This window comes from Cynocephalus volans, chromosome 2 (assembly GCF_027409185.1).
Source record: "Cynocephalus volans isolate mCynVol1 chromosome 2, mCynVol1.pri, whole genome shotgun sequence".
NCBI lineage: Eukaryota > Metazoa > Chordata > Mammalia > Dermoptera > Cynocephalidae > Cynocephalus > Cynocephalus volans.
The window spans coordinates 128,682,923-128,827,101 of NC_084461.1; the positions used below are offsets into that span (position 1 = coordinate 128,682,923).

General features: G+C 39.0%; 2 protein-coding genes and 1 pseudogene across 5 annotated transcripts; 1 reads left to right on the forward strand and 2 right to left on the reverse strand.

Annotated features, from left to right (window-relative positions):
• Positions 1-6,317: 6,317 nt before the first annotated feature.
• On the reverse strand, positions 6,318-107,702 carry PRELID2 (PRELI domain containing 2). 4 transcript variants are annotated; one of them, XM_063086316.1, is made up of 7 exons: positions 107,602-107,702; positions 97,459-97,516; positions 95,263-95,336; positions 93,540-93,700; positions 74,229-74,334; positions 13,863-13,932; positions 6,318-9,841 (listed from the first exon to the last, which is right to left on the reverse strand). In XM_063086316.1, exons 1-6 carry the CDS (start codon positions 107,674-107,676, stop codon positions 13,873-13,875), a joined length of 534 nt encoding a protein of 177 aa, XP_062942386.1. In that variant the 5' UTR covers positions 107,677-107,702; the 3' UTR covers positions 6,318-9,841; positions 13,863-13,872. The 4 variants fall into 4 exon arrangements, with proteins under 4 accessions (XP_062942386.1, XP_062942389.1, XP_062942388.1 ...); XM_063086319.1 differs by lacking the exon at positions 74,229-74,334 and adding an exon at positions 91,315-91,366; XM_063086318.1 differs by lacking the exons at positions 6,318-9,841; positions 13,863-13,932 and adding an exon at positions 39,563-39,613.
• On the forward strand, positions 40,761-43,381 carry LOC134369481 (17S U2 SnRNP complex component HTATSF1-like; annotated as a pseudogene).
• A 23,802-nt stretch (positions 107,703-131,504) lies between the features above and the next one.
• On the reverse strand, positions 131,505-143,400 carry GRXCR2 (glutaredoxin and cysteine rich domain containing 2). The gene is made up of 3 exons (XM_063084865.1): positions 143,065-143,400; positions 137,457-137,681; positions 131,505-131,687 (listed from the first exon to the last, which is right to left on the reverse strand). Exons 1-3 carry the CDS (start codon positions 143,398-143,400, stop codon positions 131,505-131,507), a joined length of 744 nt encoding a protein of 247 aa, XP_062940935.1.
• Positions 143,401-144,179: the final 779 nt, after the last annotated feature.

Consider the following 144,179-nt stretch of genomic DNA (forward strand, 5'->3'; position numbering starts at 1 on the left):
TGATAGGATATCATTTTTTAATAGCTGAGTAATAATTGTGTATGCCTTTGATTGAATGTCGCCCCAAAACTTAGTCCCCATTGTGACAGTGTAAAGAGGGTGGGAAGTCCTATTATAGTAATTGAAAGGCGGGGCCTTCAAGAGGTGATTAGATTGTAGGACCATGACCTAGTGAATGAATTAATAACGGTGGTCAGGGTCATGGTTGTGAGGGCTTTGAAAGAAAAGCACATGAGAAGTTCTCTCTCTACTACACCATTTTCTGCCATGTCAGACCCCTGGGTCACTGTTGCCACCATCAAGATCCTCATCAGATGAGTTCTCTATTTCTGGACTTTAGCCCCTTGTGTGATGTGCAGTTAGCAAACACTTTCTCCCATTCTGTAGGTTGTCTCGTCACTTTGTTCAGAGTGTCTCCTGCTGTGCAGAAGCTTTTTAGTTTGATGTAGTCCCATTTGTGTATTTTTGTGTTAGTTGTCCATGGCTTTGTATTCTCCCTCAAAAAAGTGCCTCCCACTCCCATTTCGAGTAGCATTTTCCCTATGTTTTCTTGTAGTAGTTTCATGGTTTCGGGTCTTAAATTTAGGCCTTTGGTCCATTTTGAGTTGATTTTTGTGTATAGTGACAGATAGGGGTCCAGTTTCAATCTTCTGCATGTGGAGATCCAGTTTTTCTATCACCATTTGTTGAAGAAGCTGTCCTTTATTGTATATTTTTGGCACCTTTGTCGAAAATTGGTTGGCTGAAAGTGTGGAGGTTTATTTCTGGGCTCTGTATTCTATTCCACTGGTCAGGTTGTTTTTTATGCCAGTACTTTGGTTACTATAGCTTTATAGTATATTTTGACATAATCATATACATAGAAAACACTAAAGACTCCACCAAATAATTACTACAACTAATAAATGAATTTAGTAAAGTGGCAGGATACAAAATCAACACACAAAAATCAATAGCCTTTCTATATACCAACAACGAAATAGCCAAAGAAGAAATCAAGAAATAATCCCAATAATCTCAATAGCTATGAAAAAAAAAAGAAATATCTAGGAGTAAACTTAACAAAGGAGGTAGAAGACCTCTACAAAGAAAACTAAAACACTGACCAAAAAAAAATTGAAGAGAACACAAATAAATGGAAAAATATCCTACGTTTATGGGTTGAAAGCATTAACATCATCAAAATGTCCATATTACCCAAAGCAAGCTGCACATTCAATGCAATCTCTATCAAAATACCAATGACATTCTTCACAGAAATCGAAAAAATGATCTTAAAATTTGTATGAAACCAAAAGACCCCGTAGAGCTGAAGCAATCTTGAACAAAAAGAACAAAGTTGGAGGCATCACACTTCCTAATTTCTAATTTCAAAATATACCCATTGATTTTTAAAAAGCACCCCAGATTAAACATTGTAGACCGGTTAGAGACAGCTGTAGTACATAGGTATGTCTGAATTGCCTTCATTTTTGAAAAAACAGTATGTTACAAGCATTGTATTGACAAATAATATTCTCCTGACTAGGAAAACAAAGAGACATCATTGCCAAAATACACACATCAGCACATACTCATACACACACGGGGAAAAAAAATTTTTTTTTTTTTTTTGTGACCGGTAATGGGATCGCAACCCTTGGCGTGGTTCCTCCCGCACCACGCTCAGCCAGTGAGCACACCAGCCATCTCTATATAGGATCCGAACCCGCGGCGGGAGCGCCGCTGCACTCCCAAGCGCTGCACTCTCCCGAGTGCGCCACGGGGCCAGCCCCAGGGAAAAATAATTTACAATTTAATATCCAATAAATGATTTTTTTACCTGTATAATTCCTCCTAAACTAAAAGCCTTAACAACTAAGAGCTCTGCGTTAACTCAGTATTCAAATAATCTCTGATGCAGCTTATAGCAAGGCTTACCCAACTTTAGTAGATATTTGCTCCATTTTGTATTACAAGACATTGTCAGGCAAAGTTCGTGCTGCCGGGATGTAAGGCTAACTCTGAGGGGCGTGGGAATTCTAGGAGTTCCAGTAATTAGGGGTGGCCTCAGTCAGGGATTCTCCAATGTTTCCACAGACAGACACCAGGCCCCCGGCAGAAGAACGTGGCCCTGGAGCATTTGGGGATATACTAACCGCAAGTGCTTATATTAGGCTGAACCACATGTAAGTACCACTCTTTGCGATGTCCATTCAGTGCAGCCTATAACAGTTGCTATGTTCTAGGCTGCATTCCAAGTATTTTCAGTGCCCCAAACAAAATTTCTTTAAAGTCTCATTTTTTAAATCAAAAATTCATTCCAATATTACATTCTACAAAGTTATTTTTTTAAATATAAAAATATTTTCCCCACAAAACTTTGAGAAAAATCTATGCACCGTGAGGCTTCACACACCCCTCACAGAGATGACCTCAGATCCCCAAGGGAACAAGTACCCTGTTTTGAGAATTGCAGGTGATACCCCACAGGAAGAGGTTTCAGAGGCAAATCAGAGTAAAAATAAATGTCTGGCTGACTCTGCTGTTTCCCAATTGACTCTGCAAAACCCCACAAACATTGTTAGCATTTATTTTTCCCTAGGAAGACATGGTTCTCATAGCACTTGACAGAAGGATTAACACCTAAGGAAACAAGTTGCTATGCTAGCTTCTGACTTCACACATACAAAAAGACTACTTTCTACTGGAATAGCTCCAGTTGTAATCTGATGCATACTGTTTAATCCAACTTAAAACTGTAATTAAGAATTGTAGCCATCCAGGGCCTCAGGTGTGACTCTCAAGTTTTCCAAGGCATCCAATCACCAAGAAACCAGCAGAAAAGCTGCATTAAATTTCTTCTGCTATATCTAAGAATATGTTGGGAGGGTGGGGAGAAGAAGTGAGTTGAACACTCTAAACATCCATGTTACATCTTCCAATTCTCCGAAATGTCATTTGTGAAAGAAAATGTCAGACAATAAAGGTTTCCTCACAGTCACCCTCATCTAATCAGTGACAGGTATAACCTTGGCAGCGTTCTCCCCTTTCTTTCTCTCTTTGCCCCATATCCTGTCTCTATTTTCAATAACTATACTCTAGGGTAATTCATTCATTAAATTCTTTCTGGCTGCTTTATGTAAATCTCCTGTCCTGTAGACAGTGGGTGCTTGGGGTTTTTGTTTTGGGCAGATTGACAAGAACAACTTTGGTTTCAAGAAGACTAATGACTACATCCTTAAACACAAATGGCAAGGGGATGTCTGTCCAAAAAATAATTTCCCCCACAACTCTAAAGAAACTGGCAAGGCAGTAATTGCAAAGTTGGAACAACTGATGGACTTTTGAACTTAGGGAGACACCTAGCCTCAACATGGGAAACAAAAAACAAAAACATACAATTGAACAAGTTAGCATTTTCTTCTTTGTCATGAGAGCTAAAAGTTCATCCTGGCACCGGCACAAAGAAGTAATGATTCCATCAGCAGCCTAACAGATGGCAGGCATGAAATGGCTCTAACCTTCTCCAAGGAAGCTGGAGAATAGCTCCGTGGAGTTTAATTTAACAGGATAGAGGCTGCTATTTTCTCTCTGTTGCCTCTTTCTCAGCATGGCTGTCCATAGTTACATCTCAAGGTCCAGCCATGCACTAACTCAGGTTAACCCTTCAAGGTAGACAAGGATCTGGAGCTATTATAGGATCCTTTTTCTGCATGGGATTCTGTTCCAACAAGTGCAGCTCAAATTTTTGATCATAATAAAACAGGCTGCACATAGTGGAATATTTTTTAGCAAGACTTTTCTTCTATTAGTATTTAAGAGACACTGGAGAACTTTTTTCTTGAACAGTGACTTATACTTTTCTGAAGAACTAGAGGTAAAATAATAAAAAGGAGAGGTCTTGTATCTCAAACTTCCTCCTCCAGCTAGGCTCTTAAGGGTTACCACTGGTGGGAGAACAAACATGACTTCTGAAGTTAGTAGGAATTACTGCCTGTGGCTTTGGGGTCATTTGGGAGCTTTATGCAATCTTGATGGCAGGGCCACAACCCATACTGACAAACCAGAAAGAATCTCTGGAGGTGGAACTCAGACATAAGTATTTTTCAATTAGCTGCCCAGGTGGTTCCAATGGGCAGCTAAGGTATGCAAGAAATACTGCATTTTAAATATTAAATATTGCATTTTAAATTTCTATAAGCTGTTTCTCTAATTTAACTTAATTTCTACTCTGAGTCCCCATCACACTGGGTTTGTTATTCTTAGGACTCTCCTGTTCCACCTGTCTCAGTCTCTCCAAGGCTTGTGTCAAGTTTCTGGGGTTGCAGGGTTAGCTGCACAAGTCAACATACCATCCCCTCACCCCCAGAGACATCAGGGAAACATTGTGCTAATACTGCAGCCCTCAATTCAGGAATGTCCTCAAATGAGGCTGTAATAGTCAGAACAATCTGATGGTAAAAAATGTTTATGCCTGAGTGTCCTGTACCCTGCAATCACTGTGCACTATGAAGCTCCTACCTGGCTCAGATGAGGTGGTCTCATGCTGGCCAGATCCACCCTTCTGTATAAGGCTGGGCCTAGAGAGAAGCTTTTATCTTCCAAAAGGAAAGACATGTCCCTTAACAACTCAAACATGATCATGTGTAACCATGCATCTGCTGGTGAGCCTTGGGGCCACCGACCTACACATTTTTGTGATCTCTCTAATGCACATCTTATGCTTTTTTCTGCATCCTCTAAATAAGTGATTTTCATTTGATTTACCCAAGAAGTAACTGTTGGGTCTTACCATCAATCAGTGCCCTTTACTGCCATCTGTCATTATAATGATGCACAAGCCTTCTAGTGACCCACTAGATCAAGTCAAAAGAGAAGACAAATCCTGCCTTTCTCTTGCACCCAGCAGGTGCTCAGTAAATGCTGGTTGCACTAAGGACTCTACCCCTAAAGGTAAGGTCATCACCACAACCTGACTTTAGCAAAGAAAGGGCATTAATAGAGCTTGGATAAGGCATTTTGGTAATGACGCACAGGAACTCACGCAAATACACTCTAGTAAAAAGAGGACAAATGAAAGGATAAAAGTGAGTCTCATGGAAACAATGTGCAGAAAGTATAGCTGAGCTTCCAGGTCAACAAGAAGCCACTCTGTCTCTTGCTTCCCCTTTGGGACCACCTGGCTTCATGCTGCTATTTGTCCATGCTGCACTTGGTTTCTTCTCCTTTTGCAGACCCTGCTCCTTTGCTCCATTAGCTCATGGCCCACTTAGGTCACCCAATCATAGTGGCCTCTACGTATTTGGGAGAGAAACTTTAATGGCTCACCTTGGAGGCAGCAGGGAGCTAACATCATATGACATGTGTAACACCACCATCTGGGGCAGCTGAAAAGGACTAGGATCATTACTACAAACGATAAACACAAGCTATGCCAAGAGATGTGATACCCTCCCCCCAAGAATTCACACATAAATATTAGTTGTAACAACTTTATTTTAGAACGACTTCAGAATGGAATTTCATAGGTATACAACTAATTTATAGCTCTAAATCACAATAACACTGAATCAAAAGCACATTATTCTGCATCAAAACTTGGCCTGAGAAATTTTTATTTGAATGTTAATCATCTTAAGTTTTACATTATAGAACTGTATATATGAAAACACTAACATAATTGAGGGAGACAATGGTTTATAGACAAAAAGAAATGATTTCTACCAATATCTCACTTATCTTGAGGTCACAGATCTGACAACTGCAGATGAGGATTAAGAAATAAGAGGAAGGTAGTTGAGCCACTAAAATAATGTCGCCAAGTCAATGCAACAAAGTTCATTCACTTTATTGCTACAAAGGCCTCTCAAAGCCTCATTTAGATCCTCATTACTGTTACTCGACATGTAGTATGCAGTTACATGATATCTCAAACACCATAGCAAAATTAAAGGACAGCTCCTAGAGGCAGACATAGTAACTACAGAGAGAAATGATAGATAAAAGTGAGGGGAAAGAAAAACTCTGAAAACAACCAGGAGATTTAACAAAACTAAGAAGGATCTGAAAGAATGAAAAATATGAATGATTTTCCTGAAAATATTTAATTATCTTCAGTAGATTCTGTTTGCAAAAGCAAGGAAATGTATACTACATTAAGAAATAGTTCCATGGAAATGGTTGAAATAAAGCAAAAAAAGACAACCTAAAAGAATAACTTTGAGTTGTCTATACTATGCACCTCACAATGTCCAATAAATGGGATATTAGTATATACAAGTATATACTACTTATAAAATACACAAAGTAATTAATATAAAAAGAATATAGCACCTTTTTCATCCATATATGATTGAAGCTGTAAAAGCCCCTTCCTGGTAAAAGCACCTCAATCATGCAAGGATAGCTTAAGTCCGTTTCTCTCTGCGTGAGAATTTTATATTGTGTCCTGAGTGATCAATGGACCCAACTGAGTGCAAAACCTTAAACAACAGAAAACACAGAGACCAAAAACACTTCCCCTAAATAAATGCTTCCCAAAATGTGGTCTGTGGAAGAGCAAAAACGAATCTCCAGGGGAACTTGTTTTAATATGCAGATCTTATGTCCCAACTGAAATGTCATGAATCAGAATTCCTGGGGGAAGAGGCTGAGAATCTGCATTTTAGCACACACACCCTCAAGGGATTTCTGTTCCAGGTTGAAATCTGCAAATCACATGGTAAATCATCACCTTGAGGTATAGACTCAGCAGCCCAAACAGGAGACTGGCCAGGTCTGTGAAGTAACCCTTCCCCATGCTTGTTCCTACTGTACCCACAAGGCTGGACTTCTAGTTTTGACATTTCTTACACTAGACAGTAGATAATAAAGTTGAATGGTTAAACGCAGGCTTCTAAATGTTTTATCACAAAACATGTAATTTTTTTTAAAGCCCTAATTAATTCTAAAAAAAACCCATAATGTTTCTGAACCATATATATAAGCGAAGCTTGAAGTAATAGTTGCCTGCAGAGGTAAAAAATACTGAGTGAGGAAAAGTGTCTGATTCAAGTCCAGGGGATTACTTGGTGTATTAGTCCATTTGTGTTGCTATAACAGAATACCTGAGACTGGGTAATTTATAAAGAACGGAGATTTATTTGGCTTATGATTCTGGGACAGCTGCATCTGGCATGGGCCTCAGTCTGCTTCTGTTCATGGCGGAAAGTGGCAGGCAGCTGGTGGGTACAAGCAGATCACATGGCGACAGGAAGCAAGAAAGAACAAGAGGAGGTGCCAGGGTCTTTTAAACAACCAGCTCTCGTGGGAACTAATGGAGCGAGAACTCACTCACTACCCCCACCCTCAGGGAGAGCATTAATCCACTCATGAGGGATCTGCCCCCATAACTCAAACTGCCACACTAGGGATCAAATTTCCACATGAGTTCTGGGAGGACAATACATCCAAACTCCGTCACTTGAGAATGGGGAGGAAAATCCATTTAAAAGCAGTCTTAGAGGAGAGGCAACTGCAGCTTACCTCCGGAATATGAAAACGCAAACCTATCAGAAATTGGCTAGGATGTTTAGGCTGGTCCTTAATACTCCTGAAGCAGAGGCTGGAAACCACTTGCTGGCAAACATGTTTGGTCTGGCCAGCACCATGTTTTAAGCAATTCTGAATTTGTTGCCAACACATAAAAATCAGGAGATTTCTTTCCTTTTAAATTCTGTCTTTTCCTGGAAAATTGGAAATTGGAAGAAATAAGAAAGCCAGCCACAAGGTTGCACTACTGGGGCTGAGCAGGGGCTGCCACCTTCAGCCAGACATGTACTCCCAGGTGGGTCTCTCCAGTGGCCACCAGACTGCGTCACTCATCAGAGCAGCTGCTGAATCCATGTAGGCATTTGCGTTGGCCACCTGGCCTTCAAGAAATAAAGGCAGAAATCTGGCCTCTTTATGCTTCACTCTTTCTGTTTCTAATAAAAATTCTTGCTACGTAGATCTTTTCCTACCTCAGAGGTGTTAAGAAAGAAATTAGATAATGTCTGCAAGTTACCTATAATTTGTTGTATGGTTCTCAACCTTAGCTACCCATCGGAATCACCCTGAGAGCTTTAAAAAATACTGATGCCTGGCTCTACCCAGAGATTCTGATTTCCTAGTCTGGGTCACAGCCTGGGCATCAGGATTGCACAAAGATCCCCACACTATCTTAATGGACAACTCAGGGTGAGAACTCCTTCTTTCAGAAGATGGAGGTTATTGAGTATGAAGGGTTAAGTTTATTCCAATATCAACCTCCAAATAAAATTTCTTGCCTCTCACCTCCATAATTCACATCACCTCTTAAAAGGCTATTATTCCAAAAGCCTACCAAATGCCATTTGTAAACTGGAAAAGAAGGTCAAAGTGTGTTCTGATTTCTACCATTCATTTTTCCTCCAACACAATCAAAGAATAAAACACTAAAGAAATGAAGGGAAATTATCCTTCGAGACAAAACTCAGGCAGCACAAATAGCTCAAATACAATAAAAAGAGGTTCACAGTGGCAGGCTTGTGTGACAAAGTACAATTCCTTTGAAATCCATCAATGCACTAAGTGAAAAAATTTTCAAATATTATAAAAAGAACAATTTCCTTAAGACTTTCCAATAATGGCCCAATTTTTATCTTAAGAAGATGAATTGCAAATTATTATCACTCTTCAAGCTTTGTTAGGTAGTATGCATTTATATTTTGGCTTCCGATCAGGGGAAATGCAAACCACTGTCATCTAATTTTCAAACAGTAATACCACTTTACATTACAGTTGAAAAGAACATTTTCAAAATGGTTTCACATAATAATAATGGCTTCTATTTACTGGACTTCTACTATGTACCAGGCAGTGTGCTGTGCATTTCATATACATGATCTCCAATCTGTCCAACAACTTCACAAAGTTAATTCTATCACTTCATTTTACAAATTTTAAAAAATGAGCTTCAGAGAGATTTAAAATTATGTACATGATCTTTGAGCCAGTGCCTGGCAGCATTTGGATCAAACCCAGGTCTGTCTACCTGACTCCAAACCTGTGTTCTTTGCACTAAACTTCCTTGCATAACCATCACAACCCACAGACAGAGAGACCTGTGCCCAATTATCTCTGTTTGCCTAGTAAAAAACAGAGAGATTAATAATTTGCTCCATATCACAGAACAAGTTAGCAGAAGCCCAGGTTAGAACCTGCCTTCCCACCCTCCGTTTCATGTTCTTTCACAGGACTGAATTGCACTTCACATGTTACACTATAAAAGCTACACTCACGGCAGTTATGCATTACTTATGGACAGAAATCAAATTCCCGTGATTTCTCAGAATCTTAAACATCACTATAAATATGGCTTAGCTTCAACACCGTCCAGAACATGTCTGTCTGTTCTAGGCCACCTACGAATCAGGGAACAGGTTCAACTTCTTAATCCTCTCGTGAATCCTATGAACAATCATGCTGATAACATAGGCCACAAGCACCCTCTCCAGGCCTTTATCCTGTCCTTGGCTGCCCCAACACCAGCACCAGACAATCAGCAGGACATCCTGAGGAAGGTCAGACATCATCTTACATGGGCTTTTTCCTTTTTTTGTAAAATCGTAAAGAGATTGTGTCATAAAAATCAACCTAGAAGGTCTCATCTCCATGAGTCCCACTATTTGAAGCAGCCTTCCAGGGGAGTGTGTCATTTTATGTTCTGGCAGGATGGTCTCCTCTTCTTTAAGCTGCTGACACTGTATCCTCAAACCTGCATTCCAGAAACTGTGTATATGATCTGTTGTGGTCAAGAAGTGATTTTCAAAAAAAAAATGTAGACGTGGATACAGCTCCCCTGAAAAAAAAAAGCAAACAGGCTTTATCACCTCATAAACATGTCTTGCCAATCAATACTTATTTGCCCTCTGTTCTGAAGCAACTCTTGAGAGTCACTTAAATTCTATCACTATGGGTAATTCTTGAAGAAACTGTATTTCTACCTCCTAATGATCTTCGAACAAAGCAAGCACCTCATTTTATTAAGTCCAACTACCCAGAGAAGCTGGTTCAGAAAGGAGTTAAGATATAGCTAAAATTGAGGTCTTAATCATTCCAATGTGATAGAACTCTGCTATGTTATAAAATCTCACCAAGCTCAGTCTCCCAATTGCCAGCGGCAAGAACAAACAGATGTCAGGGCTATTTGTTTTATTCAGAAATGACAGGAAATCAAAAATCTATCAAATAGATGTGTCAGCAGCAATGCCACAAGCATACTGCTTAGTGAGATTTATGTGCTTCCATTTTGGCTCATGACAAAATCACCTTCTAATTTTCAAATGCCTTCTTGGACATACAGATCACAGAGCTCCATGAAGTATCTTTAATGCTATGTACCATATACAATGTAGTCATCTTCTACGTGAATTTAAAATATGCAAATTTGAAAAGTGGTATGACATAAAAATATTAAATAATGTCTCCCAACGCACATTTGTGCAAATCCCATAAACGTCTTTTAAAAATTAAGAGTTGCAAAATTCCAAAGCTGGCTAAATGAGTAAATTGTAAACAGCACCTATACTGGCCAAATTTGGCACTGGCCAAATCAGAATGCCACTTTATGTGCTAACCAAAATGCCTATATCTCAACTCCATTGTGTATGTGCACTGGCTGGTATTTTAACTTCATGTTGTCATTTTAATACTTTTTAATACCTTAAAATAACATCATCCAAGTCTTCACAAAGTAGTGATGTTAAAGCTAATGAAGAGAAAATAAACTGTCAAACTATAAACTTTGGAATAGACGTAAAATGTGAGCAAATGCTATATTTAAAAAAAAAAGCCACACAGTCACAACCCTCCTTGACATCAATTTAGGATGCTAACTTAGGAAGTGACAAACTTTTTCTTAAAGAACCAGACAGCAAATATTTTAGGCTTTGCAGGCTGTAAGGGCTCTGTCACAACTGTTCAACTCCACTTTTGTAACTCTGAACATAGTCAGAAGCATAGCAGTGTTCCAATAAAATTTTATTTATAAAAGCAGGCAGCAGGCTGGATTTGGCTTGTGGGCTATGGTTTTCTGATCCCTACTCCACAGCTATAAAGCTTACTTCATCCCTTCTTCTAAGGTAGCATTTTACTACTCATAAATACAGTAGTCCGCCCCCACCACTTACAGTCATCTCCCCTTTTTCCATAGAGCTGTTTCTGAGAAAATAAAAAGTTCCATTGAAACAGGCACATTTCAAGCTTGAGAAACTTTGTAACAATAGTCAAGAAAAATGGGGGGGAAAGGAAAGGAATAAACCACATGGCTGCAACAAGAAAGCCCAAAATGTTCTATATCATATTTGTCGTGATGCTTACATAACTGTACATTTGTTAAAACTCACTTAAAATTGGTCAATTTAATTGCATATAAATAATACCTCAGTGAAACCAATTTTGAAAAAAAAGCCACAACAAAAGCCTTTAATTTACAGTAATTGTAGATTTGTGTGGTAAGAGTATATATACACCTTCTGAGAAAACTGGTCATGGATTTTGAGAGTCTGAATTACGTAAATCTTTGAGGGAATTCCTTTGTATTGATTGTATTAAATGCAACTGTCCTGTACTACACTCCTGGTAGTATCCAGACCTCAACCACTTCACTTATGAGAGGAGAATAAGCTGTTGTTTACAAATAATACAAAGCCCTGAATTCACGACTTAGCTCTAAACCACAAACAAACAAAAAACAAAAAAACCAAGAATATGGGTAATTTAAGACAATCGGTAATGCTGTAAAAGCGCTTAACTTAGTCATTTTCACTAGCAACACTTTAAATTCACACCAATTTAAAACACCAGTTGATGTGAGTCTCACCTCCTCTCTTTTCAGTTGTGTTTACTCCAGTGTGGAGGCTGTCACCATTCAAGTAGCAACAACAACAAAAGAAAAGGCAAACAAGAGGCTGAGACACTAAAATCAGGGAAAATCCATACAAAGAAAATCATTCTTCCAGTTGATCTAAAGTTGACCGAATACAGGACAACAATTTCAAAACCCTAGCTATTAACTTTCTTGGTGCCCTAGCATTTAATCTGTCTCCATCAAGAGACGTGAACTCATTTAAAGCTGTCATTCTGAAAGTGTGGTCCCAGGATCAGCAGCATCGTTACCTGGGAACTTGCTATTGACACAAATGCCCCATCCAGGACCTACTGAATCCAAATTCTGCAAGTGGAACCTACCAATCCATGTTTAACAAGTCCACCAGATGACTCTGGTGCTCACTCAAGTTTCAAAACCTCTAATTTGAAGTTTTAAAATCAATAGGTAGGCACCTTTCCAGTGTAAGTGGAGGCCCCTCATTCCCTCACTTAACTTGGAGCTGATTTTAGATTCCACTCCCAGGGTAAGATGGGATCTGTGCCCAAGTGCACAAGCACAAAAGGTGCTTAGTGAGCCTCGCAAATACACCAGCCTAGAAAACAGGGAGATGTGGCCAAGTTCTTCTGTATGGTTTTTTAAGAAACAGGGTGGATGTAGAATTAAACCATATTTAGATTCAACGCCAACATTTTATGAGCACCTGCCATGTGCCGTGCCTGTGCTAAATGGAATTATCTTGTTTAGCCTTACCAGAAATAATGAAATCTATTAATATGTTAAGTAATACAGAGACTTAATATTAATCAGAATGGAATCCAACCTGCAAACAAGCAGAAACATGTCACAATCCTCCAACTAATGCTCATTCATAGGCCTAGCTAGTATGCTTTGAACGCCAAGGTATATGAACGTTCTTTTTGCTTTTTTTTGGCTACTTGCTCTCCAACTTTATTGTACATAACAATAAGAATACCAGGTTGCTTATACAAAACTATGTGTACTGTACTTTTAAGCAAACATAAGAAAATTTGAGAAAATTCTGAATTACCCAAGGCAATGTTTGCTTTACTCAATGGTTTCAACTTTTCTCAGATTTTAAAAACCTAAGTCCTATAAATTTTGTAAGACATAAATCCACCATATTCCTTTATTTTGGGCTTTGGCTCCCTTTTAAATAACTTTTTCCTGCCCTTTCCACTATAGGGATCATTCTCCCTGATCTAGACAACAGAAGGGGAGAGAAGGAGAGGAAGAGTTCTGCAGCCCCTGCTATCTGTCCATTTGCCCTAAACCAGAGGTAGCACGTGCTCCAGCATAAACAGTTTTGCTTGGATCCCAGGCCCACAGCAGACACTGCTAATCAACCAAGACACTCTAACCCAGAGCCTGAGACTTATTCGCAACACCTCAGAATAACCCCTTAACAGCATTTCAAGGCAGCCACCCCCGGTCAGTAAAAGTATATATGACTAGTAAGATATGCATGGGCACTTCAAAAAGTTCATGGAAAGATTCTTATTATCTTTCAATGCCAATTTTCAATGAACTTTTTGAAGTGCTCTCACATTTGTTTCACTGGTCAATGAACATGCTCCTTTCTTGTTTTCCTTCCTGCTCCAACTACAGTTTTAAGTCCCTCCTTTTATTGTTCTCAGAACAATAAAACTAAGCTTCAGTTAATCCTGAGCTGCAGTCTTTACAAATCTATGCTGCCTTGAGGGTCCCAATCATGGCAAATTGTGCTGAACAGTTTTAACAATTTGAATGCAGTTGTAACCCAGCACGTAATACAAAACTGCGCTGAAAATCAAAGAACCAAGTAAATAAAGGTACTGAACAGATAACAAAACACCTGTGAAATGGTATTCTGTGCATATAACTGGGAAACGTACAGCATGAATAGCCCAAGGAGTCTGATGCATAATACAAGGCTTATAAGCATGAAAATATAACTCATGTAAATAATTCTGATTTTGCTTTTGCTACTCACTGATGATTCTTTATTCAGCTAAGGGGGCACCACACTGTTCCTTTAGCAGCATCTCCATTATTCTAATTCCCTAGAGAGACAAGAAAGAAAAATCAAAATGCCATATTTCACAGACAAGCACTTTTACATTTATCACAACCTTTTCCCTTCAAGAAATCCAGGTCATGGCCATATATTCATTTCAGAAAAGCAGGCTCATAGTTATACCCTACATTTTATATTTTATATTTTAGCAATTTCACATGCATTATCTCCACAGATGCTCAGAACTACTCAGGGAGGTAGGCAGAGCAGAGTTTAGGATCTCCATTTTAAACATAAGAAAAGAGCCCAAGGGAAGTTAAGTCACTTAATTTAATGCTACCAAGTAGCATTGCCACAGCTGGCATGATAATGGCAAAAGTTAACATTTATTGGACATTTACAAATGTGCTAAATTTGCTGCTAAGGTTTTATGTGTGTTATGTTGCCTTGCATAGTGGGTGTTACAGGGCACCACAGTGGTCTCCTCCAGGACTGAGGCCTCCTCCACCATCTACCAGGAATGTAGGCTGCTGATGGCTCACAACCACCCTCAGCCAAAGGGAGCTGCCTTACCTGAGGTCATGTCTGCTCTCCAGAGGAGCCCACATCCAATGATGGGTATTTATAGGGGTATAAAGGAATGGCCCCTTCCCTCAGTTCATGATAACTCTGAAAGGCATCCCACCTCCTTAGCTCCCCATGGGATCAGCTGAGGCCTTTGTTGCTACTGCATCACGGTCCCACGTCACCTTCTAATCCTGCCTGCTTCCCTCACTCCCTAAAAGCCCTCTCCAATACCTTCTGCACACAAATCTCCATCTCTGATCAGGTCTGTGTCCCCAGAGCCAATGTAGGAAACCTTGTTTAATACACAGCAAACACCTGAACCAGTACTATTCTTACCCCAATTTTACTGATGAGGAGACAAAAACACAAGGAGGTTTACGTAACTTGCCCATAGTTATACAGCTACCGAGTAATAAAGCAAGGGACAGAGCACAGGCATTCTATTCCAGTTTCACAGGCAGCTCTATCTTTCTTGCAAGTCTCATTCCACTACTGTCCATACCAACCTGTCTACCCTCCCCATGTCCAGTAAAATTGTACCCTAGAAGAAAGAAGAAAGCAAAAATTCCTTCCCTCCCCCAAGGACAAGCTCTGCAGAACAGAGGATAAAATCTTCAGATGGGAAGACAGGGTTATAACGTGATTAGAAACGAAGGTCTTAAGGATGTCAGACATGGATCCAAGGGAAAGGGACCTGCTGTTCTCAGAGACTGGAAAGTAGTTTGGAGAGAATAATAATGATAAAGGGAACTTAAAATATAGGTCCCCAGACCCCTCCAAAGAAGCTTCTGACTTAACAGGACGCGAGCAGGTCCCACAGAGTCGTATACTTTTAAGAAGCACTTGCGTGATTCCCTGATGATCAGGTAGGGCTGGGTAATGCCAAGTGGGCCTACAGGAGAAACACAAGGACTTTCTATCTGGGGTTTGTTCTGAGCCAAGGAATGGGGATGGCAGGTAATCAAAGGCACTACCAGAGAATACAACAAGCAATATTTAACACCAAAGTAAACTGAACAAAAGTTAGTGTTTCCTTAAGCATTCAGAAGGTCCTTCAGATTTGGCCTGGCCATAACCCCAATTACTGGCACTGTCTTGGAGGAAAGAAGCATCACAGAGTGTTGAGAAAATGCCAAGTAGGACAGAGTGTTGGCTGAACCAAAGAAGCAAACAATAGTTCCAGAAGCACCATCATCAGAGCCAGGAGAACTAGGTCTAGACACAGCTCCACCAATCACTGCTGGGGAATGTAGACTACAGAAGTTAGGGGACTGCATGGCCAGTTGGATAAGTGCTTTCTACACCCAGCAGCACATCGGAATTACTAGTGGGATTCACAAAAGCAAACACAGACTCCTAATCCCCACCATGAAGTCAATCAGAATCTCGAGGACTGAGGCCTAAAATCTATACATTTATGACATATCTCACAACTAGTTCATTTACTAGAATTTTTAAACAGCAGCTTTATACCACCTTTGAGATCCCTTCCAACTCTGCTTGTCTGGGAATTGATTAAATAGGTTCTCCTTAGTCATTTCTGAAGCTGTCATATATTCTGTATTCTCAGAGCTACTCCCCTTTTAAAGAATTGGGGGGAGTGAGAAAGAACAGGGGCAGGAGATAAAACAACCAGTGGAATAAAATTTAACTGAATTCCTAACATAAGACCTGGATTGGGGTCATTTTTGTTCTCATTCATTCAACAACAGATCCAGTTAACAAATATTTATCATGCACCTACTATGTGCACTGGAGATTAAATGGTGAACACATAAGACAAAATACCCAGCCTCATGGAGCTTATAGTTTAGTAAATTCCAGGGAATTTTCATTCCCCTGTTAAAATTTTTTGTTTCAATAGACCCCTAAATATTAATTAAAAGTCCTTCTATTTTAGGGAAGAATGGAAACTGCCACATTAATTCCTTTTCAAGCTTCTTTCTGCAGAGTAGGAGCATAAATCTAGATGGTATGTTTTTAAAACAAGAACAGCACACTTCTTCCATAGGAAGTGAGAACCTATGAACTCTCCCATCCGTCTAAATTAAGACCGCCACCACTTATTGAGCTGAACGCTAATTGACATAAGTGAAGACTCTGAGGTTTGCCTTGGGAATTGAAAGATGTTATTTATTGAATCAATTATGTTCACAATGTGACAGTTGATTTTTCTTTCCCTTTTTTCCCCACTTAATCTTTTCAAGCAGAACAGTTAGAAAGTGGAGAAGGGGGGGAGAGAGAGGCCTATAAACTGAATTAAAAAAAAAAAAAAAAAAAACCTAACAGAGCCCAAGCCATTGTTTAGTACCTCTCTTTGATAAGGAAGGACAAAATCAAAGTGCAATCAATAGAGTCCTTTCAAATAAACTTCCAACACTTAAATCTCAACCCTCAGGAGATCAGGCTTATAGGGGCTAAATTTACACTACTTATCACACAATGATGCCTGAAATGAAGAACAAACATTAAGTGAATCTACCCTTATGGATACGGCTTAAAAGCTTTTTGGACTGACAAACCATTAACCAGCTTGATTTTATTATTTCTTTCCCCTCTGAGAATTTTTTCTCTATTGCAAGGTTTTCTCTATTTGCCAATGTACAGATAAGTGAGCTAACTCACAGTCTCATTTCCCTAAAACCAGAGCTGTGCTGGCCAACCATAACCCCACAAAGGAGTCTCAGAGTCTTTCAGATTCAAATTACCTTCTCTAAGAGTCTCTGACAAATAGCTGATCATTACTGAAAACACAAAGCTTGTCTTAAGAGAAGCAGCAATAATTCAGAACTAAAGGTGCTAAATCCAGGCAGTATACTTATTTTGTTATCAAACTGTTAATTTCCTAAGAAGCTCTGATTTACTTAAAAGGCTCCAGAGAGTGTATTAGTCCATTTATGTTGCTTATAACAAAATAACCTGCAACTGGGTGATTTATAAAGAAAACGAAATTTATTGTTTACAGTTTCTGTATCTGGGAAGTCCAAAGCCCATCTGGTGGTGGCGACAGTGACCCAGGGGTCTCACATTACAAGATGGTGGAAGCAGAGAGAGCAGAGAGAGAGGAAAACAGACTCTCCTCTTCTTTTAAAGCCCTCAGAACCATGCCCCAACCACCATTTTTAATCCATTCACTACCACACGGTCCTAAAATCTTATCACCTCTTCAAGGCTCCACCTTTCAATTACCACAATAGGATTTCCCACCCTTTTGACAGTCATAGTGGGGGCTCAGTTGCTAATGCATAAAAAACTTGGGAGACAGTTCAAGCCTCAGTGAGTTTTGGGGGGATGTAATTCAATCCTCTACATTCTGCCCCTGGCCCCCCGAGACTCATGTCCTTTTCACATACAGATACATTTATTCCACCCCCAAAGTCTTAACTTGTTTCAATTTAAAAGTCCAAAGTTCAAAGTCTCATCTGTGAAATTCAAAACAAGTTATCTACTTCCAAGATACAATGGTGGGACAAACATAGGGTACATATTCCCATTCCAAAAGGGAGAAATAAGCCAAAAGAAAGGAGTAACAGGTCCCAAACAAGTCCAAAACCCAGCAGGTCAGGCATTAAATCTCAAAGCTGGTGAATGAGGTACTTGATTCCATGTTTGACCTCCTCCCCAGTCCTCTGGTGTGAGGGTTCAGGTCCCCAAGTCCTCTGGCAGATCCACCTCTATGCCTTTCCTGGTCTGAGATAATTCTTTAGCTCTCGCAGGCTGGCATTGCATGCTGGTAGCTCTGCAGGTTGGGGGTCTCCATTGCGGTCCCGCTCTCACTGCTCCACTAGACATGGTGCTGACGGGGTTTCTCTGCTGCAACTCCGACCCCACATTTTCACTCGGCATTGCTCTAGTGAAGGTTGTCTGCGGTGACTCTGCCCCTGCAACAGATATCTTCCTGGGCCCCCAGACTTTTCCTTACATTCTCTGAAATTGTAGTGGAGGCTCCCACGTCTCCACAGCTCTAGCATTCTGCGAGCCTGCAGACCTAACACCACATGGATGATGCCAAGTCTTCCAGCTTGTATTTTCCAAAGCTGCAGGTCCAGCCACATCTGGAGCCAATTTATCCACAGCCGGAATAGCCAAAGCAGCTGGGGTGCTGGTGCTACAAGCAGCTTCTCGAGGTGGCCCTGAGCAGTGAGCTTGCGTAGGGCGCCTTGGGCTTGTTCCCCAAGACCATGCTGTCTCTCTAGGCCTCTGGGCCTGTAATGGAAGGGTTGGCCCCAAAGGCTTCTGCAATGCCTTCAGGGCCTTTTCCCCCTTCTCTTGATAATCCTGTTCTTTTGTATAAATTTTAGTAACATTGAATTTTTCTTCTGAAAATGCTCCCTGCTTCTCTACCACATGGCCAGGCTGCAAATTTTCCAAATCTTTACACTCTGCTTCTCTTTTAAATGCTGGCTTTATGTCATGCCTTTGCTGCCATAACTCACCATAGGCTGTTACAAGTAGCCATGCAGCTTCCTAATGCTTTGCTGCTTAGAAATTTCTTCCACCAAATACTCTGGTTCACAACTCCTAAGTTCCAACTTCCACAAAGTCCTAGGGCATGGAAACGAGGCAGCCAAGTTCCTTGCCATTTCATAGCAAGGGTGAGCTTTGCCCCAGTTTCCAATAAACTCCTTATTTCTATCAGAGACCTCCTAAGAATGGTCTTTGCAGTACATATTTCTATCAGCATTCCACTACCACCATTTAACCAGTCTCTAATACATTATAAACTTTCTCTCATCTTTTTGTCTTCTTCTGAGTCCTCGAAACCCCTCCAAACTTTGCCTAATACCCAGTTCCCAAGCTGCATCCTTTTCAAGTATTTGTTATAAGCAACACCCCACTTCTCTGGTACCAATTTTCTGTATTAGTCCGTTTATGTTGCTTATAACAAAATACTTGCAACTGGGTGACCTATAAAGAAAACTGTAAGAATTTATTGCTTACAGTTTCTGCAGCTGGGAAGTCCAAAGCCCATCTGGTGGTGGTGACAATGACTCAGGAGTCTCACATAGTAAGATGGTAGAAGCAGAGAGAGCAGAGGGAGAGAAAGACAGACTCTCCTCTTCTTTTAAAGCCCTCAGAACCATGCCCCAACCACCATTTTTAGTCCATTCACTACTTCACGGTCCTACAATCCAATCACATCTTCAAGACTCCACCTTTCAATTACCATAATAGGATTTCCCACCCTCTGAACAGTCACAGTGGGGGCTAAGTTTCTAATACATAAAACTCGGGAGAAAATTCAAGCCTCAGTGAGTTTGTGGGGGGACATAATTCAATCTACTACAGAGAGTAATATTAGACTTTACAAAAATTACAAAGTTCTAAAGCAGTTCTCAAAACGCACATCCATGGGAAGCTCTTAACAAAAGAGAATTGCTCACTTAATTATCACAGTGATAAAAGATTGGTGTTAAAGACTCCTACTGGAAATAATGCTTTCTTGTGGGACATGGCTTTGGAGCAAATGCCATTAACAGTATCAGCACCACTGTGTGTAATAGATGGCACTGAAGCTGTGGGTAAAAGGGGTGCATATAAAACAGAAAGCCTCTAATCAAGGGGTCATTGACCTCTTGGGAGGAAATAGAGGGATGAAAAGTAATTGAAAGCAAGACAGCCCCTAAGAAGTGCTAAGACATTTAAAAGAAAAAGTACAATGGAGGAAAGAAAGTAGAGACTAATCTTGCAGGAAGAGAGGATTTGCAGAAGCCTCTGGAAGAGGAGGGGTTTGAGTAAGATCCAAAGTCTGGTCATGAATGTGACATAAAAGATGAAGAGAAAGACCAAGCAGGGGGAGGCTTATGGGAAGGCACGGAGATAGGAACTGCATTTGAGGGAGGGAGGAAGGAATCTGCATCCAGTTTTCTTATCCAAAGTTAAGAGAAACACTGTATAAAGCTTTTCCAAGAAGAGACCTTTTGCCACAATAAAGCATCTTTTAAATTCTTTTAGATTTAGGACCTTTTCATCTATAAAACTGGGATAACACCTAATGATAACAATAATGGTGATAATACAATAGTTAAAACTTATTGTCACAATGCTATAATTTGAATGTGTCCCCCAAAGTTCATGGGTTGGAAACCTAATACCTAATATAACAGTGTTAAAAGGAGAAACCTTTAAGAGGTGATTAGTTATGAATGGATTAATGCCATTATCATGGAGTGGGTGTATTCTCTGAAGTGGTTTCCTGACAAAATGGAGAGCTTGGCCCCTTTCTCCTCCCCATCTCACATTTCCTTCCCCTTCCACCATGAGATGATGCAGCAAGAAGGCCCTCACCAGATGTGAGCACCTTGATATTGGACTTCCCAGCCTCCAGAACTGTGAGAAATAAATTTATTTTCCTTATAAACTACCCAGTCTGTGATATTCTGCTGTAGCAGCACAAAACAGACTAAGACACATGTACTGTGTGCTGAACACTGTGCTTAGTGCTTTACCTGCATTACCTTAACCTCCCATCTGCCTTAGAAGATTATTAACTCTTTTTTATGGATGAAACCAAGGCTCAGCAAAATTAAACATCTTGTCCAAAACCACACAGGGGATGAGAGCAGCCCCCAATCCCCGACAGAAGACAGGAACACACATGTGGTCCTAGGAAGGAGTTGAGGGCAGCCCCACCACCTAGCAAAGCACAGAAACATGCACAGGATCCTAGGCAGGAGCCAAGGACAGCACCCACTGCCTGGCAGAAGGCAGGAGCATGCAAGGCTCCTAGGCAGGAGCTGTGGGCACGCCCCTGCCCAGCAGAAGGCAGGTGCACTCATGTGGTCCTATGCAGGGACCATGGGCAGCCACCCTCATCCTGGCAGAAGGCAGGAGCACACGAAAAACATCACTTTCATGTGGTGGCCCACCACAGACACAGTCTCAGCCACAACTGATGCAAAAGTAGCTTGCTGCCACAGTAGCAGACACAGCCCTTGTGAAGGTGGCATGCATGGCAGCCACTCAACTGCATAGACACAAGCAGAGTCACCAGTGCAAACTGGAAAAAGAAGACAAAGTCTCTCTAGTCAAAGAGTAACAGAAGAAGCAACTGCTCTACCCGATGACCAGAAAACAACATAGAGATACTAAAAATATGAAAATCCAAGAGTATATGACACCACTAAAAGCATACAGTAATTCTCAAATACCAGACCCTGTAGAGCAAGAAACCCATGAAATGACTGAAAAGGAAATCTGAAAACAATCGTAAGGAAATTCAAAAGACACAAGAAGACTCAGACAACACAATGAAATGAGAAAAAAAAATCCAGGATACAAAGGAAGAAAATTAAAAAGAGCTTAATACATTAAAAAATGATGTAGCAGAAATCATGTAACTGAAAGATTCATTCAACAAAATAAAAAACACAACCAATAGCTTAAACAGCAGGCTAGAACAAGCAGAGGAAAGAATTTCTGATCTTGAAGATACTCTTTTCGAAGTAACCCAGGTGAACAAAATAAGGAAAAAAGCATTTTAAAAAATAAAGAAAATCTAAGAGAGCTAGAAGACAGCCTTAAGCACACAAACATCTCAATCATGAGTGTTCCAGAAGGGGAGGAGAAAGGAAAAAGCATTGAAAATCTATTCAATAGAAAACTTCCCACGTATAGGGAGAGACACAGACTTTCAGATCCAGGAAGCTCAAAGATCCCCAAACACATTAAATCCCAAAACATGCTCTGCAAAACACATTATAGTCTATGAGCAAAGCTCAAAGACAAAGAGAGAATCCTAAGAGCAGCAAGAGAAAAGCATCAAGTCAACTATAAGGGAGTTCCTATCAGATGAACAGCAGACTTCTCAACAGAAACTCTACAGGCCATAAGAAAATGGGATGATATATCCAAAACACTAAAAAAAAAAAAAAAAAAAACCTGTCAGCCAAGAATACTATACTCAGCAAGGTTGTCCTTCAGAAATGAGGGAGAAGTAGTGTATTTCCCAGACAAACAAAAACTACAAGAGTTCACCAGCAGAAGACCAGCCCTGCAAAAAATCTTCAAGGGAAACTTGCATCTGGAATCCAAAAAAATGACAACCACTACCACAAATACACAAGAAAGAAAAAAATCTTGGGCCAGCCCATGGCTCACTCGGGAGAGCATGGTGCTGACAACACCAAGTCAAGGGTTAAGATCCCCTTACCAGTCTTCTTTTAAAAAAAAAAAAAAAAGAAGAAAAATAAAAAAGAAAAAAAATCTTATTGTAGAACAAAAAGGCAAATCAGAAAGAGAAAGAAACTAAATCTTACCACCTTAGAACACCAACAAACATCAAAGACAAACAATAAAAGGGGAAGAAAGGAACGGAAAATATTCAAAACATCCAAAAAAAAAAAAAAAAGATAAAATGCTTGGAGTAACACAACACCTTTCAATAACAACCCTAAAAGTAAATGGATTAAACTCCACACTTAAAAGACATAGGCTTATGAATTGACTAAAAAATCTAGACTCAATGATATGCTGTCTTCAAGAGAGTCACCACACCTGTAAAGAAACACAAAGACTAATAATGAAGGGATAGAAGAAGATAAACCACACCAATGGAAACCAAAAGCAAGCTGGGCTAGCTATTCTTATATCATATAAAATACATTTTAAACCAAAAACCATAAAAAGAGACAAAGAAGGCCACTACATAATGATAAAGGGATCTATCCAGCAAAAAGACATACCATAACATACCAATAATATGTGCACCAAACACCAAAGCAACCAAATATATAAAGCAAATAATATCGGGCCTAAAGAAAGAGCTAGACCCCAATACAATAATAGTAGGAGAACTGAGCAATCCTTTCAGCACCGAACAGATCACTAGGCAACAAATCAACACAGAAACACAGGGTTTATGCTACACTTTAGAGCAAAGAGACCTGGCAGATATCTACAGAACGTTTCATCCAACAAGTGGAGAATACACATTCTCCTCATCAGCACATGGGACATTCTCCAGAACAGACTATATGTTAAGTCACAAATCAAGCCTCAACAAATTTTAAAAGATTAAAAGCATCTCAAGTATCTTTTCAGACCACAATGAAATAAAACTAGAAAACAAACAAGAAAAAAGTGGAAACTATACAAATACGTGGAAATTAAACAACATGCTCCTGAACAACCTATGGGTCTGATGGAGTTTGGATGTACTGTCCTCCCAGAACTCATGTAGAAATCTGATCCCCAGTGTGACAGTTTGAGTCATGGGGGTGGATCACTCATGAATGGATTAGTACTCTCCCTAGGTTGGGGGAGTAATGAGTGAGTTCTCACTCTATGAGTTCCTGCAAGAGCTGGTTGTTTAAAAGACCCTGGCACCTCCCGTCTCTCTCTCTCCCTCTCTTGCTTTCTATTGCCATGTGATCTGCTTGTACCCACCAGCTGTCTGCTGCTTTCCGCCATGAGTAGAAGAAGCCTGAAGCCCATGCCAGATGTAGCTGTCCCAGAATTGTAAGCCAAATAAACCTCTTTTCTATATAAATCACCCAGTCTCAGGTATTCTGTTATAGCAACACAAAATGGACTAACACAGAGTCCAAGAAGAAACTAAACAGGAAATCAAAAAACTTCTTGAAATGAGTGAAAATGAAGACACGTCATATCAAAACCTGTGAGATACTGCAAAAGCAGTACTAAAAGGAAAGTTTATTGCAACAAACACTTACATCAAAAGAATAGAAAGATTTCAAATAAACAACCTAATGCTACACTTCAAAGACATAGAAAAACAAGAACAATTCAACTGCAAAACTAGTAGATGGAAAGAAACAATTAAGATCAGAGCAGAACTAAATGAAATGGAGACCCCAAAAAATGATACCAAAGATCAATAAAACAAAAAAGTTTTTTTGAAAAGATGAACAAAATAGACAAGACATTAGCGAGGCTACTAACAGAAGAAGAGAGAAGACCCAAATAACAAAAATAAAAATAAAAAAGGAGACATTATAGCCAATACCACAGAAATACAAAGAATCATTAGAGACTATTATAAACAACTATGCCAACAAATTTGAAAGCCTAGAGAGAATGGATAAATTTTTGGACACTCGCAAACTACCAAGACTAAACCAAAAAGAAATAGAATACCTGAACAGACCAATAACAAACATTGAGATTGAAAAAGTAATCAGCAACCTTCTAACAAAAAGCCCAGGACCAATGGCTTTACTGCTGAATTCTAACAAACACTTAAAAAGAAATTAACACCAATTCTCTTCAAATTATTCCAAAAAATTGAGACAGAGACAATTCTCCCAAACTCATTCTATGAGAGACCAGCATCACCCTGACACCCAAAACAGACAAGTATACAACAACAAAGAAAACTGCAGGCCAATATCTCTGATGAAAATAGATGCAAAAATTCTCGGAAAAATATTAGCAAATAGAATACAACAATACATCAAAAAAATTATACACTATGATCAAATGGATTCAACCCAGGGATGCAAGGATGGTTTACAACATACACAAGTCAATAAATGTGATACACCACATCAACAAAATTGAAGACAAAAACCATATAATTATCTCAATAGATGCAGAAAAAGCATTTGACAAAATTCAACATCCCTTCAGGATAAAGAGTCTCAGCAAATTAGGTGTAGAAGGAAAGTATCTCAACACAATAAAAGCCATATATAACTACCCGACCACCAATATCATACTGAATGAACAGGAACAAGGATGCCCACTATCACCACTTCCATTTAACACAGTATTGGAAGTACTAGTCACAGCAATCAGGCAAGAGAAAGAAATAAGGGGAATTCAGATTGGCAAAGACAAAGTCAAACTGTCCCTGTTTGAAAATGACATGATCCTATATAGAGAAAAACCTAAAGACTCTACCAAAAAAACACTTAGAGCTGATAAATGATTTCAGTAAAGTTTCAGGATACAAAATCAACACAATCAGTAAGTTTTTTATACTCCAATAATGAACTAGCAGAAAGAGAAATCAAGAAAGGAAGCTGATTTACAATAGTTACCAAAACAATAAAATACCTAGGAATAAATTTAACCAAGGAGGTGAAAGATGTCTACAATGAGTGCTACAAACCACTGCTGAAAGAAAATAAAGAGAACACAAAAAGATGGAAAGACATTCCATGCTCTTGGATTGGAAAAATTAACATTGTGAAAATGTCCATACTACCCAAAGCAATCTACAGATTCAGTGCAATCCCCATCAAATACCAATGACATTCTTCACAGAAACAGAAAAAACAATCTTAACAGTCAAATGGAACAACAAAAGACCCCAACTGCCAAAGCAATCCTGAGCAAAAGAAATAAAACCAGAGGCATTACCTTACCTGACTTCAAATTATACTATAAAGCTTTCATAACCAAAACAGCACAGTACTGGCGTAAAGACAGTAACTCAGACCAGTGGAACAGAATAGAGAACCAAGAAATCAATCCACATACTTACAGCCAACTGATATATGACAAGAGCAACAGGCACACATATTGGGGAAAGGACTGCCTCTTCAATAAGTCATGCTGGGAAAGCTGGACATCCATATGTAGAAGAATGAAGCTAGATCTGTACCTCTCACTGTATACCAAAATCAACTCAAAATGGATTGAAGACATATATAAAACCTGAAACTGTAAAACTCCTATACGAGAACATAGGGAAACACTTCAGGAAGTAGGACTGGGCTAAGACTTTATGAATAAGACCCCAAAAGCACAGACAACAAACAAAAAAATAAACAAATGGGATTATTTATAAACTAAAAAGCTTCTGCACAGCAAAAGAAATAGTTAACAGAGCAAAAAGACAACCTACAGAATGGGAGAAAATATATGCAAACTATGATCCAGCAAGGGATTCATATCCAGAATATACAAGGAACTCAAATAACAGTAAAAAAAAAAAAAAAAAAAAAAAAAATACAAGTAACCCAATTAAAAAATGAGCAAAGAAGCTGAATAGGCTTTTCTCAAATGAAGATACACAAATGTCTAACAGACACATATCATTCTGCATCAGGGAAATGAAAATCAAAACCCCATTGAGACATCCTCTCTCACCACTTAGACTGGCTATTAAAACAGCATGGAGTTTCCTCAAACAACTATGGATAGAACTGCCATATGGTCCAGCAGTCCTGCTTCTGGGTGTATACCCAAAAGAATGGAAATTATGTCAAAGGGATGCCTGCATGCCCATGTTTATCACAGCTGTATCTGCAACAGCTAAGAATTGGAACCAACCTAAATGTCCACTGATGGACGCTAGATAAGGAAAATCTAGTATATATACACAATGGTATAGTACTCTGCCATAAATAGGAATGAAATTCTACCATTCACAGCAACATGGATGAACTTTGAAAAAATTACATTAAGTGAAATAAGCCAGATACAGAAAAAAGAAATAATACTGCACATCCTCACTAATAAGTGGGAGCTAAAAAAAAAGAAAGAGAGAGAGAGAGAGAAAGAAAGAAAGAAAGAAAGAAAGAAAGAAAGAAAGAAAGAAAGAAAGAAAGAAAGAAAGAAAGAAAGATCACAATAATTCCTTGAACTCATAAAAGGAGAGAATGGAACTGAGGACACCAGAAATGGGAAAGGAAGAGCGGCTGGGGAAGGGTTGGGAGAAATTGGTAAAGGGCCATGAAAAATGTTTATATTGCATAATGATAGTATAAAAAAAATAAAGAGTAAAGAAATAAATAAATTTGTAAAAACAAAACAACAACTACAAAAACCGCACAGTAACTAAGAAGCAGAGCCTCAATTTGACTCAAGGTAATCGGGCCTGAGAGCCCTTATAACACTGTGGGTGGGGTGGTAGGGCAGGAAGTTTAAGTGAGAATGCCTATGTGAACATACCATTCAATGCTGTGTACATCAATAACTCTTTTTCTCTCTATAGACCATGTTCAAAAATACTGATAAATAAATCAGATACGTAGTTCTGCTCCCAAACAAAATGGCATGAATTTTATATGAATCAATATCGAATCGCATCTACAAATTATTTTAAATAAAATGCTTTTCAAGTAGGCTGATAGAAGTATGACTTCAATAATTTTCCCATAGTGGCTAATAAACTCTTGAGTAAAATTCATTTTTATTTTGACAAGTAACCCCAAATCTTTAAGTGTAACTGCAAAACATTAAACTGATACTGTAATTCAGATGTCTTCACTTCCCATTATAAAGTCTTCTCTCCCCTTCAAGAGAATATTTAATTCTCACAATTTGTAACAGAAAAGAATATATCTCAAAATAACAGAATCTAAACATTGGGAAGGACTTTACATTATCAAGTCCAGATAGGAAACTCTCAGCAAAGGATTAAAAGTGGCCCATCTGATTTAGAGAGATGTTCTGTGACCAAATGTCAGAATGAAAGACTACAGAAGCATTTCGATATAGCCAGTTTTCAAATAAACCCTGACCTGGTGTGAACATTGAAGTCATTGGTATTTTTCTATTTTATAAAGTTACTTCCCCACCCTCCAATGGGACTCCATTAGCTATTTTCATTTTGAATTTTTTAAAAATGTGACCTGTATAGAATTATACTTTTCCTGACTTGAACTTCACGCAAAACATGGCTTGCTCTCATCATTAATTGAGGCCAGCCTCTCACCTCGTGCCACGCTCCATCCACAACATCTCTGACAATTGATCATCTGTTACCTGCTTAGAAACCCCCATTCACAGGAAGTTTACTACTCCTTACTCCATCTGTGTCAGCCCTACTTATAAGACATCTCTTCGTTACATTGAATAGGACTGCTTCAGTGGCTGACACTGGAAGGTCCCAGTTCCAAGTCTTGTACTCTTAACTGTGCCAAACTGAAAAACAACAAGGTCCCCCATCAATTCCCTTCATCAGCCATTTTTTCACTGTTCATCAGACTTAAGGTCAGTCATAATTTACCCTCGTTTCTTCCCTACTCTGAGAGATAAAATGGTTAGGAGCATGCTTGTACATTTTATCAACAAATAATCTCTAACAGAATAAATAAATCTAACTGATGCCCAGATAATAAATACATCCAAAAGACGCCCAGATAATTCTTTTATGTTTTATCTCTATCCTTCTCCTTCCACCAAATTCATGCATTTCTGTAAGTCAATAATCTTCTTGCAGGCAGGGCCAGACTACTGTCTTCAAATCATGTGTTTCCTCTGAACAAAATAGAATTTCAAAGCCATATTTTGTTGGGCCCATTTTTAGGAGCAAACATTATCTGTGAGCCACATGGTGCCTATGGGTGGAGGATGAAGATGGCACCCGCGCAAAGTAGGGGAAGCGTAACCCAAGATAGCTCCAAAAGGTTTTTATTGGTCCTCCAGTTTTTCCGCACTCGTGAACCCTGCATGATTGCTATGCTCAACATGTTAGTACAAAATGCATGCCCGCGTGATCCTTTAATTGATTGGTTAGTTCATGGAAAGCCCCTACTTGCTTGCTTATATAAATTGCAGTGTAACGGCAATAAAGTTGAACTGCCCTGGCAGAACCGCTGCCGTGTCTGAGTGTCTCTTTCACGGGGCTGGGTTGGCGGGCAGCAGGCTCACTTTTCCCCGAGATCCCTCGGTCCCAACACCGGAGGTAATCCTGTAGGTTCCTTCTTCTGGGTCTGCAGGAGGACCCCAGGCGTGCCCCAGCAGTATTTCAGTCAAAAATCCATCATACCAAATCTTAACAATAATAAGGCTAATGATAAGTTATTATGGGCTTACTACATGTCAAGGCTTTACCTACGTTATATCATTTAATCCTCTCAACAGTCTCATGAGATACGATACTTCCACTCTCTCCATTTCCAGGTGAAGAAACTAGGCCTCAAGAGGTGAGAACTTACTCAAGGTCACATAGCTAGCAAGCAGCAGGCCTAGAATTTAAACCTGGGTTTTAAACTCTTTTCCCAATGATTCCTTACCTCACTAAATTTCCTCTGTGCCTATAAAATGGGGGGAGGACAGAGAATAAGCACAGGTCCTTGCAGGATTACTCTTGAGAATTAAATAAGGCAACATATAAAGCTATGGCACACAACAGACTTTTGTTAAACATTACCTCTGTTCTCTTTGTAGCCTGAAAAGCAGCTACTTCATGGACCAGATGTCACTAGGGACCCTCACAAAGGGACTCACACAGAGAGGCACCCCCCATTCAGTTGGTGGTCCTACAGGAAACGTAAGTGAGGTTCACCTTGTGCTTGTTCATATTTCAAAAAGCATATTTTACTTGATCTTCATATCACCTCTAAGAGTCACTAATACTTCTGTTTTACAACACTGAGCCCAACAGGGTTAACGAGCTTTCCCTAGGTCACAGTGGTCATCAGCAACAAGACGGTACTAGAATCCAGGTCCAGGGAAAGAACTGATCATTGAGGAGGCTGACAATCTACTAGGCTGTGCTGTGCATTATATGCCTTGTCTCATTTCACTCTCACCAACATACAAGTCAGTCACATAAGAAAAATGGAACTAAACTAAGAGACTAACTAAAGGCACCAGTTAGCAAGTAACATAATCCAGATTCACACCCAGATTTTTGTGATTCTGAGCCATCAGTACACCACCTTCTTAAAAAGATGTGTCCATAGGGTTTTCTTCTCAAATTACCAAAAATGACATGTCACCTTAGGTATGCCATCCTGAAGTTATTTCCATCTACATCTGAGTGGTTTCAATTTTATAAATTTAGAGGAAGCAGGGTGAGATCGAAACACATGTAGTTCTTGAAATTACCATAAGAATACAAGCACCTGACCACATCTCCAACTTTGTTTTCTGTAGAAACTAAGTGAAGTTCCTTCGTGCACCCCAGAGAAGCTAGATGAGAAAAATGTCTACAGGAAACATTTTTATTTAAACACAGTATCTGCCAATTAGAAACCCTTAGTCAACTGTCTAACACCAATCAGAGAGCCCTTCACCTTCCACTAAAAGCCTTTTGGTATTGAACATGATCATCACTTCTTGGGCACAAAATCCACAATGGGTGAATTTGGTGAATAGGTTACAACTTGGAGCCAGAGTGCAGTAATTAAGAATAGAAACATCCATATGATGTCTTCCTTCACTCCTCATCCTTCACATTACCTATGGAGCGGCAGAAAAATAAGTCTATGGCAAGTCTAAGAAGTGATACTTGCATTTCAATTCCAAGCATTTAATACTACAAATTAGGAAGAATACTCCTAAAAAAGCTACATATAGTAAAGCTACTAAATGACTAAAAAATAAAATCTCTATACACTGATAATAGCCTGAAAGTAAACCACTTGCTGTTTTTAAGTCAAGTATTTGCAAAGGGAAAAATGCCCTGTAGTGCTTAAAAATACAAATATTCTTTAAAACTCCCATGCCTGACTCCCTACAACTGACAAATTTACAGCTATTGAAAACCAAAGACAGCCAATCTGGGACCACTGAATCTTGGGGAAAGAAGAGGAGAGACTTGCAGAGTCTGTGACAGTGGGAGAAACTGTGGAAAAAGATACAAAGGATCACTCCCACCATTTCAAGCCCCAGCCACTTCAGAACTGGCCCAGTGAGGGGTGGAAAAGAGCTGCAGCACAAAGAGCAGGAGTCACCAGAAGCTGCAGCTGAGCCCCTTGCATGGAATTGCTTGGAGTCTGCAAGGGAGAAAAGGGACTCAGGGTGTACCATACCAACTCCCTGGCCAGTGAGACCACGGACAGCATTCCTGTGGACCCACACAGGAGCAGGTGACCACAGCTGACCAAAGAAAAGAACCACCCAGAGGCCAGTGAGTCATGAAGAGGGACCCATGCACAGCCTGCCCCACAAGAAGCGTTTGTAGTGCAAGGGAGAGGCTAGCCCACTGGGAGAACATTGGGGCACTGCTAGGGCAGCTAATCTGCCATCTGATCTTAGCATTGGCCCACTGAGTGGAGACTAGTCAGAGTGATAAAACTGTAGGGAGGACAGTTTGCTGGAAAGTCTCAGGCCAGAATTTCAACACAGTCCAGGTTATCTGACCTCAAAAGACTGGGAAGTGATTAAAAGGCCAACAGTTAATATCTGACTGACACAAAAAAGCCTTATCTAGAGAATCAGTAACAAAGCAGCAATTTAGTTCAACCACAAAGCTTAAGTGCTGAACCTCATAGGAAGTTCCCCCAATTTTGGAATTAGCCAAAGGACAATAAATTAGTTCCAATGCAGAGTTTAAGTGGTGGTGATAATTAATAATAAACCACAAAACTGGAAGAAGAAGAAAAAAACAGAGACCAGAAACAAAGCTCAGATATTAACCAGTAAAGGTCTAACACCACCAAAGAACACCTATAAATCTAGAAGAGATAGCAGTCTCCTCAAATGCCCAGGAATCAGCATAAGGACACAGGGTCTAAAAAGAACACAGAAATATGACACCAACAAAAGAAATAAACAAAGCACCAGCAAGAGACCCAGAGGAACAGAGGATTTATGAAATGTCTGACAGAAAACTGAGAATAACTCTCTTAAGGGTTGATATGGATTTAATTGTGCATTACAAGATTGATCCCCACTGTGACTGTTAAGAAGGTGGGATATCCTATTATACTAATTGAAAGTTGGAGCCTTGAAGAAGTGATTAGATTCTGAGGACCATGACCTAATGAATGGATTAATATGGTGGTCATGGGAATGGTTCTGAGAGCTTTAAAATAAGAGCATGAGAGAGTCTTTCTCTCTCTGCTCTGCCATGTGAGTCCCCTAGGTCACTGTTTCCACCACCAAGGCCTTCACCAGATGTGCTCCCTGGATTTTGGACTTCCCAGCCTCTGAAACTATAACCAATAAATTTCATTTTTTTCATAAATCACCCAGTTTCATGTGTTAATGTTATAAGCAACAGAAACAGACTAATACAAGGATGTTTAGGGAGTCACAAGATACAGATAGGAAATTAAATGATATCTGGAAAACAATCTAGGAATAGAATGAGAAACTTGACAAAGGAACTGAATTAATTTTTTTAAAAAATAGATATTCTAGAAATAAAGAGCACATTATCTGAATGAAAAACTTGATAGAAATCTCCAACAACAGACTTAATCACAGAGCATATGAAATTATCAAATCAGAGGAGCAAAAAGAAAAAAGAATAAGTAAAAATGAAACAGATATATAGCAAATATGGGACTCCATCAAGTGCAATAACTTCTGCATAATTGGCAGAAGAGGAAAAAAGAAGAGATGTAGAAAGCATATTCAGGAAAATAATGACTGAAAATTTCCCAATTATAGAGAAAGATGACAGAATCCAAGTACAGGAAGCTCAGAGGGCACCAGCTGAATTCAATTCAATTCAAGGAGGAACACTCTAAGGCACATTATAATCAAATGGTCAAAAACCAAAGACAAAGAAAGAATACTGAAAGCAGCAAGAGGAAAGAAATATACAACATTCATCAGAGCCCCAATACATCTCTCAGTGGATTTTTCAGTAGAAACCCTACATTCCAGAAGAGAATGGGATAATATAATCAGAGTGCTGAAGGAAAAAGATGATCAGCCAAGAAATCTGTATCCAGCAAAACTAACCTTGAAATATGAAGGAGAAATAAAGTCTTTCCCAGACAAACAAAGCTAAGGGAATTCATCAACACTATACTAGACTTAAAAAAAAATTCTAAAGGGTGTTCTTCAATCTGAAATAAGATGCCAAGGAGCAGCAAGAAAACATTTGAAGGTACATAACTCATTAGTAAAGTAACTTTACAGACAACATCAGAATACTCCAATGTCATAAGGATTGTGTATAAACTGCTTACATCCTTAGTATGAAGACTAAAGGACAAACCTAACAAGACAACAACAAATACAACTTTATAAGAAAAAGGCAATATTAAAAGATGTAACTTGAAACAATAAAATATCAAAAAGGGTGGGGAGGGGTGGATAATGACACCAAAACGTAGAGTTGGCTTTGGTTTTCTTTTTCTTTAGATATCAAAGTTAAGTTGTTAGTAGTCTAAAATATTCTGTTATAATTATAACATGTTTTTTGTAAGCCTCATGGTAACACAAAAACTTATGAGACATACTAAAAATAAGTAGAAATCAAAATACACTGCTAGAGAAAACCACTCAATCACAAAGGAAGACAGTGAGATCAGAAAAAAGGAAAAAAGGATCAACAAAACAACAAAAGTAATAAAATGGCAGTAACAAGTCCCTATACATTAATAATAACTCTAAATGTAAACAGATTAAATGCCCTAATTAAAAGACAGAGTGGCTCAATGGATTATAAAACAAAAACCAACAGTATGCTGTCTACAAGAAATTCATTTTACCTATAAAGACACACACAGTCTGAGAGGCAAGGGATGGAAAAAGATATTTCATGCAAATGAAAACTAAAAAAGAGTAGGAGTACCTATACTTATATCAGATAAAATAGACTCCAAGCCAAAGAAGCTTTTAAAAAGATAAGTAAAATTGTTACACAATGATAAAGGGATCAATTCAACAAGAGGACATAACAATTCTAAATATGTACGCACCCAACTCTGGAGCACCCAGTTATATAAAGCAATTACTATTGGTCCTAACAAGAGAGATAGACTCCAACACATTAATAGTTAAGGACTTTAATACTCCACTTTCAGCAAGGAATGATCAGACAAAAAATTAACTGAGAAACATTAGAATTAATCTCTACACGAGGCCAATTGAACCTAACGGACATATATAGAACATTTCATCCAACAGCTGCAGAATACACATTCTTCTCAGCTGCACATGGAATATTCTCTAGAATAGACCATATGTTAGGAATAAAACAAGTCTCAACAAATTTTTAAAAACTGAAATCATATCAACTACCTTATCTGACCACAATGGCTAGAAACTGTACAAATACATGGAAATTAAATACGTTCCTAAACAACAAATGGGTAAAAGAAGAAATCAAAAAGAAAATTAAAAAATTTTAGAGACAAATGTGGATAAAAATACAACATACCAGAACCAATGGGATACAACAAAAGCATTTTCTAAGAGGGAAGGTTACAGCAATTAGTGCCTACATCAAAAAAGAAGAAAGACTTCAAATAAACAACCTAACTTTAAACCACAATGAACTAGAAAAATAAGAACAAAGCAGGCTGGCTGGTTAGCTCGTTGAATAGAGTATAGCCTTATAACACCAAGGTCATGGGTTCAGATCCTCATACTGGCCAGACACCAAAAAAAAAAACAAATATAAGTAAATAATATCTTACAGCATTTACTAACAGCAACAAAAAAAACCACACCCCAAATCAGTAGGAGAAAAACAATAAAGATCAGAGCAGAAATAAATAAATTAGAAATTAAAAAAAAAAATACCAAAGACTGATGAAACAAAGAGTTGTTTTTTCAAAAAGATAAACAAAATTGATAAATCTTTAGCTAGACTAATGAAGAAAAAAAGAAAGAAGACTCAAATAAATGAAATAGGAAATGAAAAAGGAGACATTATGACTGATTCCACAGAAATACAAATTATCATAAGAGACTACAAACAACTATATGTGAACAAAGTGGAAAACCTGAATGAAAGGAATAAATTCCTGGACACACATAACTTACCAAGGTTGAAACATGAAGAACTAGAATACCTAAAAAAACCAATAACAAGTAATGAGATTGAAGCAGTAATTGAAACTCTCCCAACAAAGAAAACCCCAGGACCAGATGGCTTCACTGCTGAATTCTACCAAACATTTAAAGAAGAACTAATACCAACTGTTCTCATACTCTCACAAAAAACTGAAGAGAAGGGAATACTTCAAAACTCATTCTATGAGGCCAATATTAACTTAATACAAAAACTAGAAAAAGATATAACAAAAAAAGGAAACTACAAACTAATACCCCTAATGAACACAGATGCAAAGATCCTTAACAAAATACTAGCCAACAGAATCCAAAAACACATTAAAAAGATATTCACCATGAACAAATAGGATTCATCCCAGAGATACAAGGATAGTTCGACACATACAAATCAATAAACATGATACGTCACATCAACAGAATGAAGGAAAAAAATAATCATTTCATTAGATACAGAAAAAGCATTTGATAAAATCCAACACCACTGTCATAGTAAAATCACTCAACAAACTAGGCATAAAAGGAATGTACAACACAATAAAGGCAACATATGACAAACCCACAACTAATATTCTGAATGGACAAAAACTGGAGGCTTTTCCTTTAACATCTGGAACAAGACAAGGATGCCCACTTTCTGCACTCTTATTCAACATAATACTGGAAGTTCTAGACAGCACGGTAAGGAAAGAGAAAGCAATAAAGCACATCCAAATCATAAAGAAGGAAGTCAAACTATCCCTATTTGCAGATGACATGATCATATACGTAGAGAACCCTTATGATTCCACCAAAAAATTACTCTAGAACTAATAAATGAATTCAGCATAGTGGCAGGATACAAAATCAGTACACAAATAACAAAACAGCTGAAGAAGGGATCAAGAAAGTAATCCCATCCACAACAGCTACCAAAAAAATGAAATACCTAGGAGTAAATTTAACAAAGGATGTGAAAGACCTCTATAATGAAAAATATAAAACACTGCAGGAAAAAAATTGAAGAGGACACAAATAAATGGAAAGATATACCATGTTCATAGGTTGGAAGAATTAACACCATCAAAATATCCACATTACCTAAAATAATCTACACTTTCAACACAATCCCTACCAAAATACCAATGATATTCTTCACAAAAAATAGAAAATATGAACTTAAAATGTGTATGGAACCATAACAGACTCCATATAGCTAAAACAGTCATGAACAAAAAGAATAAAATTGGAGACATCAAACTTTCTGACTTCAAAATATACTATAAAGCTATAGTAATCAAAACAGCATGGTACTGGGATAAAAATAGACAAATAGACCAATTAAACGCAATAGAGATCCCAGAAATAAACACTCACACTTACCCCAAATGATTTTCAACAAAGGTGCCAAAAATATACAGTTGGGAAAGGACAGAACTAACAATGCTGGAAAAACTGTACATCCACATGCAGGATTGTAACTAGACCTCTATCTCTCACCTTATACAAAAATCAACTCAAAGTGTATTAAAGACCTAAATTTAAGACATGAAACTATGAAACTACTACAAGAAAACATAGGGGAAACACTACACAAAATGAGAATAGGCAGCACTTTTTCAAGTGAGACTATAAATGCACAGGCAACTAAAGCAAAAAAATACATAAATGGGACTACATCAAACTAAAAAGCTTCTGCACAGCAAGAGACATTGTATTAGTCCATTTTGTGTTGCTATAACAGAAATACCTGAGACTGGGTGATTTATAAAGAACAGAGGTTTATTTGGCTTACAATTCTGGAACAGTTGCATCTGGCATGGGCCTCAGGCTGCTTCTGCTCATGGCAGAAAGTGGCAGGCAGCCAGCAGGTACAAGCAGATCACATGGTGAGAGGAAGCGAGAGAGAGAGAGGAGGTGCCAGGGTCTTTTTAAACAACCATCTCGCAGGAACTAACAGAGCAATAACTCACTCATTACTCCCTCCACCTAGGGAGAACACTAATCCATTCACGAGGGATCTGCCCCCATGACTCAATCAGTTTCCAGCACTGCCACACTGGGGATCAAATTTCCACGAGTTTTGGAGGGAACAACACATCCAAACTCCATCAGACATTACCAACAAAGTGAAGAGATAATCTAAGAATGGGAGAAAGTGTTTGCCAACTACACATCAGACAATAGGGGCTAATATCCAGAATATAAAAAGAACTTAAATGACTCAACAGCAAAAACAAAACAAAACAAAACAAAACCCAAATTAAAAAATAGGCAAAGAACCTGAGCAGACATTTCTCAAAGAAAGACATACAAATGGCCCACAGACACATGAGAAAATGCTCAACATCACTAATCATCAGGGAAATGCAAATTAAAACCATAATGAGATATCATCTTATTCCAGTTAGAATGGCTGTTATCAATAAGACAAAAAATAACAAATGCTGAAGAGGATGGGGAAAAAAAGGAACTCTCCTACATTGCTGGTGGAAGTGTAAACTGGTACAGCCACTGTGGAAAACAGTATGGAAGTTTCTCAGAAATGATATCCTATCATTTGCAGCAACATGGATGAAATTGGAAACCACCATTTTAAGTGAAGCAAATGCAGAACTTAAAAAAAAAAAAAAGTGGTGCTGATAGTTCATACAAGTAGAGAGTAAAATAATGGTTACCAGAGGCTGGGAGGGAAAAGAGGGGAGACGAGAAATGGTGAACTAAGAGATACAAAACTATGCTATCTACCCTAAGTGAATCAACGTGCACTATATACATGTGTTGAAACAATACACTGTACCCCACAAAAATGTACAAGTAAATGTTAAAATAAAAGATTTTTAAAAAGCAACTCTCAAGCCCCATAATAATTTGATAAGGAAAAAGAAGAGACTAAAGAAATGTACATAATAACATGGTTAATGCTTTAAAAGTTGCTCTACTATCTCAGTTGCTAACTAAATGGAAAGTGTTATGGCTTAATCCCAGAACCATATCCTGTGTATTATTGGCTTCCAGATGTTCCTATATGGATTAATAACTCCCACATGGATGATGTTCTAAATCTACCAGTTGTCTTTAATGTTAAATAATCTAATAAAATTCTTCTCTTCAATTAAAAAAATCTAAATCTTTTTAAAAACTACATTCACAGCCTTCACTTTGAACTGCAAGGATGGAATTCCTTTTAAAAACCAAGTATGTAAGCAATTCTGGCTTTTGTTTGGAGACTGATGCAAAATCCTCACGACTGAGGGACTGCTCTGATTCACACCTTGTTTGGAATTTAGCCAACAAATTCAGTTTCTCTGAGAAATAATTTGTTACACTAGTTGAAGCAAAGGGGTGAGCTACTGGAAAAGTAAAATGAGGAAGAATTTTCAGTGTCTTAAAGCCCTGAAGCCTAGTCATTAAGTGTTTAGACTAAAGGTCCTACTGCCCGGTTTGAATCCAGGTTCTTCCACTCATCATCTGTGTGATCTTGGGCAAGTCAACTCACCTCTCTGTGCCTTTTCATCTACAAAATGGTGATGATAGTACTCACTGCAGAGAATCACTGAGCAAATTGATGAGATAGTGCATGCAACATACTCAGAATGATGCCTGGGGCATAGAAAGTGCTCGATAAATATGAGGGCACTCCATAAAGTTCATGGAGGATTTGTACTGTCCTCCACATTTCCACAAACTTTTTGAAGTACCCTCATATTACCTGCTATCATTATATTCCTGTTACCTCTGTGTTGGATAAGAAGTTCCTCTGCTTTTAAGATTATTTCTAAAAGACAGTAGAATAAAAACATAAAGAAATCTTACCACTTTTAGAAAATAATATATGTTCATTTGTTCATAAATTCAATAAATATATATTGAGCACTGACAATGTGCTAGATACTGAGGGTAAAGTGGTGAGCCCCACACAGAAGCCTGTTGTTCAGTGACAGAGACAAAGAATACATTCAAAGAATCATGAGAACAGTCACATATGAATAAGAGTACTTCAGGCAATCTTTTCTAAGGTAATGGTACAAAACATGGAAGGTTCTATGTATAAAGATATTTCACATAGTGTCATTTATAATGATAAAAGTTGGAAATAACCTCAATGCTCAATACGAAAGGAAGGATGAAATAAATTATTACATGACTACTTAATGAAATATTAAGCCATCATTGAAATGCTGGCTTTGAAGTTTATGTAGTTACTATGAAGGGCATTTGTGATAAAATATCACTTGAAGAAAGGAAGACATGAAATTATACCAATGCTGTAATTATGACTGTGTTTAAAATCTGCATATAAAAGACTAGAAGGAAATATGCCGATCTGGGTTATAATGGACAGACAACAACTATGATTTATGGAGTATTTCCTGTACCAAGGCATTTTAAGCACTTCTTCACACTATCTCCTTTAGCTGGCATACTCACAAGGTAGACATGATTACTTACCCTTCACCCAGAGAGAGGCTAGGTTCATCCATACACTGTGAGGGAGACACTGCAATTCAAACCCACGATAGTTGACTTCAAAGACAGGCTCATCCTAGCCACTAAACATTTGTCTAAAATGTCATAATGGGAAAAATAAGTTTTTGCTTTTAACTTCCTGTACTGTGCTTTTTAAATAATGATAACATCAACAATTGATCATTTGCTGTGTGCCAAGTACTATCCTAAACGTTTTATGTACATAACTCATTTATTCCTCACAAATACTCTATGAAGTAGGTTCCGATATTATCCTCATTTTACAGATGAGGAAAATGAGACACAGAAAATTAAATGGCTTGTCCAAGGTCACACAGCTGCTCAGTGAAGGGTATTGGTTCCAAAGGGAGCTGAACCAAAAGAACACAAATGGCTCTGCTGGAAACATAATTTCAAATATTTATGTGCAGATAGTTCTTACTCAAAAATATTTTTTTTTTTTGAAGATGACCGGTAAGGGGATCTTAACCCTTGACTTGGTGTTGTCAGCACCACGCTCAGCCAGTGAGCAACCGGCCATCCCTATATGGGATCCGAACCCGTGGCCTTGGTGTTATCAGCACCACACTCTCCCGAGTGAGCCACGGGCCGGCCCACTCAAAAATATTTTTAAGTACGTTTTCAAAAAATTTTGTTTAAAGATTGAAAGAATCTTTTTGGAGGAATGCAATAATTCTTTTAAAAATAGAACTATTTCAAACATATCAAAAAGTTCAAAGAATAACAGAAAAACCAGTAGGTTTTAACAAATGTTAATGTCTTAAAAAATAAAAGCTACCACCCCACTAAAGGTCATTGATCAAGAAAATTTTTAATTATAGCCTTTACATTCTACTTAATCTGGGAATCAATACAAAAGGAGTTAACTCTCAAAAAGCCACCGTTTTCCTTTACTAAGGAATTCAGAGAAAAATAGAAAAACAGTTTAGCTAGAATCTAGGAATAAAGCCAGTCAAGCAACAAGGGGTCAAATCCCAGAGAGCAAATAGTATTCAAAAAAGAGAAAGAACTGAAAGTGACTGTGGGCGTGTCAGTACTGCCCCTCATGGCGACTGCGCCCGTCTGGGCGGGGCTTCGTTGGCGAGTCATTTCTTGACATTGCTGCCGCATCCGCCATAGTCCCAGACCCGCCACGCCCTGACCCAGCGGTGCCACCAAGGCCTGGCAGAGCGAGCCAGTGTCACCTCGGCCTCTTTGTGCTCCTGAAGTGTGCCCCTGGCAAACATGAGTGCCAACCACTTGGATGGGGACGAGTTTGGGGAGCAGTTGCGAATGCAAGAATTGTACGGAGACACCAACAATGGTGACACCCGGGACAGTCCTGGTGGAGAAACCAGTTCTTTCGGGCAGCAGCCGACGACACCCCGTACAAGTGGAACCTGGACAAGAAGGCTTGGTTCCCCAAGATCACTGAAGATTTCATTGCTACATACCAGGCCAATTATGGCTTCTCTAATGAGGGCACATCTAGTTCTACTGCAAACATACAAGATATCAATACTAGGATTGCAGAGGAACCTCAGCAAAGAAAATCCCCTGAACCCTCTGATCCCAGAAAGAGGGGAGAAAAAAGAAAGGCTGAGTCAGGTTGGTTTCATGTGGAAGAAGACAGAAATACAAATGTATATGTGTCTGATTTGCCTCCAGACATTACAGTGGATGAATTTACAAAACTTATGTCCAAGTTTGTCATCATGAGAGATCCTCAGACAGAGAATTTAACGTCAAACTTTACAAAGATAATCAAGGAAATCTTAAAGGAGATGGGCTTTGCTGTTATTTGAAGAGAGAATCTGTGGACCTTGCATTAAAACTTTTGGATGAAGATGAAATTAGAGGCTACAAATTACATGTCAAGGTGGAAAAGTTTCAACTGAAGGGGGAATATGATGCCTCGAAGAAGAAGAAGTGCAAAGACTATAAGAAGAGGCTGTCTCTGCAACAAAAGCAGTTGGATTGGAGACCTGAGAGGAGAGCAGGGCTATCTAAGATGCACCATGAGCGAGCTGTCATCATCAAAAATATGTTTCATCCTATGGAATTTGAGGATGATCCATTGGTACTTAATGAGATCAGAGAAGACCTTCAAGTAGAGTGTTCAAAATTTGGACAAATTAAGAAGCTCCTTCTCTTTGATAGGCACCGAGATGGTGTGGCCTCTATGTCCTTTAGGGATCCAGAGGAAGCTGATTGTTGTATTCAAATTCTTGATGGAAGGTGATTTGGTGGCCGTCAGATCACTGCCCAAGCATGGGATGGGACTACAGATTATCAGGTGGAAGAAACCTCAAGAGAAAGGAAAGACCGAGAGGATGGGAGGCTTTTCTCAATGCTCCTGAGGCCAACAGAGGCCTTCAGCATTCCAATTCCATCCGTACTTCAGAAAAGGCAGGGCCTTCTAGAATAAGGCATTTTTTTAGAGCACCCTAGCACATCTGTAGTGGAATGAATTATGTCCCCCCAAAACTTCCTAAAGTTTGAATTGTTTCCCCCATGTTTTATGTATTAGAAACTTAGCCCCACTGTGATCATTAAGAGGGTGGAAAATCTTATTATAGTAATTGAAAGGTGGAGCGTTGAAGAAGTGACTGGATTGTAGGACCCTGCAGGAGTAAATGGATTAAAGATGGTGGTCAGGGGTGTGGTTCTGAGGCCTTCAAAAGAGGAGAGTCTGTCTTTCTCTCTCTCTGCTCTCTCTGCTTCCACCATGTTGCAGTGTGAGACCCCTGGGTCATTGTCGCCACCACCTGATGGACATTGGACTTCCCAACCTCAGAATCTGTAAGAAATAAATGTCATTCTTCTTTATAAATCACCCAGTTTCAGGTATTCTGTTATAGCAACACAAAATGGACTAATACAAAATCTAAAATGAATGCTCAAGAAGTTCCAACTGTAATAGGATTTGAAGAACCTATAGATGAGAAGAAGTTTGAAAAGACAGAAGATGGAGGAGAATTTGAAGAAGATGCTTCTGAAAAAGATGCTAAAGAAGGTGGTCCCCAAAAAGAGGCCGAAGAAGGCTGCCCCAAAAAAGAACCTGAGGGGGGCCACCCTGCAAAAGAATCTGAGGGGGGCTGCCCCAAGGGAGAGTCTGAAAGAGGCCTTCTCAAGAGAGATAACGAAGGCTGCCCCGAAAAAGAGTCTGAAGAGAGCAGTCCTAAAAAGGAGTCTAAAGAGAATGACCCCGAAAGAGAATCTAAGAAGAAAAGACTCAAAAACGATTATGAAGAGAATGGTCTTGCCAAAGAGTGTCTGAGGAGGATCACTGGGAGAGATAATCTAACAAAGACTGCTCTGAAAAACAGTCGGAAGAAGGCTCCAAAAGAGAATCAGAAGAGTTGAAAAAGATTGTGACGAGGATGGCTCCGAGGGTCTCGTGGAAACGCTCTTGACAAAGAGTGAAGAAAATGACTCTGAAAATTCGGAATTTGAAAATGATGGCCCTGAGAGTGTTAGATGAGGAAGGCCCAGAGAGAGAATGTGGTGAAGACTCCGACAAGAAGGAAGAAGAGGAAGATACATGTGAAGAAGTGTTTGACGCTGAGTCCGATGAGAAAGAGGACAAAGATGCAGACGAGAAAATGCTTGAAGATGCTGACAAGAAGGAGGAAGAAGATGATTCAGAGGGAAAGGGAGATGAAGATGTAGATGAAAAGCTGTTTGAAGATGACGATTCCAACAAGAAGTGATTTGATGAGGAGGAGGATTCCAATGAGAAGTTGTTTGACAATGCTGATGAGAGGGGGACTTTGGATGTTTTGGGGAATGCTAAGGAAGAGGGGCCCTCATCTACAGGCAGCAGCTCTGTCCTCAGTAGTGATGATGACGATGATATTTAAGCCCTTCAGTTTGCTTTTTAGGGAATCCCCATCTACATTTGCCTGTGCTTCAGGGTAATTACCAGTAGTGGTGCATAAACCATGTGCACAGTGGTAGGATGCCAACAGATTAACACATTGAAGTGTTTTCATTGTCACCTGTACCTATTGGTTTTAAATATATGTTCATTGGCTGTTCAGTTAAAACTTCATAGTTACACACAAGTAAACTGCATACTTGTCCTTTTGTCAGATTTGTTCATGCAGAATAATATTTTTTAAAGTATTCTGAATGAAGTTTGTGATATTCAAAAATAAAAACAAGTTGACTGATGGAGTTTGGATGTGTTGTCCCCTCCAGAACTCATGTGGAAATTTGATTTCCAATGTGGCAGTGTTGGAAACTGATTGAGTCATGGGGGCGGATCCCTCATGAATAGATTAGTGTTCTCCCTAGGTGGGGGGAGTAATGAGTGGGGAGTAATGAGTGAGTTATTGCTCTGTTAGCTCCTGTGAGAACTGATTGTTTAAAAAGATCCTGGCACCTCCTCTCCCTACCTCTCTCTCTCTCTCTCTCTCTCTCTCTCTCTCTCTCTCTCTCTCTCTCTCTCTCTCTCTCTCGCACGTGTGAGTGCACACTTCCTCTCACCATGTGGTCTGCTCATACCCGCTGGCTACCTGCTGCTTTCCACCATGAACAGAAGCAGCCTGAGGCCTGTGCCAGATGCAGCTTTCCCAGAATCATAAGCTAAATAAACCTCTGGTCTTTATAAATTACCCAGTCTCAGGTATTTCTGTTATAGCAACACAAAACAGAGTAATACAGAAAGTTGGTACTGAGGAGTAGGGTGTTGCTATACAAATAGCAGAAAATGTAGATGCAGCTTTGGAACTGGATAATAGGCAAAGGCTGGAAGAGTTTGGAGACCTTAAAAGAAGACAGAAAGATGACAGAATGTTTGGAACATTTTAGAAACTGGTTAAATGGTTGTGACCAGAATGCTGATAGAAATGTGGACAATAAAGTCCATGCAGGTAATGAGGTCTCAGATAGAAATAGGAACTTATCAGGAATTGGACAAAAGATCACCCTTACTACACCATAGCAAGGAATTTGGCTGCATTGTGTCCATGCCCTTGGACTTTGTGGAAGGTGGGACTTAAGAGCTATGAACCAGAATGTCTGGCAGAAGAAATTTTCAAGCAGCAAGGCGTTAAGGAAGCTGCATGGTTACTTTTAACAGCCTACTCTGACTTATGGCAGCAAAGGCATGATGTAAAGCCAGAATTTAAAAGGGAATCAGAGCATATTTAGAAAATTTGCAACCTGTCAATGTGGTAGAGAAGTGGAGAGCAAGAGAAAAAGGCAAGGGTGAAATGGATAAACTGTTTGCTAAAGACATTAGTTTGGTAATGAGGCAGCCAGATGCTAATAATCAGGACAATGGGGAAAAATCCCTAAAAGCATTTGAGAAGTTTGGGAGTGTGCCCCACCCATCACAGACCTTGAGGCCTAGAAGGACTGAGTTGTCCTGGAGGACAGACCTGGGACACAGCTGCACTTGGGAACCTGCTCCCTGCATCCCAGCTGCTCTGACTGGAGCAGCTCTGCCTCAAATGGCCCCAAGTGTGGTTCATACAGCACCTCTGCAGAGTACAAGCCAGAAGCCTTGATGGTGTCCACGTGGTGTTGGGTCTGCAGGCTCACAGAATGCCAGAGCAATGGAGGCATGGCAGCCTCCACCCTGATTCCAGAGGGTGAATGGAAAAGCCTGGGAGCCCAGGCAGAGACCTGCCACAGAGGTGGAGCCACCACAGAGAAATGCTAAGCAGGAAAGTGGGGCCAGAGCCCCGACAGAGAGCCCCCACCAGGGAAATGTCTAGTAGAGCCAAGGCATCAGGGCTGCTGCCAGGACCCCAGAACTGCAGGGCCACTGATAAAGTGCAACGCAGGCCTAGAAAAGCTGCAGGCACCAGTGCTGCCCACTGGGCTGTGCCTGGCAGAGCTGTGGAAGCAAGGTTGCCCAAGGTTTTGGGGGCCCAGATGCCCAGTTGTGCCCAAGATGCAGGACTTGGAGTCAAAGAAGATTATTTTGGAGCTTTAAGATGTAATGTCTGCCCTGCTGGATTTCGGACTTGTTTGGGGCCTGTTTCTCCTTTCTTCTGGTCTATTCCTCCCTTTTGGAACGGGAATGTGTACCCAATGACTGTTTCAACACTGTATCTTGGAAGTAAATAAATTTGATTTTGAGTTTTACAGGTTCACAGCTGGAAGGAGTTTAGCCTTTGGTCTTGGATGAGACTTTGGACTTTGGACTTTTAAGTTTGTGCTGGAACAAGCTAAGACTTTGGGGACTATTGGGATGGAATGATTGTATTTTGTATGTAAGAGTGACGTGAGTTTTGGGGGGCCAGGGGCAGAATGATGGAATTTGGATGTGTTGTCCCCTCCAAAACTCATGTGGAAATTTGATACCTAATGTGGCAGTGTTGGAAACTGATTGAGTCATGGGGGCGGATCCCTCATGAATGGATTAGTGCTCTTCCTAGGTAGGGGGAGTAATGAGTGAGTTATCACTCTATTTATTCCTGCGAGAGCTGGTTGTTTAAAAAGACCCTGGCACCTCCTCTCTCTCTCGCTTTCTCTCACCATGTGATCTGCTTGTACCCACTAGCTGCCTGCAACTTTCTGCCATGAGCAGAAGCAGCCTAAGGCCCATGCCAGATGCAGCTGTCCCAGAATCGTAAGCCAAATAAACCTCTGTTCTTTATAAATCACCCAGTCTCAGGTATTTCTGTTCTAGCCACACAAAATGAACTAATACACTGATAAAAGAAAACTGAAAGTAGCAAAGAAATATCACTCCAACAAACCCGGGATCACTAGACACAATGTGGCTGTATTCCCTAACAACAGGAAGACACTCTCACCACCTTCCTGGGACTCTGCTGCCTAAGTCCCGCGAAGGGTGGGTACCACAAGAGAGGTCCTCCAGGAAGAGATGAATTTCTTCCATAGAGTGGGGAGTCAACATAAGAAATCATCATAGACAAAGGGAGCAAGAATGCTCAAGGGGAACGGCTGGACACCTCAAGCAGCTCAGAGTATCTAATTAGTATGCTGCAGGGCTTAAGCTTACAACTGCAGTTTAACTCTTGGATGTACCATTAAGAAATGAAACTACCTTTCCAATTCAAGTAGCTGTATCTAGAATTCTGTACTAAATTAACCCCTGAGCTAAGATGACTGAATGACATTTTCCTGGTCTTTTTGGTCAAACTAAGAGCCTTATTTTAGAACAAACTGCTTAACTCAGTCACAGCCCAATCCTACAAGTAATGATATCTTTGATCCACAACAGATTTGTACCTCAAATGTTCCTAGTCCACACAATGTGCAGATGCAGCCCCTATTTTTTTCAGTATTTCAATGCAGCCTGGCCAGAGCTGTTTCAGCTTCCAATTCTGTGCCTGCCTTACATTTATATGATGTACATGAAGATTTATGATGGCCACAAATTCCTATTTTCTCATTGTCTTTGTGTTTGTCTTTGAATTAGCACAACAGAGGGTAAGAACAGGATCAGAAAACTAATAGGTTGGTTGGAAATCCATCCAGAATAGTAGGGAGAACACAGCTCTCAAATCTCCCAAAGATACCTGGTCAGGTGTGAGAAGAGAAGAGATTAGGAAAGCAAGTATCACAGCAAGTGTTGAAAACAAGGACATTTTCTCCACAGTCTAACAAGTGTCTACTTCAAGGTCATATATGCACCCAATGCTGATGGAGATGAGTCTTTCATTTGTTGTGTCTCCTCCCCTAAGCTCTATGAAGAAAAAGATTCTGTCCTCCACCAGGGAGTCAATGAGAACGACAGTTAAAAGTGTGGACTCTGTGGTCAGACCACATGGATTCAAATTCCAGCTCTACCACTACTGGCTGATGACCTTGTGCAAGTAATTTAACCTTTGCATGTCTCCATTTCCTTATCTGTAAAATGGAAAAGTGGAAATAACTGTCTTTCTCTTAGAGGGTTACCAGGAGAACGAAATGGTCATAAGAGTATAGTACTTGGCTCAGTAAATTACAGCTACTATTACTATTATATCTGGTCTTCCCCAAAGTTCCCAGAACAATCTGTGTTAACAGAAGGCATGGATTAAAAATAAGCCAGTATATCTATTACTGGGCACCAATACCTACAAGTCTTTGAATCATATAGTTTAACTCATGTGAATGGGATTATAAAATGAAACTGTAATAACCCTACCACAAGCTTACCACCCACCCTTCTGCTAACTAGTATTTACAAAAGTATATTTCTTATTTTTGAATATTTTATTGTTACCTCACCCTGACCATCTACTTGTTAAATAAATTACTTCTCACACTCTTGGATCCCCACTTAGCTTAAACTACTGAATTTTTATGCAGTCTTAAAGACTATTTGTCAGACAAAAAACCTTGGTAGAGATTAGGGGAGAAGGGGAGAGGATTTTTAAAAATCGTACAATTTCAGAATTGAAAATGACCTACCTAGTCCAATCTGATTTTACAGAAAATGATAGTGAAACTCAGAGCAACTGGTCCAAGCAACGTGGCCATTAGAGAGCAGCCAAGACAGGGCCACAGACCAGGTCTCCTGACTCCTGGCTTGGTCAGCATGCTCACCCAGCCACAGGAAGATATATGAGTACTTTCTCCCATCACTAAGCGAAGAAAACAGGAACATATCTGCAGCTCAGGAAACCACTTTCTGTCATTTCAGGTAAGACCTTAACTTCCCAGGTTTCATCAAGTTTCATAGAAGGCAACGTCTCAGAATTTCAACTTACTGGTTTAAGTGATTCCCAAAAGCTTTACCACTGAGCAAAGTCCATTGCAACCCAGATAAATTCAAATGAGCCATCAAGGGATTTTGGATTCCTAGGTCTCACAGCCAAGGTAAGAGAATTGATTTAAACTCAGTTGAAGGAACAAAAAACTGTATCACTCATAGAATAATCATTTTGCCAAGATGTTTTCCCTACAGAGACTATCTTTCATGAGACAAACTCCAGAGGTAACTATGAGCAGGGCTGATGGGGAGAGGGATATGTAAGAAGGCAGCAGCTACTATGATTTAACCAATCTAAAAATAAATTGTTAAAAATCAGAATTCTTGGTAATATTCTCAGGGCATCTAATGAATAAATATCAACTAAATCAATCTATTTGAGCACTCAAGAGTGGGATTAAAAAGTATTATCAAGAGAATAAATTTAAAGCTGAGAAATAAACTCTCTGAAACCCAAGAGAACATATTTCTTTAGTTCCTTCTCTTGGTTCAAGTAATGGAAAGAATCTTGAAAGAACTGACCAAGCAGAAAATGTAAGTCTCCAACATACAGTGAGCATACAACTATACCGCTGTCCTTATGTCAAACTTACAAAATTTATTATTCTGAATGACAGTTTTACTTGCTCTTTTTCTCTATCTTGGAATGACTGAGTTTTAAAATGTCTACTAATTTTTAGGATTGTGACTACCCACGTATGTGCGTACACAGGATATTCAATTCAAATATCCTGTACACAGGATATTCAATTCACAAATAAGGAATTGAGCATCTCAGAGCAATGATATCAAAAGCTCAGAGGGGGACTAGCTAAACAACTAGTTAATGACAGAATCATTAACTTTCAACGTTTTCAGAGTAAATATCAGAAAACAGGAGCTAACAATTTTGTCTCTTCTGCACAACAATCCTACTAGGTGAGAATAATTTGCCCTACTTTCCTAGTGACAATGGAATTTTAAGAGGTTAAATCATTCATTCAAGTCATACAGCAGGAAAACTGATGGTATCCAGAGCCAACTAGTGGTGGAAGCTATAAATTAGGAGAATTCTTTTGGAAGGAAATTTGGCAATATACATTAAAGGTCTCAACCCAGAAGCAATCAGAAATGTCCACAAGTACTTATATTCAAGAATTTACCCCTTTTGTATTTATAATACTGGAAAAAAATAGAAACCAACAATAAGAGCTATTTTTCCAATGGAATATTTTGCAGGCATCAAAAATCATATTTTCAAGGAATATGTAATGACAGAAAAATATTCACAATACATCCATAAATGAAAAAAGTTGAGATAAGTAATACCAACTTTGTTTTTAAAAAACCACACACATATATATACATATGCAAACACACAAAGACACATGGAGAGATCTGTATCTAAATGTTAAATGTGGATATATTGACTATTGGAATTATAGATATTTTAATTTTCTTCACTGCACTTTAATTAAGAACTGATAATGAATATTTAATACTTTTATAACTTAAGAAAATGATAAATAATTTTTAAAAGAAACAACACAAACTTGCCCTATAACAGTGTATATCTAAAATTTTTGTTAAGTATTTAAAAGGCTATTTACCTATAAAAAGATGCTTCTTAGCAGAGAACTTCTCTTACTGCTAATAATTATTGGGATTTTACTATGTGCCAGGCATGTTGCACATATGTGACCTTACTTAATCCTTTAAAAACCCTGTGAAATACGACTATTATCACTCCTTTCTAGAGAAAGTTGAGAGCCTGGGAGGTGAAGTGTGACATCTGGGAAGTGAGAAAACCAGATCAGGAACCAAGGAGCCTTTCTCTGAAGCCTCATACTAAATCCCCATTTTAAACATACAGTCACAACCTTGTTTCTCACTGAATAATCTTTCTAAAGGCATAAAATTACTATGTTTTTAGTTCAGGAGTTGATATTTGGTATATGATTGTTAGGATGTCTATAATTTGTTTTAAAATATTTCAGCACACATGGTATAATATTCTGGAGTGTGTGTTAATCCAAGTTATACACCATGTACAGTCAGTTGCCCTAAGGTGGGCTTCACACTCCAGGGGCTGTCTGTGAGCATTCTAATCAGCAACCTCACTTTCCAGAGACTTTGTTTATCTTTATCCTTGAAAAACACCAGAGGCTTTGATAATTAGCACAAGGAATGCCATAATTCCACATTTTCACTGGTCAAATTAGTGGCTTAGTAACTTCCTTAATAGATATTAGATATGAACTCTCAGGGCCGGCCCTTGACTCACTCAGGAGAGTGTGGTGCTGATAACACCAAGGCCACAGGTTCGGATCCTATATAGGGATGGCCGGTTAGCTCAATAGGTGAGCGTGGTGCTGACAACACCAAGTCAAGGGTTAAGATCCCCTTACCGGTCATCTTTTAAAAAAAAAAAAGAAAAGAAAAGAAAAAGAAATGAACTCTCGTTAATTCAATGAATGGGGCTTAAGACATGAGGATTAACTCAATATTAAAGAGATGCCCCCATCCTTGCACCATCAGGGTGTAAGTCTCTGTCTAGCAAGCCCTTCACTCTCTAACTTTAGGAATGGCACCTAAGGTCAGCCACTGGATCACAAGACCCTCACTGCCTGATGCTATCAGTAAAATAGCTGAATCCTACCTTTAGAATATTATCTGCTCTGTCTTAAGTGAACTGTTTGTGCAATGCATGGTCAGAGCACCCAAAAGAACAGAGACTTCATTGAACTTACAGAACAGATAAACTATTTTGTGCCTACCTGTAAATAAATGATTAATAAATGCCTATATGTGTCACAGAAATTTTTCATAAACTGGTAATGAGGTTTTGGGGGTGTAGCTGGCCCTCACCAACCTCTAGTTATCATCAATCCCAATATGTACCAAAAAAAACTAACAGTTGTGCATTCAACATGGCATACAAATTGGCTTCCGTCAGTGTGGCAGGCAACTACTGACATGGCTCCCAGTGACCCCTGCCTCCTAGTATTTATGCCCTTGTGTAATCTCCTTTCCTTGGATGTGGGCTGCATCTGTGACCTGCTAATGAAAAACTACAGCAAAATAAAGGGATACCACTGGTGATTAAGTTACAAAAAACTGGGATATTTCACTGTGCTAGCACTCTCTTGCCCTCTCACTCACTCAATGCCATATTAGGAGATGCTCTATGGAGAGGCCCAAGAGGCAAGGAACCACAGGAGGCCAGCTGAATTCTACCAGCAACCACGTGAATTTGGAATTGAATTGTCCCTGTCCCCATTGAGCCTTCAGATAAGTTTGCAGCCCCAGCCAACTCCTTGATTACATCCTTGTGAGACCTTAAAGCAGACCTAACTAAGCTATGTCCAAACACTCCTGACCCACAGAAACAGAGATAATAAATATGTGTTGTTTTAAGCTGCAAAGTGTTGGGATAAGGTATTACAAAGTAATAAATAACTAATACAGTTAGTTTGCAAAAATGATGCAACCAAACAGTAGCCAGGTTTTTCAAATGCCCGTTTGGACTAGACATATAGTATCTCCACTTTTTTCTTCAGTTCCAGGCAAGTATCTTCCACTATTAAAATGGATTTTTGTCAGGCTAAAATAACAAGCACACATCCTAAGGAAGCAGCATATACAGATCTGTTTAGCTGTAGCAAGTCTAGGCCAGACCTTCTTCAAAGCGATGTTCAAACTGTTTGACTTGCCCACATTGTTTCAGTGACAAATATTTCACACTCTGCTGAATTCAGTCTCTCTCTGCTTCAGCCTCCCAATCAACATGATAAGAATAATGATGGAACTAATAATGGGGCTTTGCCAGGAAAGTGACTGAAATAACAAATTATTTTATTACACATAGAAAATGTATTTCACAAACTTAAAAAAAAAAAAAAACTCTATGCAATTGCATGATGAAAAAACTGCATTTCCATAGCACTTATAGTAGCCTCCAAGCACTCAAGAAAAACTAGGCTAAAAAAGAACACTTGCATAAACAGGATTGTTATCACTCATACTATCCCCAGAGACTCTCCAGAAAAGTAAAATGTGAAATTTGTAAGCAACCATGTGGAGGTTCACCAAAAAGTTCTTTTGATCTTGGTTCAGAACATTTTATTTTTGGGGTTTTGGGGTTTTTACGGTTTTTTGTTTTTGTTTTTGTTTTTGTTTTTGTTTTTGTTTTTTGAGAAGTGAGCTGGTGATTGCTTTGCTTTAATTTGGAGGGGTGGAGGTAAATCCCAAAAGACAATTATACCCAATGCAGCACAAGGCATGCTTTCTCAATGAAGGTAATATTTAAGATGTGAAAATTTGTTCTTGGGAGCAAAAAGTACCTTACACTTTTTATGAATAAATCAAAGGCATACTACAGTACATAAACAGATAATCAGTACAGCTACAGTGTTAAAATTTCATGGTGAGGTGAGCAATTAGGGGGTAAAAATGTCTAAAGAGGCTCCTTAGAGGAGTGATAATGGAAAAAAGTTTGAGAAGCACAGGCCTAAGGAAAGCCCGCCCCGAACTGGGGAGCACCTGCAGAGCTGTGCCCACCCCAGGGAGTGTCAGTGACCTCTCTGTTTCATTCCCTTTGGACCCCTCAGGTCTGAAGTCCTGACTTGACTGTGGCCTGGGTTCCTTCCAGCTCTGCCTCACATACTTGTTGGCCATTCCCCTAGGCTGCAGAAATGTGTGTAAGCCCTTCATATGTCTCAGACTCCCACCAATCCCTATTATCCTTCAGATATTTCTCTCTGCTTCCTTGTTGTGTCTTTTGAATGTACTTGCTTACCTCAGGCATGTTAAAATATGCATTTGGCATCCAGTGTGATTCTTGTGCTTGGCACATTTTCAGCACTTCCAACCCATCTTCTGTAAGCCATCATGGGTCAAAACTGTCCACCAGAACAAGGAGGACAGTTTTATGAAATAAGGCTGAGAGAAAGAGACTGTGGAAGAGCCAGGAGACAAGTGCATGTCTCTCAGATTAAGGAACACAGTGTATGGTACACTCACTACTGCTCACTAGCTGACAGCACAGTGTATATAGCTCTCACTCTTCTGTATAGACTTGAGAAAAACAGAAAGTAATAGTACGGTCCATTGCTGTCACGCACATAGATAAACAGCTATCTCAAAAAAAGTGGCCCACTTTCACCACTTCTATGTACAGTACTAGAAGTCCTAGCCAGAGCAATTAGGCAAGAGAGAGAATTAAAATGTATCCAAGTAGGGAAGGAAGAAATGAAATCACCTCTGTTTGCTGATGACAGTCTTATATACAGAAAATCCAAAAGACTCCACCAAAAAACTAATAGAACTAATAAATTCAGGAAAGTCGCAGGAGACATAATCAGTATACAAAAATCAGTAGCATTTCTATACCATAACTACAAACTGTAGAAAAAGAAATCAAGAAATCAACATTTACAAGAGCTATAAAAATATATTTCAATTTTTTTAACCAAGGAGGTTATTTTTTTTAACAGGGAATAAATTTAACCAAAGAAGTGAAAGATCTTTACACTGAAAAGTATAAAACATAGATGGAAAAAAAAAAATTGAAGACACAAATAAATGGAAGGAATCCACGTTCATGTTTTGAAAGAATTATTATCATTAAAATGTCCATACCACCTAAAGCAATCTATAGAGTCAATGCAATCCTTATCAAAATTCCAATGCCATTTTTCACAGAAATAGAAAAAACAATCCTAAAATTCATAAAAACCAAATAGCCAAAGCAACTTTGAGCAAAAAAACCAAAGTTGGGGGCATAACACTACCTAATTTTAAAATATATATTACAAAGCTGTGGTAATCAAAACAACATGATACTGGCATAAAAACAGACACATCAACAAATGGATCAGAATAGAGAGCCTAGAAATATATCTACACATTTATAGCCAATAGATTTTTCAACAAAGGTGCCAGGAACACACAATGGGAAAATGACAGTCTCTTCAAAAAATGGTGTTAGGACATCTGTATATCCACATACAGAAGAATGAAACTGTACTCTTATCTCACACCATCTATAAAAATAAACTCAAAATGGATTAAAGACTAAAATGTAAGACCTGAACTACAAAACTATTAGATGAAAACATAAGGGGATAGTTCCATGACACTGACCTGGGCAATGATTTTTTAAATTTGACCCCAAAATCACAGGCAATGAAAGCAAAAATAAACAAATGGGATTGTATCAAACTAAAAAGATTCTGCACAGCAAAGGAAACAATTAACAGAGTGAACAGACAATCTGTACATTGGGAGAAAATATTTACAAACCACACATCAGATAAAGGGTTAATATCCAAAATATATAAGGAACTCAATTCAATAGCAAGAAAATTAATAACCCAATTAAAATATGGGCAAAGGGCCTGAATGGATATTTCTCAAAAAAAGACACACAAATGGCCAACAGGTATATAAAAAAATGTTCAACATCACTAATCATCAGGGAAATGCAAACTAAAATCAAGTGAGATATCATCTCATACCTGTTAGAATGGCTATTATCAAAAAGATGAAAGATAACAAGTGTTGGCAAGGATGAAAAGGGAACCCTTGTATGCTGCTGGCGGAAATGTAAGGTTTTTTTAGCATTTCCCATATACTATAGATTTATTGTATTATTTGCTTTGAAAATGCCATTATATTTAAAAAGAATATGAGAAGTTTGTTTTTTATTGTGGCAAAATATACATCGCACTAAACTTACCATTTTAACCATTTCTAAGTGTACGGTTCTGTGGCATTAAGTGCATTCACATTATTGTGCAACCATCACTACTGTCCACCTCCAGAACTTGGTTCATCTTCCCAAACAAAAACTCTGTATCCATTAACAACAGTTCCCATTCCTCTCACCTCTCAGCTCCTGGTAACCACCATTCTGTTTTCTGTCTCTATGAATTAGACTAGTTTAAGCACCTCATATAAGTGGAATCATATAGTATTTGTCCTTTTCGGACTGGCTTATTTCACTTAGCATAATGTCTTCAAGGTTCATACATATTGTAGCATGGGTCAGAATTTCCTTTCTTTTTAAGGCTGAATAATATTCCATTGTATGTATATATCACATTTTCTTTATCTATTCATCCACTGATGGATATTTGGGCTGCTTCTGTCTTCTGGCTATTGTAAATAATGCTGCTATGAACATGGGTATATAAATATCTGTTTGAGTCCCTGCTTTTAATTCTTTTGGGTCATTACAGATTAGAGCATCCCTAATCTGAAAATCCAAAATCTGAAATGCTCCAAAATCTTAAACTTTTTGAACGCCAACATGACACCACAAATAGAAAATTCTATATCTGACCTCATGTAAAAGGAAATGAGTTTCATGCACAAAATTACTTAAAATATTGTATAAAGTTACCTTCAGTCTATTAGTATAAAAAGTGTATATGAAACATAAATGAGTTTATGTTCAGACTTGGGTCCTATCGAAAGATATCTCATTACATATATGCAAATATTCCAAAATCAGAAAAAATCCAAAATCCAAAACACTTCTTGTCCCAAGCATGCTGTGTAAGAGATACTCAACTTGTATAGTAAAAATGGTATAAATGCCAGCTAAACACACCCTCAACCTGCATGGCACTCAGAATTTAGGCCAGCTATAGTCTGGATATTAACAGAGTCTTGGGGCTCTGAACAGAGAGAGGACATTCACTAGCCATTCAAAGGCCCTTTCAAGTAGCATGGCCCCCATTCATCTGGCCCATTCCAAGTCCTTACACTGTAACTGAGTTCCTTGTTTGAGCATTCCTCCATCCTTACTGTGCACACCACATTACCTCATTCTGGCTACATCAAGCACACACTTCTTGACCTACACAAGTTGTTTAAGTACAGAGATCACAGATGTGGCATGGTAACATAGTGATTAAGAGAACACTAGAGTCAGATGGGCTTAGATTCAAACCGCAGGTTCACCACTTATTAATTCTGTGACCTTGAGAAGAGTGCTTCATCACTTGGAACCTCGGTTTCCCTATTATAAAATGGGAACAATAATTCCTGTTTCAGTGAATTGTTCAGAAAAGCCGATAAGGCAATACATGTCAAGCACAGTACTTAGCATCTTCTAAGCTCTTGTAAGTGCTAGTTGTTATTTTAGCATCTTTCTCAGCACTGATCATATTGCTGAGCACTGCACACCAAGCAGGGCTCAATCAATTGTCAGCATCAGCAGTTGTTTATTCATTGTCTGTCATCCTTTCTGCCCTGAGAAGTCAAGCTGTGTGAGGCACAGCCTCTAACTTGTGAATTAATGCCTTATTCCCACCCAATTGAATCTCCAGCATCCTACCCAATGTCTGGCACATACCTGACACCCAGAAAGTGCTTGTGGAGATAAACTTCTGAGTTTAAAATCTAGTTGAGTGGACTACATGTGTTCACATGAGTTTGAAGGGAAGAAAACATATAACCATAAAAAGAAAGCATAATAAAGAAGCATGTGATTATGATTTTTTTAATTCTTAAAAACAAAGACAACACATTTTTCATATTTGACCTGTATTCTTCAATCTTCTGAAAGTGTTCAAACATGGTTTTCACACACATCTGTGTGAGAATGCATTAAACTCCTCATTTTGTGGACGAATAAACTTTAAATCAGAGGGACAAAGTGCTAGGTCACAAAGGCAATGAGAGATCTGCTTCATTTGTTGACTTAACTACCAAAAAGAAATCCCCATTCTTCTGCCCATACACTTCTATGCCAAGAGAAAAGAGGTCTGAGGGGTGTGTGAAAAGTCAACATTAGCGTGAGAAAGGCTCCTGAACTGCAAATTGCCTCAGAGTGGTGAAGGGAGAAGAAAAAAAGCAATTGAACAAGACCCTAGAGGCAGAGAAACACAAGTGACCTCATCATGGGGATCCATATCTTGAGGGAGTTTTTAATTTACAAACACAGAGATATAGTTTGTGAGCATCTAGTTTTGCTTTTTCTGGAAAAAAATAGGTATCAGATCCCACCTTTACCTCTACTAAACAAAAGTCCTAAAGAGACAATATAGTCACCTAAAACACTTTCATGGTGACTTCCACAGAAGCCATTTATGCAGGCTCAGCTGTGAAGGTTTATCAAGAAGTCAGGCTGATACTGGAAAACATCACCACTCAAATAAAAGGTAAAAGATACTTAAGCATGAGTGGCTCCTAAAATTGAAAAGCTAATTAAACTTAGCCTCTTCAAAAAGAAAAAGTAAAGTCAGAAAAGAAAAAGCTAGCAAGAAAGATATATTCTTATTTCTGAGCATAATAAGTGAGAATGAAGAGGAATCACTTGTGTCCATCATTTAAAAAAGTTAAAGTCACCTGATTATTTCCAGATAATATTCATCAGAAACCAACTGTGGACCTCACTATGCATTACATGTCTTTTCTACTCATTTCCACATAAATGTACTGACACTGTCCAAGGTACTACAAGTTGGAGAGGAAATAGGATTAAGATTAATAAACCCCCCTGTCTGGCATCCAGGAACATACTCTATTGTGAGACTATGCCAGAAGCGTTTGGGAGTACTGACTCCTCCCATCACCCCTTTCTCTTTGAAGTGATTCCCAACTCTCATCCACATGGTCATGGCAGAGGATGAGCTATACTTGCACAAACTGACTTCCACCCGTGTGGTCATACGTGACCAATGGAAGACCAACAAGAGTCTCTTCCAGAGAATTTAAAAAGGAAAGAAATAAGAACTTTTTTTGTTGGCCGGAACTCTATATGACACGCATATCTGGATAGTGGAGTCCCACATCCTACTACACTGTCTGGGGAGCAGAGAAAACCAGACTGCAGAGAAAGAAAAGAAGAAAAGAGATGTATAGACAAGAGCCAAAGAAGGAATACCATGTGGGTTCCTGGCAGCTTTCAGCTCCCAACGCAGAACTTTCTGAAGCCTGCCAGCCTCACCACCCTTACCACCCTTGTACCCCCACAACGAGTTGGCCTAAAATGGTTTCTGTTACTTGTAACCAAAGAGCCCTAAATACAAAGGGAGTAATACCACAACACAAATTACCTAATGTGCTGTATTTGTTAAGTGCATGGAACTGAGTAGGCAAGGATTCCACTTCATTCAGCTAAGCATAGCACAGTAAAGTGGCAACAGGTAAGTCTTGATGACAAAAATGGGGATTTGAGTCCAGACTCCACCTTTGCTAGTTCTGTGACCTTGAGTAAATCCATTTAGCACACATTTAACACAGTACCCAAAGCAATGTAAGAGGAAGGAGGGCAGGCAAGCAGCCACCCACATATTGGGTATACCTATATCTTTAAATCCTTTCTCCTTAATAAAATGAGAATAAAAATGTTCACTTTATCTCACAGATCAGAATGTACACAACCGAGTTCTGGTCAAGATGGCACAGTACTCAGTTCCTGGATCGCTCTCTCTCACAGCACAACCAATTTGCAACTATTAGGGCACAACGACAGAAGACCCGAGATCTGTGCTGGAACAGGCAAGAACTGTGTGCTGCAGGACCCCAGTTCAGGTTGCTCCCCACTGCATAGGGAGACTTTAGACCTTCTGGGCCCACACACCCCGAGCCTGCCAGGCCAGAGAAGGCACGCAGGGTGGGACTTCCAGCCCAAGATGGTTCCCGCCACCAGGAGAGACTTAAGAGGCTCAGGGCCCCCCCTGCCACACCCTGAGCCAGCCATCCTGGAAAAGGCAGGTGGGGCTGGACCTCAGACCCGTACAGGTCCCCACCGCTGGGAGAGACTTAAGAGGCTTGGGGCCCCCAAACCCCAAGCTGGCCATCGCTGAGAAGGCAGGCAGGGTGGGACTTCCAGCCCAAGTTGGTCCCCACCACTGGGAAAGACTTAAGAGGCTCGAGGCCCCTACACCCCAAGCCAGCCATGCCAGAGAATGTAGGTAGGGTGGGACTTCCAGCCCAGGCCGACCCCACCACCAGGAGAGACTTAAGAGCCTCAGGGCCCTCTCACCTCGAGCCAGCTATGCCAGAGAAGGCAGTCAGGGGAGGGACCACTGGCCCACGCTGATCCCTACCCCTGGGAGAAATTTAAGAGCCTTGGGGCCCTCACACCCTGATCCAGCTGTCCCAGAACAGGCAGGCACAGTGTGAACCCCAGCCCAGGCTAGCTCCTGCTGACCAGAAGAGGCAGTCCCATCAGGATCCAAGTCAGAGAGCAGGGTGAAACAAGTGGGCTGTGATACCCCCGGCCACAATGACAAAACAACAAAGGAAAGATACCAGAAATATGAAAAATCAAGAAGGAACATCACCACCAAAGGAAAATAATAACTCAGGCACTATATCCTATAGAACAGGATGTCTTTGAAATGACAGACAAGGAACTTACAGTAACGATTCTAAAGAAACTAAATGAGATACAAGAAAACTCAGTTAGGCAACACAATAAAATGAGAAAAAATATAATGGATCTGAAAGAAGAAATGTGCAAAGAAATCAATGCCTTGAAAAAGAATGCAGCCAAGCTTGTGCAGCTGAAGGATTCATTCAATGAAATAAAAAACCACAACAGAGAGTTTAACCAGCAGACTTGAACAAGCAGAAAAGAGAATTTCTGACCTTGAAGACAGGCTATTTGAATTAACACAGGCAGAACAGAAAAAAGAAAAAAGAATTAAAAAACCTGAAGAAAATCTAAGAGAGACTATAGACAACATTAAGTGCTTAAATATCCGAATCATGGGTATTCCAGAAGGGGAGGAAAAAGAAAATGGCATTGAAAACATATTCAATGAAATAATAGCAGAAAACTTCCCAGGTACAGGGAAAGTCACAGATCTCCAGATACACAAAGCCCAAAGATCCCCACACACATTCAACCCAAAAAGATCCTCTCCAACACATGTGATAATCAAACTAGCAAAACTCAAAGACAAAGAGAGAATCTTAAAAGCTGCAAGAGAGAAGTGGCAAGTCACCTAAAAGGGAGGCCAATCAGACTTTTCATCAGAAACCCTAAAAGCCAGAAAAGAATGGGATGATACATGCAAAATGCTAAAGGACCAAAACTGCCAGCCAAGAATACTTTACCCAGCAAGGCTATCCTTCCAAAATGAAGGAAAAATAGTATATTTCTCAGACAAACAAAAACTGCAGGAGTTCACTACCAAATGACCAGCCCTACAAGAAAGTCTCAAGGAAGTACTGGGTTTGATACCACAAAAACAACCATCACTACCATGAATACTGAAGAAAGAACAATAGCTACCAGCAAAACAAAAATGCCAACAAAAGAGAAAAAAAATAGTTTATCTTTCACCCCAAGAAACCAACAAATACAGAAGACAAACAGAAAATTAGAAAGAAAGGAACAAAAGGTACTTAAGACATCTAAACAAAAATCAATAAAATGCTATGAGTAAGTCAACACCTTTCAATAACAACTCTAAATGTAAAAGGGTTAAATTCCCCATTCAAAAGACACAGACTGACTGGATTAAAAAGATGGATCAAACAATATGCTGTCTCCAAGAGACTCACTTGACCTGTAAAGACACACATAGAGTAAGAGTGAAAGGATGGAACAAGATATACCATGCAAATAGAAATGAAAAACAAGCTGGAGTAGCTATTCTTAAATCAGATAAAATAGACTTTAAAGCAAAAACCATAAGAAGAGACAAAGAAGGCCACTATTTAAGGATAAAAGGACCTATCCATCAAGAAGACATAAAAATCATAAATAAATATGCACCCAATGTCAGAGGAGCCAAATTTACAAAGAAAACACTATTAAATCTAAAAAAAGAGATAGACACTAACACCATAATACTGGGGGACCTGAAAACCGCACTCTCATCATCGGACAGATCATCTAGACAAAAAATCAATAGAGAAACAGAAGATCTAAACAATACTTCAGACCAATTGGACTTGTCAGATATCTACAGAACTTTCCATCCAACAACTCAGAATATTCATTTTTCTCATCAGCACATGGAACATTCTCCAGGATTGACCACATGTTAGGTCACAAAGCAAGTCTCAACAAATTCAAAAAATTGGAATTATTCCATTTTTTTCTGATCACAATGCATTAAAATTAAAAATCAATAATAAATGAAACTCTGGAAACTATACAAACACATGGAAATAAACAATAATCTACTTAATGACATATGGGTCCAAAAAGAAATTAAACAGGATATCAAAAAATTTATTGAAACAAATGAAAATAATGACACATCATACCAAAACCTGTGGGACATTGCAAAAGCAGTATTAAGGGGAAAAATTATTGCATTAAAGACTTACTTCAGAAGAATGGAAAGATGGCAAATAAACAACCTAACATTTCACCTTAAAGATCTAGAAAAACAAGAACAATCCAAACCTAAAGTTAGTAGATGGAAAGAAATAATTAAGATCAGAGCAGAATTATATGAAATGGAAACCCAAAAACAATACAAAAGATCAATGAAACAAAAAGTTGTTTTTCTCAAAAGCTAAATAAAATCAACAAACCTTTAGCAAGATTAATGAAGAAAAGAAGAGAGAAGACCCAAATAACAAAAATTAGAAATGAAAAAGGTGATATTATAACTGACACCTCAGAAATACAAGAAATCATTAGAGACTACTATAAACAAATATATGCCAACAAATTTGAAAATCTCGATAAAATAGATAAATTTCTGGATGCATACAAACTAACAAAACTGAGACAATTAGATATAGAAAATCTAAACAGAACAATAACAACCAAACAGATTGAAGCTATTATCAGAAGGCTCCCAACAAAGAAAAGCCCAGGACCGGATGGGTTCACTGCAGAGTTCTACCAAACCTTCAAAGAGGAACTGATACCAATTCTCTACAAATTGTTCCAAAAGATTGAGGCAAAGGCAAATCTCCCAAACTCATTCTATGAAGCAAACATCACCCTGATACCAAAACCAGGTAAAGATACAACTAAAAAAGAAAACTACAGGCCGATATCCTTGATGAATATAGATGCAAAAATCCTCAATAAAATACTAGCTAACAGAATACAGCATCATATACACAAAATTATACACCATGATCAAGTTGGATTCATCCCAGGGATGTAAGGTTGGTTCAACATACACGAATCTATAAATGTGATACACCACATCAATAAAAGCAAAGATAAAAACCATATTGTTGGTTTGCCCCACACAGATTTGTCACCCCACTCTCCCTGGCTGACAGAGCCACAAAGGATTACTCAAAGCCTATCCCTTCTGAGCAGTGAGAGACACCAAAGCGGTTAATCTCCCCAGAACCCTCAAGCGAGAGGCATCACTTCCTTGGGAAATTAACCCCGAATTACGGTTCTCTTCCTGCATTTATTTCTTAGACAAGGAAGTTATAGGAAGAGAACACAGGTGGGATTATAGTTTAACAATATAGGCTGGCAACTTTCAGTGAAACAATCCAGATGACATTCCAGTAAGGCAATTAAGTGGTCCTATCAACAAAAGCTTGATCTTACCAACCTTCCGTCTTACAGCAATTTCTCAGTATCTTTACATAACAATCAGTAACTAGTCTGTCCTTGAGCCAGTAACGTTGCTGTTTCACAAATCTTTATCTTACACCAGAGACTTAATAGCCTGAGGAAAATTTCCAGTCCTCCACAAGGTCAATATTTCAAACTCAAGGCTTTGGAAAGCCAGGCCCTGTGAAGAATATTTGCTTTAAGAATCTTGGGAACAAGGGAACATGGTGGCCGCAGCCTCCGCTATGGCTTCGGCAGCGAAGGTCAGCGCCAACGGCAGCTGGCACCCGACGGTGTGACCAACCCAAGCTGACTTCTCTAGGATTTGGCTACAGATTTATAGATCTTCTGTGCTGTGTACAGGCACACATAGCGAGTCACCAGCGGTGCCAACAGCAGCGGCAGCAGCGGGGGAAGCGGCAGCGGCAGGAGCGACACCCTGCGGTAACGCCCCATCACCCAGCAGCCCAGCAGAGTCCAAGCTGACCAGAAAGGTGGCTCCCCGGAGAGGCCCAAGACCCGAGGCAACCACACACACAAGGCACTAGGGGCCAAATGAGTAGTCACTGAGGTAGCCATACCAAATTGGCAACCACAGCAACATCTTAGTCAGTCAATAGTGTCAAACCTGTGGACTGTGAAACCCCCTGCCACAATGAATAAACATCAAAGAAAAGATACCAGAAATACGAAAAATCAAGAAAGTAGACCACCCAAAGATAATAAATCTCAAGCTCTAGATCCTATAGAACAAGAAGCCCTTGAAATGACTGACAAGGAATTTCGAGTGATAATTCTAAGGAAACTGAATGAGATACAAGAAAATACAGCTAGACATCATGATGAAACGAGGAAAAGTACACAGGACCTGAAAGAGGAAATATACAAGGAAATCAATGTCCTGAAAAAAACTGTACCAGAACTTGCCAAACTGAAGGAGTTATTCAGTGAAATAAAAAACCCAACAGAGAGTTTACCAGCAGTCTTGTGGAAGTTGAAGAGAGAACTTCTGAACTTGAAGATGGGCTGTTTGAAATAACACAAGGAGACAAAAGAAAAAAGACAAAAGCATCAAAGGCATTGAAGAAAATCTGAGAGAGATATCAGACAACCTTAAGTGCTCAAATATCCAAGTCATGAGTATTCCAGAAGGGGAGAAAAAAGGAGATTGCATTGAAAACATATTCAACAAAATAGTGGCAGAAAACTTCCCAGGTATAGGAAAAATCACAGATCTTCAGATCCAGGAAGCTCAACAATCTCCAAATGTATTCAACCCAATAAGGTCTTCTCCAGGACACGTTATAGTCAAATTGGCAACACTCAAAGACAAAGAGAGAATCTTAAAAGCTGCAAGAGAGAAGCGTCAAATCACCTATAAGGGAGCCCCAATCAGGCTAACATCAGACTTTTCATCACAAACCCTAAAAGCCAGAAAGGAATGGGATGATATATTCAAAATTATAAAAGACAGAGATTGTCAGCCAAGAATACTCTACACTGCAAGGCTATACTTCCGAAATGAAGGGCCAATAGTATATTTCTCAGACAAAAAAAAACTGTGGGAGTCCACCACCACATGACCATCCTTACAAGAAATCCTCAAGGGAGTACTGGGTTTGGTCCCTGAAAAATATCTACCACTGCCATAAAAACCCAAGAAAAATCAAAACCCACTAGTATAATAAAAATGGCATTCATGAAGAGAAAACAAGCACAGAAAAAGGCTATCTACAACCTAAGGAACCAACAAACACAGAAAACAAACAGTAAATCAGAAAGCAAGGAACAAAAGACACCTAAGACAACCAAACAGCCAATAAAATGCTAGGAATAAATCAACACTTTTCAATAACAACTCTTAATGTAAAAGGCATAAATTCCCCAAACAAAAGACACAGACTGGCCGACTAGATTTAAAAGGAGGACCCAATTATATGCTGCCTTCAAGAGACCCACCTCACCCATAAAGACTCACATAGACTAAGAGTGAAAGGATGGAAAAAGATTTACCATGCAAACAGAAAAGAAGAATGAGCTGGAGTAGCTATTCTTATATCTGACAAAGTAGACTTTAAACTAAAAACCATAAAAAGAGACAATGAGGGACACTACTTGATGGTAAAAGGACTGATCCATCAAGAAGACATAACAATCATAAATATGTAAGCACCCAATGTTGGAGCAGCCAAATTTTTAAAACAAACTCTATTAGACCTAAAGAAGGAAATAGACACTAATACCGTAATAGCAGGGGACCTGAACACCCCACTGTCAATATTGGACAGATCATCTAGGCAAAGAATCAGCAGAGAAACACAAGATCTAAACAAGACTCTAGACCAATTGGAATTGGCAGATATCTACAGAACATTCCACCCAACAACCTCAGAGTATTCATTCTTCTCATCAGCACATGGATCATTCTCCAGGATAGATCACATATTAGGTCACAAATCAAGTCTCAACAAATTCAAAAAAACTGGAATTATCCCATGTACTTTCTCAGACCATAATGTATTAAAACTAGAAATCAATAACAAACAAAATTCTGTAAACTATACAAACACATGGAAATTAAATAGCATTCAACTTAATGACATATGGGTCCAAGGTGAAATCAAGCAGGAAATCAAAAAATTTATTGAAACTAATGAAAATCATGATACATCATACCAAAACGTGTGAGATACTGCAAAAGCAGTATTGAGGGGGAAATTTATTGCATTAAATGCTCACCTCAGAAGAATGGAAAGATGGCAAGTGAACAACCTAACACTTCACCTTAAAGATCTAGAAAAACAAGAACAATCCAAACCTAAAGTTAGCAGATGGAAAGAAATCATTAAGATCAGAGCAGAACTGAATGAAATTGAAACCCAAAAAACAATACAAAAGATCAATGAATCAAAAAGCTGGTGTTTTGAAAAGATAAATAAAATTGACAAACCATTAGCATGGCTAACAAAAAAAAGAAGAGAGAAGAATCAAATAACAAAAATTAGAAATGAAAAAGGTGATATTACAACTGATTCAACTGAAATACAAGGAATCATTCGAGACTACTATAAACAACTATACGCCAACAAATTTGAAAATCTGGAGGAAATGGATAAATTTCTGGACACACACAAGCTCCCAAAACTGACCCATGAAGACGTAGAAAATCTGAACAGAACAATAACAATAAAGGAGATTGAAGCTGTTATCAGAAGGCTCCCAACAAAGAAAAGCCCAGGACCAGATGGATTCACAGCAGAATTTTACCAAACATTCAAAGAGGAATAGACACCGATTCTTTACAAACTATTCCAAAAGATTGAAACAGACGCAAATCTCCCAAACACATTCTATGAAGCAAACATCATCCTGATACCAAAAGCAGGTAAATATATAATCAAAAAAGAAAACTACAGGCCGATATCCTTGATGAACATAGATGCAAAAATCCTCACTAAAATACTAGCAAACAGAATACAGCAACACATACATAAAATTATTCAACACGATCAAGTGGGATTCATCCCAGGGATGCAAGGTTGGTTCAACATACGCAAATCAATAAATGTGATACACCATATTAATAAAATCAAACACAAGGACCATATGATCATATCTATAGATGCTGAAAAAGCATTTGATAAAATTCAACACTCATTCATGACAAAGACTCTTTATAGGTATAGACGGAAGTTAGGTATAGACGGAAAGTATCTCAACATAATCAAAGCCATATATGATAAACCCACTGCCAATATCATCCTGAATGGGGAAAAGCTGAAAGCTTTTCCTTTAAGAACAAGAACTAGACAAGGATGCCCACTCTCACCACTCCTATTCAACATAGTGTTGGAAGTACTAGCCAGAGCAATCAGAGAAGAGAAGGAAATAAAAAGTATCCAGATTGGAAAAGATGAAGTCAAACTGTCCCTGTTTGCAGATGACATGATCCTATATATCGAACAGCCTAAAGCCTCTACAAAAAACTCTTGGAGGTGATAAATGATTTCAGCACAGTAGCAGGATACAAAATCAACACACAAAAATCAGTAGCATTTCTAATCTCCAATAGTGAACATGCAGAAAGAGAAATCAAGAAAGCCTGACCATTTACAATAGCCACCAAAAAATAAAATATTTAGGAACTGAGTTAACCAAGGGTGTGAAAAATCTCTATAAAGAGAACTACAAACCACTGCTGAGAGAAATTAGAGAGGATACAAGAAGATGGAAAGATATCCCATGCTCTTGGATTGGAAGAATCAACATAGCGAAAATGTCCATAGTACCCAAAGTGATATACAAATTCAATGCAATCCCCATCAAAATTCCAATGACATTTTTCTCAGAAATGGAAACAACTATCCAAACATTTATATGTAATACCAAAAGACCACGCATAGCCAAAGCAATGCTGAGCAAAAAAAATAAAGCTGGAGGCATAACACTACTTGACTTTAAGCTATACTACAAAGCTATAATAACCAAAACAATATGGTACTGGCATAAAAACAGACACACTGATCAATGGAATAGAATAGAGAATCAAGAAATCAACCCACACACCTACAGCTATCTGGTCTTTGACAAAGGCACCAAGCCTATTCACTGGGGAAGAGACTGCCTCTTTAGCAAATGGTAATGGGAGAACAGGATATCAATATGCAGGAGAATGAAACTAGACCCATACCTTTCACCATACACTAAAGTCAACTCAAAATGGATTAAAGAATTAAATATACACCCTGAAACAATAAAACTTCTTAAAAAAAACATAGGAGAAACACTTCAGGAAATAGGACTGGACACAGACTTCATGAATACGACCCCAAAAGCATGGGCAACCAAAGGGAAAATAAACAAATGGGATGATATCAAACTAAAAAGCTTCTGCAAAGCAAAAGAAACAATTAACAGAGTTAAAAGACAACCAACAGAGTGTGAGAAAATATTTGCAAAATATACATTTGACAAAGGATTAATATCCAGAATATACAAGGAACTCAAACAATTTTACAAGAAAAGAACAAGTAACCCAATTAAAAAGTGGGCAAAAGAGCTAAGTAGGCATTTCTCTAAGAAAGATATACAAATGGCCAACAGACATATGAAAAAATGCTCAACATCACTCAGCATCCGGGAAATGCAAATCAAAACTACACTGAGATATCATCTCACCCCAGTTAGGATGGCTAAAATCCAAAAGACGCTGAACAATAAATGCTGGAGAGGTTGCGGAGAAAAAGGAACTCTCATACGTTGTTGGTGGGACTGCAAAATGGTGCAGCCTCTATGGAAAATGGTATGGAGGGTCCTCAAACAATTGCAGATAGATCTGCCATATGAGCCAGCTATCCCACTGCTGGGAATATACGCAGAGGAATGGAAATCATCAAGTTGAAGGTATACCTGTTCCCCAATGTTCATCGCAGCACTCTTTACAGTAGCCAAGAGTTGGAAGCAGCCCAAATGTCCATCATCGGATGAGTGGATATGGAAAATGTGGTACATCTACACAATGGAATACTACTCAGCTATAAAAACGAATGAAATACTGCCATTTGCAGCAACATGGATGGACCTTGAGAGAATTATATTAAGTGAAACAAGTCAGGTACAGAAAGAGAAATACCACATGTTCTCATTTATTGGTGGGAGCTAAAAATAAATAAATAAATTCACACACACACACAAAAAAAGGGGGGGGGGGAAGACATAACAATTACAATTCCTTGAAGTTGATAAGACAAGCAAACAGAAAGGTCATTGTTGCGTGGGAGAGGGGAGAGAGAGGAGAGAGGGGGGTTTCGGTAAAGGGCCACAATAATCAACCACATTGTATATTGACAAAATAAAATTAAGAGTAAAATGTCCAAAAAACAAATGAAAATGAACTCATCTAATTCAGAAATGTGCTTTAGATGAAGGTGATATGAGAAGATTCAGATGGGATAGCAGAGGTTGTTACGAGACAGAGAGACTATGCACTGCCATGAGATTGATGGGATGCGGAGAATCTATGTAGTTGTGGGATCTGAAAGATGTGTGTTACATATTTCTTACTTAGCTACTTCTCCTTTTTCTTGGCAAATGGAGATCTTGCTACTTCCAAGGTCCCTTACTCACCGCGTTGCTATGATGGAACATTCAGGTATAAAACCACAGAGAATCTACATTAAGATCCATATTTTTAGGCATTGAGAACACCTCTAAATGTAAACCACTGACTTAAGATTTGTTGTGAATCATTTTACACCCATGCAAATTCCCTAGATAGGAGTTCTTGTCTACATCATCTTTCAGATAGGGATCCCTTGTACTCTCTCAAATTTTAATGGTTTACAACATATTTGCTCCTAGGTGATGCCACTCTTTCTCATCAGTATTCATGGTAGACAAAGTTTTACCCCTACTAAATCCTTGTTAACGGATTCTTGGGAATGAGTGAGAAAGTAAATATCATTATACCTTTATCCCTTGTCTTTGGTCTCCCTTGATGTAGCCTCCTATGTGTTGGTTTATTTCTAAAATGCCAGAATAACCAATTTTATTCTTACACTTAAATCCTCTTGCACATTTATTTAACAACTGTTTATTGCAAGATTTTGTCAGGTACTTCACTAGAATAGGAGAAAAGTAACTGATTCTCTGTGGAAGTGGATAAGAGGATTGATCAAGGAATACTTAGCAGAGACAGTGAAGATGGAGCTGATGGTTAAGATGATGCTGGGACGGTGATCGCCATAGACTGGAGGCGGTACAGGTATTCCACACCTCCACTGCCCATATAGTAACCGCTAGCCACAGTGGCTTTTGAGCATTTGAAATGGGCTAGTCTGAATTGAGTGCAAAATACACCCAGATTTTGAAAACAGTGTGAAAAAAAGAATGTAAAATATTTCATTAATGATTTTTAAAATATAGTGTTTTGACTGTATTGTGTTAAATAAAATATATTACTCAATTTGAAAAAAAAAAAAAAGAATCTGGGCCGGCCCACGGCTCACTCGGGAGAGTGCAGTGCTGATAATACCAAGGCCATGGGTTCGGATCCCATATAGGGATGGCCGGTTGGCTCACTGGGTGAGTGTGGTGCTGACAACACCAAGCCAAGGGTTAAGATCCCCTTACCGGTCATCTTTTTAAAAAAAAGAATCTTCTATACCATACAATCATCTCTATAAATGCTCAAAAAGCATTTGACAAAATTCAACATTCTTTCATGATAAAGACTTTCTACAAGTTAGGCATAGATGGAAAGTATCTCAACATAATTAAAGCGATATACGATAAGCCCAATGCTGATATCATCCTCAATGAGGAAAAGCTGAAAGATTTTCCCTTAAAAAGAGGAACTAGACAAAGATGCCTACTCTCTCCACTCGTATTCAACATAGTATTGGAAGTACTAGCCAGAGCAATCATAGAAGAGAAGGAAATAAAGGGCATACAGACTGGAAAGGATGAAGTCAAGCTGTCCCTGTTTGCGGATGATATGATCCTATATATCGAACGGCCTAAAGCCTCTATAAAAAAAACTCCTAGAGTTAATAAATGATTTCAGCAAACTTGCAGGATACAAAATCAACACATAAAAATCTGCAGCGTTTCTATACTACAACAGTGAATGTGCAGAAAAAGAAATCAAGAAAACTGGCCCATTTAACAATAGCCAACAAAAAATAAAATACTTAGGAATAAAGCTGACCAAGGATGTGAAATATCTCTGTGAAGAGAACTACAAAACACTGTTGAAAGAAATTAAAGAGTGCACAAGAAGATGAAAAGATATCCCTTGCTCTTGGATTGGAAAAATTAACATTGTGAAAATGTCCATATTTCCCAAAGTGATTGACAGATTCAATGCAATCCCCATCAAAATTCTAATGACATTTTTCTCTGAGATGGAAAAAGCTATCCGGACATTTATATGGAACAACAAAAGACCACCCATAGCCAAAGCAATCCTGAGCAAAAAAAAAAAAGCTGCAGGCCTAACACTACCTGACTTGAAACTATATTACAAAGCTACAATAACCAAAGCAGAATGGTACTTGCATAAAAATAGACACACGGATCAATGGAATAGAATAGAGAACCCAGAAATCAATCCATACGCTTACAGCCATCTGATCTTTGACAAAGGCAGAAAATCTACATACTGGGGAAGAGACTGCCTTTTAAACAAGTGGTGCTGGGAAAATTGGATACTCATATGTAGGAGAAAGAAACTAAAGCCGTACCGTTCACCATATACCAAAATCAACTCAAAATGGATTAAAGAATTAAATATACATCCTGAAACAATAAAACTCCTTAAAGAAAACATAGGGGAAACACTCCAGGAAGTAGGAGTGGGTACAGACTCCATGAATAGGACCCAAAAAGCACAAGCAACTAAAGGAAAAATAAACAAATGGGATTATATCAAACTAAAAAGCTTCTGCACAGCAAAAGAAGCAATCAACAGAGTAAAAAGACAACCAACAGAGTGGGAGAAAATATTTGGAAAATATACATCTGACAAAGGATTAATATCCAGAAAACAACTTTACAGCAAAAAAGCCAAATAACCCCATTAAAAAATGGGCAAAGGAGCTGAATAGGCATTTCTCAAAGGAAGATATACAAATGGCCAACAGACACATGAAAAAATGCTCAACCTCACTCAGCATCCAGGAAATGCAAATCAAGACCACTCTGAGATACCATTTCACTCCAGTCAGGATGGCTAACACCCAAAAGACTGAGAATGATAAATGCTGGAGAGGTTGTGGAGAAAAAGGAACTCTCATACACTGTTTGTGGGGCTGCAAAATAGTGCAGCCTTTATGGAAAATTGTATGGAGGTTCCTCAAACAATTACAGATAGATCTACCATATGACCCAGCTATTCCACTGCTGGGAATATAGCCAGAGGAATGGAAATCATTATGCCGTAGGGATACCTGTACTCCAGTGTTTACTGCAGCTCTATTTACAACAGCCAAGTGTTGGAACAAGCCCAAATGTCCATCATCTCATGACTAGATACGGAAACTGTGGTACATCTACACAATGGAATACTACTCTGCTATAAAAAGGAATGAAATACTACCATTCGCAACAACATGGATGGACTTAGAGAAAATTATATTAAGTGAAACAAGTTAGGCACAGAAAAAGAAATACCACATGTTCTCACTTATTTGTGGGAGCTAAAAATAAATAAATAAATATATAAATAAATAAACACAAACAGATTGCGGTGGGGGGAAAGAAGACAGAGTAACCACAAAAATTCCTTAAACTATTTTAGTCAAGTGAACAGATATGATGTGGGGGTGGGAGGGGAGGGTGTGGAGAGGAACAGGTAAAGGGGCATGAAAATCAACTACAATGTATATTGAGAAGTAATATTATTAAAAAAAAAAAAAGAATGTATACAACCACTGTTTGAGTAAAAAAAAAGTCACTAACAGGTTCAGATCAATCAACAGGTCAAATACAGACCCACTTGGGTTTATCGAACAATGGTTACTTATCTAAAGCAGCAGTTGGCAAAAAATAGCCCACAGGCCAAATCCAGCCCTCTACCTGTTTTTATATGACCCAAAAATAGAATGGTTTTTACAAGTGAACATTTGCTATCAATTTGATGATAGAAAACACTAATTTTGAACCCCAATACAGCTAAATGTTATCCTTCCCAGAAAAAGAATTCCATTCTTCTGATCAATAGACCTGTATTACAAAAAATTATATTCAACTATTAGTATTATATTTTTTACAATATAGGATTTAAAGGATTCACAAGAAGTAAATTCAGTGACATGGCAAGAAAATTATTTTTCTCATCAGCCCCATTTTTTTAGAGTGTAATTTTACAGAATGTGGGGGTTTTTACAAATTTCACGGGGGTTTTACAAATTGCAAAAAAATCTGCAATGATGTCTGAGTGAATAAAGGTAACATCAGACCTTCCAGAAGTTCAACTACCCGCTTTGAGCCTAGATTTTAAAAGGCTGGAGCAATCTGGATATGTGCCGAAAACCACCTCAACTGGGCCAGGAACTCATCATCAATCTCAACTGTGTGTCTGCCACATACAGAACAGGACCAAATACTCATTCATCACCATCGGCTTCCCAGACTAATGCCTCCTGGTCCAGGTTCATTCTTGAACCTAAACTTGGAAAAATGAAAACAAGGGTCCATTACCCAGAAGTCTCTGAGAGTCATAAATAGTTATTTAGACCAGCCATTAACTCTATGCCACTGCTATGGGTTAAATGTGTCCCCCAAATGTTCATTTATTAGAAACTTAATCTTCATTGTAACAGTGTTAAGAAGGTGAGAAATCCCATTATGGTAATTAAAAGGTAGGGCCTTTAAGAGGTGATTAGACGAGGAGGACTGTACCCTCATGAATGGATTAATGCACTGATGGCTTAATGGGTGGTTACAGGCGTGGTTCTGATGGCTTTACAAGGAGAGCAAGTGAATGGGTTAGCTCTCTCTCACTCAGCCCATTCTCACACTGTGACACCCTGCATTGCTGCAGAGTCACCACCAAGAACAACACCTTCACCAGATGCATCCCCGGACTTGCAGACTTCCCAGCCTCTGAACTATAAGAAATAATTTTGTTTTCTTATAAATTACTGAGTTTCAGGTATTCTGTTATAAGCAACAGAAATGAACTAATATACCCACAAAACAAAATGAGGTAACACATGCATAAGTCCTGAGTAAATTCCAGACATAAGTGAGTATAGTTATCATCACAATTTACAACAATAAGAATAATAATAATAAAACACTTTGGAGCACCTGCTCTACACTCAGCACATAAAGATGCAAAAGGAACAGACTCTACCTAAAGAAGTTTTAAAAGTAATGCTATAAAGGCAAGAAAATAGGATATATAAATGTCACGTATAATACCATATAAGACAGATTAAAAATGAAACAGCTCTACTTAAGACAGTACACAGGACCTTAGAAATCTAAGGTGGCCTCTGAATTACTCTCATAGAAGCCTCAGGTCCCTCTAGTACAGAGTTTGAAAAGTACCAGAATAAATAATCAGGAGTTCTGGGTATTCTCTGTATTTTCCTTGTCCATAATATCAGAACAGCAGTAATAACTACTTCAAAGTTTTGTGAGGATTAAATGAAAGAATAAAGAAAACTTATTTTGAGTCAGTAGCACCCAGTAATTATTAGCTATTATCTTTTTTTATTAAATAGTTGTCATTATACTGTATATACTATAAATATAATTATTCATTTTGGGTATTTCTCTTAATTAGACTACAAGTATTCTCCATATTATTACATACTCTTCATTGGCAAATTTTTAGTTTAATGAGCCACAAATGGCACCTTAGTTTTACTTTGATTTGGATTTATGTAATAATTGTTGAGGGTAATTCTTTTTGCATATACTTGTTTATTAACTGCATTTTTTCTCATTATATCTATTCATGACTTTATTCAATAACCCTACTGGAATTTTATGTTTCCTTAAAAATAATGTTTCAAAGTGGAAACAAACTTACCTTCTGGGCTCCCTGTCTTAGGAATGTACTGGCAAAACTTTCCAACATGCAATTGAGAAATCCAGCCCCTGTGATTGAAATTCTGCCTCTTTGAATGAACTCTGTCCTGGAAAACACACACACACACAAAAAAAGGCACCTTTGATGTCATTCTACATTTGGATATGTAAACTGTAGACGTTTCTAGCAGCATAGTTACCATTTATAATCAATACAAAATAATATTCATAATAATTCAATAACTGCCTATTACAATAAAAGATTTTGTTAAAAGTAGACTTCTAGTTTATATAACATAAACAACAGTCATTCAAATTAAAGAAGTTTTTTTTTTCTTGCTAGAGAATTCCTTTTTAAAATTAAACCTGAGGTAATTATCAGCTATACTACCTTGGGTAAATTATTTAAACTCTCTGTAACTCAGTTTCCTAACATGTAAAGTGGGAATAATCATAGTTTCCTTTACACCTATTGTGACAAGTAATGAGTTAATACATATAACATGAATGGGAAGTTATAGAGAATACATCTGCCTCCATCTCTACCAACTTTTATTATCAAAGTTCTACCAATATTAATCATCTCCATTTCATAAAACATAGATTTGGATTATACTTAAGATTGATATAAGTAAGATGGCTGAATAGGAAGCCCCAAGCCCTTATTCCCTCAAGGAGACACTGACTTAATGAACATATACGAACCAAATTGCATTTGTGAGAACTCCAGGAATGAATTAAGAGGCGGTAGCATCCAGGCAAGTGAAAAGCCAAGAAGTACCACATCAAAGCAGATTATAAAGTTTGTTACATTTACGCATGATAGCCCCCTCCCACCCAGCAGAGTGTAACATTAATTGGGAGAAAATTCCCAACTGCTGGCTTCTCCCTCAGGAAGGAAAGAGAAGAGCTAAACATGCATCCAACACTCTTGACTTTATGAGGGGCTGCCCAAGGTCATGACTCAGAGTGCTGAAGGGAACAGCAGTATAATTTGATTGCTGGTAGCCACTGAAAAGAAAAACAAACATAGAGACTTACTACATCACTGGAGTCTGCAATACCACAGACAGACACCAAGAGGAATAAGAGATTACGGGCTCTTGAGAACAGGGGCAGACTTCTTTACCTGGGAAATTACACACAGAAGCCCAAAGATGAATCCCCAGAAAAGATCTGAAAGCCCCCCCAGAATCTCTAGCTGAGCTGTATGGTGAAGATCTTCTCTTGTTCAAAGCCAGTCCATGAAGACTGTGAGGGTAGCTGTTTTTGCATATGTCCAAATCTAAACAAAAGATCTCAAGGTATATAAAGAAACAAGAAAATGTGACCCAAAGAAACAAATCTCTAGAAACTGACCCTATAGGAACAAAGATCTATGAATTACCTGACAAAGAATTTGAAATAACCGTATTAAAAATGCTTAATGAGCAAAAAGAGAATAGACAACTAAATGAAAGCAGACAAACAACTAAATGAAATGAGAAAAATGATGCATGAATGAAATTAGAAGATCAACAAAGAGAAACCATTTTTAAAAAGAGCCAAAGAGCAATTCTGGAGTTGAAAAATACAATAACTGAATTGAAAAAAATCCCTAGAGGGGTTCAACATCATCCTTGGTCAAGCAGGAAAAAAAACCCAGCAACTTGAAAATAGATAACGGAAATTATTGAATCAGTGTAGCAAAAGGAAAAAATGAATGAAGAAAAGTGAAGAGACCCTAAGGAATTTAAAGGACATCATCAAGTTGACTACTATACACATCATGTGAGTCTCAGAAGGAAAAGAGAATGAGAAAGAGTCAGAGAGCCTAGCTGAAGAAATAATGGTTGAAAGCTTCCCAAATTTGAGAAGGGAAATAAGCATACAAGTTTAAGAAGTTCAAGTGAACTCCAACTGGGATAAATCCAAAGAGATCCACACCAAGACACATTATATTCAAATTATCAAAAGTCACAGAGAGAATCTTGAAAGCAGCAAGGAAAAAGCAAGTCATCACATACAAGGGAGCTCCCATAAGATTTTCAGTGGATTTCTCAACAGCAGGCCAGAAGAGAATGGTATGATATATTCAAAATGCTGAAAGAAAAAAACTACAAACCAAGAATACTTTATCCAGCAAAACTGTCCTTCAAGAATAAAAGAGAAATTAAGACTTTGCCAGATAAATAAAAGCTTAGAGAATTCATCACCACTAAAGATTTGGATTACACTTAACTTTGCCTCATTTAGTCATTTGTTCAGCACTCTGACTGCATAGTTACTATATGCTAAGCACCATACTGAGTGCTAGAGGATCACAGTGAAGGAGATAGTCTCTGTCCTCCAGGATATCACTGATTAGTGATAAATAAAGACAAATAAACAAATAACAAAGTGTCAGCAAATGTAGGCAAAGCATTGCATCAGAGGAAAACTATAAGGACTGGGCAAGGAGGCATGAAAAAATAGGGTGTCTGGGCTCAAAATTATCTGAAAGTGCTCAGTACCTGGTAAAGGACTTGATAAATTCTTCCTACAGGAATGACTGGAGCAGAAGGTAGGTGTGGGAGATTTAGGAAGTGAGGCTGAAAAGATAAATGGAAACCAGACTTCAAATGGTCTCAGGCCGAGGAATTCAGACTTTATCTTGAAGGTAACAGGGACTTCTGAGGACACCAACTGACAGGTACAGATTAACAGTTACATGTGCACCATTGATTAAAAGGCCTGTAGCCACTCCTTCATGCTTTTAGACAATCTTCTATCCCCCATCTTCAGCACAGCTCCAACACTCAGTAAGTTCACCAAGCATTTCTAAGTGAATAAATTAATTAAACTTCTTTGTAATCAAAAATATTCAACAAAGAAAATATTTTCCTAACCTTTTTAAATCTCTATGGAAAGGAGACAGTAGCCAAATCTCCTATTTGTATATTTGCATGTGTGTGTGTGTGCATGTATATGTGAGCACACTCACTGACACACACACACACACACACACACACACATACACACACACACACACACAAAGATATTCTGAGAAAATACTGGATCCAACAAGCTATGATTTTGATCAAAATGGTTATTATAACCTCTAAGTAGGCCTTCTCTCTAATAGCAGTAGCCACTGCATTTAGATCATGCGTACAGTAAAAGAAAGCCTCCAGAACTCCTCTCCTCCCCCTCCCTCCCTGCCTTTCCTCCTCCTCTCTCTCTCTCTCTTCTCTCTCTCTTTCTCTCCCTCTCTCTCTCACACACACATACACACACACGCGCACACACACACACACACACACACACACACACACAGAGTTATCCCATCCAATGTGACATAAATACCTTCAGTCTAAGCAGCTTCCACCTCCTAGATTTAAGCCTATTTAAAATGATTTTCTCATGTAAAACTATATCCCAGGGACACTAATCTTACCTGTCTTTATTCCAGATTAGTCAGAGTAGAATTTTACAGTGATTTTAATATCTAAAAATGAAAAGTTGAGCAATCTTACACTCTTGGGAGTGGTGCACTCTTCAGTCCTCAAGGCAAGGGTAGATGAGGGATTAATAAAAGTCTCTCTTACATCATATTCAAACTGGTCTTTCTTTCTGCCCCTTTTGGAGAAGTAAGTCCTCAGAAAACCATTCTCAGGGTTTGTCCATATATCAGAGAATAACAGGGAAGTAAAGCAGGGTCATGCCCTTGCCATCAACAAGATGAGAGTTTATCCTATTATATTTTAAGACTACCAGAGAAGAAAATGTTGCACTCTCCCTCAAAAACTCATTGACAAAGCACATCAGACAGTTTCTTGTTACTACACAGAGCTAACCTAAATCCCTCATATTGGGATTAGCCTCCATTAAGTTCCTGTGCAAAGCACAGCAGGTTATACAACATACAGTGTAACTTTAGCTCTGAAATGTTAACAACAGAATCTCTAGGCATTAGAATTATAGGTGCTATTTATTTACTTTATTCTCTGCAGTGTTTATACATTTTTTGTAATAAACATGTACTACTTTGACAATCATAAAAAAATTAATAAGGCCTTGAGTATCATTTTTATATAAATAAAACATTATTTTTTAAAAGGTTCTGTGCTACCAAGAACCATTTTCAGCAAAGGAACATGCTAACTTCTGGCTTGCCCTTCACCCCTTGGTTTTCCTTTTCCCACACTATGTAATCTCAGTTCTCTGTGCCTTTTGTCTTAAGACTTTTCCCCCATCCCAAAGTGTATGCTGTTTCACTCAAGAGATATTAGGATGATTCAAACTCTCCCACACGTTTTTCATCTCTCATAAGCCTACAGGGAGGACCACATCACATTTATGATGTTTTACACTCACTTACTCCCCCAAATCTGTACAGAAATGGTGCATATTATATACCTTCTGAGGTTGTTATGCTTTGAAAATTATTTTCTCTCTTTCATACATGAAGAAACTGTGGTAAAGAGAAGATAAATAACTTGCCCAAGGTCATACAACTTGATGTCATACAGATTCACTAACACCTCAAATCCCTAGTCATCTTCCAATCTCAGTTAATCAAAACCCATTCTCCTAGCTCACGAGATTAGAAATCTCAGCAACATGTGATCTGGGTCCCTCTTTATAATCAACCCAAACATCCAATCAGCCACCAGATTGTGTTTATTTACTTCCAATGTCCTTCAATAATCCATGTCATTCTCTCCCTTGCTCCTGCTACTGCCTGGGTTTAGCACAGCATTTTCTCTCCCCAGGACCACTGCAACAGCCTCCCAGTGGGATCCTTGTCTACAGCATAAGCTCTCTATACTCCATGCTGCCCTAAATCAGCTTCCTAAGCACACACTGATCACGTCACTGCCTGTTTACTAAGGCTCAGAAAATAAACCCCACATGCTCTATCTTATGTTTATGAGACTCATTCATATTGTTGTATGTAGCTACTGTTTGTTCATTTTCATTGCTGCATAGTGTCCTACTGCTTGAAAACACTCCAACTTTCTTATCCACTCTACTAAAGATGACATTTAGAATGGATGCAGTTTAGTGCTATTATCAACAGTGCTATTATGAAAATACTTTTAATGCATCCAGGTACCTAGCTGCATGAGTATCTCTAGAGTATCTAGCAGTCAATTATCTGGGCCACAGGATATGCACAGTTTCAACTCTAATAGATAATGCCAAATGTTTTTCTACAGGGTTCTATTTTTTCTTTATTGTATCCTCAGTTCCAATTGCAATAGCTAGCACATGGCTAGAAATCAATGCACTTAAGAAGCAAAGGATGGAGAGAAGGAGAAAGGGTAGGGAAGAGAAAATGAAGAAGCAACAGAAGCAGGGAAACTGAACCAAACTGAACCAAATGTCTGCTAAGGCCAGTAGAGGCAGCCTTCACCTGACTGAGGGTTAAGCCACCCACAGTATCTGGGAGCGAAGCACACTCAAGCAGTGCCTGTATCTGAGTCACATCTATTGCTTTATTCAGTGGATATAATTCAACATAGAAACAATGAAATCATGACAGAGAAAGCACAGTTCAAATCTTGGAACACCTTTGTGAAAATGAACAGCAGTTTATACAGTCTCTTACTTTGGGTCATTTAAAAAGCTCTTTCCTTCTGGATTTGGGAAAATTAAAAAGTTCAGGAGAAATATGGATCAGGAATTAATCCCCAGGGCACACAGCCACCAGCTCAGAATCCTCAAAACGGCAGTTTCCAGGGAAGCAAAAGCTCTTAATGAGATCCTGTCCCTGAATTATTGACTGGTTAGGTATGGCAAATCTTCCCTAATTGTTTTCATGATGGGAATTTAATTAAAGTGTCTTTGAGGGGGAAAAAAAAGTTCCACAGATATTCTTGTTGTGATGACATCTCAGTTTTAATCATGGTGTTTGGGGCAGTCTCCTGTAACCACACAGAACGAGGAGTGTCCCAAAGGAAACCTGGGGTCTTCAGGTCAGCCTGCTCACTCCCTGCCCAGTTCCCTGGGTCTAACTCTGCTGCAGAGACTGCCTGGTTCATATTTGCACTCCACCATGCCAGAGTATGCAGTCTTGCTCATGCTGTCTGGCTAAATCCATTTATATAACTGTGCTTCCTCAGAGAACCGATGCAATTTACAGAACTTTCAACAAATGCTATGCAGTTTTCAGCCTTAACACAAATATTTATCTATAAAACATACTATATATGGCTGTGGTACAGGGATTAAAGGTGTGGTTCCCGGAATTAGATCACTCAGATTCACATCTCATCTCATCTTGCCTATCTACCCACACAGTAAGTTCTTGAAGCTCTGTGAAGCTCGGTCTCCTCTGTAAAATGGGTTAATAATACCTATTTCATGAATTTACCATGGTTGAATAAGGTAATATGCATAAAGCACTCAAGGTAATACATGTAAGCCCTCAACAAATGTTAGTTAATAATACTAACACTAATAATAATAATGAGACTAATCTACTACTACCATGACTATCATTCCCATTTACAATAAGAGAAGCACAGTGGCTGAGAAGTTAAAGGCCCACAGTATAAATCCAACTCCAGCAAACTTCAAACTCCTTGTACTTCATTAACTTCTAGGCGGCACTCAATCATCATAAATCACTTGGCAGAATCCCCACCTTCCCCATCCTGGCATTCAAAGTCCCTGGAGCAGAACCCTCCCATCTTTCTAGCCTTCTCTACCACTCTGCTACCACACATCAACACTCACACACTGCACAGTAAGTAGCCCTCTTAGATCAAACACCCTGCCACCCTCTCTAGCCTCTTCTCCTAGAGTCCTTACCCTCTAAGCTGCTCTTTTAATCCACCCCAGGAACCAATGTGTTGTTACCTAAATTACTAACAATGAGCATCAGCAAGAAATGCCTAACACTAAGGAATAAAGCAAATGGTGGAATCTCAGAAGCCCAGCAGCTTAGCACAAGTACATACTTTAGGGCAGTCTGGCTCCATCTCTTAAAACATTGTAGTATTAAAGAACTGATAATCAATAATAACAGTTAACACTTTTTAATAACCTACTGTGGTAAAGCATTCTATTAAGTTGTTTGTATACATGCATTTCATTTAATTCTCACAACAATCTTAGGAGGTAGGTAATATTAACCCCATTTTACAGATGGAAAAACTGAGGTTCAAAGAGTCAAACTTGCTTAAAGTCACACGAAAATAACTGGGAGGGCCACTATTTGAATCCCCACAGTAAATTTCAGATCCCATGTCCCTTCCCACAATCCTATTAACTAGAGAAGTGCTCATTCAGAGCAAGCTTACTTGCATCCAGAATAGGTGAACAAAGCTTCAGAAATATAACTGTTTGTGAACTGGCCCAGTTGGAGGCTTTTCTTGGGATATTGGACCTACCAGTGCACGCACCTCATTCACGGTTGGCTTCCAGGTGTGTCATCTACGTGGTTGCACAGGGCTCAGTATGTAGAAGAGCCACACACTTTGTTGAATATTCTGTTGTCATTGTCTTGAAATTCTTAATCACTTATGAACAAGGGACTCTGTGTTTTTGTTTTGCACTGGGCCCCACAAATTATGTAACTGTTGTGATCCCACTTCAAGTATAGGTCTATACAACACTACCAACTGCCATGCTGCTGGGAAGTTTTCTGGGATTCTTAGGAATGCATGCTTCAGTTTAGCAATACCTAATAAAAGACTCAAACAAAGCCCTTGGACCCATAAAATCTACATCTAACTATGTGTCCTAAGCAATTAACCTTAGATGAGGGCTTACATCAGCCTATAAAGAGATTTTTCACATCACTGTATACATGCGCAAATACCTGGAAACAATGCAAATGACCAAATACCTGGAAACAATGCAAATGACCAATAATTAGGACATTTAATAAAACAAATTGGAATAATTTTATTCAATCAATCCATCTGAACAGCTATTAAAAATAATTTTTAAATGATGTATTTAATAGTAAGAAAAGATGGTACAAAATCTAGTGTTAAGTTAATGTAAAAGTCAGAATGCTATGTATGGTATGATTCCAAATGTTTGTATGTTTCAATAGATTTTCTGCAGAATGAGTAATTAAATCGTAGCAACTACAGTATGTTCATACAACAGAATGCTACACAGCAATGGAAAAAGAATAAACTACTGAGACCTGTACACACGAGATGCCACTCACTGACACAATGTTGGGTTTGTTTTGTTTTGTTTGTTTTTTTGTTTTGTGGCTGGTCGGTACAGGGATCCTAACCCATGACCTTGGTGTTATAAGGCTGCGCTCTATCTAACCAACTCAGCTAACTGGCCAGCCCAACCCAATGTTGAGCAAAAGAAAACTGACACAACAGTGTCTGCGCTCTGTGATTCCATTCCATATGAAGAGCAACAACAGGCAAACTCATCCACATGGATGGAGGTCAAAATATTGGTTTCCTCTGGAGTCACTGACTAGGAAGGGCACAAAATCGAAGAGGGCATGAACACATCCCTGTTTTTTCTTACAAGCATTTTGTAACTGTTCTACAATGAACATGCAATACTTGTTAAAAAAAAAAAAAAAAAAAAGTCGGGAGGAGTATTTTTAAATATTTGATTAGTAATTCTTAGAGTAAGACTCATCCAATAGACCTATGGGAGGACCTGAAGGTTTTTCTATCTTCAGAAGCTGCTGAATCATCTGTGAGCAGAGGAAGAATCAAACAGAACAAGCTAAGAATTACCAATTAAATTCCTCTCGTTGCCACAACTCTCTTGAGGTCAAACATGTATGAAATGGAGCAACCTCCATCTCCAACAGAGAAAACATCTTAAAATAAAACCAAAAATGCAAACCTAGAAACTAAACTCAGCTTGATAATTTTACTCTCCATCTCTTTACTATCAATATTAGCCTTGATGACAAGCTCCCAGGGGCCAATTCTCAGCCTGTTGGAGAAGGTAAATCCTGAACCTAGGTGGATTGTCATCAGTCTCTTCTCTACTGCCTCAAGATCTTCAGGTTGTTCTGCATTCTATCAATGCCTGGTTAATAAAATACTGTAATTTTTAATATCCTTTAAGTAAATTATAGATGTAAAAGCTAACCAAAAGAAAGAAAGAAAATTTCACTGGGATCTCTGTTCCAGAACAGCAGAGAATGCAACATAATTTTGATGCTAATCAGACTCATTTAAGTCTCCCCTCCTCATCCTAACACCCCTTACAGTTCCTCTCAAATAAATTCAAGAGGGTCCTCATCTGAATTCTGCTAAACTTTCCAGCAGTGTGTTTCTGCTGAAAAGTGTTTACCATCTGCTGGACAGTCAGATTACCAACTGGTCATACTTTATAAGATTAACAAGAACTCTGCAATAAATGGATGTCCAAAAGGGGTGTCAGCTGTACATTTGCTTACCACTGGGACCACAGGATGCTAACTAGTTACCAAGGGTTCCCAAATCTAACTACCCAACAGACTCACCTGGAGAACTTTTAAAAAGTTAATTCCCAGGAGCGAGCCCAGGCCTTCAAAACTAGAATCACCACAATGAATCTACATTTTTAACCTTCCCCTAAACCCTGGACTAATATACAACTCAAACCCAAAGGACAAAGGAGGATGAGAAAAAAAAAAATCAATAGGCATCCACTAAGATATTTCAAAAGCTCTTACTTGTAAATGCCATAGTATGTTCTCTTGCCCAAACATCATTGTTTCCAGCTCAATTATTACTCCCTTTTCAACAAAACAGCTTACCCCACTTGTCAAATTTTCTAACTTTAAAGAGCCATCCTACTTTGAAGAGAACATTAATTCACCATTAGTTCCAACAATTTACATTTATTTAGTGCTTTATATTCTCCAAATGTAGAGCATTCCCATTTATTACCTTATTAAATCTTCACATGATTCTGTGAGGGAGTTCAGGCCAGCTTCATCCCTTTTCTCAGAGTTGAAGAACACATAAGTGACCAAGCAGAAGCCAGAAAAGAGGACTCCATATCACTGGCTCAAGACTCCTTCTACATGGCACTTCCTACAAAACCCTATTGGACTTTCCCAATTTACACTTACCCTTCTGGCCAGTTTCATCCCTTTCCCTTCCCTCTCTCATTCCCATTTCAGCCTTGATGGAGTATTCTCTGCATCCCCTTTAGCAAATTTTCATTCATCATTCATTTGAAAAATCGCCACAGCGCATCCTCTGTGAGTCAAGCACTGTGCTTGATACTAGGGATACAGTGAAAACTGTGACTCAGGATATAGCTACTGATAATAAGTACAGGATGGGAAACCAGAGAAGGCCATGATTATATGAACACAATCATCAACAGGCAAATAAGTATTTTTTGGAAGGCAGTCTTATTCAGCCAAAAATAAAGCTCCAGCCCAGATGTCAAGTTTGTACAGAAAAGGTCTTGTTGCTTGGCTATTCATAATTAGTGATCGTTTGATCACCCACTAGTGCACTGGAAATCAAGGTCAATATGAGCACTGCGAGTCATGTTTTGGGACGAATACAGTGGTATTTATTCGGGCTACTAAACAACCTCATTCTCAAGCCCCTTAGCACCAGGATTGGGCTTAGAAATAATTCCTAAGTAAAGTTAGCAGAGCCACAGTATTTTAACAATTCAGTAAAAGCAGAAGTCATTCAAAAAGGCCAGTGACAGTCCTAAAAATACACGGAAGTCACCAAATGGTCAAATTTGCTCCTGGGGGGGGAGGAGAAAAGATCACTTCAGAGCAGGGAGTAAAAACGCAAAACACCTAACAATTAGCCCCTGAAACATGAAAATCATACTGTTTGTGGCTTACCAGATGGATACTCAACTTGAGATGTTTTAATCCAGAAATTCAAAAGTAAAAAATTCAAAAAGTTATATACCTATTTATTATAATAAAGAATATTCATATGAATAACTTCAATAATAATGAAAATTTATTGAACTAAGAATAGCCACTCACCCCATTAATTTAATCTGTGTGTAAAGCTCGATTTTGCCTTTTTTTGTTTTTTACTATATTCCAGGAGGAATTTCTTTGATATATTATAAACGTTGAATCAACATATCTGAGGGATATATTCAACATTATTAACACACTCTCCTAGGCTGATCATTTTTAATCTCAGAAAGAAGGTTTGTAAGCATCAGAGGATAATTGGGAGCTCTTAGACATGGAAAGGTAAAGACGTGGGCCACTGAGATGCTATGCTGAGTATGGAAGAATGATCTTGCTACTCAAAAGCAAATAAAACCCAGCTCTGCAACATCATGAACAGAGTTAAGTCTCCACTGATAGTGATAACTTGAAGATACCCAAAAAGTTTTTACTTGCCACAAAAACACATATAGTTACAGTGAAGGAGCAAAGCCCAAGAAAATATTTTTATAAGATGATTATCTTTTAGAATCACATTACTTGGATAAAACAAATGCCAGTTATTAAAACCAAATCAAATGCATATCATCTTCTATTTTCGGATTTAGCCCAAGTGTCCTATGGCAAGGCAGAGCATCAGCTGTGTCTCTGACTCCAGACACTCAGGCAGTTCATCAGCATGCCCCATGTGACACCCCTGAATCTATAAATGCTCTGGTTCACTGCATGGACCAAGAAAACCAGAAATATGGGGGAATTCTGTCCATGCCAAATGCTTGCATTGACCTCTGAATACTATCCTCCTCTCCAGGTGTAAATCCCACTCTGGAACTAAAGTAGATGGTTCGTAGTCCCATGACTCTCAAACTGAGGAGCTCAGACCCCCCGAGAGAGATGGTATACTAAAGGAATGCAAAATCCCAACGTAGAACATGTTCCTGCAGTGTAATGGTAAATAACTGTAAACACTGTTTCTATATTAAAACAAATATACTCTTAAGATTAGAATTGAAAGTCATGTGAATTTTATGATTACAGCAGGAAAAGTAATAACACTACACAGTAACGTTTACTGACTACATGGGCTGGCACTATCCTAAGCCCTACATACTATTTTGTTTAATTCTCATAGCAACCCTCTGGGGTAAGGATATCACCCCCATCATACAAATGAGGAAGCTGAGGCTTAGAGAAGTGAAGTAAATTGCTCCAGGGCATAGAATGAGTTTCAGAGGTGGGACTCTAACCCAAGAGTCTAGTCAGTTACTATGGCAAAGAATGTGCTAGACCATGGATGGGCCTGGGGAGCTGGGTTGGCTGTGTGGACAAAGCAGATCTGTTGAACAAATGAGCCGGACATGGGAAGACAAGAGACGATGAGGCTGCCTTAGTTCTTGCTGGCTGTCCAGTTCCTGGTTCCTATCCCTTGAGAGGCATGATCACTGGTATGGAGATATCCCTGTAATCATCTGCAGTAGTGAGTTTCTGTTACTTGCGAAGCAAAACAAAGACAACAGGCGAGATGGTGAAAAGAAAACATGAAGAGGAAAGGAGGTGTGTAGTGTCCCCTTCTACTATACTCCAATTATTTTTGTTCAGATGCCCATCCGTCTCCCATGCAGCCCATGTGTCTCAGAGGGAGCTGACCTCCCTCGCCCCCAGCTCTAAAGGAAGATGCTGACTGGCCAAGGTCAATCAGCCATGTCATTCCTTGGATCACTTTTTTTTTTTAAAAAAAAACAAAGATGACAGTAAGGGGATCTTAACCCTTGACTTGGTGTTGTCAGCACCATGCTCACCCAGTGAGCAAACCGGCCATCCCTATATGGGATCCGAACCCGTGGCCTGGGTGTTATCACCACCGCACTCTCCCGAGTGAGCCACATGCCAGCCCCTCCTCGGATCACTCTTAATGTCCAGGAGGGAGCAGGTGATCTAAGCTGACTAGATCAGTCTCAGGGGAAAGTCATTTTTTCCATGTGGTTGGGAGACAGATTTTCTCCCTTCCACAGCTCTCTTTCCCTCACTAAATGTGGGCAAAAAGTACACTGATCCTAGTTGCTACTGGCAGCCATGAGGAACTCAAACTTGAAAAAAAATGGATACACAGGGAAAAACTGAGCCAAAAGAATAACAGCTACTTGGTTATGAGCTAAAAGAGTTGCTTATTGAGGGCAAGGGCAGTGTGGTTGACAAAAGCATAGATTCTGATGCCAAACTGCCCAGGTTTGAATCCGGCACTGACACTTATTGGCCATCTTACCTTTTACAAGTTACTTAACTTCTCTGAGCCTCAGTTTGTAAAATGGGGATAAAATTACTTCCAGTCTGATACTGTTTGAACATGTGTGCCCCCACCAAAGCTCATGTTGAAACCTGATCCCCAATGTGGCAGTGTTGGGAGGTAGAACCTTTAAGAGGTGGGGCCTAATGGGAGGTGTTTGCATCATGGGGGCAGATCTCTCCTGAATAAATTAATGCCCTCCCCAGGAAATGAATGATCTCTCAAAGGAAGGGATTATTTCCCATGAGAGCTGGCTGCCCTGCCGCTTCCCACCATGAGTAGAAGCAGCCTGAGGCCTGCACCACATGCATCTGTCCCAGAATGGTGAGCCAAGTAAACCTCTTTTCTTTGTTACCCAGTCTCAGGCATTCTGTTATAGCAAGACAAAAGTTAACTAATATACAATCTCATAGTGTTATTATAAGGACTAAATGAATTTTTATTCACACCCACATACACATAACCCACACATAACAAATACTTAGAACAGTGCCTGGTGCATAGTAAACATATATAAGGGATGGCTGGTATCGTCTGAGTCACGGCTTCTGTTATTTGCAGCAAAACGTAGTCTAACTGATACAGAACAAAGGACAGAGTAAGTATAGGAGGGTTTCTCTGAGGCATGGAATGCCAAGCTGGGTTCTGGAAGAGTTAGATAAGTGAAAAACAGCACATCACTCTATCTTCCAAAAGGAATGGAAGTTCCATTCCATAAAAACTATAGGAAGAAAACATCAGATGAAGTTGATAAAGGAAGAAGTCTTATTAGAAACATTCAGTTGTTTGAGACTGCAGACAGGGGGGAAGACCAATGTAGCTCTTGCCCAAGCAGGTGCCACAACTGGAGAGTTGTCTGTTAGTGGGAAGCCAAAATCAGAACTATATAAAGAGAGGCAGAGCAAGGCTTAGTCAGTTCTACTGGAAACCCATTTCAAGCCCATCTCTGAATTGAGCCGACAGGCCATGCACAGGGACAGTCTGACATCTGGTTTCTCATCACACACTCACACCTGCTAACCAACACATAGCTTAAAGGTCAAATTTTATGCTCAGCAGCCAGGACAACTTTTTTTTCCTTTTTAAAAAAAATGGCCATATTTCATCTTCTGGGTGCAGTGGCTAGCCATTACTCTCACATCCCCTGGCAAAGGAAGGAAATTAAAGAAATATAAGTTGAATATCCTTTAACCAAAATGCTTGAACCAGAAGTGTTCCAGATTTCAGATTTTTCTGGATTTGGGGATAGTTGCAGAATCCACACTGGTTGAGCATACCTAATCTGAAAATCCAAAATCCAAAAGTTTTTGATTGCCGACATGATGCTCAAAGGAAATGCTCACTGGAGCATTTCAGATTACAGATTTTCAGTTAGGGACGCTTAACCTGTAACATGTCCTTCTTTTTGATGCCCCTTCATCCTAGATTACCCACTCATATAAAATGTCTGCCTAAATGCCTTTCTGAATCCATGTCAAGAGCTAAGAAACACAAGTTCTGTAGAGTCTGGATCAGAGCTTTTAGCATATTAGCCCCTGCTCTGAAACCTTCATGTGGCTGCTTGCTGCTGAAAGGACAAAACCCATTCTCCATATCTGGGATTCAAAGCACTCTACAGTCTGAGATAAACCCACCCTTCATAAATTTCCATAGTTCTGCCTCACCACTTCGCTCAAGGTAGAGTCTATGATACCTGGATTCACATGCTGACTCAGCAATTTCCTGACTATCACCTTACGCAAGTTATTTATACTCAGCCTCAAAATGATCACACATGAAGGATCTAACTTTGACCTTGATATAGAAGGTGTCAATAAATATTAGCCTGTTTTGTCAATAATATAAAAGATAGTGTTTTGGAGAGGATTAAAAACATAAACCATATAACACAAAGGTCAAGGTTTCAAATCCCTGTACCAGCCAGCCACCAAAAAAAAAAAAGAAATATAAACCAAACAAACCAGAGGGGAAAAAAAGTGTAACTGGTCAAACCTTTCTATAGAGGAATGTGATCATACGTATCAAAATATAAAATGCATGTGTAACCTTTGACCCAGAAATCCCACTTTACTTAATCTACCTTCACAGGTAATTGAATAAGTGGGAAAACATGTAATCATAGAGATTTTTATCACAATACTATTTGTAATAGCAAAAAATTCAGAAACAATTTAAGTGCCAATTAGGAATGGAGCAAGAAAATTATGTAAACATACTATCTCTAGGTGATGAAAATTTTTTCCTTTTTTTCCAGAATTGGTTAATATTTTTTATAAGACACATTATCTTTTTTTTTCCAGAATCAGGATGACTGTTTTAAAAGTAATTTTTAAAAAACACAAAAAAGACATACCTAGGGATACAAAGTGGAGAGGGGGAAAGGAGGATTTAGAGGGAGGTCGGGGATAATTGGGTGGGGGACACGGGGTACAATCGCAATTTGTGGTAATGGGCATGCTGCCAGTATGGATCTGGCCATCACATCTTGGGGATAAGTGGTAACAATCAGCTTTGTACCCCATGAATATTCATAACCAATTTAAAAAATTAAATTAAATTTTTAAAAAATTTACAGAAAGGAAAGAAGTTCCTAAAGAATGTTTTCCCTGGATTCTCAGAGCTCATATCATTTTACATATTATGGATGAAAGCTAAGTTCTGACTTTTTTTTTTTTTTTAAGGATCCGAACCCATGGCCTTGGTGTTATCAGCACCACACTCTCCCGAGTGAGCCAAGGGCCGGCCCTAAGTTCATATTTTAAGACTAGACAATAGCCCAAATATCTGCAAATACTAAGGCTAAAATGAAGTACATAAAGTGAAAGACTTTTTTTCTTCCACATGAAATCAGAGGATTCCATCCTTTTACTATTTCTACAAAGAAAAGAGCTCTATTCCCTGGCCACAGCCTTTATACTTAGTCCCAAACACCTATGCCCTGTGTGAAGTTCTTGTCATGAGGAAAACAAGAAACAAAAACTAGGGTTGGTTCAGAGCAAACTCACCTCTGATGCTAGTAAGACTTGGCATTCACACTCATTCAGTGGGCTGCTGGAGCATCCTAGAATTATCACTACAGGACCAAAGTTACGGGGAGCATTAATGATTTGGACAAGTGTTGGGGCTTAAGAATGGATCTTAGGTTTTTGGTTTTTAATTACAGGTTGAGCATCTCTAATCCAAAAATCCTAAATACTAAATACCCCAAAATCTGAAACTTTTTTAATGTGCCAATATGACACTCAAAGGAAATGCTCATTGGAGCATTTTGGATTTTGAATTTTCAGATTAGGGATATTCAAATGGTATGTATTCTGCAAATATTCCAAAATCTGAAAAAATCTGAAATACAAAACCTTTTGGTCCAAGCATTTTGGGTAAGGAATATCCAACTTGTATTTGGGTTGAGGGCTTTACCATTTCCATTAAAATGATAGGTACACAATAAAAAACAGAACAGTAACAAAAAATATAGTAAATTATCCTCTGAAATCATAGTTCACAGCAATGATTACTATTAACAATTAGTGTGTGTGATATTTTGCTTTGTTTTTAAACATATCTCAAAGGAATTAATCATTTCTCACCCATTACACTGGCAAAAAATTAAAAACATGTTAATATTAAGTACTGGAGATACTGTAGGAAAGTGATCATTCACATGTGCTGTTGAGATTGTAAAGTTGTACATAACACATAGGAAGACAATGTAATAGAATCTATATGTTAAGGACTGCATACCTGTGTCCCCCCAAAATTCATATGTTGGAACTTTAACCCACAATGTGGTGGTATTAGGAGATGGAGCCTTTGAGAGGTAATTAGGTTTACATGAGGTCATGAGGATGGAGTTCCCATCATGGGATTAATGTCCTTATAAAAAGAGAAAGAGACTAGAGCCCACTCTCTCCACCATACAAAGATACAATGAGAAGACAGACATCTGCAAAGCAGGAAGAGGGCCCTCACCAGACACCAGATTTGCCATTGCCTAGGATCTTGAACTTCCCAGTTTCCAGAGCTGTGAGAAATAAATGTTCATTGTTTAAGCCACCCAGTATTCTTGTTACAGCAGCCCAAAATAAATGCTATATAAACTAACTTTTTTTAAATTGAGAAACAATTCACATACCATAAAAATTCTCCCTCTTAAGGTGTACAATTCAGTGGGGTTTAATGTATTCACATAGTTGTGCAACCATCAAAACTAATTCCAGAACATTTCAGCACCCCAAAAAAGAAACTCAGTACCCATTAGCAGTCACCATGCTCTCTCCTCTCCCACTAGCCCATGGCAACCATGAATCCACTTTCTGTCTCTATGAATTTGCCTATTCTGGACATTTGAAGTAAAAGGACCCATACGGTATGTGGCCTCTTTCACTTAGCATAATATTTTCAAGATTCATCTGTGTTGTAGCATGAATCAGCATTCCATTTGTTTTTGTGGTTGAATAATATTCCATTTTATGGATATACTACATTTAGTTATATATTTATCAGTTGATGGACATTGGCTTGTTTCCACATTCTGGCTATTTTGAATAATGCTAAGACCATTTTTGTACAAGTTTTTGTGTGGACATATGTTTTCATTTCTCTTAGTTATATACCTAGGAGTGGAATTGATGAGCCAAATGGTAACTCTAATGATTAAATTCTACTGTTCAACTTTTTGAGGCAACTGTTTTCCACAGCAGCTGGAGCATTTTACGTTCCTATCAGTAATGTGCAGGGTTCCAATTCTTCCCCATCTGCACCAGCACTTATTACTGTCTTCTTTATTATTGCTGTTCTAGGAAGGTATAAAATGGTATCTTACTGTCATTTTGATTTGCATTTCCCTAATGACTAATGGTGTTGAACAGCTTTTCATGTACTCATTGACTATTTGTATATATTCTTTAGAGCAATGTCTACTCAAATATTTTGTTCTTCTTTTAACTGGGTTATCTTTGTAATAATATTCCTTTACATATTCTGGATACAAGTGCCTTATCAGTTATAGTCATCTATAGATTTTGGATACTAGACCCTTATCATATATATGATTTGTAAATATTTTCTTCTATTCTCCAGATTGTCTTTTCACCTTCTTGACAGTGTCCTTTGAAGCACAAAAGTTTTTAATTTCAATGAAGTCAATTTTATCTATTTTTTCTTTTGTTGCTTGGGCTTTCAGTATCATATCTAAGAAACTATTGCCTAATCCAAGATCACAAAGATTTATACCTGTGTTTTCTTCTAAGTGTCTTATAGTTTCCACTCTTTCATTTCCCTCTTTGATCCACTTTGTATTTGGCGTGAGATGGTGGTCTAATTTCATTCTTTTCCATGTAGATACTCAGTTGTCCCAGCACCATTTATTGAAAAGAATATTCTTTCCCCATTAAGTTGTCATGTGATATAACTTTTTAAAATATACTTTAAATGTTCTATAGTTTAATTGTGGTGGTGGTATGTCAAACTATATGTGTTTGTCAAAACTGACAGAACTGTACACTAAGAAGAATAAATTTTATTGTATTAAATAATATCTCAATACACCTGACATTTAAAAATTCTACTTTAGAGAAACACTCACATGTAGAATAAGGGGTCATATACAAGGAACATATGCTTCACAAATATTGTAGTATTTTTTGTAATAAAGAGAAACTAGATACTATGACTATCAAAAAGGAAGTAAATAAAATGTAGTATTAGTCATTGGACTGAACTCTATCCAACAGTTCAAAGGGATAACACAGATTTACATATATCAAATGGTAAAAGCTCAGAAACACTCTATAAGTAAAAAAGAGAAGTACACAATAATTTACACAGCATGAAATCATGTATGTGAAAAAGATAAACAAAACCGTACTATACAGGCTCTATGAGTACATATGTAAATATCTAAAGGTATTGGTTAAAGGTTATTCAGCAAACTGGTAATATGCACTGCCTCTAGAGAGGGCAAAAGACACCAGGATTGGGAGGGGTGGTCAGAGAGAAGTTAAGCTCTGTCATTTTCCCCTAAAGGAAAATATATTCATTATTTACTTGTGTGATTAAAAAATTAATAATGTGGAATTTGTGTGAGTCGTAAACAGAGCTCATAAGTATAGAATCATAGCTTTTTAATGTATGTGCTCATATGTGCATCCCTGCACCCAACACACACACACACACACACACTGGGGTGATCTTACCAATTTGGATTTTCCACACTTTCACGGAAGACAGACTCTTCCTTCATGGATGCATACTGTGTCCACGTAAGGCAGTGACTCCGTATAGCCATGTTTCTTTCCTGAAGATTAAGCCATGATTCCTCTTCTAACTGGATATCAGGTACCTTTAAAATGCTCACCTGTCCAACAGAGGGAGGATGGCTTTCTCAATCTAGGAAGAGCAGGCTACATAAGGATTGTGTCCAGAGTTGCTATCAGTCTCGGATAATTAAGAGGACAGGTGATCGTGATACAGGGATGACGGTTCACCAATGCCTGTTAAGTCTTTGATAATCAAACATATTATGACCTTACTAAGTGCTAGTGAGGACATGCAAATTGCCCAGGATTTATGAAGGCTGTACAGTCCCTGGCCTGATTTCCCTAACTGCTCAACACTAAGCGAATTATCAGCCTCCTTCGTGTCTCCTCTAGGGCTGGTTATGGCCTTCTTAAATTGATGAATTCTAATCAGACCCACTTACTGGCTCACATGCAGGACAATATCAGCTAAAATATCTTCTTCATTGTAAACTCTGTCCAATAACTAGAAATGTATGCTTTCCTAGGTGGAAAAGACATAGAAAACTACAAAGGCGGAATTGTACAAGTCAGAGGTATCCTTAAATTATTTAAGAATTGAGGTACGAGACAAAGTTGAATGCCTTTTAAATAATAGATTCAAAGTCTGTATATAGGGCAAGGACAGGGTACACACTCTGTGGAAAAAGCCAATAATAATATGCTGCTATAGTGCAACACATTTTGCCATCTGGAAAATAAAAGGAAGTTCATTTTCACTGTCATATAAGCTTTATTACATTAAAGAATATGACAGAGTCTTTTAATCCTCGATTAGAAAGTGACGAAAGCTGCCATTTTTTCTTCATACAGTACAGCAATTTAATTTGCAAGCTAATCCGCAGGAGCCAAGCTGGGTTTCACATCCCACACAGAATCTCTTCCGGGTTGAAACAACCATCTGACACATCTTTAAAAGTGTGTATCAAGACGTTCTCCTCTTCCTAAAACTTCTAAAAGGACTCCCATCGAAAATCCCTCTATAGTTTAAGCAATGTGACTAAAAATTTCCACTCACCTTTGTCCAACAAGGAATCACCAGCATGCTTAAGGGTTTCAAAGAGAGAAAACAATTTGCTATGATGAAGATTTCATCATCAACGATATTACTTTACAGAAACACACACAAAAAGACTTAAAGGGAGCACTGAGAACATTATGCTCTCAGAAAAACTATCTCTGAGAGTGCATTAGAAACTGAAGCTTTTAGTTATAAGCTTTAGTTTAATAAGCTTCCTTATTAAAGATCAAACTAAATATTTACAATGTGCCCCTTCTGATCATTTTTACCTACAAGTCATTTCTAACCATGGACAGATTAGAAAAGATAGTCACTTCATGCAAAATGCTGAAACTGTCTTTAAAATAACTGTAGAACATCTCTACACCCATTAAGCCCTTCACAAAGACAGAGACAGAGACAGAGAAAAGGTGTCACCAGGTGCATCTACCAAGGCTGAGGATGGATATAAAAGAGGTTGCTTCTTTTGAAGGACTATGAGGTGGGAGAAGGAGGAAAGTTCTAACGCTCCTTTACATCAGAAAATCCAGTTCCTTTCCATGACTATTAAAAATTACTCAATGTTACACCAACTCTGATTAAATTTTGAAATGAATTTACCTTCCTTAAAATTTCTGGAATCACATTCTGACAGACTGCAACCCTCTTTCTATAGATGATCCCTGTTGATTCATCTAGAAAAAGAAAAATTTTACACACAAAAAAACTTCAGAAAATGTATTCTTGTCTTAACATCAATAAAGCTTTTAAAGTCAATCTCAATTTTCTATATGTAGAATTATGAAAGAAAATGTTTAACTCAAAACTCAGTTTCCCTGGCCACATTTCTGGGCCAGATCACAGATATTCCCTATCAGTGATCAAAGAATAAGGGTAAAACAGCAACTCATAATGCACATTCTAAAGTCAAGGAGAAAAAATCACATATTGTTCTTTGCTCATTGCTCTGGACAGTGTCAGTACCCCAGTGACAATGGCCAATAAGCCTCCTGCTCAACTCCAACAAAGAGAATATTTTAACAAAAAGATAGAGAATCTGATTTTGCTACCTTCTGTATCAAACTCTCAAGCACATATTTCTGGCTACAAAACTTAAACCTGGAATTAATTAATTATATCAGCCATATTCTTCTCTTAAAAGGGAGTAAGTAGACTCCCAATGACTGGAGCCATTCTATTGTGGAGCAAAATTTCTAGAATGGAACAAGGAATGTAAAAAACACAATAAATGGAGTTAAGAAAAAGAGAGACAGAGGCAGAGAAAAGGATAAACTTTGAAGTGCTCTCATTTGCTCCGTGAATTACTGCGACTCAGCCATTCTGTTAGGGAGCCTCTCAAAGCTCTGGCTAGAGCAGTCTCAGCAACTCATGAAAACACGGTGACTTCCCAGAGCTGTTGCATGAAACCCTCTGCCCACAGGCACTCCCTTTGGCCACCTCCTCCAATGTTTATAGGACACGTGGATGGACTTGCTACTCCCATAGGCTAAGATGTCCCAGACAATGATAGAAATTATAATGAATATTCCTATTTAGGAAATGCACAAAGTGCTCTCATTTGATCTGCACAACAACCTAAAAACAGGATTATTTTCCCATTGACAAATGAAGACACCAAGCCTCCAAAAAGTTAGGTCATGAAGGCAGTAACAAAATCAGGACTTGAAATTGGATTTGTTTGATGTCAAAAAATAAGTTTCTCCCACACTGAGTGCAGGTACATGAGAAAATGTTTGTTAAAGTATATTTACATAGTTATAGAAGTGCAGAAAATACACTCACAAGCAAAAAATAGTTTTATGTTTACCAAACACAGAGAGGGCCTCAGAGTCATATAATGAACAGTAGCATCTCATGATTCCTAGAAAGGCTGTAGAGCATGTTAGACCTGGATCTGGGTATCTCCAAAGCTCTGTACATTGATTACATGCATTATCACAGATTCCTGCACTGCCCAGTTCTCAAGTTCAAACACTGACAATGACAATGCTTCTGCTGAAGATAAGGATGACAAAGCACAGTAGAGATTCCTATCCTCTAGCCCAGGGGCTGGTAAATATCTTCTGTAAAGGACCAGACGGTAAATGAGTTAGGTTTTGTGGGCATAGTTGCAACTACTCATGTCTGCTGTTTGTAGCAAAAAAGCAGTCATAGGTAATATGAAAACAAATGGGTGTGGCTATGTTCCAATAAAACTTAATTTACTTATGAAAACAGGCAGCATGAGCCATAGTTTGCCCTCTGCTCTAGCAGACACTGAACCACATTGCCAAGTACAGTTAAGATTCCACAATCTAATTGCTTTATGGTCACATTTTATATACATGCTATTAATCCTATCTATTTTGCCATCTACAAAATGATATATGAAGGTATTATAGGGATTTAGCCATGTGACCTTGGGCAAGTTGTTTAATCTCTCTGCGCCTCAGTTTCTTCATTCATAAAATAAGAGTAATCTAATACCTACCTCATACACTGTTCTGAAGATTACACGAATTAATGAAAGTAAGAGCACCTGGCACATACTAACTGTTCAAAAATGTTAGCTATTACAATTTATGTAGCTTGGTGTTGTCATCAGTTATTAATTTAGAAAGTGACAAGAGCATATTAGGCAGGCCTTCTGCTGTAAATGCTGATGCTCTAAGTGCCAGACCTTTCTATCAGTTACCTCAAGTACAGAAATGTACCTGTTTAAAACCTAATAGCCACACACAAGCATGCACACACATCTTTACAAAAATCAGTATCACTTGATCATCACTGAAGTGAGCATATAGTCAGAGAACTTACCTCTTTTTTCCTCCACGATTTTTACAGAGATGACATTTTTATCCATGGGATTGGGGTACTAAATGAAAACATACAAAGAAGAATTACCATTCACCTTTCATCAAAGCGAATTATTTAATAGTAACCACAGCTACTGCAGGACCAGTAAATATTCTCCAAGCAAACTCTAAGGCTAGTTTTCATTCAAGGATCTCAACTTTACCACTTGGGCCTAGATAAGTGAGATACCATCATCACCTTAAAATTACAATTGTATAAAACCCAGGTAAAAATTTCTTTAGATCCAACCCAGCCTGGGTAGAGAAGGGAGATAAGGTTAAGCTAAGTAATAAACAATAATATTATTAATATTAAACCAGCTTAACATAAATCAAGACTGTTGTTTGAGCTAGACACTCTGCTAAATGCTTTCCTTGCATGCTCTCATCTAAATCCAACAGCCTCTCTGTTGTAACTGGGTTATGTGACATCATTATCCCCATTTTTCAGAAATGAAAACTGGAAGGAAGAGAATAAAAATTAGATTGCTTAGTGTCACATAGCTGGCTCCTAATGGAGCCAGGAAATTAAACCACACCTGTTTAATACAGAGTGAATGCCTTCACGCTGTCCTACACCATTTCCTGGTGGCTGGGTTAGCACTACGCCAGGCACATGGTAGGTGCTCAATAAATATTTAATTTGTTGATTATATGGCCCTGAAAGACTATTTAGTATATTGTCTATTTCAGTTACTCCTATATCTCCACCAACCAGCAAGTGACTGTCTGGCATATAATAGGCAATCAATAAACATTTGCTGAATGAGTAAATGATTTGGATGTAAACCTCAATGAATTCAGGGATCGATTTAAAAAATAAGCCCTCCTTCATTTGGGAACCCGTCTGTGAAGACAAGCAGTAGGCTCAGTCTTCAGCAGCCTCAACACCTCCTATCATGTTCCATGTTGGTAAACTCTGTCACTCACACATTACAGCAAACATAATCTTGATAAATAATGAAAAACATGGTTTTTAAAATGCATTCATTCAGTCATTCATTCATTTTAGCCCTAAAAAGAAATGCTTAAAATTACAATTACTGCTTTCTTGAAATAAAGATACATGTCCATCACAGAGGGCCAGTTTTAGATATTCTGTTTCTCAGGGGCTGGCCGGTGAGCTAAACTGCTTAGAGCGCAGCCTTATAACATCAAGGTCACAGGTTCAGATCCCTGTACCAGCCAGCTACAAAAAAAACAGATATTCTGTTCCTCAACAAAGGAGACTTTTATTTACACAGTAACCTTGAAACAAGAGGGATATCTGAAATCCACATAGGTCCTCTGAATTTGTGTGTGTGTGTGTCTATAAATTATAACTCGTACATGAAAGTAAAATGAGATTATCTCCTTTACTACTGTTCTAATTTTTTATTGTATATCTACAAATACATCCTGACTGAATATTATAAATATACTGTAAATTGTAGGAAGATTACTAAACTAAATTATGACAGAGGTTGGAAATGTAATCTCCAGAGAAGCACAGTGATAAATTTTCAAGTTCTGATTACTCTGCTAAGTTGATCACTGAAATTCCAAAAGATTATAAACTCAAATATTTCACACTTTCACATAATTTTAATATGTGCTTATTAAGACAAAGAGTATTGATTTAAATAGTGAAAACTCTAGTTATTCTTCATTTAACAGTTTTTTGAGTACCTACCATGCAAGAAATGTTCCTGGCACTGAGGATACAGTAATGAAAGAAACAAAATTAGTGCCTCTTACGAAGTTTACATGTTAGTTGGGGAAACAAACAAACAAAAAATAAATATGTCACATGTACTCAGAAAAAAATAAATCAGACTAAGAGATAATAATAATGATCGGAAATCATGAAGGGGAACATTTTAAAATACTTAGGGGTCACCATTAGACAATGTTTGTAAATAATAAAAGTAAAATTTTTCTAGCCTAATACAGAAACCATGAACTATTTACTCTAGGAAATAATCATTTGCAAGATTCAAGTCACTTTCTAAACAACTACTTTTGAAATTGAATAGACAAGAGCCTCAAGTTTCCACATAAGAATGGTGAAAGAAATTAGGGGTTTATTTGCAATATATAAATGCCATGACATGAAAAGCACATATTTTAACTTATTTTAAAATTAAGCATTCATTGAACTGAAGCTCCCTCTACCTGGCATTACTTGAAATGATCTGACGCCATCTTGTGGTAACTTGAATATTCATGTTTTAATTTACAAAAATTTACCTAAAGTCCGATAATAAGGGGTTGGAGAGAGGTAAGGTTGCTCAGAGAAAGTCATCACCAGTAATGCCAACCTGGGAAGACAGGAAGCAGGTGGCCAGGTTTTTCCGGATACCTTTTCAAACACAGTGTAACTGTGGAATTGATCGACTAGAGCAGGATCAATTCCATCAAAGACTTACTGAACATCTACTGTGTCCACATAGGGTCCTAATATCTGAAGAGTTTTCCATGTACACGATGATCTCATTTAGTCCTCCTCAAAACAAGAAACCATATTAACAAGTATTAAGATATAGAGTCCTTTTTTTAAAAAATCATAATGGTGTAAAGGCTGCAGACAAGCAGGGTCACATGGGGATTCTCCAGTCCTCATCCCACTACAGACTCTCGTGGAAGCAAAGTGGTATGACAGCCAAAATATCTGCCAAAAGCACTTGTCTTCCTTGAACCTGGCTCAGCAACTACAAACTGAAGTGTACATAAGAGTTATCCCACATATGCCAAGTATACTATACTTTACGGGTGATTTAAGGGGGTTTTCAAGGTATATTTGACTTCATTTGAACTTTCTTACGATTTTTACCTTCTTTACAGAATGTGTAAACTAACTCCTTTCTCTTCCCCCAAGATAAATCTATTGTAAATATCATTGTATACAAGGGTACTTCACAAGTGGAAAAATGGAATTAAAAGATAATATGAATCCTTCCATGAACTTTTTAAAGTACCTTCATATATTATACGTATTCAACAGTCTAAGAAGAGTAAAATGTAGACTCTCCTAAGGTTGTCATATGCCTTTTACATATTAAAAGGTAAGAGGCCAAAACCACATGATACTGGGGGAAAAAATATATACAAAATATACATTAACACAAATGCATAGGGGCTGGCCATTTAGCACACTCAATAGAACAGTGCACTGATAACACCAAGGTCAAGGGTTCAGATCCCTGTACTAGCCAGCCACCAAAAATATATAAATAAGTAAGTAAAAACAAATGCATAACTATGAAAAGTTAGAGGCCAACAAATTGAGTCCATCTAATTAAAGGAATAATTCAATATACTTGCAGGAGGAGCTTCATAAGATATGGTATTTACCTCTCTTATTTTCTGAGAGAAAAAAAACTCCATAAGCTCTAAGAAAGTCTATTCTTAAGAATAAACAGTTATTAAAATATCAACTTTCCAAAAAGCTCAGAAGTCAATGCCTGCCCTGAAACCGTCTTTGCGCCATAAATAGCCCTTTACCTTTTGATGTAAAGAGCTACATTCCACCTCATTTTAGTAATAAAACCCCAACCCAAAGTAAACATGGAATGTATGTTCCATATGTTTACTCACTGTGCACCCGTTTGACTCCCTCACACATATTCATAGATTTTTCCCACACCTGCTAAATGTGTGTGTAAGACTCATCCTGTAAGACATAAATACCAGCTCCTCCCTCCCTTCTTTGAACTTCGCACTTTCGATTTTCCCCAGAGGTTGTGTTCCCCAATCGGCAGATTGCCTCTTTCCTTGAAAATAAAGTTTTCTCCTTTCTTTCCATGGCAGATCTCATAGTCTTTTGTTAACAAAGATGTATGGGAATTCTTAGTTTTCACAAGGTTTTTATAGGTCAATTATTTATAAGTGAAGGTAAATTTTTTTTAAAAAATCGAATAGGCTGTTAAAAAATAGAATGAGTTTTAAAAATAGAATGAGTCCAAAAGATCTGAATTGGAAGCCCATCTGTGATAGTCTTGGGCTAACCACTTTAATCTGCCTTAATGTCTTCATCCATAAAATGAGAATAAATACTCAGCTCAAAGAGTTTTTATAGGAATTAAAGGAAATAATTTTATGTAAAGTAGAATACCTGGCACCACGCAGGTACTCAATCATTGGTAGCTGGTTTTGCTACTAAAAAATGAATCAACACTTTTGAAAACTTAAGTTTTAAGACTTTGGTTTTTATCTTGCAACTTATTGTAATGTGGCATTATATATACTACTGGCATGTATCTGCAACACAAAATATTTAAATGATGATTAAATATTATTAGAAGGTAATATTTTTGATGTTCCTAAGCTAGTAAAACCTCACAAACTCCTTCTTTACCAATTCAGAATTTGTATGAGATATGACAAGGACTCTCTGACACTCCCTCCAAGCTAGCATTAGGGGAAGTACTACATCAGGAAAGTAAGAGCATGAGAGAGCATACTCACTTATTTAAAAAATAATAATAATAACTTTCTAAGCGTATTAGAAGTTCTCATAAATTTATAATTAAAATATGAACCTTGTCCCACGCTATGCCTCTGTGTTATGTCCCTGAGAAAGCATTTATCACAAATGCTCATCACAAGGAAGTGATAAATTTTCATGACAATGGACATACTAATCACCCTGATTTGCTCATCACACATTGTAAACGTGTATTGAAATATAACTCTGTACCCCTTAAATATGAACAATTAATATGTGTCAATTAAAAATAAATAATAAATATTTTTAAATATTTAAATGCCATTTAGAAAATACTCATAATTCAAATGTGCACCTTCATTCATGCTCACTCTCCCCTTTATTATTCCAAGTGAATAAAGATTTCAGCAGACTACTTCTTTCAGCTTTTTATTTTCAGGCTCATGGGATAAATTGAATAAATTATCATCATCATTATTATTATCATAATCATTATTCAACAAGTACTTTAAAAGCACCTACTATGTGCCAACATTAAGCTAAGTATATTATTTGGTATAAGCTGGGTAAATATATTTATATCCAATTTAATTTCTTCAACAACTACAGAAGTCAGTCATTGTTCTTATTTTGCAGATGAAACTGAGGCATAGAAAAATGAATTGACCTGTCCAGGCTCACTGGTCTAGTAGCACTCCGTCCCTCTCCCCTCATCTGATGTCAGAGCCCATGCTCCTCACATCTGTGCCACTCTCCTTCATGTCATGTCTAATCTTCTAGCAGAATTGAGGACAGGCAGATAAAAGTAAAGACAGACTATTACAGCATGTGAAAAAACATAACCATTATGTTAAACTAGGCCTGTGGTTTAGCAAATCATCTATTTTGGAAATGCAGGTTTACCCCAAATATTTCTGCTGCTCTGCAAGGAGAAATGTTCCACACATTTAAGTGTCAGATTTGCAAGGGAGAAAAGATTGGATCAGAAATGGAAACATTATTAATTACCCAATCAACTTTCTACTCTAAATGGAAATAGCCATTCATAAATCCCCTTTATGAGCTTAAGGGTAAACACTCAAACCATTTTATTCAGCACATCAGGCTCCTGGCTAGAATAAATAACACCTGAGGTCACTGTACTGAAGCAAAGAAATTATTTTAATCTGTCCACTTTATTACAATACCCAAAATAAGGATATGTTTCTGAACCGTACACTGACCTCAGTCTGAAATAATACAGGGCTAACCCCCAGAAGAGTGTGTTTCATTCATTCACTGAACAAGGATTTGCTGAGTACTGATTATGTACCAGGATCTCTTTGTGTACTTGGGACACATCAGAAACAAGTGACAAAAATCCCTGCCCATGAAGCTTACACTCTATTCACAGCGACTCTTGCCTACAACATAAAAAGAATATCAACTTGAACAACACAATGGTAAGAAAAACCTTAACCTCTCTAGCCTCATTTAGATATAAACAAGAAAATGTAGTCGGCACAATGGCTCTCTGGGTCCTTTGTGATGACTTTAAATTTCAGGTAAATGAAATGTAAGAAGTTCTCTTAGAATCCAGCTCATGAAAGGCAAGCCTATTAAAAAGGCCTATGTGAACTTCCAGAGAAGACGAACCTTCTACACTGTTACATTAGTCTTTGTGTTCTCTTTGTAGATGATTTTAAGGGAAGGACACAGCTGTAAGTGATGAGAGCTACAAAGCTAAGAGTCATACAAAGAAAAAAGAAAGCAAATACATCGTCAAGTGTGTTGACACTGTAGTTTGTACAAAGTACAGTTTAGCATCTGATGAATAAACCATTTTGTGTTTCATAGCATTCCTCCATGAAGAGTTCGTTGAGAAACACTATATTCCACAAAGAGTATTGTATTGTTTGTTCTCAAAGTGCCACTTAGCTTTGAAAGCATGTGGCTAATATTTTGCCTGTGGTATAAAACAGGCAGGTGTTAGAAGAGCAAACATTCCTCAGGTTTTAAAAATAGTAGTATATTATAACTTGGAAGGCAAGTCCTAACATACCAAAAGCCATAGATCAGTAGATTCTATTTAAAATAGAACTTCAGTGCTAAAACAGCTTCAACTACACCATTCTACCATTCTGCAAGAACAGATTAAATGCTTCCCAGAGATCCTCATATGATTATCCCTTCTGCCAAATGCTTTCCTTTGAGAAAAAAATACATAAAGACTAAAAAAATAAAAGCGTATATTGCCAAAAAGACAATTCTGGCTACCTTAGGTTTATAAAAAGCTTATGCTTATAAAAAGCTTATGCTTTTCAAACTGTTACACATTTAATATTCTCACAACCACCCTGGGAAGTAGGCAAAGTAGATGGCATTACCATTTCACAGATGAGAAATTAAGGCTGTTTTATACAGTTGTACATGTTGCTCACTGCACAAGAGCTCCCATCCAAGTGGGCCAGTGGGCACAGGGCTACATCCACTTAGAGAAAGAAGCATCTTTTCTAGTTTTCATAAATAGTCCCATTTACTTTCCACTAGTGTCATATACTGTGAGCTTGTGGAATGGACCCTCTAAATGATGCCTTTTCTGATTTGCACAAGGACAAAGTACAGGATGGTGAAGTGATTCAATTCCATGACCACCCAACCTAACAATGAAAGCACAATGATTGGAATCCAGGTGTACTGACTTCTAGTTCATGACTTTAAATAACATTGGGTGAAAATTCTCACAGCAAATGGATTTATTGACATGTTACAGTCACATAGCTCCTCCCAGGGAATCTCTGAAGGACTGCTTCATGAATGACTAGAAAGAAAAGAAGTATAGTGTCATCCATGGTGTTAACACTGCCCCATCGCTATACCTTTAGTCTGCAAATATTTGACTTTCCTTTCCCCAGCCCTGCATTCCAAACTGTCCTCCTTAGTTCTTATTCACTATGTGCCAGCCATTTTGCTAGGTATTTTATAAGAATTACACCAGATCCTAACCAACTGTGGCTACATAAGTGACCTCAGTTATACCACATGGCACACAAAACCAACCAGATGAGCTCAGTCAACTCACAGAATCGTGAGAATTAAAAGTTTGTCACTGGTTGGAGCCACTTAGTTTTGGGGTGATGCATTACATAGCAATAGATCATTGAAACACTCTACGTTTTCACTCTAACACACATCAAAGCTATACCTTTGTATCAGGCAAAATGCACCCATTCAGATAGCAAACCCTGCGAGAAGGCTGAGGACAAAATGAAACTGAGATTGGATAAAGCACACAACAAAGTTGATTCTGAAACATTTTATTCCCTCAATAATAATCTGAATCATCTGAGTGCCTATTACGTGCAAGGCACTACAGCCTGACGGTTAAGGGTGTGGGATTTGGATTCAAATGTGTTGTAATCCAGGTTCTTCCTACTAGCTGTAGGAACTTGAAAACATTTAAACTTCTCTAAACTTCAGTTTCTCCAAACTGTGAAATGGAAATTAATCATAACTACTACTTCTGAGACTGCAAAAAGAATAAACATGATAATGTATGGAAAGCACACACACAAACACACATATGCACACACTCACTTGCCTAGAAAACTCCTATTCATGCTTCAGCCACCATTTCACAAATGCCACTTCTTCGGGGCAGCCTTTGACACCCTCTCAGACGTCAGTAGGCCTCCCTGTTATATTCAGTCACAATATCATGTATTTTCCTTGTGTAAGTACACACTGTCGATCAGAATTGTATGTTCATCTGTTTGTCGTTTATTAATGTCAGTCTCACCCACAAAAGATAATAAGCTCCACAAGAAGAAAGTCTGTCTGTTGTGTCCTTCAATGCTTTTCTAGCACCTAGCACAGAGCCTGGCACACAGAAGACAAGTTGAATGAAAGAAACACCTGTTGAATGAAAGAAAAGCATTTACCAGAAGCTGACATGTGCCGAGTACTATATAAATGAGAGCTTGGAATTGTGCTGCATACTTGTGCAGGAATGATCCTGCACTATAAAAGCTTGGCATCTAATGAGGGAACAAGACACATACAGAAGTAACTACCTGACACTGTAGATGGTCAGTGAGGCCTACACAAATTGCCCTTTGATTTCTGAGAAGGCAGAGATCACCTCTTGATGATGACAATCCAGAAAGACTTTCCAAAGGGGCAGTGGCATTAGAGAATATATACACTCCAAAGTGCCAGTCCTAACAAAAACTGAGGTGTTGTCTGTTCCTTTTTGGGGCCCACAAGCCTGATCTAAGGCAAAGTCTACACAAGATCCATAACTCATTCTTTCATTCATTTATTCACTCATCAGATTTTTATTGCATCTAATAGGTGCTAGGCACTATTCCAGATACTGAAGATCAGTGAACAGTATCAACAAACTGACATTCCCTCTAAAGGCCTCCATAGCAAAACCATGTTCACCAGCACCCTACTTACTCCTCTGTGACCTGGACCCCCAACTGTGTCATATCCTGTACAGGTGGCCAGACCTTATCATTTAACAACTGACCTTCATCTCCCCAGCATTTCCCTTAGGTTTGGCTTCCATACTTCAAATGGAGATCTTTTTTTTTTTTTTTTTTTTTTTTTTTTTTTAAAGATGACCAGTAAGGGGATCTTAACCCTTGACTTGGTGTTGTCAGCACCACACTCAGCCAGTGAGCGAACCGGCCATCCGTATATGGGATCCGAACCCGGGGCCTTGGTGTTATCAGCACCGCACTCTCCCGGGCCGGAAATGGAGATCATTGTCCAGTGGCTGCTGCCCAAGGCAAATTGTAATCTTTACAAATTCTGCTTAAGAATGAGAAAGCTGAAAAGGATCTTAAAATATATGATACAACACCCTTATTGTACGGATGCAGAAACTAAGGCCTGGAGAGCAGACCCTTGGCCAACGTCACCCAGAGAACTAACCATAGCACCAGACCACAGTCTAGGGATCCTACCTCCCAGGCCTGAATGCTTTCGATTCTTCAAAGGAATTTCCCATTTTCCTACTACCACGAGCCATAGTCCTAGGAGCAACCTTTGAGATGGAGGGTCACTGAATATGGAGGCTAGAGTTCGCAGTTGCAGTCGTGCAAACAACAATAACATTTTAGAGCCCTTACTCATCATCAGTCACTGTGATAATCATTTTACGTGAATTATCTCATTTGACTCCTCACAACCTATGAGTTGTTACTAACATTTCCCCGTTTTACAGGTTACAAAAACAAGGCCCAGAGAGGGTGAGTAACCTGCCCAAAGCCCCACAGCTGTTTCATAAAAGAGAAAGTGGTGAAGCAGTAGAGTGATAACGCTGAGTAAACCCGGATGATGTCTTCAACAGCCCCCACTAGCTTTTAAGAGGTCAGTCATTCGCAACCCAACAGGGCTCGAGAATTTGGGTCCCCCGAGGCTCTCCCTGAAAGCCTCTGTTCAGCCCCAGCTGATGCCACGCAGGTGTGTGGACGTGATGCCACGCACAGCTTCTCGTCCATCACCCTCCAGGGACAGTCTCCCAGGAAATCCACCTCCACCCCCGCCCCACACGTCCCTGAAGTAAAACCCGCGGCGGGAGGGAGAGGTCGGGGGTCCGGACCTCCGCGTGGACAGAGGAGACGAGACAGCAGCAGGCGGCGGAGGCGGCGCGGGTGGACGCGCGCCCCGGCGGCCAGAGGGGGGCGGTACCTTTCGGAGGAAGCTGGCGACCACCTGCTCGAAGGGGTACTTGTACACCTGACGCACGTCCACCGTCACCCCCATGCCCGCGCGCCCAGGCCCGCAGGCTTCCGAGGCCGGCGGCCGGAGGGGCGTGGACTTTTTGCCCTCCTTTTTCAAACTTTCGAAACTTTATTATCCACTCAGAGAAACAGACAGTCGGCCACACCCACTCCTCTTAGGCGACGTCCTGTGCGAGTGGCGCGGCCCGGGCGATCTCCGGCTGGCGGCGCCAGGTCGCCACTGCCCCTTCTCCCCGCCACGTCTGCAGGTGGAAGTTTCTCTGCCTGGGAGCTACCCCAGCGCACCCTGGGAGCCTTGGACTTTGGGGTTTTTGTGTCATCAGCGCCTGGAGTCACTGAATTAGCCCTAGGCTACTGTTGGCAGCAGTCTGGCCGCCCGTAGAGTTTAAAACCCTCCCCAGTGTGGCTGAGTGCTATGAGACAAGGGTTTGGGTTTGGGCCTATGGTACAGTATAAATTGCCGTATCCCCTAGAAGTGTCCTGGAAATAAAGAACCGTGGCTCAATGTGTCCAACTCTGTAGGGAAGTTCCTTTGCTCACTAAAGGTTAACACCAGGGAGCAAGAAACGTGAGGATACTAAAAGAATGTGTGTATTCTTTATTCCAACGTGTAGATATTACAAGAATGATCAAGTTAATCCATTTATTCAATAAGTATTCAACATATTTCCAAGCACCTACTATGTGCCAAGGATTGTGGTGGGCACTGTGCATTCAACAGTGAATAAAATAGGTCCCTGCTATCATGTAGGATAGGTGAGCCAGATGACTTGACACACAGTCAACAGGATATGAAAATAAACAGCATAATGGGTTAACGTTAGAGGGGATGGGGCATGATTTTAGCTAGGTTGAATATGGGACGTCTCTAAGGTGGTGACTTCTTCATTTACAATTTTGTAATCTCGCTTGCCCCTGCCGTACATAGTCATACTGGTCAGGCAAAACCCTAGCCCCGAATACATCTAGTTCTTCTCTTCTTGACTCTCCAAAGCAACTGAAAGAGATAGAAGAAAATTTTCAGGTACTTCAAAAACTTCATGGAAAGAATTGCATTATCTTTTAATTTTATTTTGCACTCTTGTATACATCCATTGTCCTAGGCCTCTTTTTAATTCATAACCATTAACCTAAAGGGGCCTTTTAATAGTGCCAAACACACTACAAAAATACTAAATTTTTCTTTTTTTTTTTTTTTTTTTTTAATTTTTTATTTTATTTTTTTTATTTTGTTTGTCGTTTTTTCGTGACCGGCACTCAGCCAGTGAGTGCACTGGTCATTCTTATATAGGATCCGAACCCGCGGCGGGAGCGTCGCCGCGCTCCCAGCGCAGCACTCTACCGAGTGCGCCACGGGCTCGGCCCAAAAATACTAAATTTTTCTAATCCACTTCCTTTCCCATACTCCTCTCACCTCAAACCTCCAACACTTTTCACAGTCTTACTCTCCAGGGCTTACCTTGCTTCCTTTTTCATGTAGGGAATAGGGGACATCTCTCCACCACATCCATCTACCCACCTGTCCAAGTGCCCTGAGTTCCCTCCTGTTCCATTGAATGAACTGTCAGCACCTTACTTGGGGTCGGTCTCTCCACTTGTCCACCAAATCCTGTGGTGGGCTGACAAATGTTTAACAAACAGTTCTCCTTTGAAAAGAAAATTGAGGTTGGCCAGTTAGCTCAGTTGGTTACACTGCAGCCTTATAAACCCAAGGGCACAGGTTTGGAGTCCCTTATCAGCCAGTAGCTAAATAAATAGATTTAAAAAAAAAATAGCAAACCTAAGGGTTGCTGATTTCTGTGGTGTACATATTCCTACCATGTTTAAAGCTACCAAAGTGACGTCACCAAACACAAGTTGAAGTTTAATGACATCAAGTTCAGTGACAAGTTGGAACTGGGAAGAGAAATGCAGGAGCCACACCACTGTTACATAATATTTCCATCATCCACATATGATAGACCTAAAGAACCACAAGAACAGAGATAATAGGAAAATGTAGTAACATAATTAGGAAAGAGTGAGTTCTGAATATTTATTACCTCTCTAAATATAATTTATTTAATTATAAATTTATACAATGTAATAATAACTGTATTTAGTTACCAGCTCTAGCACATCACTAAAAGTTCCTGTCTTCTTTCTTGTTCAAGGACCTCTCTCTAGCATTATACTCCTATCCTGCATCATCAGCTTTTGCTTCTACTGGACCATTCCAACCAGCTCACAATGTACTGCGATTTCTTCCATCTTAAAAATATCCACTCTTAACCCCATATCTACCTCCAACTGTATTCCAATGCTTTGCTCCATTTTTGCTCCTCAGAAGAATTGCCTATAATCTCTGGAATCCATTCCAATCAGTTTTGGCCCCTACCACTCCACTGAAACTACTGCTGTCAACGTCACCAGTGATCAGATTGCTAAATCCAATCATTAATTCTTAATCCCCACCTTATTAAGCTTGTGCGCAGCATTCCTTAAAATATTAAGTGAGGAGAGGGGTGGAGGGTTAAGTGCTAAAGTTCTTACATGTGTTGAATGTATGTATGAAGCAACTCTACTGTATCACCAACCCTTCCTTACAGGAAAAAGTCTCCCTGGGAGACTACACAGGCTCACGAAGGAGAGATGATTTACTTGCAGGAGTTCATGGTGTCTTGTGTCTGCCTCTGTTACCAGAGAGTAGCCCCCTGCCAGGATGGACCCTGGACCCCTACTCCACTCTGACCACCAGTTTCTTCCAGAATGTATTCCTGTGCAGCTGCTCACCAACTCCTGATTAAGTGACCATGAAATGCCAAGGCTGTGTCCTGAAAGGTCAAAGGACCCAGCACCTGTTGGCTCTACTTGGGGCTAATTGGCTGAGTAACTTGTGTAAGAACAAATGCCACCTGCCCGTTCCAAGGACATCAGGGCACTCTGAAGGTGAAACACGTGTTGGGCTTCACAAATTGAGAAATTCATTACCTCACAGCTCTGGAGGCTAGAAGTCAGAGATCAAGATATGTTGGCAGGACGGGTTCCTGCTGAGGGCTGAGGGCGTTCCATGCCTCTCTCCAAGCTTCTAGTAGCCTCAGGCATTCCTTATCTTGTAGACGGTATTCTCTCTGTGTTTTCACATCATCTTCCCTCTGTGGATGTCTGCCTTTGTGTCCAAGTTTTTATAAGGACCCCTATTAGATTAGATTAAGAGCCACCCTAATGACCACAGCTGTTACGGGCTGAATTGTGTCCCCCACAAAATTCATATGTAGAGGTCTTTATCACCAGTATGTTGGAATGTGACTGTATTTAGAGACAGGGCCTTTGAAAAGAATTAAAGGAAAATGTTGTCCCATGGGTGGGCCCTAATCCAATATGACTAGTGTCCTTATAATCTCACTCATATGTGGAATCTAAAAAAGTTGATCTCATAGAAGTAGAGAGCAGAAAAGTGGTTACCAGAGGCTGGGAAGGGAACGGGTCGGAGAGAGATGGGGAGAGGCTGGTCAATGTGTAAAAAGTTACAGTTAGATAGGAGGAATAAGTTCTGATGTTCTATTGCACAGGAGGGTGACCATAGTTAACAATAAGGTACATTTCAAAATAGCTAGAAGAGAGGATTCTGGATGTTCTCACCACAAAGAAATGATAAATATTTGAAGTGAGGGATTTGCTAATCACCCTGATTTGATCATTACACTGTATATACATGTATATTGAAAGATCACATTCTACCCCATAAATATGTACAATTATTATGTAGCAATTAAAAATATATACACTCACACAAGGGGTCTTCAAAAAGTTCATGAAAGGTTCACATTATCTTTCAATTCCATTTTTCTACTTTTTGAAGTTCCTTCATATATCTAGTTAGGGCTCAGAAAAGTGATACCCCAAAGTGAAGGCCTCAGAAGCAGCCTCAAAACAAAGTTTTCAGGGATGGCCAGTTACGCAGTCGATTAGAGCATGGTGCTGATAGTACCCAGGTCCAAGCTTCAATCCCTGTACTCGCTAGCCACCCCCCCAAAAAAAAGTTTTCCTCTGACCTCATTCTCCTTGAGACAAGCTATAAATCCAGAATCCTTCTTCTCTAAGGCAGGTCATAGAAACCAGAACCCCTGTCTCCAAAGCTAGCTATAAAGACTAAAATTGTACTCTAATCTCTGCTGCACACTACCCCCTCCATCTTTTTGTCTTATAGCTGACCATAAAGAAATTCTCCAATTATCTGATTGTAGGTCACAAAACCCCCTTTCCAGAAAAGTGCCCTGCCCCATACCCTGGAGGAGGGAGTGCTGCACAAAGAGGCCAAGAAGAACCTGAACAGACAGGCCTTGATGGGTTTCCCCACTCAGTCTGTTAGATCATACTTTCCTTTTCCAATCACATTTCTACATGGCTGTCCCTGCTTCACAGAACATAAGCATAATCATAGATACTTTTCCTTATATCTTTGGGTCTTCATTCTGAAGGTTCCTGTGTTATACAAAACTATGATCCAGTGAATTTGTTATGCCTTTTTTTCCCGTTGGGGCTCAGAGGCCATTACCCCAAAATATGATGCATTGACATGCTAGAGTAAAGAAGCAGCCCCAAGGTCTCTCTGACCTCCGCCCACCCCCGCCCTTCCTGCCTTTCAATCCTGTGTTTGTCTCCAAAGCACAGGATGAAGCTGTTTCCTCATCTGCCTAAAGTCTGGACCCACCAAAAAATACATACTCCAAAGAATACAACTGAACTCATACTCCAGGAAGGAAGACTGCAGTCTGCCAACACACCTAGACAGAATTGCATCAAAGACCACTGTCTTCTGTTTCAGTGCCATTCAGTATTTTGAAGAGAATCATTTACCAGTCATGGCTCTGCTGGCCAAATAGATTGTCCAAGCTATTGTATGTTATCCAGTCCCTTTGAGTCCCACTAAAAATCATTTACTCTTCTACTCCCCCATCTCCCCTTCCCTATGAAGAGGAGTACATAAGCATCTGTACCCCACTGGCTTATTGGGTGATCATTTTGCAGTTCTCCTGAGCTACACACATAAACATAATATGATTATGCCTTTTCTTCATATCAGTCTGAATTTGTCAGTGATATTTTAGTGAACCTTCAGAGAGTTGAAGGGAAATTCTCCCGTGGCCCCTGCTATACAAGCGTACTTCAAAAAGTTCATGGAAAATGGAATTGAAAGATAATTTAAATTTTTCTATGAACTTTCTGAAAATCCCTAGTATATATAAGGAAGAGGAGATTAGGACACAGACATGCCCGCAGGAAAGATGGTGAGAAGACAGGAAGAAGACGGCCATCTACTAGCCAAGGAGAAATCAACCCTGCTGCCACCTGCACCTCAGACTTCCAGCCCCAAGCATTGTGAGGAAATAAATTTCTGTTGTGTAGGCCACCCAGTCTGTGGTACTGTACTTGCTTATGGCAGCCCAACAAACCAAAACATCATCTTAACATGACTATCTGCTGATATTTTATTCCCAAATGAGATTACATTTATAACTGGAGGCTAGGACTTTAATGTCGTTTTGGAGGACAAAATTTAACTCATAACATCATACAAAAATAAGCAGAGATGAAAGATGAAGAGACATTCTGGTGACACCAATCTCCAGTTCTCGGCCCTGGATCCCATGAATTGTTCTGTTTCCTGCAACTTCTTCATGTATTCTCTGAGCTTCATCAGGATCCTTCCAGTAAATCTCCTTTTGTGCTTAACTTAAGTTGATTTGAGTTTTCTATTACTTGGAACTGAGAATTCTACCTAATATGATATGGAAGAAAAATTTAGCTTTTGTGAGTTCATATGCCAAAAGAAAAAGAAAAAGGACCCTTTATGGCCCAGTCTTCCATCTCCAACTCAGCCCAGCTCCTGAGACACTTGAAAGTTGAGCTGACTTTCACTTTCATATTTTCAACTCTCTGTTTTCACCTTTTTCACCCTGATTGTCTAGAAATCCAATAATTATTTTATTCATTTTGTTTGTTTGGTAAAATTGCATCCTTTAAGGCCAGTTCATCTCATAATATAGGTATAAAAGGAGAAATTTTCTCTGTAATAGCAGTAGCAATTAATGGCATGCATTTAAAAGCATCTATTTAAGATGCTTCCTGTCTGGAAAGACCAATTTTAAAAGACTGATCTCACACCAGACTGAAAGTTGGAAAATACTGAAGGGCAGTTGTGGTCATACAACAAATAATAATAAGTAAAACTATAGTGGATAGAATTATGTCCCCCCAAAACTCATTGAAGCTTGAATTGTGTCCCCCAAGTTTTATGTATTAGAAACTTAGCCCCCACTGTGACTGTTAAGAGGGTGGGAAATCCTATTATGGTAATTGAAAGATGGAGCCTTGAAGAGGTGACTGGATTGTAGGACCCTGCACTAGTAAATGGATTAAAGATGGTGGTCAGGGGTGTGGTTCTGAGGCGTTCAAAAGAGGAGAGTCTGTCTTTCTCTCTCTCTGCTCTCTCTGCTTCCACCATGTTGCAGTGTGAGACCCTGGGTCGCTGTTACCACCACCAGATAGACTTCAGACTTCCCTGCCTCAGAAACTGTAAGCAATAAATGTTGTTTTTCTTTACAAATCACCAGTCTCAGGTATTCTGTTACAGCAGCACAAAATAGACTAATACAAAAACCAAAGGCATACAGAAAGAATTTCTCTTTTTTTCAATTTCTTTGTCAAAATGGTATTTTTATTATTTATTTGTTTGTTTGTTTGTTTGTTTGTTTATTGGTGGCTGGCTCCAGGGATTTAAACCCCTGACCTTGGTGTTGTAACACTGTGCTCTAACCACCTGAGGTAACCAGACAACCCCTGTACAGAGAGAATTTCCAGTGAAGTGTAACTTAGAAAGCCAAGGGATAACTGCCTTGGGTTGAATGTCCCCCCAAAACTTGACCCCCACTGTGACATTATTAAGAGGGTGGGAAATCCTACTATGGTAATTGAAAGGTGGGGCCTTGAAGAAGTGATTGGATTGTAGGACCATGCCTAGTGAGTAGATTAAAAATGGTGGTCAGGGGTGTGGTTCTGAGGGCTTTAAAAAGAGAGTGAATAAAGAGGTTATTGTGATACCCTATCGTCACTGAAGTCACCACCAAAAAAAGCCTTCACCAGATGGGTTCCCTGGACTATGGACGTCCTAGCATCTAAAACTGTAAGCAATATATTTCATTTCCTTATAAATCACCTAGTTCCATGTCTTTTGTTATAAGCAACAGAAATAGACTAGTACGATAACACGTTAAGCATCAATGTCAGTAAACTTACTGAGTCCTTTCCCTTCCCGCACATTTTTCTAGGGGAAGAAGGTATGAGCAGTGGTACTGGAGGGTTGGAATGGGTGGAGGAAGGGAAGAAAGGAAAGGGAGAGGGAAGGAGGCAAACAAGAAGGGCCCCAGGGCAAAGGAAGAGTAAGGTGAGGAACAAATAACAAGTCTAACAACTTTGCCTTGGGCCAGTCATTCGTTTTTTCTTTTGTTTTTTGTTTTTGGCAGCTGGCCAGTATGTGGACCTTGACCTCGGTGTTATCAGCACTATGCTCTATAGTAAGACCATAAATATAGTAGGGCCAGCCTGCCTCGAGCTAGTTACTACATTTTTTTCTTCAAAAGACTATCTGATTAATGATATACACTGAAATGAGAATGTTGTCAGCCAATAAAGTACCACCCAAGAATAATGATAGTTATCAAATCCAGGTGCTCTTCATCTATACTCAATTTTTGCAACAATCTGAAGAGGTAGCATTTGTCTTAGATTGGGTTCCCTGGAAACAGTGTAGGAGACAAGGAGTTACGACACAGGGATATCAGGGGGTGATCTGAGGAGATACACCGTGAGGAATTGGAAAATGCAGGGTTGGGCAAAGAGATAAGTGCTTTCAAATGTGGTTCCAAATGAGGCCTCAGCCAATCCTATAGGAAGCTCTGGAGCTAGGTGTCCCCCACTGAGGCAAAGCAGTTGGGTAGACAAGTACCTTACAGTAGAGGACAAGTCCCAGAAAAGACCGTAGCTTTGAGGAGAGTAGGGAGCACAGGCCCTGAAAAGGGGATGTGCGTGGACCACTACGACCTCCATTATCATCATTATTCAGTTTATGAATAAACTGAGCCATGGAGAGGTTAATCAACTCATCCAAAGGGAGTAGATTCCAGTTTCTCCAAATTTTTATTTGCAAAGATGTAAACCAATAGGTGCAAAGTCAGTACAAGAAAACTGGAGTGATTTGCAGCCAGGACACACAAGAGTGTCAAGATTAAAAGCACTGATGTTTATAAAGAAAGGATAAGCCAATCAAAAGAGGTGTTGGTGACATATGAAATAATGGGAAAATAAAGTTCAAGTGACAAATGTGGATATTGAATAGAATATTCATAGAAATTACCCCTAGAAATAGAAGATTCACCTAAGGACTTTGAATAATTCTTTCCCTGCTCAAAAAAAAAAAAAAATTCATTTCCTGCCTGATTCTCATCTTGGTCAGCTTACCAAGCAGGCTGATCTTATCGATGAGGGCATTTCTGGGCTGGCCAGTTAGCTCACTTAGTTAGAGCATGGGGCTGATAACACCAAGGTTAAGGGTTTGGATCCCAGCCAGGTGCCAAGAAGAAAGCCAAAAAACATTTCTAATTGGTGTGGTAGCGATGCCTTAGAGTAAATAAAGTGGTTTCTGATTTTGTTTTGGCATCCCAGTAACTACCATGACTACTGTCTGTGACATTATGCTTTGATGGTATGCACTTGGTTACTCTGAGTCTACCCCTAAGACATGTTCCCCCTCTTAGAGATGAGACAAAACAAATGCTGAGCATGCAAGTCAAAAGTTTCATTCCAAAGATGGAATGAATTTTCCTATGTCACATTCACATTACATTATTCTCACGTGTCCAAGCATAACAGACTTGATTTTCTTTACTATAGTTATTATCATTGTGTTACATATGGTGACCAGGAGGTTAGACCAGCCTGTAGTTTCTGCATGAAATAACATTCCATTGATGCTCTCAGAATTTCCCTGGGACAACCGATTAAACAACTGTTAAAGGATGATGATATTATTCTTAGTCCCCCTCTGATGCTAATTAGTCCTTCAACAGCTGCTGCTCTAACCTCAGAGCTGGAATAAAGAGAAAGCTTAAATGCCAATTTTTCTAGGCACAAATCTTAAAAGATTGATTCATCTCTCAAAACATATAATACCAAGCAGCCAAAAGGTGCCCCGTGACCTGAGAATGAATGATGAATATCACAGGTTATGCTTAATCAGCAAAGGAACTCTAGAAGAAAGGGCCAAACTCGCCTTCCTCGCTTGCACTTGTGGGACTAGATGGAGTCCATTGTCATGTTGCTAAAGGAGAAGGTAGAAACAAGAAAAAACTGGTAATGCTATCTTCTGGAACACATATTTCTAGGATTCAGAGGTTTAGGTAAGGTAAATAAATAATTATTTGGTAGTTCTATTTACTATCCACTCTTTCTACTTGCATTTATTAGATATTTTCTTTGCACCTGGCAAAGAACGTGTCAGAACATAAAGAAAAACAAGATATGGTTCTTCTTTCAAAAGATAAACTTCAAAGGGTAGACTGGGAATTGTCAGCTGATTCCTTCTGCCTTTCTGTCTTCAAAATAGAAACCTGTTTTCCTTCAGGTTTTCACCCCACCTCCAATAAGCACTAGTTCAGGGGTCTGAAGGGAAGTTGACACCCTCAGCTTAGAGGTGGGCCTTATTGATCTGGGATGCCCTCCACTGCCAGGGATTGACAATAGAATGGGCATATAGTCCAATCTGGACCAATGAGACATGAAGAGAGGTTTACTAGAGGCTTCTGGAAATTGGCTTCCCCTCCCCTGGATATGAACAAGGAAGGGCCCCCAGTTGAGGGTAGCAGACATCCTATGGGTAGACAGCCTTGGTTTAATGCCATCCCTGTGATGAGAGGAGCTAATGGTTGGGGAAAATCTGGCTTTCAGTGAACACTGTGGTGGCCCTGGACCAACCACTCCTAAGTGCCACACTACTTTTACTGTCCCATACTAATAAATCCACTTTGTAGTTTACGCTAGCTTGAGATTGATTCTGTTACTTGCAACCTAAAGAATCCTAATTGGTAAAAAGCTAACAGTCTAGATTCAGCTCCCCTGGAGAGATATTTTCTAAAACCAAGCCATAGGATAAAACATTGTTGGAATGAGGTTGCAAATTTCTCAAAGATGGAACTGGCTCTAATATTTCTTTCTGTCTCTAGCACCCAATGAACACTAAATGCTGAATCCCTCATGCAATTCAAATAAGATAATATATAAATACGTTCTCTGGTATTGGAAACTGCTATTCAAATAAAGGAAATAAGATAATTACACGAGTTCTTAATAATAATAGCTAACATTTATTGGTCATTTAATATGCACCAGGCGCTGTTCTTTGTGTAATTGCCTTGAATAATTTGCAAGTATTAACTTATGCAACCATTACCACAATAGCCAGGTACTGTTACTATTCACAGTTTACAGGTTAAGAAGCTGAGACACAACACGTTTAGTCAGATACATATTAGAAAGTTTGTGTAAGATGAAAATTCTCAGTAGTCAAATAACTAATGACTAATAAAAAAAAATCTTAAAAGTCTCATGCTTCAACCAATGGGGCTTATCTAAGCCTGTTCATAATAGGATAGTGTTTTATCTTCTGGACAGGATAAAAGGGTGAAAAATATAGATTTGCTTAGTTTTTCACACTTTAATATGTTAAGTTGATTTATAGATTCTTGGAAACCTGTTTTTTCATTCTGCTGCTGTCTAAAGTTACTGCAGAATATTTGATAAGCCATGCTTTTATTAGTTCAACCTGTTACCTGTACTGTCTTACTAAAATGTATATACTTGTTAACTTAGGCATACCAAGCCATGTATCTTTGAGCCAAAACCTTCAGTATTTTAATATGTATTAGACAGGATTCTCCAGAGACACAGAACCAATGGGACATATACAGATAGATGAGGGTACTTCAGAAAGTTCATGTGAAAATGGAATTAAAAAGGTACTATGAATCTTTCCATGAACTTTTGCGAAGACCCCTCAAATAAGAGGGGATATGTTATGGGAACTGGCTCATGTGGTAATGTAGGCTGAGAAGTCTCAAAACCTGGCATCTGCAATGTGGAGAACCAGGAAAGCCAGTGATGTAATTCTGCCCGAGTCCAAAGTCCTGAGAACCAGGTGGGACCACTGGTCGAAGTCTCAGCTGAAAAGCTTGAGAACCTGGAGTTCCAAGGGCAGGAGAAAATGCATGTCCTAGCTCCAGAAGATATGGCAAATTTGCCCTTTCTCTGTTTTTTGGTTCTATCTGGGCCTTCAACAAACTGGACAATAAATTGGTGAGGTAAGATCTTCTTTACTCAGTCCATAGATTCAAATGCTAATCTGTTCCAGAAACACCCCCACGGGCACACCCAGAAGTAATGTTTTACCAGTTATCTGAGCATCTCTTAACCCAGTCAAGTTGAAACATAAAATTAACCATCACATGGTCTATGTCTTTATCTTAAAATCAGTAAATATCCAGATAGGTAGTATTTACTATTGCTTCTTTCAGTAAATATTTTTTGGGAGCCTACCACATCCTAGGTATTTTTTTAGATGCTGAAGAAACATCAATGAACAAAACAGATACAGTTACTGCCCTCAAGGAGCTTACTAGGGAAGGAAACAGATACTAAACAGGTCATCACCCATGTAAATACAAAATTACATATTTCGCTTTGAAAGAAAAAGGGAATGCTGAGAGAGAATAAAAAGAGTATCTAATTCAGTTTTGGTGTGTGCCCACGGAAGCTCTTCTGAGGAAGTGTCTTTAAACATATACTTGAAAGAAAAGAGCCATAGATGTCTTTTGGGTTATTGTGGGTTTTTTTACTCAGTACCCAGTATCTATTCACACTCTTCCATAACCATAGCCCAACTCTTTTGGGGAAAATACCTACATTCTCAGCCTACATGTTTTGGAGACATTTCTGCCACCCCTGGCTGCTAGGGTGAGGCCAAGTCCTAGGCTAAGCCAATCAGAGTACTCATCCCCCTGGTCATGATGACAGTTCAATTGACTTAGGGATGAGCACATGACCTCTATTAGGCCAATCACAGTAGCAAGGTTCCATCTAAGGTCTTTGGTTTAAGCTATCGGAGAAGCATACTATCTTATTCACTGCATCAAGTGTTATATACGACCTTCTTTTACGTAAGTTTTATACTGATGATTCAAAATTATTACTTTATAAATTCACACACACACACACACACACACACACACACACATACACACACACACACACAAACCGGGGGGTGGGGGGAAGAAGATATAACAACCACAATTATTTGAAGTTGATACAACAAGCAAACAGAAAGGACATTGTTGGGGGGGGGGAGGGAGAAGGGAGGGAGGTTTTGGTGATGGGGAGCAATAATCAGCTACAATGTATATCGACAAAATAAAATTAAAAAAAAATAAAATAAAATAAAATAAAATAAAATAAAATAAAATTATTACTTTAATGTTGCTAATCAATTAGTTTTTATACACATACACATTTCAAATTTGAGTTTCAGCAAAATAGGTAAAAGATGTACTTTCAGCAGCTTTATTTAAGTGAATTAAACTAAATTCAGAACTAGGAATGATGTAACACTGTCTTTTACATAAGTTTGATATTGATATTTCTGTACCTTTTTGCCAATGCTGGTTTTCAAAGGGTTTTCATATATGCATTTAAAATCAGATTTTCAGCACAGTAGATGAGAGATGCACTTTCAGATGCTTAATGTCAGTGTATTAAGATAAATTCTGAACTAAAAAAAAAAAAAAAAGATATGACCTTAAACTAAAAGAGTGATGACATATAAATGAGAGATAGCCAAGTCAAGAAATGCATCCTCTTGACATCATTAGCGCTCTGATTTAAGTCGTGCCTGACCATATCCACCCAGGAAGTGTTCAGCTATGAGAATCACAGCTCATTCCTTTTTTGGCTAAAGTCGGTGTGGTAATCATTAGCGCTAGTCATTTTTTTTTTTTTTTCTGGTTCTGCTATAGGACTGCACTTCCTCACTCCTTGAACTTAGACATGGGGCTTAATCTGGCTAATGAAATGTGAGCAGATGTAATGTGTGACACTTCTGAGCCTTTAAGAGTTGGTACACACTCCACTCCACACTTTCCTACCATGGAAATCAAATACATTGTATATTCCAAATGGTGGAATCATATATGGCAAATGGTGGAGACTCTTGTCAACCTAAGACCTGCCTGAGCATGACAGGGAGCAGAACACCCCATCAACCAAAATGGAAAAATGAAAACACAGACATTTTGGAGTTGTTCTTTACCGCAGCATAACCTAGCCCATCCTGAATTGTACCCACCAGTTTCAATTTTTTTCCATCTTTTGCGACAGAAAAAGAGTACTAATATAATGAGTACAAGGAAGGTGGTAAAAAATAAAAGATAAAGCATTCCAGTGAACAAGTTATGTGAAGGGAAGCAACTGATGGACAGAGCAATGGAAATGAAGGTTGAAATGGGAAAGAACTGTTTTGAGGTTATTGCAGTGGTCCAGGCAGGAGGTGGTGTGGATTTGCACTATGGTGACAATAGGGAACATGGAGAAGAACGGAGGGATTCAAATTTTGCTTTAGAAATAGAAAATAATAGGAAATAATTTTTCTCTGCCAAAGCTCATGCTTTCTCATTTTTGACTTTATGTTTAACATGCCAAGGGGCAGCAGCATAAAAAAGAAGTTAGTTAATAAGTAGGATGTGATCTTGGCTAGTCTTTTGCCTTCTCAGACCTTCAGCTCTTCAGTTCTATAAAAGCAAGGGGGGGCCGGCCCGTGGCTCACTCGGGAGAGTGCGGTGCTGATAACACCAAGGCCCCAGGTTCAGATCCCATATACGGATGGCCGGTTTGCTCACTGGCTGAGTGTGGTGCTGACAACACCAAGTCAAGGGTTAAGATCCCCTTACCGGTCATCTTATAAAAAAAAAAAAAAAAGCAAGGGGGAGCTAGACAGCGTGTCTCTACTTTCCCCTTTAAGCACTGACATTCTATGGAGGCTGATCATAGGAAGCTACTACATCAAAATACTTGAATGAGATAAGTGTTTCTGACTTAATAAAGGAAATACAGAATATAAACCTTTAAGCCTTGCCACAGCCTAGTCATTTTGTGAGTGATGAGAGTGAAACAATGCTGACATTAAAAGGGCTAGAATCTTTTGATTATTGTTTTGTAGCAATAGTTTCTTTAACAAAAGTGTCTGAAAAATGGCCAAGACGGTATATGTGGTGCATTGCCAACATGATTCACTCTGACTTTGATTCAGACAGACTCTTCTGCATCATATCTGTTCCTTCAAATATATCAAACTGAGATGCAGAAAAGGTGCCCAAGCAATATTTGACAAGGTGAATTTTATAGGTGCTCTATCATAGACTATTCACTATAGTAGAATTTCCCAAAAGGTGTTCTTGAGATGCTTTGACTCAATACATGGAAAAACATGTATTTTTAGTAATTATTTCCCCTGACCTTGTGTTTTAATTACAGGGCTATTCGTTAGCTTAATGTTGCTGGCCTGCCTCTGCTACCTTATCACTCCTTCCCAGTTGGTGAGTCTAGAGAAAAACTAGGTATGACTATCTGTGTACAAATAGATAAAGAAAATGTGATATATATACACAATGGAATATTATACAGCCTTAAAAAAGAAGGAAATCCTGTCATTTACAAAAACAGAGGTGAACCTGAAGGACATTATGTTAAGTGAAATAGGCTGGGCACAGAAAGACAAATACTGCATGTTCTCACTTATATGTGGAATCTAAAAAAGTCGATCTCATAGAAGCAGAGAGTAGAATGGTGATTACCAGGGGCTGGTGAAGGAGGACTGGGGGGAATGAGGAGATGCTGGTCAAAAGGTTCAAAATTTCAGTTACACAGGAGAAATAAGTTCAAGATATCTACTGTACAACATGCTGACTATAGTTAATAGAAATGCATTGTGTCCTTGAAAATTGCTAAGAGTAGATTTTAAGTGTTCTCACCACAAATAAATGATAAGTATGTCAAGTAATGTATATGTTAATTAGCTTAATCTAGCCATTCCACAAATGTATACATACTTCAAAACATCATGTTGTGTACCATAAATGTATATAATTATTACTTTATCAATTAAAATACATAAATTATTAATAATAAAACTGAGTAAAGTAGCTCAGTCATTCCCTCCCTGTACTTTTTGAATCTGTTTCCTCAGGGAGGACAACTTTTGCACTGTTCTTGGCTGTAGGGTGAATGAGGCTGCACTGCAGGAGAGGCCTGTGGATGGATATGTCTGTCCGAGTCCAGGCTCAACTCTTAGGGATCCCATAATTGTGATGGAATCCTCCAATGCACCTAAGCCACGTCCCCTGGTGCAGTTTTCATTAGTGATAAAGCTGGTATTTTGAGCTCCACCATCCTGATTCTTGTATATCTTTCAGATGGTGCTAAACTTGAGTGAGAGAAAGTGACATTTATGTATTCATCTTAAAGTGTACTGGAAAAAAAATATGACCAGTTAATTTAACCTTATTATTTTACAGATATTATTGCTGAATAGAAAGCTGATTCTTTTAAGAGGTTCAATTTAATGTTAATTTAATTTTAAAAATTAAGAAAACAATAATATAGGCAGTACAAACTTATGAATTTGGTGAATATGGAAAAAAATATGAATTGTGTGAATGACAGAAGTTTGGGGATTATTATGCCAGGGAGGAGAATTGATAGAAGGCATGTCTTATCTCTATCCAGGAGTTTCGTCATACCAAAAAGATTGTCAATTTAGGAGAAAGGTTTATAGTCGATGAAACCTTACATAACATGAGAAAAGTATGGAATAGCAACACAGTAAGTTAAATTGGAAGTATCAGTGTGAAATAATGACCTCGTAAAGTAGTTTTTCATCTCTGAGTGGCCCAGCAGCAGCTGCGCTCTGGCTCACCACACATTCTCATGTGCACTCCCAGAGCCCAGCTCCTGCGCTTTAAAATTATTTCCTACTAAAAAGAAACAGAGTCCCTTGGAGGATAGCTAATTGCATGATTTAAGACAGAAAAAAAAATTCAGAACATTTCTCCAACCTCCTATTGTTGCCAGAAAGCAAGAATGTTTTCATGGATGTCAGGGGTAGTGGGTAAAGAAAAAGGGAGCCGAAAAGAAGGGCCCCCCACTAACTATGTCCGTATGTGTGTGTGTGTGTGTGTGTGTGTGTGTGTGTATATATATATATATATATAATTGTGTGTGTGTGTGTGTGTGTGTACATTTTCCTTTTCCAGTCATCTGTCGACGGACACTTAGGTTGGTTCCATATCTTGGCTATTGTGAATACAGCTGAGATAAACATGGGAGTGCAGGCATCCCTTTAACATGATGATTTCTATTCCTTTGGATATATACTCAGTATTGGAATTGCTGGATTGTATGGCTATTTTTTACTTATTTTAATAATTAGGGAGGTTTGCTATTTCTTCTATTAATTTCGCATGTTTTTGACTATGTGACTATGCCGCTCTCTATCTGTTTAAAGAGAATAAACATTGGAAACTGTAAACCAAATGGTCCCAGACGAAATAGGTACCAAGAACAGGAAGGACTATTCAGTTTGAGTGGGCACAGACAATTAACCAGAAAGAAGGTTCTGCAGTGATTGCCAATATGGTGAATTACCAGATGACCTACGAAGGAATGCTAACTACACAGACTTGGTTCCTCAATTCCTGGGAGATTAAATTGCAGTGCTAATCAGGAAGATGTCTGTTTTTAATGCTAAGAGACCAAATCAATATTTGATTAAGACAGGATAATGGGTTATATAAAAATGGCCAAGTGATAATTTAAAAAACAATTTCAGGGTTAAATACTAGGTTGCAAAATTAAACCCTAAGCATAAAATAAGGCCTGAAATAGTCTCACTGACATAACAGATATCATTTAACTACAGAAAAGGTGGTTTGGGTTAGAATCACCTTGGGAGAGGCAAACAAGTCTAACCAAGAATTTTAATCAGTCAATAGACTAAGTCTTACAATCCAGGCTGTTCTGATAAGATAATCTTTTCTTTGGGTCTGCTAGGAATTCAGTGAGCCCAGAAAGGAATAATAATAATAATACTGAAACCCTTACAATATATCAAAACAAGCATAGAAAAAAAAAAAGGCAAAGGAATAAAAAAGACATCAAGCCTGTGATAGTTATCCTTTGAGGTAGATTTAAGTGAAACTATAGCAATAAGTTCTGTAATCTTTGTTTTTATATGTTTGTGAATTAGGGTTTTGAAGTATTTCTAAATATATAATTGCAATTAGTTTAAATTGTTTAAAATGATTTGCTTAATAAATTTGTAATCAATGTTTAAAGGCCCCAAGAAAATGTGGTTTTCAGTTTTTGGTATTAGATTTATGAGCTTAATAAATTAAGCATTAAACAAAAAATCAAATGGTTGCAAGTATTCCTCGGCATGCAAAAAACCTTCAGACATAAAAGGCTTGATCAACAAGGACCTAGACAGAAGGTGATCTTACCTTGCATAAGTTATCTATTCCCATGTAACAAATCATCCCAAAACTTACTAGCTGAGAACAACATTTATTATCTCACAGTTTATTATCCCACAGATCAGAGATCTGGGCACAGCTTAGCTGAATGGCTCTGGCTCCAAGCCTTCCACCCGGTTGCAGTCACCTCAAGCTCAGTTAGGGAAGGAGCACCTTCCAAGCCCACTCATGTGGTTGTTGGCAGGATTCAGTTCCTGGCAGGTTGCTGACTGGGAGCCTCAGTGGCCAATAGCTGGAGGCCACCTCTGGTCCTTGTCATATGGACATTTCTGCAAGGCAGCTCACAGCAAGGCAGCTGGCTTCATCAGGTGAGCAAGCAAGAAAAGTCAGGGAAATAGTCATGGTCTTTTACAACCTAATTGCAGAGGTGACATCCCATTATTTTTTTTCTAATGGTAGGAGTAAGTTACTAGGTCCAGTCCACACACAAGAGGAGGGGATTACACAAGGGCAGGAATACCAAGAGGTAGGGATCATCAGGAGCCATTTTAGAAGCTGTCCATCTCTGAGATTTTCCAAGGCATTGGCCTGTAAGACAACAATACACTGTGGGCCCTGTGTGTGCAATTAAATGTCACATCTCTGCAAACACCAAGCCAAAGATATTTATTGAATACCTTCTATGTGCCCGGGTAGACAGCGATAGATGAGTCACAGTTCCTGCCCTCACGGAGCTTGAAGCTGAATGAGGGAAACTAACAGTTAAAGGAAGAGTTACCAACTCTCTAATCTCCTCCCCCCTCCTATGGCACCTATCATTTTATTTTGCAAATATTCATTTAAAAACCCTGCTTCCCTGTGAGACTGTGATGTCCTTGAGCAAAGTTACTATGTCTCATTCATCTGTGTGGCTGCTTGTGTCTTGCACATGGCCTTTCACATAGGAGGCCTTCAAAAGTCTAACTCTTTGAACCTTAAAAGCAGGTCTTGTCAATTACCTATTAGCCATTTACACCTTAGTGTGAATTAATGACCCCAGTCTTGCAAGAAATAATCATTGATAGCAGGAAAAGTATTGGGAACAGGATAAAAGTGATGCTAAGGAGATTATATAAAGAGAAAATTCAGTGTTAAAGGAGATAAACGTTGATTCCAGTTTTGTCAAGACTGATTTCACTGCCCCCTTCCACCCTCCTTTTCCCCAACTCTCAGGCAATGAGAAACTTCTACTGTATTACGGTTCCAGGTCTTTTCTTCTCTGGGTTTTACATGTTCTTTAACACAGGCAATAATTATATGCCATAATTTTGACACTGACATAACTCCATTTCTCTTTCACATAATTGTATGAATGTGAACTCTCTATAATTACTGTGTTTAATTAGAAAATGAGGAGATGCAACTAATGAGGACAGGTGATAAAAACAACTGCAGACATTTCTTTCAAATTTACCTTTAGCATAAAATTCACTCTAGTTAAGCTCTAATGAACCACAGAAATTTTTTCATAAATGTCACCAGCACCTATCTAAATGCATATATTTCCAGAGCAAGTCATATTAGTGGAAAGCTTAGAATAAAAAAACATCCTCTTTCCTATGAACTTAAGCTTAATTGATATCTTTGACCAGTTTAATTTGGAAAGGTAAATTATGGTCACAAAATTAGTGCTAAATGCAGTTTTCGAAAAATTTTAAATGTGCAACTCTTTCTTCAACAGTGATCTTATCTGGAAGACAAAAGAAAACAAGAAAAAGAGGTAGAGTTGCTCTAGGGAGAAAAGTTTAAGGCCTATGGACCCTGCTCTCCCTGCCCCAGAAAACCCTTAGACAGGCAGGCAGGGGAATATAATGCCATCTCAAACCACAAGTGTCTTCCAGGAAGGGTGGGGTCCATGACGAGAAGCCCTCTGGACTCTGCAGACCTTTGTGTCTGAGAAGTAGATAGGCCTTGAGGCTGAGCCTCAGCTAGGAATAGGGGATGTAGAGAGAAGTCACTCTTCTCACAGTATAAGAAGAATAGGAGTGAAGCAGAATGGGAAGGCAGAGAAGGAAGGAGGAACCAGCAGGATGGCTCTAAGTAAGCAAAAGAAGTCTTGCTAAATTGTCTCATTATTACTAGGGTGCAATATCAGCCCTCTAGATGTATCCCCATTTCAGTATGTTTTCTTACTTCCACAAAGGCCTAGTAAGGTGAGATGTTTGTGAAGATCACAGAAAGGGCTTGCAAGTTTGGTCTGGGTGAGTGGGAAAGGAACAGCATATGTGGGACTAAGAAATGATCGATAAGCTGAATGAATTCAATTTTTAAAGTGATTCAAGGAGTTGCTAAGTGTAAAGTGCTTAGAACAGTGTCCTACACAGTAAGGCTGACACGTACTTGTTAAATTAAAAAAATAAATACATTCTGTAATATAGCCTCCAAACCAGGCCCAGCTTACTTGGCTAAGCGCAGAAAAGGAAAGTAACTGGAGTAAATAGCAATGGGTAACAACTGTGTCCTCCTCAAAGTGTAAGGCCAAATTCATTTATTATGCTGACTAGATGCCCAAGACTGCAATCTCATTACTGATAAATTCTAAGTATTTTTCATCTTTGGATCCTGCAGACCTAGTAGAAATACCTGGAACATAGTAGAAATCCAGTGAAAAATTGTCCAATGAATAAATGAATGGGTAAAGGTTACATTTTTAAGACGTATTCATTTAAATCTTTTGAGCATTCAAGGATTTAGTGTTATTTTAATCACAGCATCACTATGATTTTTTTTTTTTTTTTTTTTTTTTGGTAGCTGGCCAGTAGGGGGATTGAACGCCATGCTCTAACCAACAGAGCTAACCAGCCAGCCCTGAGGATATTTTTTAACCTTCATTTTTGCTTCTAGCTCTGAAGGGATTCTTGCAGTCTTAGGAAACCAGCTGGCAAACCTTACCCTAAACTTACCCCTAACCCTGCCCAACCCACTGGCAAACGTTTGTAGTTTACAAATCAGCAAGTGGGTCTTATAGTGCAAATTTATCTCCGCTAGTAGGCAAAGAACTCGGGTATATGTGTTTTGCATACAGTGAGTCACGAACAATGTTTCTGAGTACAAAGGACAGTGGACAGACCCTGTGGTTCTGCCTTCAAAATATGTCCATAGTCCGACCATTCTTTACCACTTCTACTGGTACCACACTGGCCCAGGCCACCATTAGCTAGCTGTCACCAGGATTATTTCAATAGTTTCCTAACCAGCCTCCCACTTCCATCCCTGCCCCATAGTGTCTTCTCTCAACACAGCAGCCAGAGTGGCCTGTGAAAGTGTAAATCAGATCATGACCCTCCTCTGCTCCAAACATTTATATTGGATACCACTCTAGGTATTCCAAACAGAGGAATATATTATAGGGAATTGGTTACAAAGATTAGTAACTGCAGGAAGCCACTATCACCCTTAGGCTGAAGGAACAAAAAGGAGCATGGTGTTCGCTGAACCTACAATTGGAGCCACTAACGTGACTGCTCTTGGAAAAAGTTGCTGGTGCTGGCATTCCCAGCCGCTGCTGTGGCTCCCCTGTGGGAAAGGTTGCCAGGAGCCTGATTCAAAAAGAGGAAGGCTCTTCCTGTCCCCCATTTTCCAGGCTCCTGGCAGTGCCTCCCATTGGCAGAAACTAATAGGAAGCCAGAGGGCGTGGGAGTGTGGGAAGTGAAGTTGACCCAAGTGCTCATCGGGGCTTCAAGGAAGGCTCCCCTTGCCTGACACATGCCTTCCCCTCTGACCTCATCCTACTTGTCCTCTTCCCACTGGCTTCTCCGCTGCTCTTAAAACTTGCAATGCTCTCCTTCCCATGAGTCCAGCACATGCTGTTTCCTCTGCCTGGAGCGATCTTACCCCAGCCTCCTTCACGGTTCCCTCCACAACTCCCTTAGGCCTTTATTTCAATGACGCCTTTTCAGTGACACCTCCTTGAAAACTAGTTTAAAAATTGCAACCCTTAATATTAATAAATAACTACATTTTTTAAAAAAATTTAACCCCTGCCAACTCTCCATCCCCCTTAGTGTTTCGTCAAATCATTTATCACTTTCTAACACACTATGTATTAAATATATGTAGTTTCTATATTCTATATAAATTACATTCTATATAAATGTATATACTTTTATTCTATAGTTTGTACTTATTACATAAATATACACCATATATTTATTATATAAATGTATATGTTTAGTCATCTATATTCCCCCACCAAAATGTAAGCTCCACAGGGCCTAGGATTTTGTTTGTCGACTGATATATCCTCAGTGCTCAACAAACACTTGTTGATAGTCAACAATAATGTACTGTACACTCAAAAATTTGTTAAGAAGGGTAGATCTCGGGAGGGAGGGACAGGAGAAAAAAGAGTAGATCTCATGTTAATTGTTTCTACCACAATAATAAATAAATACTGGTTGAATGAATAAATAAATGTAATTATTAGTAGATGTATTTATTATGTGATGAAAAACATTGAAGGCTCTTAAGAGCATGGGGTAAGGAACAGAAGCTGACACTGTTCACATCTCTTCTCCTGCGCAGCTTCCATAACCCCACTAAGGCTAAGTCAGGTGTCCTTTCTATGTGCTCCAAACGCTCCCTGCAGTTATCCTGTCCAAGCACTTGTCCCACTGTATTGCCATGATCTGTTTATGCATCTGTCTCTTCCACTGAAACTGTAAGTTCCATGAGCAACCAAGGAGTGGTGCCTCTCAGGGTAACACTACACATTAAACACGTAGCAGTATTATCCTGCAGGCAGGAGGGGCTCAAACAGTGTTTGTGATCTAATATCCCTGTTGAAAAGCAGAAGAATGCACTTAAAGGTCTCTTGACATTACTCCCTCCTCTGGTATTCCGGAAGGCAGAAGAGTCTACAGCTGTGAGAAAACACAAATAGAGGAAGGAGGTAGTTAAGGACAGCTCAAAGAAAGCTGATGAGCAATAGTAAGTCCTAAGAGAGGAAGGGCAAAAACATCATGGCTTTGAAAAATATTTTAATCTTTTTTATTAGAAGTATTTATATTGCCTGAAAAGTATTACATTGCTGAGTTATTCTAACAGCTAAATGTTAGAGAATAACAAACAAATCTTGAAAAATTATTACATTATGAAATCAAAATTATCATCATAGATGAGCAGTGGGCCATCTCAACAGACTACAGATTTTACAGGGTTGTTCTCAAGGGGTAAGGAGAGTGGGTGTAAGAGCTACAAAAGATCATTAACAAAAGTATTTTTTTAATTTTGTAGCCAACTTTAAGAGGAAAGAATCATCTTTAACATGTGTATTCATAGACCCTAGAAACACAATTGCTAAAAATCAGCCTTCGGTAGGTTTTTTTTAGAGATTTCCAATACATATCTATAAAAAAGCCACAGTCCTTTATGAAGAGATCATAGCTAGATCTTAGACATAAAACAGATTTATTTATTTGGTCATCATTCAGGGGCTAGGAGTAGTCCTATCATACACACATACTTAAGCACCAAATTTATCATAAATAGCTTTGACTTGGCTTATAAACTCAGTAGTTAGTTAGAGGCACAAGCAAAAATGTCCTATCTCATCTTGATCTAAGAAGCAGCGTTGCTCACTGCCTGCATGAACATTACCCAAGCACATCACACGGGAGAGACTCGGAACTTGGAAAGGAAAGGCCTCCTCAGCCTGCCTGTCTCTGGAATGAGCGTCTTGTCCTGCTTGTGGTAGCCTGCTAGTCACTCGGCATCAGCTATCCCTTTCCTCTTCTGTTTAATTAGAAATTCAATTTAACTGATAATAATTTGAGATGCATTATAAGCAACAGAAATTCAGCTCATCAGAAACTTGCCTTTTCATTCCTTTCTCGTTGCATGATTTTGCAAAATAAATCCCAACCAGAAAATGACCTCAACCTGCTGCCTGAAGTGTACATTTATTTGTTCACTGGTGCAAGGAGAAAACTAAGCTAAGTCAAGTGAGATACATGCACACATTCCTGGAAGGATAATTTTAGAATCAGTTTCTAAGCAGACTCAAATTCAAAAATGCCCCTGCCACTTAGGCCCACATGGAGATGTTACCAGCCTTAGGAAATGTCATCAAATAATTGAGCGTTGCCAGTGATAGAAGTGATTGCAACTGCTGTGGCTTCCTCACTGGGACAGGTAGGAGGAGGAGGAGGGGGCAGTTTATTAGAAATAACTTCAAGGAGGGTGGACATGCACTAGCCACAGGCTATTGATTGCAAATCTGGCAAGGCTGCAGGCCATTCTCATTGCAGGCAGGGCACCTCAGGGCCCGATAGGACTCCTTAAATCTGTTGGCCAGCATGGAGAACTTGCTGCCGTGGCACAGAGAGCAGGTGGCACTGCCAGACCCTCGGCAGTGAAAGCAGTTGTCATCAGGAAGCTCCCCTTCCTGCAAGAGACAGGTCAGTGTTTAGTTAGAGCAGCAGTTCAAGTCTCTATTCACATGCAGGTCACAATAGCACTGGGATTTGGCAAAGGCTGGGGGAAGAATTAGAGAAAAATGCTGTCCACAAATGCCAATAAGGGAATTGGTTAGGACACAGAATGATCAGCAATATTATCAGAGATGATTTCTCTGATGGACATCTCTAAGAAAGCACTCCCTGCCACGGCACCTTGCATTCCAAAACTTTACATTCTTCATCACCCTTGTCACCATCTGACATTTTATTTATGTAAGCTTCATAAGGGCAAGGACTTTATTTTTCTCATTGCCAAATACTAATAGTGAACCCTGGTAGCAAGACTAGTAGATGCCAGGAGCTGCTCTAAGAGCTTTCTACATATCAATCATCTAATCCTTACAGCATCTCAGTGAGGTAGTATAAATATTATCATCCCTTTGTTACAGTTGAGAAAATGAGATACTGAGAAGTTATTTGCCAATGGTCACACACACATCTTGGAAGAGGAGGAGGCAGGTTTTGATCCCAGGGAGATGAGCACCAGAATTCATGCTCCTCATGATGATATAGACAGCTCCTCACTGCAATTGTCCAATAGTAGGGGCTCAAGAAAGATTGTTTTGTGTGACTGAGAGGCTGTGTGGGTGAACGAATGAACAAATGAATCAATGTTACAATTCTTCAAAGCTTAGCTCTGAATTCTTGGAGTACTTTATTTTATTCTCTTTGAGAACTGTGTAAGGCCCAGTGATTAAGAGCTCTGTGCTCTGGCGTCAATAGACCAGGACTGAGGCTATTGTCTGACATCAGCTGTACAACGTGGACCATTCCCTTAGCCTCTCCCAATCTGTTTCTTTATCTGAGAAATGGGAATGATAATACATACCCCTCTGAGTAGCTTAAATATGTAAATGCAATATTATCTGGCATATCATAGATGCCCCCATAAAAGTTAGCTCACTTCTAAGCCTTACCAATAAGTCTCCAGTCCTTGACTTCTACTTTCCAGAAAATGTCTCTTGGTTAGTGTCTTGCTCTTCCCCTAAGACATCTCAAAGAAATTAGTGATCTTCCCACTCCTTACAGACTGTGAACCTTCCAAGATATAAGGGACTATACCAGATCAACACAGGTGACTCCAGTAACAAGTCCTGTCCATTTCAGCTTCTAAACTTCTTCTCAAACACACCCCATTTTCTCCATCCCACAGTCACTATCCTAGCCCAGATGCCCACCAACTCTGCCATAAATTCAGTGTGGACCCCTGCCTCTCATCTTGTGGGATATTCTCCCCACTGATGCCAATCTCATTTTGTTCCCTGCAATAGTGACCGCCACATAGAAAGCACTCAGGAAACCTTTCAATTAACATGTGCCCTCCAGATAAACCTCAGGATAAAACCCAATCTCCTTTAGCTGATTTAAATTTTTTGTCACTTCTTCCACCACACTCGCATCCTTCGACCTCTCTGCACTTGATCTCCAAAGACCTGTCCCAACTCCTGGCCCAGCCAACTCCTGCTTGTTCTCAGATGTCAGCTCAGCAGCTCTTCCATGGGGAAGTCTTGCCCACACACACCTCTGGTCTAGGAGTGCTGCCCTCAGTGCCTGTACTGCCCCTCGCAGAGCCGGTCTCTTACTCTACTGAAAGCTCCTGCTGGCTAGACAGGAAGCTCTCTGGGCTAGCACCTTTTCACCATCACTTCCCAGACATCCCTTGCAGTCCCTGGCACAATCCTCGTTGTTCACACACTGGCCATATGAATAAACAAAATGATGATGTCTGGAGAACCTTCCTGGGCTTATATTCTAGGAACTAACAAGACAGCTGGAGTCCACTGTGTAGCTCCACCCAGAAAACACAGCTTTCTTTTATAACCTAAGAATGAAAATAATCTCTGAAAAGGGAAGCATACATTTTGAAAATAGCTCCATCATGCTGCAAAGTGCCTAATAAGGTATTAAATTTTATTCTAGATCCAGGAAACGGAAGTGATTACCCACCTGACAAAAATGCACTTTATGTCTATGAACTCTTTTGGTAATATGTTACTGATTGTTGTCATATTTTAATATATTAACAATGGAGAAATTTGTTTCCTTCCCTTAAAGTATTTAAAGTAAATACATTTGCCAAAATATTCTTAAAGCAAATTTGCATGACCCATTTTCTGCCAAATCCATCATATTTTGTTTTGAACTTGATCCCAGTGAAATTTTAATATGTCAATGTTGCCAAAGAAAGTACAGTAAAATCCTACCATAACACTATACATGTGATACAAAAGTTCATTTGCATAAAATGCCAGGTCAAATATTGAAAGATTAATGAAATGACCTGGTGAGCCAACTATAGAGAACAAGAACAAATCTTCAATCAAATTATATCTTAACATCACATGGTTCAAAGATGCATTTTTAGGGGTTTTACTGGATTTTCCATTCTTAGCTGGGGTTATCACTCTTTCTCCAAACACCCTCAACATTGCTTTTTTTTTTTATTTTTTTCCCTTTTGCAGCTAGCTGGTAGGGGAATCTGAACCTTGACTTTGGTGTTATAACACTGCACTCTGACCAGCTGAGCTAACTGGCCAACCTAACACCACTCTTTTTAATCATTCAGTCAATTCAACAACTATTTAATGAGCCCTACTCTACACAAGGCATGAATAATATACACTTCTTCCTTCGTTTCTCAGTATTTTTTTAAATTCTCAGAAAATATTCAGTAAGAGGATACAGAACACAGTTGCACAGCATAGCTTAGGTTCTAGAATCCATCAGACTCACCCAATTCACCTCCTAGCTCCAGGACCAAGGAAAGATGCCTTAACTTTCATTGCAGATCAAAGGCCTGTGTAGCCCTGAAGATGGTAACCAGCACCAATCTACAGGCTGCATAGCAGGGCAGTTATGATCATGAGATTGGTAGACAGATGGACCGAGATCTGACTACTGACTTTAACAACCTCTGGCAAGTTACTTAACCTCTCTCAGCCTCAGTTGCCCCAGCTGCAAAATGAGACTGTTAACAATACCTACCTCACAGGATCCTCGTGAGAATTAAAGAACTACTACATGGAAAGCATTGGGTGTGGTGCCTGGCTATTGTGGGGCCCTCCATACATGGCAGCTATTATTATAATGATAAAAATTGTTATTACTATTATCTCAAAGGTGAGGTCACATAAAGCATAAAGAAGCCCTGATAATTTATGTCCTCAAATCCACTGATAACAAAACCAGATTTTTTTTTCTCTTTCATATTTTGCTGTGAATTCAATTATTCTTCTCCTTTTCTTTTATAGTTAATACAGAGTTTCAAGCATGACCTGGCTTTCAGCCTTGTCCCACTCTTTCATCAGGTTCTCACCGCTTCCCCATTCCATATAACAGAACAAAGAGTCTCTTGGTTAGAAGAGGCCCCTTGATGTTCTTTGACCTTCCCTTTTAGAATAAAACTTGTCCGGGCATTTACTGCGTGTGGGATTGGGCAAACAAATAGCAATTTAAAAGAGAGTTTAAAGGACAGACAAGTGAAGTATAACCTTTCACGGCAACCCTTTGCTGCACACCTGTGTCCTAGTTTACAGCATTACAGCTAAAAAACACGGATCTCTCCAAATTGAATTTAAAGGTAATTGTCATATCAGGCCTGCGGTTGCTTTTTCATTCGGGCCTGCAGTGTGACCTGCATTTTACCATTTCTGGCCCTCTGCTGAAAATATACGCTCCTTCAAGCTACAGTGTGGTATGAGAAATAATAGCATTAAAGGATTTTAAAGTGGGAAGGTAATGCTTCGGATCACAACTTTCAGTCATCTGCCTGCTGCCCTGCTAGGTTCTTAACAGAGCTCGTAGAAGGCAAGAGAATGCAATGGCAGAATACTTCCTGCCAGCTGGTCCTCGGTCCCAGAGTTCAGTATTCTTTTCACAAACAATTAATATTTACTGAACACTTATTGTATACAAGGTTCTATTTTTTTGACACTGGATCTACAATGTTGCACTCAACATGGCCCCTGCCTGTGTGGAGACCAAATCCCAATGGGTAAGAGCAAGCACTAGACAAATAGTCACACAAATACGATTGCAACAGTGAGAAGGGGTGTGAGGTGCCCTGACAGGTTCATCCTGGGGAAGCCAGGGAATATCCCTCTGAGGAAGTGATTCCTCCCCTGCAACATCAGAGCTGAAGGCTACACTGTGGGGAATCTGGGGAACTTTCCAGGCAGAGATTTGCTTCTCGTGGGAATGAGCAAAGAACATCTGAGCAGTGGATGGATGGGCAGTACATCTGGGCAGAGAGCATGAGGAGCAATGTGTAAGAGATGAGGCTGGAGAAGCCAGGCCACACAGAGCTTTCTAGAACAAGTAAGGAGTTTGGGTTTCATCCCAAGCAATGGGAGGACATTGAAAGCTTCGAGGGGTGGGAGAGTGATGAAGGGGATGATTGGATCAGATTTGCATTTCAAAAACATCTTACGGAGTGTGAGATCAGGTTGGAAAGAGACATGGGTGGGTGTGAGCAGAACTTTCAGAGCCCTTGGCTGGAGTCCGGGTTGCTTGTGCTCTAGGAGAGGTGAGGGATAGGGAGAAAAGAGAGAAAAGAGTGGATTCCAGAGTAGTGTGGCAAGGTAGGTAGATGGTGAGATGAGAGAAATGAGGCAATAGGGAGGCATTGGCACCTCTGGCCTGAGGCCATCACTCAAAGCCAGTCATGACGTTCTCATTCTCATCGCCTAAACCCCCCCAGAGTGGGGACATCACTCAAGTTCTGGGAAGCCACTGGACCTTTTGTCCATCCCAACCCACAGGGATGAGAGTGAGTCCCATGGGATGGAATCTAAAAGAGAGAAAATTCATTTTTCTTGCTATCTCAGCTTTTACTCTCTTAGCTCAATTCATCAAAATTGTACTCCCCCACCCCACCCCCAGCCCCTGACTGTGAATTCATGAGTACCAGCCCTCCTCCCCCATGTCTGAGCATGTCTGAGCAGTGGTGTCCAGGGTGGGGTGTGCACACCTCTAAGGATTATGAGGGGAAAACGTTAGAACAATTTAGATTTACGTTTTTTTAATCTAAAAATGGGCAAGAAATTAAACTTTAAGAATAGTTTGAAAAGACATTTTTATACTAAGTTTTAATAACCTGTCTGGCACCAGGACTCTCGCTAGGTCAGGCAGTCACTAGACAAGCATGGTACCCAAGGGACCCTGGAGGGAGTGTGACGCTCAATGTTGTTGACAGTAGTGTCCCACTTGTTTGCTTTCAGCATATTGCAGTTTACCTGCACCTGGTCTAGTGGATTTACAAGTGATATTGCTTACTTTTAACCAAACCATCTGCAAAATGGGCATGTGGCTTTACATGATGTCTCTCTTCAAGGAGACTGTGGATTGAGGATAACACCATGCAAACCCATAAGAAATGGACAGAGCTGATTATTTTTCACCAGTAGAACTTCTGGAATTAGCTGGTCAAAAGCCACCTTGCATAGTAAACACAATAAATATCAAATCAATTAGAAAAGAAGTCAGCCAAAAAAATTTTAAATTGTGAGTATTTGAAATATGGACTTCAAACTACTATTACTAAACACATACCACTAAAATACAATAAACGTTAAAGTTCCTTCACGTCTTTAACAGACAACTTAAGCATTCATATTCAAAAGTGTTTACTTAAGTAGTGCACAATGAGAACAATTTGGAGACCATTGCTGAACAGGACAATCAGCTTTCTGACACACCTGTGTATACTGGTTATGGGGGAATGTGCTTTCCGTCTCCAGCAAAGGCCTGTCGTCCTGGTCCCTGTCTCCATAGCTGTCTTTGCTCATCAGAGACTCTTCCTCAGCCTCCTCTTCCTTCTGGAGAATTTTCCTCATGAAGTCTTTCTTGTCCATTGGGGTTCGAATGATTTTCAGGTTATTTGTGTAGATGATTATCTTTCCAAAATCTATAATAGGTGGGGGCTAGAGAAATACAGAATTAGCATGGAAACTTCTCCACCCATCACCAAATGTAGAGCTACAGAAGCTAACACCCTGGGAAATAGGAGAGAAGAAACTTCTATCATCTAATATTTGCGATCCCATTAGATCCCAATGCTACAGTTCATTCCATGGTTTGCTTGCTTTCTCTGAAAGCTGTGAAAACCAGCTTTCTGGATGGTAACCAACCAAAGGTGAATTACTCAGAATGTAAGACTCTGGAGGGCAGGGTCTAGAGCTTCCATTCCTACCACATACCACAGCAGCCAATGCAGAACTGGCCACACTGAGTGCTTAATAAATTCAAAGGAACACTTTTTCTGTTTTATGTAAATATGTCCAATTTTTTTTCTATGCATACATAATAATATTAGTAGATACTGTTCATTGAGCACTGTTTTTGTGTCAGGCATCACACTAAGCATTTTGCCAACATTACCTCACCTCCCCTCTGAAAAATCCCTGTGAGATAGATGCTATGATTTCCACATTTTACAGGTGACAAGACTGAGTCTTATTGGGATTAAGTACCTCATCAAGGTGACAGAGTTACTCAGGGACTGTGGCTGGAATTTGAACCCAAGCCTGTCATACTAAAGCCCATATTCTTAACACCTACACTGCACTATTCACAAGCATTTTCCTCTAAAAAATATAGGAACATATCATTACCCATACAATACAAAAATCTTTTTATGTCAATAAATATACTCCTAAAGCAGATTATTAATACCTTATGTTCTCTTCTATGTATTTGTCATGTGTTACTTAATCATTTGCTCAGGAATAAATTTGGGCTCTGCAGTGCAGTAAAGAAACCTGGGTAGTAAATGTTTAGGGATTAGTTGACCAAGAACATATATTTCTACCTAGCGTAAGGACAGTTTGGAAGGAAACAGCACTGGATCCCAATTCTACTGTCCACCCACTGGGAGATACAGGAAAGCCATATACCCTCTAGGAACTTCAGTATGCTCATATAAGTGGGCTTATATCTAGCTGGCAAGTACCTACACAGACAAACTGGCTATTAAAATATAAAAATACTTCTATACTTGCTGGTAACAGGTACTGTCCTGAGACTGTGGATTGCCCTCCTGTTACCCCAGCCACCCTTCAGTGAGCCTCTAACATCTCAAAACCCAGTAATGTAAGAGTTAATGCTTAGGATCCCAAGTCTCAGGACCCTACCCCAACACTCCACTGGCTTCCATGTTGACTGGACAATGTCCCTGGGGTTCAGTATTTTGACTCTCATCCCTGAGGCTAACTATATCAACTTCTGGGAGTGGCAGGTGCTACAAAAAACATTAAAAACAGGGTTTACAAAAGCTGGAGATACTATGCAAATGGTGGGCATCATTATTGTTGTTATTATTAGAAACCATTCTTCAGTAGTACATGCACAATCATGCTATACAACGAAGCATCTCAGGATGAACTATTTTGCCCTACTTATAGAACTGTATAAACCAAATCTATTTAGATGCTACAGTTAGGCAGGCTTGTATTTATAGCCTTCATAAATTCAGTCAAAACCTGGCTTGAGCAAGACTTCAATATTCAGGTTCCCTTTCTTGAAACACCCATGGAGTTTTCAATCATTATTTAGCCACAAGCTTCCTAGCTGGCCCTGTTTTCTCTTCCTCTCTTCGAGAGATCATGTGGCGGCTTCCATTTCCTATTGTTTTATGCACGCTGGATTCCTATTTCATACTCTGGACTATCAGTTTCTGAACATCAGGAGATAAGGATGGTGGTGCTTTTGGAAGCTTCCACTTCTACTTCCAATAATAGCCAAAGAGTTCCAGTTACCAGGGAGCTTTTTCACATCTAGAGCTGGTTTTCTTCAAGGCAAAATTTTCAATATGCTAAAAGAATCTGTGATCCCCTACTCTAACTCCCTGCCTCTGAGCTGACCAATGTCTGAGACACCCAGGATAATAAATTAATTTTTTAAATGTGCTCCAAAGATGGGGGGGCGGGTTCCCAAATCACCTCTAAGGTGTGTTTAAGTTTCAGTCACCCTGACAGCCAAATTTTTCCTTGTGTCTAAGGAAACTCTCTGGGTGTAACTAAAGTTCACATTATCTGGTTACATCCAATTGCGCGTGAGGAACACCCACCCTTGCATTATAGAGGGCCGGGATGTAGCCAGGAATTTTTCATTTACTTCCACAGAGCCTGGAATGGCAACCTATGTGACTGAGCATTCGTACTCCAGTGTCTGTGGCAACATGCCTAGAGATTGTTATTCGGGCACAATTAAATCTTTCCACTGCCCTATTTTTAAATGCAGAAATGCCTTTTTGGGTACTAGAAATCAGAGGGCTTTTGAAGCCGACGGACTGTGTTAGAATTTTCTCAAATGTTATTTGACAACTGTGTAAGATTTGTGAGTAATGTAATCTCTATGAACTTCTGTTTTTCCAATTCGTAAAATACTTTCTCATAGAAATACTGCTATGAAATTACATAATGTGTATAAAGTAGGTGTTTAGTAAATATTACCTCCCTACCTTTTCCTTTCCACTTTCTAATGAACCTTACAAACCTCAGGCAAACTCCTTAAAATACCTTGATTATTTATAACCACTCTGTAGCCATCACATAAAATAAAAAAGACTCAGTGTTTCTTTGATAAGAACCTGCTCATTACCACAACGGTAGATCACATAGGTTGAGCACACGCGATGTGCCAGGCACAATGCTAACTGCTTCTTATGTATTATCTTTTTAATCTCCACAACAGTTCTTTCATGAAGGTACTTCTGTCACCCCCGCACCACAGATGATGACGTTGAAGCTCAGCAAGGTTGAGTAGCTTGCCTGAGCTCACACAGCAAGCGGTAGAACTAGACATCCACCCCAGATTTGACTGACATCAGAGCCCTTGCTTTTTAAAAATATTATTATTATTATTGTGATAAAATATACATAACATAAAACTTACCATTTTAACTATCTATAAGTGCACACCTCAGTGGCATTAAGTACATTCACACTGTTGTGCAATCATCACCACCACCATCTCCAGAACTTTTTCATCAGCCCAAACTGAAACTTTGTGTTCATTAAACAATAACTCCTCCTCTTCCCTGCCCTCCACCCCTGACCAACCACCATTCTACTTTGTCTCTATGAATTTGATTATTCTATGTACCTCATATAAATGGAATCATACAATATTTGTCTTTCTGCAACTAATTTATTTCACTTAGCATAATGTCTTCAAGATTCATCCATATTGTACCATGTGTCAAAATTTCCTCTCATTTAAAGGCTGAATAACGTTGCATTGCATGTGCGGTACATACCACATTTTGTTTTTCCATTCATTAGTCAATGGACATTTGGGTTGTTTCCACCTATAGGCAATTGTGAATACTGCTGCTAGGAACATTCGTGTACAAATATCTGCTCGAGTTCAGAGCCCTTGCTTTGAATCATTGCACATAACTGCTACCCAATGTGTTCTCATAGCCAGCATTTACTAGGGGTTATTCTATAAATGGGTTCACTATTGAAAAATCATGACATCCCAGCTGTTGTTTCCTTGTTTTTCATAAATACCACATCGATGAACTGTTTTGGTGTGTGGAGCTGCTTGAACCCATCCTGGCCACTCTCATACCCTGACTCTGGCTAAGATTGGGACAGGGCATCTGACCAGGCAACAAAAAAGACAAGGATAACGAGACCAAGCAGGAGTCAACCCTTCAGCATGGCCTCTAGAGTTTTAACCAGCTGAGCCATGCTGCCATGACAACTCACCTATCTGGCTTCATAAATCCATGTCAAATCACACATTTACATAAATGCCAGATTTGGCACATGACATATGAAGATCAAGCAGCCCCAAATTATTTACCATGGCCTCGTACAAGGTTTGCATGAACTATGACTTTGTAAACTCTAAATCTATAAATAAGGTATAGTTAAAAAGAAATACTGTACGTACAAGGCATTACCACATACCTAGAACATAATAAGCACACAATAAATGATAGTTATCATCATCATCATCATTATTACATAATGATCCTATTCTCTAAAAAGGAACATGCCATAGGGCAAAAAGAACGGGGAATCAGAAGACCTGGATTCTTATTCTGACTCTGTACTTAAGGACCCTGTAATATTGGGTGGGTCCCTTACCTTGACACTCATCTGCAGAATGGGAATGACCTTACTTTACTCTTCTTCAAGGTTATGGTGCAGAGCCAATGTGACAGATACAGGCAGGGATAGTATGTGACAGCACTTTATAATGCATAAGTCACTCCACTAACATAAGGGTTTGTTCTTTCCAGCCTTCTTTAATATCAAAAAGAATCCTGGTATTACTTTTGGCAATTGTGGACATGCCTATAATTATACTTTTACTAATGCCAGCAAAGCCAGTACATTGGTCTGCAATAGATGTATTGTCTATTCCCTTAGGAAACTAACAATAAATATAATTAGAGACTAATTATCTGAATTTCACACTTTAAAGATGAGAACATACCTTGCTGTGCTATCCATTAATAACCTGGATACATTATATAATTGTATTTAATCTTTTTTAAAAAAGCTTTCATGGTCCCACCGGCCAAGCATAAATTCACATCTCCTATGAATTTTGGAAATGAGTGAATATTTTCCAGATTCTTCTAGCTTAAAAGAAAATCATGTGTGGGCTTTTGATTATTCATGATATGGGGGAAGATCATTAAAATTCACAGATAAAACACATTCTTCAATCGAACTATTAGCTCAAACTTCTTCCCCACGAAACATCTCTGGTTGATTTGCTTTTCACCATTTCTTCCCAGCACTCCAACTACCCAAAGCAATGGAAAGGCACAATAAATAAACAAGTAAATAAATAAATAGACAAACAGTTTTTAAAAGCAGACAGTAGAAGGCAATAGGAGGATAAAAACAAGACATGGATAAACCACAAGCTGAATAATTGGCTGGAGTAAAATGAACACCTTCAAACATTCAGCTCTTTCAGGAAACAGAACAACCCACTGCTGCATAATTTTCTAAAGCAGAAGTCTGGCAATCAGAAAACCACTGCAGCTCTATTTAATTTACATACTGAGAAAACCCAGCCAAAGACCCAATTACAATGTATTACCTTGGATGGAATTTGAATACTGTATATGCTCATTGCACTTTCCAGTGAGTAGTCAACAAGCATGTTATTTTTGTCCCAGAAATATTACTTTAATAACAGCTTCCCATTTGGTGCGCCTATAGCTCTGGTTGGTACATGAGTATTTGTGCGACACAAATCTGAAGCACTTCGGTGTTTCTCTAAACACCTTTTAGAAAGCCCTAAATGTAAAGCTTATATACAATGCACACTACCAACCTTATGGTCATTCGCCTTGTAATTGTTGAACAGAGGCTGGCTGCCCGCCAAAGTATAGGCATTTCCTTCTCTAAACACACTGATCCTCTGAGCAGCCAGCTTTGGGGCATACAGTTGGGGTTTGGGGTCTTCCCCAGACCGGTAAACACCATCCATTGGCTCAAGGGACTCCTGGAGAAAACTGTGAGGATATTCTTCCTGTGGAGACTCTAATTCCTGCCCGTCCTCAAAGACTTGCTTCAACACTCGACCACTGTAGGAGGAGGAGATTTTAAATCGCACTTTCCGGGGTTTGCCATCACTCTTCTGATTCAGCTTCTTCTCGGGATCCTCCATCAGCAGCAAGTTCACCCTGTGGTTTCCAGGCTTCCGTGCAGCCAGTGAAACTTGAGGATCTGAGAAAAAGGCATTTTATTTTCTCTCCTCCTGCATATAATTAATTCAAGTTGGTGCTGGGGTATGCTCAATTTACAGCAACTGACACCCATACAATTAAATATTTAAAGACCTTCATGAAAAGGCAGGTGATGTGGGTGTTTGGAGTAGATGGAATATGAAACAAGATTGGTTCCCCTCCTAATCCCAAGCTCACCTATAACTTCAATCCAACCCTGGCTTTTCTTAACCTGAGGATGAATGAATTTATTTAGACTAAACAAGTCCCAATTCAATAGCGAGCAGATAATCCATTAGCACGTGTCTTGTTATTGTAACCAATAACAACTATGACCTAGTGAGCATTTAATAAGTGCCAGAGATTGTTACAGGCATTGTCCTACTCGGTCCTCGTAAGAGTCCTACAAAGAAATTATTGTCTCTGTTTTACAGAGGAAAGTGAGGCTTACCTCTGTTTTCTCATTTGTCTACTCTATTGCAGCTAAGTAAGCGACAGAGTAGAGATTCGAACTCAGATCTGTCTGACTTTATAACCCAAGTCCACCAAACCGAAGTTTTCAAATTGTGTCTCGTGCAGCCCTAAATACAGTGGAGGTTCTTGGGGGCAGCAGTTTAAAACAGGAGGAGGCCAAGGGTCCTGGATTCTACCCTTGCATTAACCAGAGCAGCTCCACTTTATATGCATTTTATATTTAAGACTTCATTTGCAAAAAAATATT

Bases quoted from the DNA above. Each gene is read 5' to 3' on its own strand.
- PRELID2 (XM_063086316.1), bottom strand. From the start codon at position 107,676: ATGGGGGTGACGGTGGACGTGCGTCAGGTGTACAAGTACCCCTTCGAG. The intron at 95,337-97,458 runs GTAAGTTCTCTG...TTCTTTTTCTAG, and splicing joins AATCGTGGAGGAAAAAAGAG to ATGAATCAACAGGGATCATC. The intron at 93,701-95,262 runs GTAAATTCATTT...TCTGTTGGACAG, and splicing joins TTCCAGAAATTTTAAGGAAG to GTGAGCATTTTAAAGGTACC.
- GRXCR2 (XM_063084865.1), bottom strand. From the start codon at position 143,400: ATGGAGGATCCCGAGAAGAAGCTGAATCAGAAGAGTGATGGCAAACCC. The intron at 137,682-143,064 runs GTTGGTAGTGTG...GTATTTCTCTAG, and splicing joins ACAAGGCGAATGACCATAAG to CCCCCACCTATTATAGATTT. The intron at 131,688-137,456 runs GTGTGTCAGAAA...TGTCTCTTGCAG, and splicing joins CCCATAACCAGTATACACAG to GAAGGGGAGCTTCCTGATGA.